The sequence below is a fragment of the Oncorhynchus gorbuscha genome, linkage group LG06, assembly GCF_021184085.1.
Source record: "Oncorhynchus gorbuscha isolate QuinsamMale2020 ecotype Even-year linkage group LG06, OgorEven_v1.0, whole genome shotgun sequence".
Classification (NCBI taxonomy): Eukaryota; Metazoa; Chordata; class Actinopteri; order Salmoniformes; family Salmonidae; genus Oncorhynchus; species Oncorhynchus gorbuscha.
This window is the reverse complement of record NC_060178.1, coordinates 31,925,317-32,069,495: the sequence shown is the minus strand read 5'-3', so window position 1 is coordinate 32,069,495 and position 144,179 is coordinate 31,925,317. Positions and strand designations below refer to the sequence as shown.

The window sequence follows — 144,179 nt, the reverse complement described above, 5'->3', positions numbered from 1 at the left end:
TCCGGGGCATTTCCTGTATGAAACTTCATCTTGGTTTCGCCTGTTGCATTAGTCCTGGGGCACGCACAGATAATATCTTTGCAGTTTTGGAGACGTCAGAGTTGTGTCTTTCCAAGGCTGTCAATTCCATGCATAGTCGAGCATCTTTTCGTGACAAAATATTGCGCTTAAAATGGGCACGTCTTTTTATCCAATAATGACACAGCGCCCCCATAGGTTGAAGAGGTTAAAGACTGCCAGAACCCACTGGATTCTCCAATTACCTTGAATGAGCTACAGGACAAAATAAAAACCCTCCAACCCAAAAAGGCCTGCGGTGTTGATGGTATCCTCAGTGAAATGATCAAATATATAGACAACAAATTCCAATTGGCTATACTAAAACTCTTTATGAGCATTCTTAGCTCTGGCATCTTCCCCAATATTTGGAACCAAGGACTGATCACCCCAATCTTCAAAAGTGGAGACGAATTTGACCCCAATAACTACCATGGTATATGCATCAACAGAAACCTTGGGAAAGTCCTCTGCATTATCATTAACAGCAGACTCGTACATTTCCTCAGTGAAAACAATGTACTGAGCAAATTGGCTTTTTACCAAATTATCGTACGACAGACCACGTCTTCACACTGCACCCCCTAATTGACAATCAAACAAACCAAAACAAAGGCAAAGTCTTCGCATGCTTTGTTGATTTCAAAAAAGCCTTTGACTCAATTAGGCATGAGGGCCTAATTGGATGGAAAGTGGTGTTGGGGGGGAAAACATACAACATTATAAAATCTGTGTACACAAACAACAAGTGTGCAGTTAAAATAGGCAAAAAAACACACATTTCTTCCTACAGGGCATTGGGGTGAGACAGGGAGGCAGCTTAAGTCCCACCCTCTTCAACATATATATCAACCAATTGGCGAGGGCACTAGAAAAGTCTGCAGCTCCTGGCCTCACCCTACTAGAATCTGAAGTCAAATGTCTACTGTTTGCTGATGATCTGGGGCTTCTGTCATCAACCAAGGAGGGCCTACAGCAACACCTATATCTTATGCACAGATTCTGCCACACCTGGGCCCTGACAGTAAATCTCAGTAAGACCAAAATAATGGTGTTCCAAAAAAGGTCCAGTCGCCAGGACCACAAATACAAATTCCATCTAGACACCATTGCCCTCGAGCACACAAAAAACTATACATACCTTGGCCTAAACATCAGCGCCACAGGTAACTTCCACAAAGCTGTGAACGATCTGAGAGACAAGACAGGAAGGGCAGTCTATGCCATCAAAAACATAAAATTTGAAATACCAATTAGGATCTGGCTAAAAATACTTGAATCAGTTATAGAACCCATTGCCCTTTATGGTTGTGAGGTCTGGGTTCCACACATCAACCAAGAATTCGCAAAATGGAACAAACACAAAATTGAGACTCTGCATGCAGAATTCTGCAAAGTTATCATCTGTGTACAGTGTAGAACACCAAATAATGCATGCAGAGCAGAATTAGGCCGATACCCACTAATGATCAAAATCCAGAAAAGAGCCGTTCAATTCTACAACCACCTAAAAGGAAGCGATTCCCAAACCTTCCATATCAAAGCTATCACCTACAGAGAGATGAACCTGGAGAAGAGTCCCCTAAGCAAGCTGGTCCTGGGGCTCTGTTCACAAACACACCCCACAAAGCTCCAAGACAGCAACACAATTAGACCCAACCAAATCATGAGAAAACAAAAAGATAATTACCTGACTCATTGAAAATAATTAACAAAAAAACTGAGCATACTTTAATGATATTTGGCCCTAAACAGAGAGTATACAGTGGCAGAATACCTGACCACTGTGACTGACCCAAACTTAAGGAAAGCTTTGACTATGTACAGACTCAGTAAGCATAGCCTTGCTATTGAGAAAGGCTGCCGTAGGCAGACCTGGCTCTCAAGAGAAGACAGGCTATGTGCACACTGCCCTCAAAATGAGGTTGAAACTGAGCTGCACTTCCTCACCTCCTGTCCAATGTATGACCATGTTAGATTTTGTGACCTGATTTTGATAAACTCCAATATCTACTGGGTGAAATACCACAGTGTGCCATCACAGCAGCAAGATTTGTGACCTGTTGCCACAAGAAAAGGTCAACCAGTGTAGAACAAACACCATTGTAAATATAACCCTTATTTATGCTTATTTATTTCCCCTTTTGTACTTTAACCATTGGTACATTGTTACAACACTGTATATAGTCATAATATGACATTTGAAATGTCTTTATTCTTTTGGAACTTTTGTGAGTGTAATGGTTACTGTTCATTTTTATTGTTTATTTCACTTTTGTATATTATTTACTTCACTTCCTTTGGCAATGTTAACATATGTTTCCCATGCTAATAAAGCCAAAAGGGAGAGAGAGAGAGTCGGTTTTTGGTCTCAAGGGCTTGCGGCGGTGTACAAGGGTATGTATTAATCTGTAAATGTTGGGTATGTAGCTATGCCATGAGGCAGGTCATAAATCACTTAGCTGGGAGCTATGATATCAGTTTGAGGTACCTGGGCTGCAATTTTGAAGAGAGTCTGTATGCTCAGTCCTGGTTTAGGGTTCAGACTCACCAGGGGTCTAAAGGGACACGTGACCACATATAAAGACACACACTGGACTGATCTGGAAGTTGTCAATCTGCTCTGTGTGTGTGTGTGTGTGTGTGTGTGTGTGTGTATGTGTGTGTGTGTGTGTGTGTGTGTGTGTGTGTGTGTGTGTGTGTGTGTGTGTGTGTGTGTGTGTGTGTGTGTGTGTGTGTGTGTGTGTGTGTGTGTGTGTGTGTGTGTGTGTGTGTGTGTGTGTGTGTGTGTGTGTGTGTGTGTGTGTGTGTGTCGCATGTGTCGCATGTGTACTGTCCATGGTGACGGATGGAGAGTGAGTGGTATTGGTGTCTAGTATCAACGTTCTAGTATTAATACATGCTACGGCGTGACATTTCACATGAACTGTTTGCATCTGCTGTGGATTATGCCATATCCTTGCTAGCAAGAGCTAATAACACTGTGTGGGAGAGGCATTCAGATAGTCAGTTAGTGGAGCTGTTCTCTCAGATTTTCCCTTAACTCCCTTTGCTGCCGATTACTGTCAACATGGACTATTTTCACGTGCCAACAAAGTCCACAAAAGGTAATGACACCGTATGTGTTTGTACAGAAACACCAAGGACATTCTTTTCAAGCGGCCGCCTCTGAAGGGGAAGTCCAAACCCATGTCGGGTGAGGTTTTGGAGGAGAGGATCATAGCGAAGAGTCCAGTGAAGGAGGCAGGGAGGTGGGACTGCGGTACTGACTGTGATCACGGTCGCACAACATTAGATTACGTGTTGGGATATAATCTGTGGGTGGGCGTCGTCAAACACACAAGCAGCAATTATCCTGCGAAACATTTGATATCTTAATCACTGTTTCATAAGACAGGGAATCAAAAAGTGACAGTTGAAATAGTTATCTTGCACGTATCCATTTTGGAAACGACCTTCTTTTCATCTACCGCTGAGCCCTCGCTGGCAAACCCTCTGTGAGAATCTCCACCTGGCTCCATCTTCTTGATTGCTCCAGATGATGTGAGGATTACAGATCGTGAAGAGCAGAGGAGTCAAGCACAGATCAGCAGTTTACACAACCTCAACTTTGCCTTGTCATGACCCGCTCACAATCTAAACTTAAAAACATTACATAACAAAACCATTAACCTTCACAACGCAGTCCTTGATTGGGGACTACTTGAAATGTGGTTGAGTTCTGGTCCAAGTTGAGTTCCTTCTGGTGAGTCTAAAAACAGGCTGTTGATCATGAGATCATGATGTGGCAAAGTGGGTCTGTCGTCACAGTGACGAGGAAGTGATGCTGTGGTGCCTCTCAGAACCCCCGCAGGGTTAGGGTGAGAGGGTCATCGTGTTCAGACAGCTGTGTTAATCCTCACTGTTCCAGACTGATCTGTCACAGCCTCCACCCTGAGAGACCTACCACAAGCACACTGAGTCACAATGAGAGAGAGGGAGAGAGAGAGAGAGAGAGAGAGAGAGAGAGAGAGAGAGAGAGAGAGAGAGAGAGAGAGAGAGAGAGAGAGAGAGAGAGAGAGAGAGAGAGAGAGAGAGAGAGAGAGAGAGAGAGAGAGAGAGAGAGAGAGAGAGAGAGAGGGAGAGAGAGAGAGAGAGAGAGAGAGAGAGAGAGAGGAGAGAGAGAGAGAGAGAGAGAGGGAGAGAGAGGGAGAGAGAGAGAGAGAGAGAGGGAGAGGGAGAGGGAGAGAGAGAGAGAGTATTTGGTTTTGTAAACAGCTGAAATCACAGAACAATACAAAGTCATGTTCTGTCATTTTGTGTCCAGGGAGCAGGAAGTGAAAGGTGTCGGCTCTGCTGGAGCCATATGGCAGACAGGGTACAACAATTATCTTTTAGGGGTCAGAGGTCAAAGGTGACTATTATGTTTTAAAATGCTGCTAGTAAATGGCTGCGTATGGGGTCACAACCTCACCATGTGGTAACCCTCCCCCTCATGGCTTCAGGGAACTCTATTCCTGACTAAAATGTGTGTCACGCACACACACTGGGCTAACAATCCCAAACATGCAGGAGCTTAGAACAACAGCCTGCTTGGTTGTAGGTGACACCATGTGTGTATGTGTGTTAAGCCTGCAGAGTGGTAGAGATGAGGAAGCTACTAATCCCCTTTCATTTGCTATATATTGCTTATGGATTGACCCAGTGCCATTCAAACCCATGCCAGCTGCATAATTGTCATACCACAGAGATGAAATGATTGTGTCATCATCGTCAGGGTAACAGTGGGTAACTGGAACAAACTGAAGGCCACACTCCACCCGTTTGGTTACAAACCGTTCTTCCCCGGCGCTATTTCTCACTCACGCACATACACAAATACACACATACACAAATACACACATACACAAATACACATCAACTGTTTACAGAGGTGCCTGGATACTGTTTGTTTTTTTGTACTCAAGAGTTAATCTAAGATTGGATTTTGATGCTTTGGAATGTTGATTACTTCTCCAACTGTGCTTATACAGTAGACTTAAACAACGTGTTTAATATACGTATGTGGTATTGTTGAAGCTATGGTTCGTGCCTGTCAAATTCAGAGCTTTGTGTTGATCTTGCGACCTCTTGCGTTCGGGGTCGTGTCTGTGTGCCGTATTGCTCTTTGTCTTGCGTCTTTGGTTGTGTTACATTCAGGGTCGTGTTTGTGGGACCGTACTGCTCTATGGTTGTGGTTGTGTTGGGTTCAGGGTCGTGTTTGTGGGACCGTACTGCTCTATGGTTGTGGTTGTGTTGCGTTCAGGGTCGTGTTTGTGGGACCGTACTGCTCTATGGTTGTGGTTGTGTTACATTCAGGGTCGTGTTTGTGGGACCGTACTGCTCTATGGTTGTGGTTGTGTTACATTCAGGGTCGTGTTTGTGGGACCGTACTGCTCTATGGTTGTGGTTGTGTTACATTCAGGGTCGTGTTTGTGGGACCGTACTGCTCTATGGTTGTGGTTGTGTTGCGTTCAGGGTCGTGTTTGTGGGACCGTACTGCTCTATGGTTGTGGTTGTGTTACATTCAGGGTGTGTTTGTGGGACCGTACTGCTCTATGGTTGTGGTTGTGTTACATTCAGGGTCGTGTTTGTGGGACCGTACTGCTCTATGGTTGTGGTTGTGTTACATTCAGGGTCGTGTTTGTGGGACCGTACTGCTCTATGGTTGTGGTTGTGTTACATTCAGGGTCGTGTTTGTGGGACCGTACTGCTCTATGGTTGTGGTTGTGTTGCGTTCAGGGTCGTGTTTGTGGGACCGTACTGCTCTATGGTTGTGGTTGTGTTACATTCAGGGTCGTGTTTGTGGGACCGTACTGCTCTATGGTTGTGGTTGTGTTACATTCAGGGTCGTGTTTGTGGGACCGTACTGCTCTATGGTTGTGGTTGTGTTACATTCAGGGTCGTGTTTGTGGGACCGTACTGCTCTATGGTTGTGGTTGTGTTGCGTTCAGAGCCTTGTTGCGCTGGCTGCCAGGCTTTGTCACATATCTGTGCTGTGACTCAGAGCTGTACTCACAACAGAGGCCTTGTGTTTATGAGGTGTAACTCATTAACTCTCTAATGGTGTATTAGCAATCACTTTCTTGTAGAGGCTTTGTGTGTGGTTTTCTGGAAAGCTGGGAAACATGTATGTTAAAGAGGCACATATGGAACTGAGTTTATACACAGAACACTCTGTTTCTACCTGGCAAAGCTCAGGACAGTCCTGACGTTCATTTGCAACTTGAGGTATTTCATTAATGTCATGCCAATGTTGTTAAAAAACCCAAAGTGAGAATGTTGTTGTTTATCAGCTCTCTGAGTGGCTACATTTGTTGCTCTAAATGTGAAACTGGAGTGTGAATGGGTGTCTACAAAAATAACTACCAGAGAAAGAGAGAGGGAGTTTTCTTGAAAGATAAAGAATGAGTCAAATTAGAGGATACTAAGTATAGAAAGCAGGGAGGCAAATCGTTCCTCAACAACCCCCAGACTTCCCCTGAGGTGGGCAGTCCTTAAAAGGACATGGCGAGCAGAAGGATTGGCTGAAAGAGCTGTGGCTTGACACTGGATTGGCCAGTTGGGTTAGAGTGACCTGCAAGGAATGGAGCAGGTTTCCAAATAAGGAAGATAGTTGTTAGATAGTTGATATGAAAAGCTAACTGACATTTACTCCCGTTGCACCCTTATTATTAGTTTACCCCGCTGGTCATCTATGAACGTTTGAACATCTTGGCCATGTACTGTTATAATCTCCACCCGGCACAGACAGAAGAGGACTGGCCACCCCTCAGAGCCTTGTTCCTCTCTATGTTTCTTCCTAGGTTCCTGCCTTTCTAGGGCGTTTTTCCTAGCTACTGTGCTGCTACATCTGCATTGTTTACTGTTTGGGATTTTAGGCTGGGTTTCTGTACAGCACTTTGTGACATCTGCTGATGTAAAAAGTGCTTTATAAATACATTTGATTGATTGATTGATTGGTTAGAGCTGGCCTTTACAACACAGCAGGGGCATGGAAGAAAGGGATACGGGTGAGCAGAGAGAGAGAGTGGTGAAAGAGAGTGGTGAGATAGAGAGTGGTGAAACAAACAACAGAAACCTGAAAACACCATCCAACCTGGAACTGAGTGAGTAATGTTTAGTCTGAAGCTACTTTTAACGCCAAGAAGAAAAATACATTACAATGATATATTTACTTTATAAGGACTTAATGCTAAGTTAAGGCTACCAAACTTGCTAGGACAAAACAGACCTGACTGCAACTTCAATTAGCACTGAGGTGTGAAGTGAGAGGTGTCAAAGTCATGGAGTGCAACAATGGCAGGGGAGTTTCACAGCCTACCCCACCCAAATGCAGAGGCCTTTGAAGCCCCCTCCCTCTGTTCAGAGGTCACCACAATACAGTTTCCTCTGGATGTAAAAAACTGAGAAGGCACCAAAAGAGTACAAAAATAAGCTCCTTATGGAAAATCAAGAGACACTTTTTGCTGACTATTAGAAAAATGGGAACATAAGCAACTTAATATTCCACACAGACCATCCCCTGGCATGGTGAAGTGCTATATAAACACACTACCCCTCTGTTAAGGGGGGGGGGGTAAGCGATGGGTGGAAACTCCAGGATACTAGAGAATGAGGACTCAATGTCAACCTGTACAAGTCTGGAACAGTAATTGTACAGGGCAACCCCAAACTGTTTCAGCTGGACGTTCACATCATCAAAGAGAAAGCTCAGCAGGATAAGCTCTCACTTGAGAAAGGTACCCCCACCCCGAGCGTGTCAGACCCGACCTCTTCATTATACAACCCCACAGACGAGCAACCCCAAGCGGAAGGTCAACCTCCCACTACTACTCCCTCGTTGAAATGAAGGATAAGGCAGGTGGAGTTGGAACTGTAGGTGAACACACTCCAGTCAGCACACAACATAGTCCAGCTCAACAATACCTCCCTCAACCAGAGCTGAGGGTGGAGAGAGACATATCTACACTCTGGACTGTGGTGAGACAACATCAACAGGAGAGGATCAGAGTGCTGGAGTAGAAGGTGAGAACAATGAAGTGTGACAGAGAACAACCCGTTAGATATCCAGCCACCCCCGCAGAGAAGCCAGCAGGACAGCCCACCTCACACTGACCAAAGTCTCGACACCACAACAGAACAGTCTACCCCAGACCCTGACCATAGCCTCGACATCACAGCAGGACAGAAAAATGAAGACCCCCAAGCCCAGGGGATCCCACCCCCTCTGAACACCCCCCCCCCATCAGCTACCCTGATAGCACTCCTGACGACCACCACACACCCACTGAGGACATACACAAGCCACAGATTGTACTTCTTATGGACTCAAACAGGAAATATATACAAGAAAATTAACTTTTTCCCAAACACAGTGTCTAAACTCTGGTGTCCAAACACCCAGCGCGTCCTAAACCTTCTGTCTGAGGACCAACTAAGGTCACCCAGCCACATAACAATACACACAGGCACAAATGAGCTGAGAACACAGCAGGAAAGGGTGGCCACGGCACTCAAGGGAGTGATTGAAAAAGCTTCCTCTACTTTCCCCAACACACAAGTGGTTATCTCCACTCTGCTACCACAAAAATACTGCCACCATGCTACCATACACAAGGTAAACGCAAGTATTTCCCGTGACTGTGCCTCAAAACCAAAAGTCTACCTGGTCCACCACTCCACCCTGGACTTGAACAGCCTTTTACGACCAGGTCCACCTGTACAAGGCAGCAGTGCCCACCTTCGTCCGGACCCTAAAGGACATCGCCTTCAACTGCAGCTCCAACACCTCACACAGGAGCAACAGATCAACAGACACCCCGCCCAGTCCAGAGAGACACTCGCCCACCTCGTCCCCCCCCGGACCTACACAGAGAGGACCTACATCCACACCACTAGCCACATCCTCATCCACACCCCCACCCCAACCAATCAAAACCTTCACTATCTCATCCTGGAATATCCAAGGCCTGAGGTCACCTGCCTTTGGCCCAAAGAGCAGGCACCTGGACTTCACCAAAGAAATCAGAAATACAGACGTTGTAATCATACAAGAAACCTGGTACAGAGGAGATGGACCCACTGGTTGCCCTCTAGGTTACAGAGAGCTGGTAGTCCCATCCACCAAACTACCAGGTGTGAAACAGGGAGACTTAGGGGGTATGCTAATTTAGAGCAGACCTAACTCACTCTATTACTCTATTAAATTAATCAAAACAGGAACATTTTACATTCCAAAGGAAATGATCTTAACAGAGAAAAATGTCCTGTGTGCTACCTATATCCTATATCCCTCCACTAGAATCCCCATACTTTAACTTCTTGCGTAGAGCCATCCCGGATCCGGGATCGTGACTACAGCCTCAAGTCCATTACCATAACTCAACGTTAACTATTCATGAAAATCGCAAATTAAATTAAATCAATATGCTAGCTCTCAAGCTTAGCCTTTTGTTAACAACACTGTCATCTCAGATTTTCAAAATATGCTTCTCAACCATAGCAAAACAAGCATTTGTGTAACAGTATTAATAGCTAGCATAGCATTTAGCGTAGCATTTAGCGTTAGCATTCAGCAGGCAACATTTTCACAAAAACCAGAAAAGCATTCAAATAAAATAATTTACCTTTGAAGAACTTCGGATGTTTTCAATGAGGAGACTCTCAGTTAGATAGCAAATGTTCAGTTTTTCCTGAAAGATTATTTGTTTAGGACAAATCGCTCCGTTTTCTTCATCACGTTTGGGTAAGAAAAAAAAGAAAATTAAGTCATTAAAACGCAAACTTTTTTCCAAATTAACTCCATAATATCGACAGAAACATGGTGTTTTTCACATATCTATCGATGATAAATCGTTCGTGGCAGTTGACTTTCTCTTCTGAAGAAATGGAACGCGCATGGACCTAGAGATTACGCAATATTTTTGACACAGGACACCGGGCGGACACCTGGTAAATGTAGTCTCTTATGGTCAATCTTCCAATGATATGCCTACAAATACGTCACAATGCTGCAGACACCTTGGAGAAACGACAGAAAGGGCAGGCTCATTCCTGGCGCATTCACAGCAATATAAGGAGACATTGGAACACAGCACCTTTAGAATCTGGGGCATTTCCTGTATGAAACTTCATCTTGGTTTCGCCTGTAGCATTAGTTCTGGGGCACTCACAGATAATATCTTTGCAGTTTTGGAAACGTCAGAGTTTTTTCTTTCCAAAGCTGTCAATTACATGCATAGTCGAGCATCTTGTCGTGACAAAATATCTTGTTTAAAACGGATAAAGGATTAACAAAAAATAGAGAGAACTAGAATTCTATTTGGCCCTAAACAGAGAGCACACAGTGGCAGAATACCTGACCACTGTGACTGACCCAAACTTAAGGGAAGCTTTGACTATGTACAGATTCAGTGAGCATATTCTTGCTATTGAGAGAGGCCACCGTAGGCAGACCTGGCTCTCAAGAGAAGACAGGCTATGTGCATACTGCCCACAAAATGAGGTGGAAATTGAGCTGCACTTCCTAACCTCCTGCCAAATGTATGACCATATTAGAGACACATATTTCCCTCAGATTACACAGACCCACAAAGAATTTGATAAACTCCCATATCTATTGGGTGAAATACCACAGTGTGCCATCACAGCAGCAAGATTGTTAATTCATTTTCCTTAACATTTGAAATGTCTTTATTCTATTGGAACTTTTGTGAGTGTAATGTTTACTGTTAATTTGTATTGATTATTTCACTTTTGTTTATTATTTACTTCACTTGCTTTGGAAATGTTAACATATGCTTCCCATGCCAATAAAGCCCTTAAATTGAATTTTAATTTAATTGAAAATTGAATAGAGAGAGAGAGAGAGAGAGAGAGAGAGAGAGAGAGAGAGAGAGAGAGAGAGAGAGAGAGAGAGAGAGAGAGAGAGAGAATGCTTATTAGTTGACAGCATGGAAACAGAGGTCTTAGTGATGGCCTGTTGAGAGCAGGGGCTGTTTCCCAGAGGGAATGGCATTCTAAACACAGAGAAGCTCTAGCAGCTATATACTCTTTTGAGAATCACATTGTTTCCGCATGAAGTCAATCAGCCTTTGATTATAGCTGCTGTCCAGATCACTGCCCTTGTTTGCGTGCGGGGGGGGGGGTTCTGGTACCCAGATGCGCTCAGATGCACATCCTGACACCCAGGAAACGTAGACATAACTTCCTCTTTACAGCGAGCAGAGTGGCATTAATTACAGGGTGTCTGTGATATACTGTAACATCAGCAAAATGATTGCATTACATCCATCGCCGTTACAACACTATACTACTCACACAGTGGTTGAACCTGTCTTCCATAAGCAGGAGAGTGAGATACATAGAAGCTGACTCGGCCGCGAGTGGTGTGACTCGACACTGGGGAGATGACTGAGCCCTCATGAGAGAGGAGCTGAACATTCCCTCGCCCCCATGTTCCCCACCCCCTAACCCTGACCCCTACCCCACCCCCTCGCCCCCGTATCTCTCCCCTGGGACTCATCTCCGGCCACTGAGAGACAACAGCAGAGCAGATGAGATGGAGAACACAGGCCGACCTACAAATAGACATTTTACACAACAAAACAGAACTGATAAATGCACCACAAATGTATGTCTGCCTCCCAAAATTGAAGGCCAAACTCTCTAGGGGGAAAAAACTGTTGACATGCTCCAGATCTGTGGGGGTGGTGGTGGGGGAAGACTGTTAGTCTGTGATGGATTGTGTGGCCTTTTAAGTGTGATCCACCGTTCTAACTAATCTTAGCTCCTAGATAGACTGCTGTGGCTACGTACCATGGTTGTCAGTTGTAGAAAGCGCGGACTACTTGGTTGTTATGTGGCATGTAGATAATGCAAACTCTGCTCTGGAAACATATGAGAAGCACAGCAGAGGCTGTTTCTGTGTGTCACCCATGACAACTATAGTACACAGAACATAATATGGAATACTATTTCCTGCCAGCGTAAAGTCACAATGGAGACTTTACAACGGAGATTCCCTTCCTATTGTATCTTCTCTGAGGAAGAGAGAAGAACACGTTTGATGAATTTCTTCTCCGATTCAGGAACTTCATTTCCCATGAATCAGTGGGAACATTATACATCAGATCTTTAGTCCGAAATAAGAATACGATATACATACGTCAGGTACTCGAATGTAATACGATCTGGGAGTCTACCTTGAGCTGTCGCATTCTTTCGCAATCTCTCTCTTTCTCTCTCACTTTTCAGTCTCTTGTCTCGGACTCAAACATAGTTGTTGTTATTCTTGGAGTCCGGTTCTGAAAGGGAAGTTCTCGATCAGTGGCCCATGTTGCCAAGCTTTTATTGTGAAAGAGGTGGTTCTCAGACAGGCTCTGGCTGACTCACGCAGTTAGAGAGAGAGAGAGAGAGAGAGAGAGAGAGAGAGGGAGGGAGGCTGAGTCTGTCACTGTCTGGCTGCTGGCTGCTCTATATATGCTGCTCTGCTACCTGGCAGACCGGCACAGAAACAACCACACACACACACACACCTCCTGGGGACTACCTGAGGCGCAGACAGACACACTCACCTGGACCACATCACTGAAGGTACTAACAACCTTTTAAAACAATTTTTTTTTTTTTTTAACTCACTTTGGTGGAAGTAATTGTTTATGGAGAGAGAGAGAGAGAGAGAGAGAAGGAAGAGGGGAAGCCAGGAGAGGGTGAGCAGCAACGAGCAAGATGCTTTTCATTAACTCTCGGTCATGTTCAGATCATTAGAGAGAGAACAATGAGCACACACCACATTAGCACAGCCACTGTTGCTTCGTGCTTTTACCTCACTGCTTTAATTGAAATACAGTGTTGCCATTGTAGTAAAACTTCACGAGCTAAAACAGATGGGATTAAAATCCCAAAGATCTTCTGGAGAAACCATTCAAACTGAAGGGTTGAATTGAGAGAGGGAATGAGGGAGTGCAGAATGAGGAGAGACACAAATGATAGAGAAGCAGAGCCAGGAATGCTTTTCCTTTATTTCTGTCTGCTTTTGCCAGCCGCTCACCCAGTTAATGTTAAAAGCATGTGTTGGAGTATGGATGTGTGGTTTATAGGACACAGAGAGGCAGAGATAGAAGCCCATTCATTCACCGAAGGCTCTGGGAAGTGCTTTGTCTGAAGAGGAAGGCTGCAGGCAAACGAGTGCTTTACTAAGGGTGGTAGGGTCTGTGAGTTTGCAAGGAGATGTAGTGTGAGTTGATGTAGGGATGACAGTAGTCCAGTGCCCATTGCTTTATTGTGGGTTGTGTCCGTGGTGTGTTCGTGGTGAAAGACTAGGTACGCTTATATAGGCCAGTTGTGTGGTGCCACTTTTGGGGTCTGCTGGATTCGTTAGCGCAATAGTGTCCGTCAGGAAGGAACAGTAGTACCAGGTCCTTCACTGGGTTCTCTGGTTTCTACCCCCTCCCTTCCTCTCTCTTTCTCTGGCTCTCCTCCTCTTTCTCCTTCTTCCTCTCCACTCCTGCTGCTAATCCCGCTTGATGGCGATGTCTTTCCCATTCCAATCCCAGGAAGAATGTGATAAAGATAAACACTCCGTCTCACCGGACAGAAAGAGGGAGACAGGGGAGGGAGAGAGAGAGAGGGAGACAGGGGAGAGAGAGAGAGAGAGAGAGGGAGACAGGGGAGAGAGAGAGAGAGAGGGAGACAGGGGAGGGAGAGAGAGAGAGAGAGGGAGACAGGGGAGGGAGAGAGAGAGGGAAACAGGGGAGGGAGAGAGATAGAGAGAGACAAGGGAGAGAGATAGAGAGAGAGAGATAGAGAGAGACAAGGGAGAGAGATAGAGAGAGAGAGAGAGAGAGAGAGAGAGAGAGAGAGAGAGACAGGGGAGGGAAAGAGATAGAGAGAGACAGGGGAGGGGGAGGGAGGGAGGGAGATAGAGAGAGACAGGGGAGGGAGAGAGATAGAGAGCTCACTGTTCATTCTCTGTACTCCTCACCTGTTATTCTATTATATATGTGAAATGTCTCCACAGATGATAGAGAAAGAGAGAGATGGTCGGAGAGAGAGAGGTAGAGACATAAAGAAGGGGGTGATTGGAGCTGGAGCAGCCCTGAACTGTTAGTCTAGTTGGAATGAGCCACACGCTCTGTGTAGCGTTTAAAGGGGGGGGGGAGAAAATATTCTGGTTGTGTTTTATATGGAGTGTGTGCAATTAGAACCATAAAGAGGGGGAGGTGGTAGGGTACAGATGGAGGGAGGTGAAAGAGAGGAAGATGGAGAGGTTGAAAATACGTTTGGAAGTCTAGGAGAACAAAGACAGAGAGAGAGAAATTGAGAGAAATTGAAGTGAGACAAGGAAAGAGACAAGGAATGGAAGTTGATAAAAAAAGGGCTTTTCTGTTTTCCTTTGTTGTCTATATGAAAAATGTCAGGGACTACTTCTGCCAATAAAGCACCTCAAAAGATCTGAGCTAGGAGCTGAATCAAGGAGGTTATGAAATGTCCATGGAAAGTTGGGCAGCTCTCTACTGAGGAGGAGCACTCAGCCAAACCAGGGGGGGAGGGATTAGGGAGAGTTGTATGAGTCTTGTGTGTGTTGAGGAGTTAGGGTGTATATGAGTTTTGTGTGTGTTGAGAGGTTAGGTTGTATATGAGTTTTGTGTGTGTTGAGAAGTGAGGTTGTATATGAGTTTTGTGTGTGTTGAGAGGTTAGGTTGTATATGAGTTTTGTGTGTGTTGAGAAGTGAGGTTGTATATGAGTTTTGTGTGTGTTGAGAGGTTAGGTTGTATATGAGTTTTGTGTGTGTTGAGAGGTTAGGTTGTATATGAGTTGTGTGTGTGTTGAGAGGTTAGGTTGTATATGAGTTGTGTGTGTGTTGAGAGGTTAGGTTGTATATGAGTTGTGTGTGTGTTGAGAGGTTAGGTTGTATATGAGTTTTGTGTGTGTTGAGAAGTGAGGTTGTATATGAGTTTTGTGTGTGTTGAGAGGTTAGGTTGTATATGAGTTTTGTGTGTGTTGAGAGGTTAGGTTGTATATGAGTGTTGTGTGTGTTGAGAGGTTAGGGTGTGTGTGGGGTGAATGAGGTTCTCAGAGTGGGACTGCATGGTGTTGAGTCAGCCTGTGATGTGGACCAGGTAAATGGGTTAACTCTGGTTCTAAACCTGACTGGAGGTTTGACCTACATGCTCCTTCGTGTGGAAACGGATCTGATTAAGGGCTCTATTTTCGGCAAGCGTTAAAGCGGCTCTCGTGTCAAAAGCACGTGAGTTTGCAATTTCGTCATGTAAAAACTGCCGCACGGGCATTTTCCAGCCCTGACACCAGGTTTGGCAATTTACCTGTCTTATATCAGCTCGCTTGCCTTCAGATGGACGGGGCGGAGATGTTTGAGGTGTTTCCTTAAAAACGTGATCCAAAGTGCTCATTTCAGGTAGAGCTTGTGCGCATGTGTAGGCCTACATGTGTGTACTGTCTCTGCGTGTGTTTAGTTTGGTGTGGTTTGTGTGCACACACCTGAGGGGTATACTACAAAGCAAGTTCAATGAGTAACAAAACGAAAAAAAGAAAAACAAACTCCGATATGTGTTGTTGAGTTAAAGAGACCATGCTCATTATCTTTCTAAAAATAAAAGAATACAAAGTTATTTCAGAACATTTAGACAAGTTAGCTGGCTAACTCAGTGAACCTGCCTTTTCACTATAACCCTCAGTTTGAGGGCTTCACATGAATTTGTTGATGGAAGTTTATCACGCTGACTGGTTTATCTCATCCGGCGATCGGATGTGATGACGTCAAACATAAACATGCGGCTATCTTGCTGGGGTTGTTTGTATACTGGAATCATGTAAGCTGTTAATGCAGCCCCTTACCGTAAACTTACCATAGAACTTCAAATGGATGTCAACTTGCCTAAAAAAAAGAGCTCATTGCTGTTATTTGAGATCCTCGGTGAACAAAGTCGATGTGTAACTGTGTGTATGATGACCTGTTACTTTGCTAGGGTACATACAGATACCACAGGGTCGACATTATTCTGCAGCGATAGAGATCATCATTAACAACTGGATCATGGGGATTTTGGCCCATATCTACACTTCCTGTCACTTGTAAAAAGCCTTGGGTATTGTACCTGTTTGTGCATGTGTTTAATGCCTCCCCTCCACTCCTCCTCTTGCAGTCTGATCTCACACAAACACGACATTATTCTGATCTACACTCAGCCTGATAGGTGTGTGTCTCTGAGCGACACGTCAAATGAATTCACAATTTCCTTACAGTCAGTCAATCATGTCGTCGCCTGTCAGTCAGATGCAAAGTCAATTAGTCACAGTCTGACGTTCGTTGTATCTGTCGGCATGTCAGACAGAGTGACAGACCAGACACTCTGTCATTGGTCAAGTTGCAGGTTGACGCACTGTAACAGTGATGTAATGGGGGCACGGTAATATTGTATAACACAGGTGAGGGAAGTGTGAAACAGGTGCTGTCAGGCACAGAGAGACAACATGCACCACTGATCATACTGTACTGTCTAGTCATGCTTGGGGGAGGTGACAGGGAGAGGTGTATTTGTCTATGTGATTGCAGTGGGAGTCTGGTATTTTCCCATACTCCCATTGATTTCATCATGCGTCCCTGGATCTGTTCTGATAAACTCTTGGCATGGTTTGGGGCCAGCATGTTGTTGTGTTACGACCTTGAGGTGTATTTCCACAGTAGGACACACACATAGGGGCTGTGTTTGTTTTGGAGGTGTGATGCTGGAGCTCCGCGAGCTTGTTTGGGTATAAATAATTCCTGTTTGACAAGGACATGCTTTTTAGAAGCTGGCACAGTGACGTGTGGTTAAACAATGTGACACGGACAGATACTGTACTCAAGTGGTGGTCAGTGACGTTTATGATGAGGGAGGACCATTTATTTTTTTCATGAGCATGGCCTTATTTCTATTACAGCATGTTGGATGACTGTCATTCATATTCCATTCACCCAGGTAATGTATCATCGATAGGTTTAGGCTACCACATCATACTGACATTTTCCCTGTACTCATCACGAGGTTGCTACAACCTAGCCTATGAATGAAAGTTTACAATGTAGGTGCACACAGGTCGAGAGAAACATTTGAGATGACAGACAGTGACACGTGGACAGACAGTGACACATCCAATACGGCCTCACACACTCTTGCCTGCATCTAGCTTATCTAGGGTGTGATTATTAGTCCAACAGTTGCAAACGAGAGTTTCTATTGGACAAATTCAGGAACACTTAACCATGTTTTGTTTGCTTCTGTTTAAGAAATGTTTTCAATCAGAATCGGCGGAATGAATAAACCCCTAATCACATATAAACACAGTTCACTTTCATAGCAGCCATGTTGTCTTCATTGTAGCCTCTATGCAGTCTTCGTTTGTGGACTTCAATGAACAACACATCAGCTGTATGTGACCAGGCAAAAAAATATTTCCAAGCTAAACCATAACCGCTACACACAGCCTACATCGTTGTCCCATATTAGCTAAAGTAACATCCTAGTCAACATAGGTAATATAACTAATGTGTTAGTAAACCCAGTTAAGCAGTTACACCGGTGGGGCCTCAGTGGAAATAAATTAATAAAACCAAAAGATTACCTTGAATTTGACGAGTTCCAGTGTTGTGTTGGATAGTCATAGCCAGCTAGCTAACATAGCATCCTTCTGTTTGAGCCGGGTGTTTGAGTAACTAAAAAGAAAAAGACAAAATCTCTCTCTATATATATATCTCTCTTGCTTCTTCATTTTTAAAGAAATTAATTTGTTGAAAACTGTTCAACTATTGTCTTTCTCTTTAAGTCAACTACTCACCACATTTTAGGCACTGCAGTGCTAGCTAGCTGTAGCTCATGCTTTCATTACTAGAGTTATTCTCTGATCCTTTGATTGGGTGGGCAACATGTCAGTTCATGCTGCAAGAGCTCTGATAGATTGGACGTTGTCATAGTTACTGTGTAAGTCTATGGAACCAAGAGGTTATGTATTGAAGTTGTTGTGACTTTACTTTCATTAATCGGATGACTGTTATTTATCTAATCAACTAACTATGTTTAATTGTTACCCGATTAAATTAAATGAATCATGTAACAATTCATTAGGATTTGGGGCACCACAAGAGTGGTTCTTTAAAGTTCTTTATCATCTCTCAAATTAAACTCTAAAGGTCTTTACACATTACATCCATAACATTCAACTTATTAATCATATCATTCTGAACAGTCGTAACCTCTTTGCATCTGCAAAAACGCTAGCCTTGCTTATGGTTCAGTACTACACAAATTGGTTTAGCTAGCTAAATGTGGGTACCTAGTCAGTTGTACAACTGAATGCATCTTCTGCATTTAACCCAAACCCTCTGAATCAGAAAGGTGTGGAGGGCTGCCATAATCGACATCCATGTCTTCGGCACCCAGGGAACAGTGCCTTGCTCAAGGGAAGAAGGACAGATTTGAACCTTGTCAGTTTGGGGATTTGATCCAGCAACCTTTCGGTTAATGGTCCAATGCTCTATCCACTAGGCTACCTGCCACCCTTTGATAACACAGAATAAACATACACACTTAATACATTAGAAACAGGTCCCTAGCGGACTGACAACGATATGGCTGCTTGTTACAAAAGACATGGAGAGGGCGAGAAAGAGAGAGAGGGACAGAAACACTTAATGGTGCTACATTTAGAAACTACTCTCACTTATACTTTGTGCACAAACCGCCGCCCGCTTGGAGTGCGAATCATGAAGCTATTTACGTGGAAATGCCTTGGTTTGCCATGTATCTCTCCTAACTGGGCCTTCTTGGAAAGGGGGTTGTTTGGGCCTTTTCACGACACACTTGTAAGGCTCTGAAAAGAGGTCCCCACCCGTCTTTTACTGTTGTTCTTCTCTGCAGTCGGTCGGTATCCGGCAGGCGTCCGGCATCCGGTGATTTATTGTGTAGTCCTGAACAGAACTACAGATTTTATTCTAATTCCATTTGCTCTCTTCTTTAAAGATTGTCCAGCCAGCTGTGTCGATGGTTCCCAGTGGGGTGATGAGAGTAGCATAATATGATGATTTGAACAGAGTAATGGAATGGTCCCACTTAAATACATTTTTCTAGATACTTTACTTAGGACAGCTAATCTGCCGTACCAGTGATTGTCCGGGAGTTGACTTTATCGTCTCTACCTCGTGTTGAGATTCAAAGTTTAATCCACTTTAAAAGTGAGCTGCGGGCTTCCCAGTGACCTAAGGCACTGCATCGCGGTGCCACTAGAGATTCTGGGTTAGAGTCCAGGCTCTGTTGCAGCCAGCTGTGACCGGGAGACCCATGGGGCAGCGCACAATTGGCCCAGCGTCGTCCGGGTTAGGTAAGGGTTTGGCCGGCAGGGATGTCCTTGTCCCATCGTGCACTAGCGACTCCTGTGGCGGGCAGGGCGAAGTGCACGCTGACACAGTCGCCAGGTGTATGGTGTTTCCCCCGACACATTGGTGCGGCTGGCTTCCGGGTTAAGTGGGCATTGTGTCATGAAGCAGTGCGGCTTGGTTGGGTTGTGTTTCGGGAGGACGCACGACTCTCAACCTTTGCCTCTCCTGAGTCCGTACGGGAGTTGCAGCGATAAGACAAGACTGTAACTACCAATTGGATACCACGAAATTGGGGAGAAAAAATAAAAAGTGAGCTGTGGGTGAGAGAGGGTCGGATTGAAGTTATTTATTGCAATGTTGATCTGACCTATTTGGATCCCCACAGGACAGTCATGACATAGCTTACATCCTCCTCTTGGTACATTGACTAACTGTCCTCCGGCTACCACATGATGCTACCCTGTTGAGGCTACTCTAGACTGTCATTGCAAAACAGTGTGTTTTAATCAATTATTTGGTGATGTGAATATATTTAGTGTAGTTCTATCTAAAAAGGATAACTTTTTCAATGTTTTACCATTTTTATTTTTATGAGATTCACTGAGGATGATGGTTCTCCTCTTCCTCCTCTGAGGAGCCTTCACTGCTGTACTCACAGACAAACACTAATATAAGTCAAACTTTCTTTACTTCCATTGTGGGAAAATGTAAACCTGTTGTTCAGACATTTGAGTGGATCAACATCAACACTTACACATGGCTGGCTTGTATGTACACATCATGCAGAAGGAAGCTTAGCCTCTTGTTGTTGTTTATAGAAGGAACCCCCTCCTTCTTGGCTGTTTACACTCAACTACTTCCTGTCCTCCCCATGGTCACTTCCTGTGGTTAGTGAGTGCTGCTGGCGGAATCCCATAAACCCTCTCCCTTCTCTCCTTTCCTTCTCCTAGTCAACAAACCAGTGGCCAATCAAAGACAAGCTCCCCTTCCTCGCACCCGAACAAGTTAGGTCGTAAAACCCAGCGATGGCTCACAGCTTGCTTGTGGTAATGTTAGTCAGTCTAATTGTAGAACCGCCTGTCTGTATGGACCCGAGGCCATCATTGTCCAGGAAGCACAAACAAGCGACTGTGTGTAAAGATGACCATTATAGACATGTTGATTAGAGAGAGCATTGATTAAAGACAGTATGATTGGAGTCTACGGAGGAGAGGCAGCCGGTGGCGATCACAGATTGGAAACCCTCTGTAGCTGACTGTTGGCATGGGTTGTTTCTGTTTCAGCTGACTCTTTCTGACTGCTACAACATGGACTGTTTCAGCTTGTTCTTTCTGACTGCTACAACATGGTCTGTTTCAGCTTGTTCTTTCTGACTGCTACAACATGGTCTGTTTCAGCTTGTTCTTTCTGACTGCTACAACATGGTCTGTTTCAGCTTGTTCTTTCTGACTGCTACAACATGGTCTGTTTCAGCTTGTTCTTTCTGACTGCTACAACATGGTCTGTTTCAGCTTGTTCTTTCTGACTGCTACAACATGGTCTGTTTCAGCTTGTTCTTTCTGACTGCTACAACATGGTCTGTTTCAGCTTGTTCTTTCTGACTGCTACAACATGGTCTGTTTCAGCTTGTTCTTTCTGACTGCTACAACATGGTCTGTTTCAGCTTGTTCTTTCTGACTGCTACAACATGGTCTGTTTCAGCTTGTTCTTTCTGACTGCCACAACATGGTCTGTTTCAGCTTGCTACACGTTGTTCTAAAAGACCGATTCAATTAACTTTCCCTCAGACAAGCTGTGCCTGACCCCGTTAAGCTCAGCGATGCTGCTAATGTTCCCATGTAGAAACTGGAAAGTTAAAGCACCACCAGAATCCTTTATAATTGACATTTTACTATGAGGGTAATGTGAAGAATGGTTTGTCAATCAAACGTTTCTTCTAAAGTTCTCTTTCATTGTGTTCCATGTTAAATCATTTACACCAGGAATCAGGCCAACTCAAAGTATTTTTCAAGACGAGAGAGAGAGAACATTTAACAGCCTGGCCTATTTGGACCTCTAAATGGAGGGAAAGGGAGAGGAGAAAGGAAGAGAGAGATTTAACGGTAATGTACTGTTACAGTCTGAAATGACAGGGCAGAGTTCTGCAGTTTTTTCACACTGGAACTGAGAGTTGTGTGGGCCAGTTGGCTCAACTCGGTAAAGCACAACACTGGGCCGTTGGCATGGAGATGGAGAGCAGGACGGCTCCCTCTCTCCCTTCCCTCCCTGCAAGGCCCCACTGCACCGCAAGACAGATAGGAACAGACTCTCAGAGGAATGGAAGAAAAAAGGAATTAACTCCAGCCTTTTCAGCAGTTTCTGTCATTTCTTTAGCTGCTCACATGAGAGATAAAACATTTTTATTTTGTTTTACCAAGCACCAACTCTGTTCACAAACCTTTTAGAAGTTCTAAATAATGTATGTTTTGTTTCTTGTCCCCAAGAGAGTCAGACTGGCATCTATAGAACAGGCTGTTCTGAACAGCTATAAGAAAATGCCCTTTTTCAGACTAAACAATGGGAGGATTTATGTGGAGATGTGAAAGTACTGTAAATGAAAAGGCTGTATGGCTATAAGTGAATGCTATATGCTAGAATGAACCTCAACCTCTATTAAATCTCTTTTTAAGAGTGGTTGATTGGGCGGAAGGCTCCTCTCTTTGTTCCCAGAGTTGGTGACTAAATCAAGTCAAGAGATACTTTATTATCCCAATGATTTGTCTGTTGGCTCATTCAAGCCTAATAGACAATCCCTGTTCTGAATCAGTAGAGAAAAAGCATGATTGAGAGAGATTAAATAGTTTTCGGAAGTCATTTCGTAAGTGGATGTTGGCTGGGTAGAGCTGGCTGGAGGCTGGTCTGGTCAGGGCCATGGTGTCAGACAAGGTGGCCCACTCCTTTTGTCAGACAGACGAGGCACAATAAAACCACTGATGCAGCTACAATATTACACAGTCTGACCCTCTCACTGACAACCATAAAAAGATCTGAAGTTTATGGGCTGTTTTAGAGTTTCAGAATATTTAAGATGATACTATCTGACAAAATGGTCATTCAATTGAGTGGAAAACTTGAAATGAAATTGACATGTCAGATTTCATAACGTAGAATACAATCATAAAGTTAGTCATTATGCGGAAAGAAGGACAAATGAATCTTAATCATGTGAGTGCCCTTTTGTAAAATAAGCAAGGGGAATTAGACTGTACTAAATGTGGAATTGATTGACCATGCTGGGAGAGCGAGAGGGAGAGGGAGAGAGGGGTGCACATCAGTTGTTTTGGGGAATAATGAGCTGCGATGTTTGTTTGGAAGTAGCTGTTCTATATAAAGAAGGAACACCTTTTAAGGCAAGAAGATGATGTCAGTCGGTCACAGCTGGCCAACATCCACTCTGCCTCCCAAACATACTCAGAAAAATTCCAGAGACAGGAGTAAAAACACCAGGACGACTTTTCAGATATATTTAGTATACTCAAACTGGGCTCCTAACAGTCTCTAAAATGTACCAGGCAGGCTAGAAACCATCAGGTGGGTTATTACAAAATTGCAGGCACGCGGGCAAACGGTTTGTCATCGAAATCATTTCATGCGCAACTCACACACGAAGGCTGGCATTGAAGGAGAGAGAAAGACAAGGCGCTGAGGAAATAAAGCGCATTTCCACTCTGCTTGAGCGAGCTGGCGGGGCGGGCGGGCGAGGTGATGAGCTTCTGCCTTGCGCTGAGAGAACGCAGCCAAAAAAGGACCGAAAGCGCCACGGAGGAGTGGAGGCCAGGGCTGCCGCTCTCAGGAGCTGCCAAACGATTCCTGTGAAAGCGCTCTTTTGGTGGAGGCTTGGATGTCCGACATCGCTGGGATATTAAGAGAAACACATAGGGAAAGTAGACACTGTGTTATTTCACGTGCTATTTGTTCATGTACAATAGTCTACACCATCACACAGGTTATGACAGGTTGGAGTGATTCGAATAATGAGTGTTTATTTGGGCCTGGAGTACTACTGTTGCTATGCTACTAATGAGGGGAGCATGTGACTGATCTCAAATCATGTGGGATATCTGTCTCATGGTATCTTCACCGTCAGTTCTGTCATTTTACTGTAAAATGTTCATTACCTTTGTTGTGCTCTTCATATTTTTTGAGAGAGAACGGAGGCTGGAGAATGGGGGCCTTATCCCCTGGAACCTCAGACAGAAATGAAAAATGTCCTGGTTATTCAACATCTGAAACAGATTCTGAGAATTTTGTCCTAGTGAAGTCAAGGCATGTAGCTGACAAGGCATGTAGCTGTATCTTGACTCTTCTATCCAGGTTTTCTGATGGACCCACTACCAGTCACAGACTGGGCCATTAACATTAAGGTTTCTAACATTGGGGTTTTATAGATTTCCCCAAGACCCCTTCTGCTACCCTGAGAAGATAACTCAACCCCGTCATATGTGTCCTGAAGTTCCCACTGTACCTTCCTGTTACAAGCCCCCAGACCCAAATCAAACATTTCCCCATTATAAATTAACACATTCAAAGAAAGCAGTCTAGTTTACTAGCCCCTCTTTCTTTATTCCAGTCCAGTCATGTCATCCACCCCCTCTAGGATCAGGAACCTCCTTGAGAGCCTTCGTTTCCCCGGCCAACTGATCCCGACCAGGCCAGTCGTGATTTGATAGTGTAGGAGGGCTCTGTGTGTGAAATCCTCAGCTGGCCATACCTCTATGACAGAATACAATGCTGCATAATTAGGATTCACCCCTGAAAACAAGACACGACAGAGATGTGTGTTTGTGTTTATTTTGTTTCATCGCACTGCAGTTTAACCCTTTAACTGTCACACCAAGAAATAGATATCAGAAAAAAACATTTTACAGTCTTGTAATTTTCAATTGTGTAGGCTCATTCCTTGCGCATTCACAGCCATATAAGGAGACATTGGAACACAGCGCCTCCAAAATCTGACTCACTTCCTGTATGAAATTTCATCTTGGTTTCGCCTGTAGCATTAGTTCTGTGGCACTCACAGACAATATCTTTGCAGTTTTGGAAACGTCAGAGTGTTTTCTTTCCAAAGCTGTCAATTATATGCATAGTCGAGCATCTTTTTGTGACAAAATATCTTGTTTAAAACGGGAACGTTTTTCATCCAAAAATGAAATACTGCCCCCAGAGGTTCAAGAGGATAAAATTGTACTTTTTGACGTGGCTGTCGACAGGCTGGCCTTTTAAGTCTTTATGTAATGATTGGTAGACTCACTATGCAGAGGTTTCCTCCCCAGAACATCACTAATCAGCAATTACACACACACACACACACACACACACACACACACACACACACACACACACACACACACACACACACACACACACACACACACACACACACACACACACACACACACACACACACACACACACACACACACACACCGTGGCAAGGTTGGCTAGCTGAATTAACCACACCTCATGGTACACTGAACCCTCTCAACTCAGGCCTGACAGGCTATCAATTCCAGGCTGGTGTAAAAAGCTCCAGTGTAATTCCTGAGTGAGGCCCTTGGATGGCCCAGTGCTGAAGTCATCCCGATAGCTCTGTTGTGTGGTTTTCAACCACTGACAGTAACATCCTCACAACGCATCCGTAACATTAGAGCAATGTCTCGGCACGACTGGGAGGCTCATTCTCTGTGATTGCTGTTTTTACAATCACAACCTCTTTAATTTGTCAACCGTGGTTGTGTAACTAGAGAGTGAGAGATGGGTAATAGGGTATTGTGTCAGTCAAGGTCAAAATGGATTACAGCCGCATGCTTTTCTAACATTTTTACAACGTGCCTGTAACCTTAGCAGTGTTATCTCATCCCCTCCAGAGTTCTAGTGGTGTTGAGAGGATGTTGAGTGTTACAGGGGTATGTGTGCTATGTTCTGATTGGTGACCTGGGGAAGGAAAAACACTGACACAAAATACGTGGACACAGTATGGAGTCTAGGCCTTTACTGTAGGGATTCCATTGGTCCGGGGGAAAAAAAGAAGGCCTGTACGGAATGCTTCTGATCTACTGGTGTGTGTTCCTGCTTTCATTTAGCTCACAAACTTTAAAAAACTTTGTCTAGTTTTGTGCTGCAATAGTGTTAAAAAATGTTTTTTTTAATTACTGTTTGGCATGATCATTCAAAGTGACCCCACTGTCCAGCAGTCATGTTACTGATGATGCCTATGTATCGACTTTCCTTTTAGGAACATAGAACAGTTGAAGCAGCTGCACGATCAGATTCTATTGGAACAGCAAGAAGCAGCCAATTGGATCCAGCAGCAGGAGCAAGAGCAGGAAGTCCCACTTCTGCTGCAGCAGCCCCAGGAAGTGTCCTCTCCGCCCTCTTCTCCTCTTCCCCCTCCTCCCTCCTTCCAGGAGCTGGAGAGCAGCGCCATGCAGACTAGCACATTCAACTACGCCCGGCCCAAGCAGTTCATTGCTGCCCAGAGCCCTGGGGGGACAGTCCCTGTGGGGGGCTACGTCACCCAGTCGTCTGGCTCCTCTGGATCCAGCCTGCCCTCACCCCTCTCCCCACCCACCTCACACAAACCCTTCACCAGGGTCACCCTGCCTCCCTTCACTAAGGGCAGCAGCATCGGGTCTCAGTCCCCGTCCTCTCCCTCCTTCCCTCCTCCACCCCCTCCCTTCCTCAGCAGCAACATGTCTTCTCCATCAGGCCCCAGCCAAGACTTTCCCCCACCCCCTCCTCCACCCATCTCCTCGACTCCCCCCTTCTCCCCCGGCCACTCCAGCAGCTCTTCCCCCTTCACTTCCATGCCCCAATCACCTGCTGGCTTCCTGGCCTCCGTCCTGCCAGCCACGCCCACGAGCCCGTCCGTCAACGCCCTGGGCCTGCCTAGAGGGAATGGGACTATGTGAGTATCCTCAATGTTACTCAGCTACACTGGCTCTAGACACAGCTACACTGGCTATAGACTCAGCTACACTGGCTCTAGACACAGCTACACTGGCTCTAGACACAGCTACACTGGCTCTAGACACAGCTACACTGGCTCTAGACACAGCTACACTGGCTCTAGACACAGCTACACTGGCTCACCATGGGGCAGTACCCTATACTTTCAGGCCAGTTCATTCCCCCAGTCAAATGGTTGTATAGCATATCAGTCAGTGAGTGACAGCCTGCGGCAGGTCTGTCTCTGTGGAGCCAGGCTGGCTCTCCCTCTCACCCCATTCTCATCAGGACAGCCTGCCACCTGGCAGCAGCTGGAGGCTGGAGTTCTGCTGCTAGATGGAAGATGGCCTGTTTAAATTCTTATTCAGCATATTTACAACCCAGAGACAAGCCAGGGGCTCGTACAGACACTCAGCTCAGAGAGCACCGTGTCTCTCAGTGTCCTGGGCTGTGTAAATGTGTGTGTGTGTGTGTGAGTTAAGAATATTTGCCCTGTCATCTGAAAAATATACACAATGACTTTAGAATAAAGGGTGTGTCAAAGTCAAATGAACATCTATTTGAAGGGTTTATGCAAAGCTGAGATTTCAACACACACTACTGGGCATTTTCCAAAACACAATAGTGTTTCTCAAGTCAAGGAACCCTACCTTCTCAGGCCAGGCCTGACTATGAGTCGGCTGCACCCAGAGTGAGCTCGGTCATGTTTATGTGTATTTAATCGATAGAGATCTGGTGTTGTGTAGATAATCCTGGCTCTGGCTCTGCTTGATGATGCCTGTCCTTCTGGAGAAAACATCCACTGTCAAACACGCTCTCCCCCTTCCCCTTTAAGGCAATTCCACATCTCCTTCCTTCCCTCGCCCTCTTTTTCATCAAGCCCTCTCCTCTGTCTGTTTCCCCCCTCACCGGGGCATTCCTGCAGCAGGGGAGAGAGATAAGAGGACTCTGTCTGGAAGGCTGCAGTTCGACATGTTCAGATAAGGGAATGAGAAACAGAAAGAAGTGGCTTATTCTGTCTCAATCAAGGGTTCAAATAACTCCCAGTCATTCTGACACACACACACACACACACACACACACACACACACACACACACACACACACACACACACACACACACACACACACACACACACACACACACACACACACACACACACACACACACACACACACACACACACACACAGCATATTGCATATCATGGCTATGTGATCTACTGTAGAAAGAAACAGGAGCCACTGTTGACTAACGGTCTGAGGTCCCATGTTCTAAACCCTACGTCTGTTGTTGTGTTCTGTCAGCAGTGCTTTCCCCCGGAAGCAGTCCAGAGGAACCCCACGCCTGGCCTCTGACTCTGACATCCAGGGAACCAAGGATGCTGTCATTCAGGACCTGGAGAGGAAGCTACGATTTAAGGAGGAGCGCATGAGCAATGGACAACAGGTGTGTGTTACAGAGTGCCTTCACAACACCGTAGATGACCGTGTGTTTGTAGGTAACTCGGGAATTAAGGTATTGCTGTAACATTATTTAATACATATTATTAACAAGCGGTCCATCATGTCAAATATCAATCAAGTTTCATTCCCAACCATTAATACATAATACATAACTATGTCACAGATATGTTCACAGACCAGCGTTTCTGCTGATGTTAGAACAGACCCGGTACTATAGTGAGTCCAAAAGAGCCTTTTGACTTGGAGAGGACAAAACACCCCCCCCATGTCATCCATTTCACAAGTGTATCTCAGGAAGACTGTATCTTATTAATATCTGTGAGGAGTGTGTGTTGCTGTCGCGACTGACACACTAACCCCGGCTGACCCATTAATCGGTGCTTCCAGAGGTTAACCTACGAGGAGAAGATGGCTCGCAGGCTGCTGGGGGCAGACAACGCAGCCACAGTACTAAACACACAGCAGCAGGACCAGGAGCCAGTCACACAGGTACGCTGCTGCTGCAACTATACCAGGAACACACACACACACACACACACACCTGGACAGGTATACACACACACACCTGGACAGGTACACACACACACACCTGGACAGGTATACACACACACACCTGGACAGGTATACACACACACACACACACCTGGACAGGTATACACACACACACTTGGACAGGTATACACACACACACCTGGACAGGTATACACACACACACTTGGACAGGTATACACACACACACCTGGACAGGTATACACACACACACTTGGACAGGTATACACACACACACCTGGACAGGTATACACACACACACCTGGACAGGTATACACACACACACCTGGACAGGTATACACACACACACCTGGACAGGTATACACACACACACCTGGACAGGTATACACACACACACCTGGACAGGTATACACACACACACCTGGACAGGTACACACACACACCTGGACAGGTATACACACACACACCTGGACAGGTATACACACACACACCTGGACAGGTATACACACACACACCTGGACAGGTACACACACACACACCTGGACAGGTATACACACACACACCTGGACAGGTATACACACACACCTGGACAGGTATACACACACACACCTGGACAGGTATACACACACACACCTGGACAGGTATACACACACACAACTGGACAGGTATACACACACACACCTGGACAGGTATACACACACACAACTGGACAGGTATACACACACACACCTGGACAGGTACACACACACACCTGGACAGGTATACACACACACACCTGGACAGGTATACACACACACACCTGGACAGGTATACACACACACACCTGGACAGGTATACATACACACACCTGGACAGGTACACACACACACACCTGGACAGGTATACACACACACACACCTGGACAGGTATACACACACACCTGGACAGGTATACACACACACACCTGGACAGGTATACACACACACACCTGGACAGGTACACACACACACAACTGGACAGGTATACACACACACACCTGGACAGGTATACACACACACACCTGGACAGATACACACACACACCTGGACAGGTATACACACACACACCTGGACAGGTATACACACACACACCTGGACAGGTATACACACACACACCTGGACAGGTATACACACACACATCTGGACAGGTATACACACACACACCTGGACAGGTATACACACACACACCTGGACAGGTATACACACACACACCTGGACAGGTATACACACACACATCCGGACAGGTATACACACACACACCTGGACAGGTATACACACACACCTGGACAGGTATACACACACACACCTGGACAGGTATACACACACACACCTGGACAGGTATACACACACACTCACTTGGGCTGGACTGGACAGGTGCAGACTCACACACTACTCACAGAGTCACAAAATACTTGTCTAGGATCACCGCCTCTGTGCTCCACTGTAGTATTGCGTGTGTGTGTGGCATACACACCTACATTAGTCATATTTGTCAGTCACTCCGCTTCACTCAGAGTTGTGTCGGTGTGCAGGGTTACTGCATTTCGGAGTCTATTTTTCCATCTGAATGCTGGCCTATGATGTTTATTATTGAAAAAGGCTATATTATATTTTGGCTACACTGGAAACACCTTCATTTAAAGCAGGCAATGAAGCTTTGATATGAACAGAGTACTGTCCTACAGAACCCTCTTTAAAAACACTCTGTTATTAAAACTGGCAGACTCCACAGTGTTGATACGGACTCAGTTGGAAATGAGTTGAATGTAGCCATTTGTTCCCCTCAGAAACATTAAAAAGCTGTATAGAACTGTGATAGTGTCAAATATAGACCACAGCTACACGGATTAATACAACACGTAGTCTTAAAGTTGTCCAAAACACAAAATCTCATTGCAGAACACACGCCTAGTTGTTGCATTGACTAAAGTCAAGCCTCAGTGCCAAGTAAACAGAGTTTGTCCTCACACAGCTGCAGACAGTGGCAGCGGTGTTTTGTGGAGGTCAGGGCTGGTCTGTGCTGCTGTGCTGTGATGACGTTGGGCTCTGGCTGCCTGGAGGCCCACGGGACTGAGCCTGGTTCCCTGTCTGATAGAGATCGGCTCTGCATGGCTCTGGGCATTACTCTGCCTGAGGCTGTGAGTTTGCCTGTTCCAAATCAGAGGATATGTGATGAAAATATGTGTGTTTTGTGTGAAATGTGAAATGGTATAAGACTTGACAATGTTACACACTCTTTCATGAATTGTGGTAAGTGCATGCATGCCCACGCCCTCCTGGTGTGTGGTTGGACCTCAGGTCGTGACGTCATACAGTAACACAGAGGCAACACCTCATTATTATTTTATGTCTTCGCAGGACTCCAGTTCATCTGATATACAATCGGTCCCTCAAAAGGTTATTCAAGCCTCTTTCTCTCTCTCTCTCTCTCTCTCTCTCTCTCTCTCTCTCTCTCTCTCTCTCTCTCTCTCTCTCTCTCTCTCCTCTCTCCTCTCTCCTCTCTCTCTCTCTCTCTCTCTCTCTCTCTCTCTCTCTCTCTCTCTCTCTCTCTCTCTCTCTCTCTCTCTCTCTCTCTCTCTCTCTCTCTCTCTCTCTCTCTCTCTCTCTCTCTCTCTCTCTCCTCTTCTCTCTCTCCTCTCTCCTCTTCTCTCTCTCTTCTCTCTCTCTCCTCTCTCCTCTTCTCTCTCTCTCTCTCTCTCTCTCTCTCTCTCTCTCTCTCTCTCTCTCTCTCTCTCTCTCTCTCTCTCTCTCTCTCTCTCTCTCTCTCTCTCTCTCTCTCTCTCTCTCTCTCCTCTCTCTCTCTCTCTCTCTCTCTCTCTCTCTCTCTCTCTCTCTCTCTCTCTCTCTCTCTCTCTCTCTCTCTCTCTCTCTCTCTCTCTCTCTCTCTCTCTCTCTCTCTCTCTCTCTCTCTCTCTCTCTCTCTCTCTCTTCTCTCTCTCCTCTCTCCTCTTCTCTCTCTCTTCTCTCTCTCTCCTCTCTCCTCTTCTCTCTCTCTCTCTCTCTCTCTCTCTCTCTCTCTCTCTCTCTCTCTCTCTCTCTCTCTCTCTCTCTCTCTCTCTCTCTCTCTCTCTCTCTCTCTCTCTCTCCTCTCTCCTCTTCTCTCTCTCTCCTCTTCTCTCTCTCTCCTCTCTCCTCTCTCCCCTCTCTCTCTCTCTCTCTCTCTCTCTCTCTCTCCCTTTCTCACTCACTGTGTGTGGTCACTGCCCGTGCTTATGCCATTCAACAAAGCCACACTGATAATAATTATATCACACACACTATGACCGTAACAGGATCAGGGCTGGGAACCTGCAAATGAACTGATAAGGATAAAGACAAAACATGCATTTGACAAAAAAGCAGATGGGAAAAAGTGAATTCATGGTTCTGTTAAGGTCATTGTGGTGGTTCCATATCTTTTGACCGCCTGTGTGTCTTCAGTCAGAGCTGACCCAATTACTGACCAATACTGTTTATGAGAAACCCAGTAAGTATGGCCAAGGCTTTGTCCCTGTGCATGGCTGTTACTTTCCATGTATATGTTGATTCATTGACTCTCGGTGTGTTGATTGGTCACTTTTGATGTGGATAATCAGATATTGGCGCCTGCATGAGCTTGTTTCCAACACGAGGCAAGAGATGCTAAAATGAACATGGTCCACTGTCATCACCCATAGCTGTGCGTGTGTGTGTTACGTGTCACATGACCTATATACTTGTCTCTTGTTTGTGTACGTGCGTGAGCGAGTGAATGAGAAACGGAGAGAACAAGAATTCAAGGGAGGGGGGGAGGAGGAAGAGAGAGGGAAACATTTGCGAGAAGGAGGGGAGGCAGGGATTGAGGGAGAGAAATAGATTTACACTTTGGTGAGTGTTGGCAACATACTCCAGTCCTCCCATTACCAAAGCTTTGCCTCCCCTTGAGATGTCATAACCCTTCAGCTGTGTCTTAGGCCTGTAATTATCAGTCAGTCAGTCAGGACACTCTACTCTCCAGATGTTGCCTCTGCCGCAACAGACTGAGAGATTGAGATTGAAAGAGAGAGGAGGAGGAATAGAGAGAGAGAAGGGGAATAGACAGAAAAGGAGGGAGGAATAGAGAGAGAGAAGGGGAATAGACAGAAAAGGAGGGAGGAATAGAGAGAGAGAAGGGGAATAGACAGAAAAGGAGGGAGGAATAGAGAGAGAGAAGGGGAATAGACAGAAAAGGAGGGAGGAATAGAGAGAGAGAAGGGGAATAGACAGAAAAGGAGGGAGGAATAGAGAGAGAGAAGGGGAATAGACAGAAAAGGAGGGAGGAATTGAGAGAGAGAAGGGGAATAGACAGAAAAGGAGGGAGGAATTGAGAGAGAGAAGGGGAATAGACAGAAAAGGAGGGAGGAATAGAGAGAGAGAAGGGGAATAGACAGAAAAGGAGGGAGGAATAGAGAGAGAGAAGGGGAATAGACAGAAAAGGAGGGAGGAATAGAGAGAGAGAAGGGGAATAGACAGAAAAGGAGGGAGGAATAGAGAGAGAGAAGGGGAATAGACAGAAAAGGAGGGAGGAATAGAGAGAGAGAAGGGGAATAGACAGAAAAGGAGGGAGGAATAGAGAGAGAGAAGGGGAATAGACAGAAAAGGAGGGAGGAATAGAGAGAGAGAAGGGGAATAGACAGAAAAGGAGGGAGGAATAGAGAGAGAGAAGGGGAATAGACAGAAAAGGAGGGAGGAATAGAGAGAGAGAAGGGGAATAGACAGAAAAGGAGGGAGGAATTGAGAGAGAGAAGGGGAATAGACAGAAAAGGAGGGAGGAATTGAGAGAGAGAAGGGGAATAGACAGAAAAGGAGGGAGGAATAGAGAGAGAGAAGGGGAATAGACAGAAAAGGAGGGAGGAATTGAGAGAGAGAAGGGGAATAGACAGAAAAGGAGGGAGGAATAGAGAGAGAGAAGGGGAATAGACAGAAAAGGAGGGAGGAATAGAGAGAGAGAAGGGGAATAGACAGAAAAGGAGGGAGGAATAGAGAGAGAGAAGGGGAATAGACAGAAAAGGAGGGAGGAATAGAGAGTTGACAGGAATGGCTGACGGGAAAAGGAGAATCTTGGTTTTCCGTAACTCACTGTTCTTGAATGAATGAAAGGATAAATCAAAGCATGCATGCGTGACAGACTGTTCTTGGTGGAGTGTGCTTCTTGTTCATCGGATTTTTCTGTGACCCCGTTCCTCTGTGATTTCAGGCTCTTCCTGTAATAGTGATGCTCCTTGAACTCCGTCTCCCGGGGTTAACCCTGCTCCCTCTCTGTGTGCCCTGCAGGAGTACAAGGTGTCCAGCTTCGAGCAGCGCCTGATCAGTGAGATCGAGTTCCGTCTGGAGCGCTCTCCAGCGGAGGAGTCCGACGACGATGTGCAGCATGACGAAGACTCTACAGGCCAGGGGGTGGTGCCATTCTTCGACAGCAAGCTCAAACACTACAAGGTGTTCGAGGGCATGCCCGTCACCTTCTCCTGCAAGGTCGTCGGAGACCCCAAGCCAAAGGTCAGAGGTCACACAGATCACAGAGTGATGATGTGGAAATATAGTGGACGGATTCATCGTTGGTCTCGTATACCAGGACGCCGTATTCTAGTATTTTTTGATTGTATTTAATGTCAATATTATCAGTGCTACACTATTTAGTTGTAGTGTATTGTTGTATGCTGAACCTATTTAATGTACTGCCACATTGTTCTGATAATGGGGAGTTGATGATGTGTGGTGTTGTTAGTAGGAGGTACATGTATAGTTATAGGGGCGTGGCCTGCCGTACTAACATCTCTGAGTCCTCCACTGCGGGCAGCATCAGAGGGCCTCTGTAATGACTGGGTGATGACAGGCATCAGATGAATGGAAGAGATAGAAAAAGAGAGGATAGATAGAGGATGGAGGGAGATGATGTAATATAATAATATACCCCCCGTCCCTCCCTACTCCTATCCACTTCTATAGGTCATTATGTCCCCTAAAGATCTACTGGTTTAAGGATGGGAAGCGGGTCATTGTGTAACTCTGTGTTGTGTCTATCCTGTCCCCTATAGATCTACTGGTTTAAGGATGGGAAGCGGGTCATTGTGTAACTCTGTGTTGTGTCTATCCTGTCCCCTATAGATCTACTGGTTTAAGGATGGAAAGCGGGTCATTGTGTAACTCTGTGTTGTGTCTATCCTGTCCCCTATAGATCTGGTTTAAGGTTGGGAAGCAGGTCATTGTGTAACTCTGTGTTGTGTCTATCCTGTCCCCTATACATCTGGTTTAAGGATGAGAAGCAGGTCATTGTGTAACTCTGTGTTGTGTCTATCCTGTCCCCTATAGATCTGGTTTAAGGATGGGAAGCAGGTCATTGTGTAACTCTGTGTTGTGTCTATCCTGTCCCCTATAGATCTACTGGTTTAAGGATGGGAAGCAGATATCTAAGAGGAGTGAACACTACAGGATCAGCCGCGACGCTGACGGAACCTGCAACCTCCACACCGCCGCCGCCTCATTGGACGATGACGGCAACTACACCATCATGGCTGGTAACCCCGAGGTGAGAACACCTGACACACACACACACACACACACACACACACACACACACACACACACACACACACACACACACACACACACACACACACACACACACACACACACACACACACACACACACACACACACACACACACACACACACACACACAGGACCTGACTGATTCACACCCCATGTAGAAAACTCTGCACAGATTTTCACACCAAGTTGTTTCACACTAATCTACTGTACACAAGGGACATACACACACTGTATCTATGGACACGCACATTATCAGGACCAAACCGTTTGGCAGCCAGTGGTGCCGTTTGGCAGCCAGTGGTGCTGATGCTGTTAGCAGTCATTAGTTCTGGAGAATAATAGCCATGGAGAAGATAAGGGTCTCCAGCCAGCAAGGGGAAGCAGGCGTTGAGTGAGACAGGAAATCACTAAAGCCTTCATGAGGGTCGAGAGTTCATGTACTGTTGGCTGTCTGAGAGCCTGGCCAACTTCAACACATTGTACTTCCTCCCTGAAGTGTTGGGTTTTAGTTGAGTTTGAGTATGAACAGTCATAAATGTCGAACAAACGTCTCTCTCTCCCTCTCTATCTCAGGGGAGGGTGAGCTGTACTGGCAGGATGATGGTCCAGGCAGTGAACCAGAGAGGGAGGAGCCAGCGCTCTGCACCTGGACTTGTTCGCAGGTACAGGAAGACTACAATACCTGACACAGAAGGAGACTACAATACCTGACACAGAAGGAGACTATAATACCTGACACAGAAGGAGACTACAATACCTGACACAGAAGGAGACTACAATACCTGACACAGAAGGAGACTCAATACCTGACACAGAAGGAGACTATAATACCTGACACAGAAGGAGACTACAATACCTGACACAGAAGGAGACTACAATACCTGACACAGAAGGAGACTACAATACCTGACACAGAAGGAGACTCCAATACCTGACACAGAAGGAGACTATAATACCTGACACAGAAGGAGACTATAATACCTGACACAGAAGGAGACTACAATACCTGACACAGAAGGAGACTACAATACCTGACACAGAAGGAGACTACAATACCTGACACAGAAGGAGACTACAATACCTGACACAGAAGGAGACTACAATACCTGACACAGAAGGAGACTACAATACCTGACACAGAAGGAGACTACAATACCTGACACAGAAGGAGACTATAATACCTGACACAGAAGGAGACTATAATACCTGACACAGAAGGAGACTACAATACCTGACACAGAAGGAGACTACAATACCTGACACAGAAGGAGACTACAATACCTGACACAGAAGGAGACTACAATACCTGACACAGAAGGAGACTACAATACCTGACACAGAAGGAGACTACAATACCTGACACAGAAGGAGACTACAATACCTGACACAGAAGGAGACTACAATACCTGACACAGAAGGAGACTACAATACCTGACACAGAAGGAGACTACAATACCTGACACAGAAGGAGACTACAATACCTGACACAGAAGGAGACTATAATACCTGACACAGAAGGAGACTACAATACCTGCATCGCAGGAAATGCAGATGAGCTTTATGATTGACATAAATTCACTGATAACCTACACTGACACACGGTTATATGACCAGTATTGAACTTTTCATGGAGCCTACTTTTGGCCAGCCTAACCACCGGTCAAGCTATTGCCTAAATGTTCATATTCACAATGATACCAGGTGTATGAACATCAATTCCAAACTACCATTACTATGACATTTTAAAAGAGTTATGTACAGTATTGTTGATACTAGTGTGTGTTAAATCATTGTGCTGACATTTTAATGTGAGGTGAATAGTGTAGCGTGAGAGGGCGGAAACACCTGTTGGTTCTGCTCTGTTAGATTGATAGGTGTAATATTTGTTCTGCATAATACCTGTCCCACGTATAATAACACGCCCACACACACACACACACACACACACACACACACACACACACACACACACACACACACACACACACACACACACACACACACACACACACACACACACACACACACACACACACACACACACACACACACACACACACACACACACGCATTACGGAAAGCTGATCTGTACACAGACACTCCCAGATAAGTCTTTCATTTGTCTGAGGGAAGCTTTTAAAGATATCCATCAGTACCTCCCTCTCCCTTTATCTCTCTCCTTCTTACCCTCTCTCTTCCCCTCGCTCTGCACAGCTCGGGTGTATTTACACTGTGTGGAGGGATGGTGATGTCATTGTTGTGATAGTGCAGGAGGACAGGGAACGCCTGGGGTCATGACCCACCATAGAGTTCCAAAACGGAGGGACAGGGTGCTGGTAGTGGGAGGACTGGGTTCTGTTAGGTGTAAAAGTGTTGCTTTGCCTCCCTCTCTTAGACCTAGATCTCGGTCCAGAGACAGTGGTGATGAGAACGAGAATATCCAGGAGCGTCACTTCCGCCCCCACTTCCTGCAGGCGCCCGGTGACCTCATCGTCCAGGAGAGCAGGCTCTGCCGGATGGACTGCAAGGTGAGACCACGCCCCCCTTAACACTGAACCCACCTCTCCTTGACCTCTTCAACTACAGCCACACCTTTAGGATTCTACCATTATAGGCCTGGTGCAGGTTCTAAGAATTCCTAAAAGGAACATTCCAACTCTCCAAAATGAACCCTGGTGTTCAACAAATAGTAAATCATAGAAAATGGAGGAAAGCAGTGCAGATCCACCCTAATTGTATGTATGTGTCAGTGATGAGGAGTGTCTGGGGGCCTGAGGAAGGTGTCCTCCCCATTAATTCCATATAATGGGGAAGAAAAAACTGCGGGCTATATATTTAATTTCTTCTTTCATGATGAATGGCTCAGACAGAGCGCAAGAGGAGGGGGAATCCTGGGGTCATTTTGCTAGGATTACGGGGATCCCTCTCTCACTCTTTCTGCAATTCTGTCTCTCTCCACACTCTCCTTCCCTTTGTTTTCTCTCTCTCTGTCCGTCCCCTTTTCTCTCTTTCTCCCTTGGTCACTAATCCTCCCTGTGCAGTCAGACCGAAAGAAAACTATGTTACAAAACTGTAATACAACCAAACAGCACCATACACGGATTTCACACGCTATAAAAAGACTCTTTTTATACTCGTCCAAAAAATAAACACAGTGAGTCTCCAATGTCTTGGGGTTCTGAATGTCAATTATATTTATAGACTATATTTATTTCCAAATCGTTTGTGGGTTTCCAAACTTTCCATGCCAATAGTGTCTCAACTACAGGAATTGTTCAGCAGTCAGGCTGAACCATGTTGTTCAACCAAAAATGTATAAATTCTTCTTCCAGCACTCAATACAGTCAAGGCCGGACACACGGACACACGGACACAGGGACACACGCAGACAGACACACGCAGACAGACAGACAGACAGACAGACAGACAGACAGACAGACAGACAGACAGACAGACAGACAGACAGACAGACAGACAGACAGACAGACAGACAGACAGACAGACAGACAGACAGACAGACAGACAGACAGACAGACAGACAGACAGACAGACAGACAGACAGACAGACACGGGCTCTACTGGTCAGACCTGAGGGAGGGGAAGGTGTGGGGTATGCAGCGGGTGCTGAAAAGAGAGACGGGTCCTTTTAAAGGCCAGGCAGTTCTCATGAGAAAACATGCAGGCGACCGGGAGACTCCAGACAAGCAAAAATAAAACACTGCTGCTCTCACTGCAGACAGAGACACACCATATTACTGTACTCACAATGCAAATATATACCAGCACATATACACTGCAGACAGAGTCATGCTCCATCTAGATTCAAATCATCACATCACTGTATAAATAACACAGTGTGATGAATGAGTCGTTGAGTATGTGTTGTGTTCCCCCCTCTAGGTGAGTGGCTTGCCTACACCAGATCTGATCTGGCAGTTGAATGGTCAGGCCATCCGTCCTGACTCCGCCCACAAGATGCTAGTGAGGGAGAATGGCGTACACTCATTGGTCATCGAGCCCGTGTCCAGCCGCGACGCAGGCATCTACACCTGCATCGCTAGCAACCGCGCGGGACAGAACTCCTTCAACCTGGAACTCATTGTCGCAGGTAGACACCCATACAGTACATAGATGTATAAGTATAGACAGATGAACAACATTTAAAACATTGTCATAGGAAAGGACCCATAATCTGTGCTTGACCTGGACTGAAATAGGTTCCTGTACTTATTTTGGATACCGGTACTGTTTATATTTAGGTGCAGGAGCTCCACAATACATTTGAGCTACTATTCTATAAGAGGAACAGGAGCTCTACAATACATTTGAGCTACTATTATATAAGAGGAACAGGATCTCTACAATACATTTGAGCTACTATTATATAAGAGGAACAGGAGCTCTACAATACATTTGAGCTACTATTATATAAGAGGAACAGGAGCTCAAGCAGTAGAACATTTGAGGTTTTGGTACTCAGCTCCGGTGAGCTCCTTCTGCCCAAGTCAAGCACGGGCCATAATATTTTTGATGTCTTTTCAGATATAAGGGCACTTTGTCTCTTTTTATTTGTTGATGCAAATACCGTAGTACTTAAAAGAGTTGTATCATTGTATCATTGTATCACAATACGTCATAGTTTGATATACTATTGACTGACCGTGGTCTCTCTCTCGTCTCCAGCCAAAGAGATTCACAAGGCTCCTTCGTTCATCGAGAAGCTGCAGAACACTGCTGTTGCCGAGGGTAACCCTGTACGTCTGGAGTGCCGTGTGTCGGCTGTCCCCAACCCAAAGATCTTCTGGAAGAAAGAGAACGAGTCTTTCACTCACAATACAGACAGGATCAGGTAAGTCAGCTCTACCATTCGCCGTCTATGGCTTGTATTATATAAGTCCAATAACAGTCAAAGGAAGAAGTGTAGCAATATTATTGGTAAGCAGCCTCTTAAACTGGACCTGCAAATTATAAAGATATTGATGATATGACAACAGTTGGTGAAACTCGGTCCTGAGGGAGTAGTGTTGAACTCTGTTTCCCAGCATGCACCAGGACAACTGTGGCTACCTGTGTATGATCATCCAGCCAGCCATGAAGGAGGATGCTGGTTGGTACACCGTGTCAGCCAAAAATGACGCTGGCATCGTGTCCAGCACCGCACGACTCGACGTCCACAGTAAGTCCCCCAGACACCAATGTCTTTCTCTGTGTCCACACAAACCAACCGAATATTATATACCCTCCAAACACACAGGACCAAATGTAAAAGGCTAAATCACTGTTACTGTCTCTGTTCTCATCTCTTCCACCTATGTTCCGTCCTCAGCTCAGTGGCAGCAGCCCAACACTCCCAAGCCTAAGAAGGTGCGTCCGTCTACGAGTCGCTACGCAGCGCTGACAGAGAGAGGACTGGACGTGAAGGCAGCATTCTTCCCTGACTCCAGCCCCCTGCAGCCTGGAGGCCTGGTGGAGAGTGATGACCTGTAGAGACCAGCGGGGTTCACACACCCCACTCAACCCCCTAATGCCTTAAAACTGACCCCCAGTGCTACAAGCACCAACCCCCGTTCTCCCCAGACATATAGGGGTAAATGTAACACCCTCCATCTGAGGCGTATTACGACAATCCCACAGATACTATTTTGGAAGATGGATGACGGGCAATGTGACACCCCATAATATCTCAGTGTCAATGAAACATGGATCCCAACTTAGGATCAGATGGGGTGGCAGGTAGCCTAGTGGTTAGAGCGTTGGGCTAGTAACCCAACTAGTAATGTTGCTAGATCCAATCCCGAGCTGACAAGGTAAAAATCTGTCGTTCTACCCCTGAACAAGGCAGTTAACCCAAGAATTTGTTCTTAACTGACTTGCCTAGTCAAATAAAGATTTCATAAAAATATGGTTCCATTTGATCAACCATAGGAATAGGAACTACCATAGGAGTCAGAGGAATCTACCCTTGGTGGCCATTGAAGTTTGTTTGCAATTCTGTGGTCCATTAAAACAATATATTTGGTGGAATGGGTGGTGGAAGTGGGGAAGACTTGAATGTTGGTAAATTAGTTCTCAAAGTAACACTACCATAACCACACAAGGGGGTCACCTCTTAAGTGCCTAAGATAATTCTCACATGAACTCTGTAAAAAAAAAAATATATATATATTTTAAAGTCTAAAGTAGTGTTATTATGCATGTGACAATGGTGCCATTTGTAATGCTCTATCTAAATTGATGCCTTACTTATGAAATACTCCCCCAACAAAGGCACCAAATTATAGGGGTAGAGATATATAGAAGCAGGACAGACTTTGGACTCAATGTAAAGGTATGGAAAGTCCAAAGCATGGGAGCCACACGTCATGTTTCCCTGGACTGTTGAGAGATGAAAGAGACCGCAAAACACAAGTTGTTCTTTCATATGGTTATCACAGCATAGTCATGGTAATATAGCACAACATGGATATAAATAGTGTCTGGTTTTAGTTATTAATAGCACAATACCATAGATATCAGCATTGTCAGGTTCAACATTTAGCACAAATACCATCGATAATTGCACAAGGACTTACATACTTTGTTTTTTTGTCAGGTCAAATGACCTTGAAAGTTCAAACTATTTAGTGATGAGATGAGTTGTGAAAGAGAATGTTGGCTGAATGACTCGGACACCGTTGAGAGCTCTCGCCGTTACCATGGTAACTTCAGTGATTGATTGATGGATAGAGAGGGAATGACTGGCTAGGAGGTGTGTGATGGTTGACTGTAACAGGGACAGGAAGTGGGGTTATCCTGGGCCAGGATGCCCAGGTGATCAGTCTCAGCCCAGTGACAACAGTCACTTCAACGCTTGTGAACTGTGTGATCCGTGAGTGGAAGTCAAGGACAGAGGAAAGCAAGTTTTTTGGAATAGAATTCACTGTAGATGACAAAGATGATAAAGAAGAAATTGACTATGTTGATGATGAAATGATGGTTATGACTGATTTTGGATATCAGTTATTTTCTTTGGTTTATTTTTTACGTTTAAAATCTTCACAGACGTGAGACAGTCCTAATAATGGCTTCAGTTGATTGATCACACACCACAGATTGTCTGCTTTATTTTTGTATGAGAAATCTTTCCCAAGAAACTTGACATAAATTATATTAGTGATTGTTTTTCTCTCTCAAATGTTCAATCACAAAACATAATCCTGTCTGTATTAAAATATCACACTTTTTGAAACAATACATATTGCCTTAAAAGATCACTTGGGCCTATTTTAGTCACAATGTCTGTCCATGTTTTTATGAGGCACTTATAACAAATGACTATTATTATTAATTCTAGCAAAGCTGTCAAGGGAAAAGATATACACAGAATTGTATTGAAATAAGTAATGATATATTTCTCACTACTGCATTATTAAATAGGCTTCTTTTGCTGTATCTGTTCACAGCATGTTTCATCCTGCCATTACGGTGATCAGTCACAAACATGACACCTTTTTGATTTCTATGCCTGTATATGGAATGTTCTCATGATATTACATTAGTTTATGAAAGATAATAAAAACAACCTAAGTGTCTAGAGGTACTGTGTTTATGTTGAGTGAGGAGACAGTAGGAGACTGCTCAAATCAATTCCATACAAAAACTTACCCAGCAGCCATATCATTCATCACAGGGGAAATGCCTTTCTTTATTGAGAATTATCAGATTTGACCCTGATCCCTAGTTTACATTGTCTCCACCTTGATCTTAGGTCACATGATAGACAGCAGATGAGTGCAGATGCCCCAAATCCATGAAAGCTTCTAATGACGTGTAAATATATGTGACTGTTGAGCACCCTGGAGCTGTGTGTGTGAGGGGACTGGGCAGCACACTCCAGTGAGGTGAAATGTCTCTCCACTGGAGGAAATAATAGATGAGATCACAGCATTTCAAATCTCCACAATGAGCATGACAGTCACCTCTGACCCCATCCATTTGCACCACCGATCCTGAGCTGTAACTGGACCCTCAAAACATTCCATGGGCTAAAAATCCCCTCCAGCTGTAGGCACTAGGCAGGCAGTCAGACCCCATCCATACCCCCTCTCTGGGCCCCTCCAGGACTGGACTCAAGGGGGGGCGGCGGTTGGGGCCTGCGCTGTGTCCCGTTGCCCCAGGGGAGTGGGAGAGTGAAACATGAGAGCTTTGGTCAGCACTAGGTGCCTATAAGTCATGGAAAGAGTAATAGCATTAAATCTGCTGATCAAAGTTAAGGCCTCAGGAGCGTGGAGGGCCAGACAGTCAGACACAGTGGAGTCAGCAGTGTTAGTCATGAAAAACTGTCACTCACACCCCCTCTGAGCTATGTGGAGCAGTACCCTGTGACTCAGCACTGTGTACAGATAGGGGCAACAGTATTACATGAACCATACACAGGTATAAATATCTCTGGCCCTGACAATTACAAGGTCAAGTCCACACAACATGAGAGAAATACACTTTTTGTGCAAATTGAACATTTCAGGGATATCAGTTCGTGAAATATGGAACCAACACTTTACATGTTGTGTGTATATTTTTGTTCAGTATAGATAAAAAGCAGATATTTATCCCTTTCCTATGCATGAACCCAGCCCATCCTAAGCTGAAAAAATTCATATTCTGAAAAACACAGAACTCTCCATTGTAATTCTCATCCAAGAGGCAGGCTGAGAGTCTCTAAACCACCCAGCTGACAGTGTTAGCAGGTATAGTGGGCACTAGGTGTATATAGAGGGGTCAAGGGCCTCCCTACATGGCCAGCTGCAGCCCTCCGTCCACCACCAGCACCTGCCCTGTGATGTAGGGAGACTCCAGGAGGAAAAGAACAGCCTTGGCCACCTCCTCAGGCTCCCCAAACCTCCCCAGGGGGATGGTCCGCACCACCTCCCATTCCCTCAGCCCCACTGTCATGTCTGTTCGAATGAAACCTAGGAGAAAGGAGAAAAGATATGGGAGGGTCAGCATCAGGAGAAAACTGAATTCGAGCTGAGAGGACATTGGAAACCAATATCCTAGGTGCAGTACAAGTCTGTTTCTATTTTAGCATGACAATGATGAAGGAGATGGCTGAAGCATACACAGAAGTACAAAGGCTAGGACAAGACAGGAGAGAAGTTGAGAATAAGCAGACAATAGATGAAAGAGAGAGAAGAGCAGTAAAGAAAAGAGGAAGAGACAGCTCCATACCGGGAGCTAGCAGGTTAACTCTGACATTGCGCGAGGCCACCTCCTTGGCCAGGGAGCGAGTGAAGCCCTCCAGACCTGCTTTACTGGCGCTGTACACACACTGACCTGCGTTCCCCTTCAACCCCACCACAGAGCCTACAGTACACACAAATCACAACCATGAGCACAGTGATTTGGCTAACTCAACGTAAAGTGAAGTGAGAGATTGTTTATTCCCTGGACCACAGCCACCACCTTGTGGCCAAATGGCAACATAGAATGCATCTGGTATCTCAGCACCCTGAGCGGAGTTGTCAATAACAGGATGTATCTGGTTTTCAGGGATACAGCAAATTCAACCTAGCTTCCTTTTGGCTGGAAACCGGATGTGGAAACTCTGCTCGGGCGCTTTCCTCTACGTCTGCTACGTTAGGTTAGTAACTCTATAGTGTGAAGGGGATGGACATACGGTGCATTCAGAACGTATTCAGACCCCTGGACTTTTTCCACATTTTGTTAAGTTACAGCCTTATTCTAAAATATATGAAATCATTTTTTCCTTCATCAATCTACACACAATACACCATAATGACAAAGCAAAAACAGGTTTTTAGAAATGTTGGCAAATGTATATATATAAAAAATTAAAAAACGGAAATATCACATTTGCATAAGTATTCAGACCCTTTACTCAGTACTTTGTTGAAGCACCTTTGGCAGTTCTTCTTGGGTATGACGCTACAATCTTGGCAGACCTGTATTTGGGGAGTTTCTCCCATTCTTCTCTGCAGATCCTCTCAAGCTCTGTCAGGTTGGATGGGAGGCATTGCTGCGCAGCTATTTTCAGGTCTCTCCAGAAATGTTCAATCAGGTCCAAGTCCAAGGACATTCAGAGACTTGTCCCGAAGCCACTCCTGCGTGGACTTGGCTTGCGTGCTTAGGGTCCTTGTCCTGTTGAAAGGTGAACCTTCGCCCCAGTCTGAGGTCCTCAGCTCTCTGGAGCAAGTTTTCATCAAGGATCTCTGTACTTTGCAGCGTTCATATTTGCTTCGATCCTGACTAGTTTCCCCAGTCCCTTCCACTGAAAAACATCTCCACAGCATGATGCTGACACCACCATGCTTCACTGTAGGGATGGTGCCAGGTTCTTCCAGACGCTTGGCATTCAGTCTTTAGATGCCTTTTGGCAAACTCCAAGTGGGCTGTCATGTGTCTTTTACTGATGGTAGAGTGGCCACTCTACCATAAAGGCCTGATTGGTGGAGTGCTGCAGAGATGGTTGTCCTTTCGAAGGTTCTCCCATCTCCAAAGAGGAACTCTAGAGCTCTGTCAGAGTGACCATCGGGTTCTTGGTCAGCTCCCTTGCTCAGTTCGGTCGGGCAGCCAGTCTTGGTGGTTCCAAACTTCTTCCATTTAAGAATGATGGAGGCCACTGTGGTCTTGGGGACCTTCAAAGCTGTAGAAATAATTGGGTAACCTTCCCCAGATCTGTGCCTCGACACAATCATATGTGGAACTCTTCGAACAATTCCTTCCACCTCATAGCTTGGTTTTTGCTATGACATGCACTGTCAACTGTGTGCCTTTCCAAATCATGTCCAATTATTTGAATTTACCACAAGTGGACTCCAATCAATTTGTAGAAGCATCTCAAGGATGATCACTGGAAACAGGATGCACCTGAGTCTCATAGTAAAGGGTCTGAATACATACGTAAATATGGTATTTCTAAAACCCTATTTTTACTTTGTCATTATGGAGTATTGTGTGTAGAATGCTGAGGATTTTTTATTTATTTAATCAATTTTAGAATAAGGCTGTAACGTAACAAAAATTCAAGGGGTCTGAATACTTTCCGAAGGCACTGTACAGTAACAGTACCTATGTTGACAATGGCCCCTCCCTGGGTATGGAGCATGCTCCGTAGCGCTGCCTTGCATGTCAACATGCTCCCCAGTAGGTTGGTATGAAGCAGAGCCACCATGTCCTCGGGCCTGGTCCTCAGCAACAGACCATCCCTGAACACAGACACAAAGACAGGAAGGTGCACACACACACACACACACACACATACACAGGAGATGGATGACTACATTTTTTATACACATGCAAGCTCACCTGCTTAGGACTATCATGGGAGGTCTGAAGGTATGAAACTAACCTGTACACCTGTACGAGGACTGATTCATGCAAGTATTTCGCACGCACCTGTTGATACCAGCTGCATTGACCAGGTATGAGACGTTTCCACAGGTCTTCTGGATCGTCTCAAATATATTCTGAACTTCCTCTCCTTTGGAGACGTCACAACTAAAGGCCATATGGTCAGCTAGAAAACGAGAGGTTAAACATAAGGTAAACTGAAAACTACAACCGTGTTTAGGCCTAATAAACAGCATAAGTGAATGTGGCACAAGCCTAATCATCTGGTTAGAATAGGGGTTCCCAAATCTTTTTGGTCCATGACCCCATTTTGATATTTAAAAAAATGTGCGACCCCATCCCACCATGTAATCAACGGTCAATGTTAACCGTTATAAATTGGGCTATGACAGTTTATTACAAATCATTCTGACAGTATTTTTCACAGTATTTAAATATGAAGGAAGTATGGTTTGAAGTGACAGAATTGACAGAGGTTCAGTAGATCATCAGTCAATCATTTTGTATGATGTTCTGTGTTGACAAACTAGCCTGTACCTTATTTTTCTCCCAGTCGTATTTAGTGCCAGGCCCTGTCCACTCTGTGTTCCTGAGAGTCTTATCTTTCATTGATGGGCTCATTATATTTTGCAGCTTAAATGGTTCAAAAAATAGTAAAGACATTTGTTGGAAGAAAACAGAAAACGTGCCGTTTATGACAACCGCATCTAGCGGCTACCGGAGGTTACCGACGTAACCCCGGTTCTATGAAACAAGCGCAATTCTCTTGCTACACATTTTTTAATAAGGCAACCCCACATGCGGTCGTGACCCCGAACTTGGGAAACGCTGGGTTAGACAGCAGAGCCCAACTAAGAGGTGCATGACACCCCTGCAGGTATAATACTGTACCTCCAGCGAGGGACACCACAGTGGCCTGAGCAGCATCCTGGTTCCTGGACACCACAGCAACCCTGCAGCCTCTCTCTGCCAGCAGCTTTGATACAGCCCTGCCAATGCCCCTGGAGCCCCCACACACCACACACAGCCTGGACATGCCCCTGCCCTGCAGAAGAGACCACATCACAGAGCAAAGTCAACAATGAGATGTCAAAGTCAACAATGAGATGTCTACTGAAGCCCTTCCTTAAAGCTAGAATCCATCATTTCCATTTTTGGACATATAAATTCATGATATACAGTTCATTGGGAAGGTATTCAGACCACTTCCCCTTTTCACATTTTGTTATGTTACAGCCTTACTCTGGAAAATAAAAGAGAGCCGCACACTCTTGGAGCTCAGATGCAAAAATGTAATACCAACGTTTCGACAGCCAAGCGTTGACAGCCTTACTCTAAAAATTGATTACATTTTAAAAAGTCCTCAATCTACACACAGTACACCATATTGACAAAGCAAAAACATGTTTTTAGATTTGTTTCCAAAAAACCCTGAAATATCTTATTTACATAAGTATTCACAACCTTTTCTATGAGACTCAAAATTGTGTTCAGGTGCATCCTGTTTCCATTGATCATCCTTCAGATGTTTCTACAATTTGATTGGAGTCCATCTGTGGTAAATTCAATTGATTGGACATGATTTGGAAAGGCATACACCTGTCTATATAAGGTTCCACAGTTGACAGTGCATGTCAGAGCAAAAACTAAGTCATGAGGTCGAAGGAAGTGTCAGTAGAGCTCCATGACAGGATTGTGTTGAGGTACAGATCTGGGGAAGTGTACCAAAACATTTCTGCAGCATTGAAGTTCCCCAAGAACACAGTGGTCTCCATCATTCTTAAATGGACGAAGTTTGGAACCACCTCATACTATTGCTGGCAGCCCAAAACTGAGCAATCGTGGGATAAGGGCCTTGGTCAGGGAGGTGACCAAGAACCCGATGGTCACTCTGACAGAGCTCCAGAGTTCCTCTGTGGAGATGGGAGAACCTTCCAGAAGGACAACCTCTCTGCAGCACCACCAATCAGGCCTTTATGGTAGAGTGGCCAGACAGAAGACACTCCTCAGTAAAGGAAGCTCAGACCATGAGAAACAAGTTTATCTGGTTCAATGAAACCAAGATTGAACTCTTTGGCCTGAATGCCATGCGCAACATCTGGGGGAAACCTGGCACCATCCCTACAGTGAAGCATTGTGGTGACAGCATCTGACTGTGGGGATGTTTTTCAGCGGCAGGGACTGGGAGACTAGTCAGGCTTGAGGGATAGATGAACAGAGCAAAGTGCAGAGATCCTTGATGAAAACCTGCTCCAGAGCACTCAGAACCTAAGACTGGGGCAAAGGTTCAAGTTCCAATTGGACAACCACCCTAAGTACATAGCCAAGACAATGCAGGAGTGGCTTTGGGACAAGTCTCTGAATGTCCTTGATTGGCCCAGCCAGAGACCTTGAACGTGATTGAAAATCTCTGGAGTGACCTGAAAATAGCTGTGCAGCGACGCACCCCATCCAACGTGACAGAGATTGAGAGGGTCTGCAGAGAAGAATGGGAAACTCCCCAAATACAGGTGTGCCAAGCTTGTATTGTCATACCCAAGAAGACTCGAGGCTGTAATCGCTGCCAAAGGTGCTTCAACAAAGTCCTGAGTAAAGGGTCTGAATACTTACAGTACCAGTCAAAAGTTTGGACACACCTACTCATTCAAGAGTTCTCTTTATTTTTACAATTTTTTACATTGTAGAATAATAGTGAAGGCAACAAAACTGTGAAATAACACATATGGAATCATGTAGAAAGCAAAAAACAAATCAAAATATATTTTATATTCTTCAAAGTAGCCACCGTTTGTTTGCCTTGACAGCTTTACACACTTTTGGCGTTCTCTCAACCAGTTTCACCTGGAATGCTTTTCCAACAGTCTTGAAGGAGTTTCCACATATTCTGAGCACTTGTTGGCTGCTTTTCCTTCACTCTGTGGTCCAACTCATCCCAAGCCATCTCAATTGGGTTGAGGCCGGGTGATTGTGGAGGCCAGGTCATCTGATGCAGCACTCCATCACTCTCCTTCTTGAAAATACAGCCCTTACACAGCCTGGAGGTGTGTTGGGTCATTGTCCTGTTGAAAACAAAAATTATAGTGGGACTAAGCGCAAACCAGATGGGATGGCGTATCGCTGCAAATTGCTGTGGTAGCCATGCTGGTTAAGTGTTCCTTGAATTGTAAATAAACCACAGACAGTGTCACCAGCAAAGTACCCCCATACCATCACACCTCCTCTTCCATGCTTCATGGTGAGAACCACACATATGGAGATCATCTGTTCACCTACTATGCTTCTCACAAAGACACAGTGGTTGGAACAAAAAATCTCACATTTGGACTCAACTGACCAAAGGACAGATTTCCACCGGTCTAATGTCCATTGCTAATTTTTTTTTGTTGGCTTCTTATTATTTGTGTCCTTTAGTAGTGATTTCATTGCAGCAATTCGACCATGAAGGCCTGATTGACGCAGTCTCCTATGAACAGTTGATGTTGAGATGTGTCTGTTACTTGAACTCTGAGAATCATTTATTTGGGCTGCAATTTGAGGTGCAGTTAACTCAAATGTAATTATCCGAGTAGCAGCAGTGTAAAAACAAAGGGGGGGTCAATGTAGATAGTCCGGTTGGCCATTTGATTAGTTGTTCAGCAGTCTAATTGTGGCTTGGGGGGTAGAAGCTGTTGAGGAGCCTTTTGGTCCTAGACTTGGCGCCCCGGTATCGCTTGCCGTGCTGTAGCAGAGAGAACAGTCTATAACTTGGGTGACTGGATTCTTTGACAATGTTTTTGGCCTTCCTCTGACACCGCCTAGTTTATAGGTCCTGGATGTAAGGAAGCTTGGCCCTACTGATGTACTGGGCTGCACGCACTACCCTCTGTAGTGCCTTGCAGTCAGATGCCGAGAAGTTGCCATACCAGGCGGTGATGCAACTGGTCAGGATGAGCTTGATAGTGCAGCTGTAGAACTTTTTGAGGATTTGGGGAGGGGGAAAAGGTGTTGTCTTGCGCTCTTCACAACTGTCTTGGTGTGTTTGGACCATGATAGTTTGTTGGTGATGTGGACACCAAGGAACTTGAAACTCTCAACCCGCTCCACTTCAGTCCCGTCAATGTTTATGTATTATTTATTCTTATTTTACCTTTATTTATACAGGTTTTTCTCACTGAGATAACATCTCTTTTCCAAGAAAGACCTGTTCCAATAGCAACAGGGGCAACAACGTTTCAGTCAAAACAACTTACATACACTGACACAACAACGTTAAACAAAACTATAAACGCACATACAGTACAACAAAAACATTTTACCTAAAAAGAGAATTACACTCTTCTATGATATATACATCGATCAAGTGTTTAAACTCCACCAAGCAAACAAGATCATCACATTTTTAAATGTTCAGGAGAGAATTCCAGGACCATGAGCTAAGGACCAGGAGCTAAGTAACTAAAACTATTTCTACCATGACCTGTTCTAATTGTTGGTACTGTTAGAAGCAAATGAGAAAGGGATGTTAAATTAATATTTATTTACCAACCTGACTAAAATAGTCACACCCTGACTAAAATAGTCACACCCACACCCATAGTCACACCCATATTTCGATGACGTTTAAAATCCATCCAATCATCTGCCAAACCAGTCCCTCTTGCTTTAGCCCACATAGCATTTCATTCCCTTATGATTTATGTAAGTTCATTAGTAAACCAAGGGTTCCCTCTGCCCTTAATCCTGATTTTAAAAAAAGGGGCATGCCTATTGCATACATCCTGGAATGCATTGTGGAAGTAAGAAAAGGCTAGTTCAACATCAGGGATTAATTCAATTCAATGCTAGATACATCATGTAAAAATCCTTGAATTTTAAACCGCTTCCAGTTTCTTTTTTTATAATGACACGTGGAGATTTCTTAGGAATTTTACCATCTCTCACAAAGGCAATAGGACAGTGATCACTTAATGGGGGCCTGTTCGGCCCTCCTTTTCCAAGAGTTCACTATCAGCTCCTTTGTCTTGCTCACATTGAGAGAGGTTGTTGTCCTGGCACCACAATGCCAGGTCTCTGACCTCCTCCCTATAGGCTACCTCATTGTTGTCGGTGATCAAGCCTACCACTGTTAGGTTGTCAGCAAACTCAATGATGGTGTTGAAGTCGTGCTTGGCCACGAAGTCGTGGGTGAACAGGGAGTACAGGAGCGGAATAACAACGCACCCCTGGGTGGCCCCAGCGTTGTGGATCAGCATGGCAGATGTGTTGTTGCCTACCCTTACCACCTGGGGGCGGCCCGTCAGCAAGTCCAGGATCCAGTTGCAGAGGGAGATGTTGAGTCTCACGGTCCTTAGCTTAATGATGAGCTTTGTGGGCACTACGCTGAGCTGTAGTCAATGAACAGCATTCTCACATAGGTGTTCCTTTTGTCCAGGTGGGAAAGGGCAGTGTAGAGTGTGATTGAGATTGCATCATCTTTGGATCTGTTGTGGCGGTATGCGAATTGGAGTGGGTCTAGGGTTTCTGGCATGATGGTGTTGATGTGAGCCATGACCAGCCTTTTAAAGCACTTCATGGCTACCGACGTGAGTGCTACAGGGCGGTAATCATTTAGGCAGGTTACCTTCGCTTTCTTGGGCACAGGGACTATGATGGTCTGTTTGAAACATGTAGGTATTACAGACTCGGGCAGGAATAGGTTGAAAATGTCAGTGAAGACACTTGCCAGTTGGTCTGCGCATGCTTTGAGTACACGTCTTGGTAATCTGTCTGGCCCTGCAGTTTTGTGAATATTGACCTGTTTAAAGGTCTTGCTCACATCGGCTACGGAGAGCGTTATCACACAGTCATCCGGATTAGCTGGTGTTAGCTGATTATGCATGCCTCAGTGTTGCTTGCCTCGAAACGAGCATAAAAGGCATTTAGCCTGTCTGGTAGGCTCGCGTCACTGGGCAGCTGTAGTTCGTAATAGTTTTCAAGCCCTGACACATCCGACGAGCGTCAGAGCCGGTGAAGTAGGATTCAATCTTAGTCCTGTATTGACACTTGCCTGTTTGATGGTTTGTCTGAGGGCATAGCAGGATTTCTTATAAGCGTCCGGATTAGGTCCCGTTCCATGAAAGTGGCAGCTCTAGACTTTAGCTTGGTGCGGATGTTGCTTGTAATCCATGGCTTCTGGTTGGGAATTGTACGTACGGTCATTGTGGGGAATGACGTCGTCGCTGCACTTATTGATGAAGCCGGTGACTGAGGTGGTATACTCCTCAATTCCATTGGATGAATCCCGGAACATATTCCAGTCTGTGCTAGCAAAACAGTCCTGTAGCGTAGCATCTGCATCAGCTGACCACTTCCGTAATAAGCGAGTCACTGGTACTTCCTGCTTTAGTTTTTGTTTGTAAGCAGGAATCAGGAGAATTATGGTCAGATTTGCAAAATGGAGGACAAGGGAGAGCTTTGTATGCATCTCGGTGTGTGGAGTAAAGGTGGTCTAGAGGTTTTTTGTTCTCTGGTTGCACATGTGACATGCAAGTAGAAATGAGTTAAAACAGATTTAAAGTTCTGCATTAAAGTCTCCGGCCACTAGGAGTACCGCTTCTGGATGAGCATTTGCTTGTTTGCTTATGGCATTATACAGCTCGTTGAGTGCGGTCTTAGTGCCGAGATAAGTTTGTGGTGGTAAATAGACGGCTACGAATAATATTAATGAGAACACACTTGGTAGATAGTGTGGTCAATAGCTTATCATGAGGTATTCTACCTAAGGTGAGCAATACCTTAAGACTTCTTATTAATATTAGACATCGCGCACCAGCAGTTATTAGCAAATAGACACACCCCTGTCCCTTGTCTTGCCAGACGTAGCTGCTCTGTCCTGCCGAAACACGGAGAAGCTAGCCAGCTCTATATTATCCATGTCGTTGTTCAGTCAAATCTCTGTGAAACATAAGATATTACAGTATTTTCAGGTCTCTCCAGAGATGTTCGATTGGATTCAAGTCCGGGCTCAGGCTAGGCCACTCAAGGACATTCAGAGACTTGTCCAGAAGCCACGCCCGCGTTGTCGTGGCTGTGTGCTTAAGGACATTGTTCTGTTGGAAGGTGAACTTTCGCCACAGTCCTAGGTCCTGAGCAGGTTTTCATCAAGGATCTCTCTGTACTTTGCTTCATTCATCTTTGCCTCCATCCTGAGTAATCTCCCAGTCCCTGCCGCTGAGAAACATTCCCACAGCATGATGCTGCCACCACCATGCTAGGATGGAGCCAAGTTCTCTGACATGACCCTTGGCATTCAGGCCAAAGAGTTTAATCTTGGTTTATCATGGTCTGAGAGTCTTTAGGTGCCTTTTGGCAAACTCCAAGCAGGCTGTTATGTGCCTTTTACTGAGGAGTGGCTTCCGTCTGGCCACTCTACACTAAAGCCCTGACTGCTGGAGTGCTGCAGAGATGGCTATCTTTCTGGAAGGTTCTCCCATCTCCCCAGAGGAACTTTAGAGCTCTGTCAGTGTGACCATCGGGTTCTTGGTCAACCATCGGGTTCAAGGCGCTTCTCCTCCGATACCTCAGTTTGGCTGGGTGGCCAGCTCTAAGAAGAGTCTTGGTGATTCCAAACTTCTTCCATTTAAGAATGATGGAGGCCACTCTGTTCTTGGGGACCTTCAATCCTGTCTCGGAGCTCTACGGACACATCATTTTGGCTTGATTTTTGCTCTGACATGCACTGTCAACTGTGGGACCTTATATAAACAAGTGTGTGCATTTTAAAATCATGTCAGATCAATTGAATTTACCACAGGTGGACTCCAATCTAGTTGTAGAAACATCTCAAGGGTAAGTCGCTCTGGATCAATGGAAACAGGATGCACCTGTTTATTTACAATAAAGGTGACTCCAAAATGACACAATACCCTCACATTAAAGCTGACAAGTCTACACTTCAATCTCATAGTCACTGTATTATTTTCAATTTAAAATGTTGGAGTACAGAGACAAAACAACAAAACATGTGTAACAACTTCGTTTAAGAACAGAATGGAACTAAACGAGTTCTGTTGCAAAACGTTTTGCAATAGAACTGGCCTAATGAATACACCCATGGCCTTGTCAAAACAACAACATGGCTGGGCAATAGACCCACCGATAAAACAATGGTTTAGTAATACAAATATTTGATAGACCGGCTAACTAGCTAGCTAGTAACATTATTCTAGACAGAGCATGCAACTGTCTGTGTGGCTGTTAGTTGATTTCAAAGCTAAGTTAGCTAGCTATGCTAGCAAGATAATTTGAAGGTATTTTGGTGCAAAACTCACGTTTTCACGCAACTCTGTTGTCGTTTAAGATGGATACCAAGTTGGCATTTCGCCCCATATAATTCTTATCGTTTGACTATCCGGGTCCTTTGACAATAACATGTGCAAACGTTTGTTGATCATTGACACCGTACACACACGGAGGTCGCCATTTTTTCCTGTAGTGCGTTTATTATTTCGACCACATGGGGGAGCAAGAGATTACGCACCTAAATCTCACAGCTCGTGCCAGTGTCCCTGGACCACTGAGGTAGGCTGTGTCCCTCAAAGGTAGCTGGACCCACAGACATACCACACCGCAGTCTGTCCACAGTTTAGACGTGATGATCAAACCTAGTCTAGGTTAAGGGTTAGAGTTACAGTTAGGTTTGAACCGGGAAAAATAAGATAATTAGGTGGGTGCTTACATTTGTCATATTTCACACATGTACATGTGTATGTATGTATGTTTTTTGCAAATCTCACTCCCCCTGAGACAACCCCGGAGACCCCGGAGAGTGGGGTCAGAGCCAGGGATCAGCCATTATTGATAGCGACCCTGGAGCAATGGTTGTAGTTGAGGTTAGGGTTAGGGTTGTGGTTGAGGTTAGGGTTGTGGTTGAGGTTAGGGTTGGAACTGGGATATGGACGTTCAGATTCAGAAAACTTTAATGTCTTCAGAGAGGCAAATCGTTTTGCAGCAGCCATAAAACATATCACATAAAAAATTAGCAAAGGATATTTACGAGCAAATAGGCTGGGTAATTGCAGTTTCATAGTGCAAGTGCTAAGTGCAATTAGTCCAGCGTTAGGTGCAAAAACTCGACGTACCAGTTGCGGCCCGCTTTTTGGAAGCGAACCACGCTATTTCGTCCCTACGTCATATCGGCATCGAACGCGTCACCCTCCCTAGGAGAGGGGGTGACCTCGACAATTTATTGTTAAAATGAGAGGCTGCCTGGATCTTTCATTTAAAGACCCGTGCTCCCTTTGATCTCGACGTAGACTTTGACCTATCGCCATTCTTGTGATTATTGTTCTTTTGCTATTTGTTGTATATGTTTGTAGGCCTAGGTAGCCAAATTGAATCGATGATCGTATGCTATCCATTCATGTTTTTATACAGTACCAGTCTAAAGTTATTGCAGCACATCTACTCATTGAAGGGTTTTCATTATTTGTACTATTTTCTACATTATAGAATAATAGTGAAGACGTCAAAGCTATGAAATAACACACATGGAATCATGAAGTAAATGAAAGACACCTTAATGCATATTTTTATTAAAAACGAAATCTTTAAAGTATAATTTTTAGGAAGTTGTAATGTTATTGTTCACACTACAACAGCAAAAATACTTAAATTACATGTCATTTTGTCCTTGAAACCTTTCATTCAAGTACTGTAGAATTCCATTCATTCCTACGGAGGACTGCTTCTTCTGGGAAGTGCCAATATGGCCGACAGGTGTCTTCAAAGCCTCTCTCAAAGCCTGGCCAAAACATAGCATCTATAATCCAGGGTTTACATACTTTATTGAACCCAATCCCCAACTTCAACCCTAACTTTGGTTTATCATACATTTATCATACTTTTCGTTTTGGACCCGTAAGATACTGGATGTTGGCTCCGCCTGCCTCTCCCTTTGACCCAAGGTCCAGGAGCCCAGCTCAATGTAACTACTGGTCACCAGTGGAAAAACAATGGTCAAACACAGCTGGAGGGTTTTAATCATTTGGAAGTTCCGCAGGATTGATTTGCTGTCCTCAGTGACCTGGTTCCAGGAGAGGAGTGGGTAAATCACAAGCTGACATTTGACCCCTGTCTTATGAGTTATGCCCTCAGATGGAAAAACACAGAAGATGTTGTAAGAAAATACAAAGCACATCTCCCCACTCACAAGATAAACTGTTGAGCAGCATTTGGTGTCGACTGAAATGTATTATGATTTATATGGAAGGAGACAGTTTTTGTGTGTGTGTGTGTGCGTGTGTGTGTGTGTCACAGGGCTTAATTTGTATTCAGATCATCATCCTGAACATCAGGACCTCATTTTCCTCCTTCACACTCCTGTGGTCTAATGACGCCTGCCAACATAGACACACGTTCTGCTCTCTTCCTCACAACACACACACACACACACACACACACTTTCTATTCAACCAACTCAAATAAATGTACTCTATTTCTTGCTTGCATACACTCCCATGAATATTGTTCACCTAATACCTATTTTTTACTTAAAAATGTCACTGTTGGTATTTGGCGCACGTGACAGATCTCAGACTCTGGATTATGCTCCAGAGTCTGAGACCAATCCATAAACACTTTATCAATCTTGGTCACATCTTACACATATTTACACTTCCTCCCTCACACGTGAATATATAGTGTATCTGACACACAGACGCGCCCTCCACCTCCTCATCAACATGGACACAAACACAAAATTCACACTATTTGTAGTAGGGATAATGATTTCCTCCCTCCTTCTCCAGTAGGAAGGCCCTGCCATGCCAGAGCAAGGCTTATTGATTAAGCAGACACCTCTTTAATCTGTTACAGTACCCGATACCATTAGGGACAGTTCACAATGTAATGGGGGAGGGCTGGTCCAACATCAAGGTATCCTAAAAAAAATGCACCCCCCCCCAATTCTGTAACGTTGGTTTCGCCTGCAAACTATTATGACCCCTCTATGGAAAACGGAGACACTCACAAACACTGTGGTGTCTCCGTTTTGCTCTCGACCCCCACAAGCATCTTGGGATTTGACTGAAGTCTCTCACGAACACGTACATGTCAGTTGTTTTGTTATAGGATTCACACAGGCCTCACAAGACTCAGTTGTACCAGTTGAAAACATAATTGGAAGTACACAGTGGGGAGAACAAGTATTTGATACACTGCCGATTTTGCAGGTCTTCCTATTTACAATGCACGTAGAGGTCTGTAATTTGTATCATAGGTACACTTCAACTGTGAGAGACGGAATCTAAAACAAAAATCCAGAAAATCACATTGTATGATTTTTAAGTAATTCATTTGCATTTTATTGCATGACATAAGTATTTGATCACCTACCAACCAGTAAGAATTCCGGCTCTCACAGACTTGTTAGTTTTTCTTTAAGAAGCCCTCCTGTTCTCCACTCATTACCTGTATTAACTGCACCTGTTTGAACTCGTTACCTGTATAAAAGACACCTGTCCACACACTCAAACAGACTCCAACCTCTCCACAATGGCCAAGACCAGAGAGCTATGTAAGGACATCAGGGATAAAATTGTAGACCTGCACAAGGCTGGGATGGGCTACATGACAATAGGCGAGCAGCTTGGTGAGAAGGCAACAACTGTTGGCGCAATTATTCGAAAATGGAAGAAGTTCAAGATGACGGTCAATCACCCTCGGTCTGGGGCTCCATGCAAGATCTCACCTCATGGGGCATCAATGATCATGAGGAAGGTGAGGGATCAACTCAGAACTACACAGCAGGACGTGGTCAATGACCTGAAGGGTGCTGGGACCACAGTCTCAAGGAAAACCATTAGTAACACACTACGCCGTCATGGATTAAAATCCTGCAGCGCACACAAGGTCCCCCTGCTCAAGCCAGCACATGTCCAGGCCCGTCTAAGGTTTGACAATGACCAGAAGGTCATGAGAAGGTCATGTGGTCTGATGAGACAAAAATAGAGCTTTTTGGTCTAAACTCCACTCACCGTGTTTGGAGGAAGAAGAAGGATGAGTACAACCCCAAGAACACCATCCCAACCGTGAAGCATGGAGGTGGAAACATCATTATTTGGGGATGCTTTTCTGCAAAGAGGACAGGACAACTGCACCGTATTGAGGGGAGGATGGATGGGGCCATGTATCGCGAGATCTTGGCCAACAACCTCCTTCCCTCAGTAAGAGCATTGAAGATGGGTCATGGCTGGGTCTTCCAGCATGACAACAACCCGAAACACACAGCCAGGGCAACTAAGGAGTGGCTCCGTAAGAAGCATCTCAAGGTCCTGGAGTGGCCTAGCCAGTCTCCAGACCTGAACCCAATAGAAAATCTTTGGAGGGAGCTGAAAGTCTGTACTGCCCAGCGACAGCCCCAAAACCTGAAGGATCTGGAGAAGGTCTTTATGGAGGAGTGGGCCAAAATCCCTGCTGCAGTGTGTGCAAACCTGGTCAAGAACTACAGGAAACGTATGATCTCTGTAATTGCAAACAAAGGTTTCTGTACCAAATATTAAGTTCTGCTTTTCTGATGTATCAAATACTTATGTCATGCAATAAAATGCAAATGAATTACTTAAAAATCATACAATGTGATTTTCTGGATTTTGTTTTAGATTCCATCTCTCACAGTTGAAGTGTACCTATGACAAGAAATTACAGACCTCTACATGCTTTATAAGTAGGAAAACCTGCTAAATTGGCAGTGTATCAAATACTTGTTCTCCCCACTGTATATGGAGACTGTTTAGTGACAAAAATAAGGGGTGAGTGTCTCATACATGTAAAAAATAAAGTTTCCTGATATTTTTTACATATTTTTCATACCTAAAGGGATCTTAAAATTCAAAATCAAATAGCAAAATGATCCTTGGTATGGCTTTCTTAAAATGATTCCATATAGCTCTATTTCCATTTATTAAATGGTTGTGGCACAGTTTGAATTGATTGATTAATTTAATTTGTCAATACATTTTTTAAATATATATACACAGTACAAACATTCTTTTAAATGACCGGGATTGCACAAAGTCGGACTTATTTACATTTTTTACATTAATACATAGATACAGACAAAAAAAGTTCTACTGTTCATACATTAGCTAGCTTTTGACATGTTTTAACTTAATCAGTCCCATCATCATGCTGGTGTGATTTAGGACTTCTAACCCTTTTTTAAATAACGTGTGTTTGAGCTACAGACTTCATCTATTTTTTCTGCATCTAATGGTATTAACTAGTAGCGGAGTTGTGGACTCGAGTCACGACTTGGACTCGAGGTTGACTCAAATCACAAATTTGATGACTTGAGACTGGACTTGGAGCCTCAAGACTCAGGACTCAACTTTATCTTGAGACTGATGACTTGAAATTATCTGGCCAGGTTTTGTCATGTTTTGTCACTCATTTTGTGTCACAGAGTCTACGTGGATTACTCTACATGCAGCCAGAGACAGTAGCCACAGCATCGCCCTTGCAAAAAAAACCTGCAACAGATTGGCTAGTGAAACACACACACTGATTGGACGAGCACACTGTCAATCAACACAGGTCAGGTGAGCTAGTGGACAGATTGCTGATTTGCTGTACAGCTATAAGATCGGGTGCCTTTGCTATATATAGGATCAGGTGTATGGTTTCCTTTGTTCATATTTCCCGGTTTATGTTGGAGTTCCGTGTGTCTGTGTCCTATGTCTCTGAAATGCTTGTTGTGCATAATAGGAGCGTGCGCGCCTCAGTGATGTTTGGGGCTGCTGGTGGACCATGATGTGCAGGCATAATCAAAGTGATACTGGACTAGCGCAGTTGCCAGAGTCTTTAAGGTGTCTATAGCTAGGTTTCCTTCCAATTGGCCACAGATTTATGTGAATATTCAAAAATCAGCATAAAAACAATATGCAAATGTTCCCATCAGAGTTGTTTTTCCATCAAATTGATTTGTTGTGGATTAAAGTCTGTGCATAAATACCTAGTGCACATAAAAATGACTTTTGCTGTTAAATCCCCATGTACTGAATAAAAAATACAAGTTCAATGGGTTTCCATTGCATTTTCAACTCTAGATCTACTCATTGTTTTGTCACAAAAAAGAAAATGGTGTTGCTGTAGCATGTACCCTCTCTGGCAGTGTGGGTATGACCTCTAAAATGGTGTTGCTGTAGCGTGTACCCTCTCTGGCAGTGTGGGTATGACCTCTAAAATGGTGTTGCTGTAGCGTGTACCCTCTCTGGCAGTGTGGGTATGACCTCTAAAATGGTGTTGCTGTAGCGTGTACCCTTCTCTGGCAGTGTGGGTATGACCTCTAAAATGGTGTTGCTGTAGCGTGTACCCTCTCTGGTAGTGTGGGTATGACCTCTAAAATGCAGATACTGAAATCTGCCTTTGTTTGACCATCAACAGCTTTAAGTTGACTTGGGGGTCAAATCAGAGGTCATGCTTGATATGCATAAGAAATTACATCATAATGAGACAATATATCAGTGCATTATAACTGATCTACCTTCAACATATTTGGCTGAACAGCAAATCAACTTTAAAGCCTTTTTTCTCAGTTTTACTGTTTGCAAAGTTACTGCTCTTTGCCTCTGTATGGCAGAGCAGGTAACTGCAGTCAAAACACAGTGGAACAAAGCCAACGTGCAGTAACTTCAGTTCTTATTTTCAATGACAGCCTAGGAACACTGGGTTAACTGCCTTGCTCAGGGGCGGGACAACAGATTTTTACCTTGTCAGCTCAGGGATTCGATCTTACAACCACTACAGTTACTAGTGCAACGCTATAACCACTAGGCTACCTGCCTTTGCCTTTGTTACAGCAGTATATTTACCTGTGTTATAGTAACAGTCTAGCATGCAAAAACCGTAGTACATAAGGGAGGTACCAAAACACCTTGATATAGGAGAGGCAGGAGAGAGGGAGGGAAAAGAGCAGCCAATTGAGCCAAGTCAGATTAAAAGCAAGCAATGGAAAAACACACGTTTTCTTTATCTCAATATCCAACTGTTTGTCTTTGTACCCCCCATCGAGCCACCTATCCATCTCTTTCCACCAGAGTCATGCGCACAAATTGGAATAACCCATCTCCATGGCAACCTATCATCTCGAGGAAGCGTCAGTGCACCAGTGACCTCACAGAGCCCCTTTCAGCTCTTTTCAACATTTTCCAGCTCAGCATCCTCACACACAAAAATACTGGAGCGGAGGCTACTGCATGCCTCACCTACCTCACAGAGCAGCACTGTGGAGTTGATTTCCCTCTGGGAACAGCCCAACCACGGCAAGGAGCTTTAAGTCATGCATTGTTATATATACTCTATATGCAGTGTTTGGCTGTTGGGGCTTTGTGTTTGACCCCAGTTAAAGTGAACACCTGGCTTTGTATTGTGACTAAGATTTCGTTTCCCAGATCCTTCGTAGCGTTAAGATCATCGTTAGTAGCCAAAAGCTGTTCCAGAGCTTTCGTTAGTAACGTGGATCTTTAAAAAAAAGATCTCAGCTAAACATAGAATCAAGAGGTTTATGCTGTCTGAATGTGACTGCGAATAACTTCAGAACGAAGTTGACTAGAAATACAAAGCTGCCAAAGTATTTGCAATCGTTACAAACAAGTGATGGATGAAACGAGGCTTCAAATGAACACAGACGACTGCATTAAAATATACATAGGCATACATGGGCCTAGCTATATAGGCTATTTCAAACATATTGAAAACAATTTCATGTTCAATAAATTGCGTTCTATTTTGTGACTAGACTACTATCTGTAATTTTTTGACTCAACGCGTTTCATTATGTGTGACATGTTCGCAATGATGTGCCCCAATCTTTGATTTAGTGCATTCCTTTTTGGTAAGAATGGGCCAATAATCCGCCTCAATAGCGTACTTGCAGCCATAGGTGGTACTTCCTCGAGGAGCTGATCCGTCAAACATTGTGGAATAATTCTAATGTTAAGGTAAGATTTGAATGGAGAAAGCTGATCCGAGAGCTGCGCTGCTTTTCTTTTAATCCTATCAGAAAGTCTGAGTCCATATTCAAGTAATAAGAAATACCCCTCGACCACATCCACAAATGTCCTTTCCCATTGGGTGGACAGTTACAGCTAGCTAGTCAGCGTCACTGCTGCAGAAGAACGGGGCTGTTTGCAAGTTCAGCTGAAGGCAACATTGACGTTTTCAGAATCACAGTACACATCCAGTGCTTGAGGAGAAAGGATCATCCCAGGGGGAAATTGCATCCCTTGAGAGGGCAAGAATAAGATATCAGGAAAAGTTCAGTATTATCATAAGAAGAAGTATACTTGGAATACGGAGGAGGAATGGAGGGAAAAAGAGAGGTAGAGGAGGTCGAAGAGAGAGGGGAAGAGGGTGAGCTTGAATCGGGTAAAATGGTGGAAAAAAGGGAGATGGTTCGTTAAAGAATTGTAGAAAGTTTAAGCAGAGGGAGCATTACACCGTATTGAAGACAGGAGGAGAAATGGAAGTGAGCGAGGGCAAAGTATCAGACGTAAGTGTGGTGAAGTTCTCAGAGCCCAAGGCTCGCACTGAGTGTCAGGATAAAGATGAGTCTGACGGTAGGAGTGACATTTTGGGAAAAAAGTGGACCTTTGCCTTTCGGCTGATCCATTTGTGGTTTTAGGGTGGGTGAAAACAGAGTAGGGTGCTGCGGAATCGGTGAAGGTAACCAGAAGTGGTCTTGTGATAATTGTTTGTATTTCTGCTGGTCAGAGGGAGCAGCCGCTCCAAGTTAAACAAATGGGGACAAGAGATATTTTGCTCTCAAGAAAAGGGCTCCATTGAAGGGAGTGATTACTGAGGTAGCAGGAAATATGAAAGTTGACCAACCGAAGGGGAAGACAAGGTGGCGTGAGTAGTGAAACAGTAGTGAAACAGAATAGTCATTTTCTATTATTTTGAGTTTAATGTTGAGTCTTTGCCTGACAAAGTGATGTTAGGGTATATAGTACAATTGGAAAGTATTCAGACCCCTAGACTTTTCCCACATTTTGTTACAGCCTTAGTCTAAAATCGATTCAATTAATTTTTCCCCTCATCTACACACAACACCCCATGACAAAGCGAAAACAGCTTTTTAGAATTTTTTAAACAAATATACAAGAACATTGAAACGATCTCCATGTTATGTACACAGTTAATATAGGGCTATACAGACACAGACCAATTGGCATTTTGCAAACTGCCAATTGGTCCCTCTGTGTATAGCCCTATAATAACTGTGTAGCCTGGGTTGCTGGCGTGAAAGGCAGAAGTGGGACCCTACCCATCGCTCCAATAGGGTTAACCCACTTGGTGGAAATTGAAATATGGCTCATATAGCGAGGACCACTACACTGCCCCCTCTGAACAGGAAGGCACATCCCTATGCTGACTAATCTCAACCCCCCTCACAAGTCCCGGCCTGTGCATTCCAATGGCCCCACGGTCACCATCCCACTTCTGACACCAATGTAGTGAATGGAAGGAGCGGGAAGCGAACCCTTGTGTAAAAGGGAAACACCCTACGCATCGCACCAATAAGGTAAACCCACTTGGTGGGGATTGTAACATGGCTCATACATGGAGAGGATTGCTTCAATGCATACGCACAATCTTAAGCAGATCTTGCAGAGGGATGAGAATAGAGACGAGAGATGACTTTGCTGTCGTGTCTTCAGTCCCTCATGTCTGTGGTAATGCTTTCAGACACCTCTACACTGGCAGGAAGAGACCAGCTAAACGCAATGAGACACACACAAATTAAGAGGACTGACAAGAACATGGAAACCATTAGCTTTTATTGTTCTAGTTATTTTTTTACAAAATGTGCTATTCCCTCATACTTAATGTTTTGTTTTGAATGGATGCCAATTTCACCATGATCAGACTAACTATATAAAACTAATTATAACAACCCCGCCAAAAAAAATAAAAAAAAATCAAGCAAGTCACCTTGGCATGAGGAGAATCTGTTTAGTTTAATAAAGCAGACTTTAGTGCTACCTTGTGTTCCAACAAGGCATGAGATTACAGTGAAAACATGTTCACAGAACACCGAACTGCTTCGGTTGTTCTCAAGTCAGAGAATGTCATCATTTGATCATTAAACTATGTGAAAATCAATGACTAAACTGACTATGGTACATATGGAAGACCTTAATTTGATCACTTTGTTGCAGGAGAACTTTGCTGCAATGCAGGAAATGTAAAACTTGCAGGGTATTTCAGGTTTGAAATGTCCAATTACGAAAAATGTATCAGCCCCTACAAAAAATATCCACTAATTGTAATCCACATAATTCCTGTTGCTGCAGGACCATCCTCATGCTGTAGCAAACCGGCTCAAATTACAATCCTACATCTGTATATACTGATGGTACAGTAGTTAAATGTATGCGTGTAATGTATGAAAAAAAATATTTAAAAAAAGGCTCATCAGTAACAGAAAGCACTCCAAATGCAAAACCCAGTTCAGCATTAGAGGTGAGGTGGAGATGGTGAATGCCAAGACAGCAGTGGAACATTAGGTTCATTCTACATAGGCAAATTGAGAAGCAAACAGATCTGAACAGTGTTTCGTACCACTTTATAGAGCCTTTACTCCCAACTCAAACGTTATTTCAAAACAACTTAAAACAAATTCAGCAGTCACACATAGTGGTCCCAGCTACTGTATGACAAACACCCACTTAAACATACTTTGGAAAATATTCCCCTCAGGTTAGACATGAAATATCCAAAATGCCTTCCAACCTCCTTATGCCTGTTGATACCCAGTTGCTAGGAAGCAAACTAAGAGCAAATCTCTTGTTGCGGTAGATTAGTGCCTACAGGTCCAACCTGTCATTTAGACACAGTGGCCTCAGCTGTTGATATTGCACCATAGCATCTGATAGAAGAGGCAGCAGCAGGAAAACCAAGGACACTGTCCTCTTGGTGTGCTATAGTGAAGGGAGCCCACTAACAATAGAACAGCCACTTACTGTCTATCATTGACTAATATAATCCAATTTAGACTTTTCTACACTGCCAAAAAAAATAGGAGATTTGGATCAAACCAATGGCTCATCGTGTGGTGCCTGGTGTTTCTTACTAGCAGTGCTGTCAATCTCATTACAATGACTGAAGGCCTATGGAGGAGGATGAGGTGGAGAGTGTGTGGAGTGGGACTGGATTATTTTGAAATCAAAAGTTGCTGAGAATAAGTAGGACCCAGGGTTCTGGGGTTTCACACCCTCCACACCCAATCAAGTCGCACCTCGCTCTCTTTTTTTGTGCTTTGAAACAAACAGAAAACTAAAAAAACGGCTACCAAAACTCAAACCAGCCACACAAATCATATTCAAGTCAATAGAACACCTATCACACACATTGTATAGACGCACTGTACAGCTAAGAATCAACGTTGTCCAAGTCATTGATCATATTTATAAAAAAGTAAAATTGAAAAAAACTACTCGCAACTTCAAGGAGAAACACACTAGATTGTATTGGGGGAGTGATATCAGTGATATGGTTACTTTAGGAAAACAATCTGCTTTATAAGTTAAGAAGTGTTTTGTCTTGTATTGACGACACGTTAGGAATGAATTCATCTTTGAAATGAGGGTTGAGAGCCCGTGAAGGTCATTACATAGAGCAGGCCTGTCAGACGTCTTGCTGCATCTCCATGCTGTAGGAGGCGCTGTCCAGAGCATCTGGCGTCGTATAGATCCAAGTGGATAGAGATCTCCATGTGTTGTTAAGACGGAACTATCAGAGTCACATGATATGGTTCCTGTGTTGATCGCGATTGTGTCCGTCGTTCACTTGAGATCTTGAGCTGCAGTATGTCCGATGAGGTTGGTCTACTATTAGAGGAGTGGGGGGGGGGGGGGGGAACAGCTACAATGTTCATTAAGTACACACAGAACCATATACAGTAAGTAACACTTGATTGCAACATCTATGGAGTGTGTCTAGTTAACATGTCAAAAAAAGGCCAGACCAAATCAAAATCCATAATAATACATTTCAATCAACAGCAGACGCTGGCTTTCCTAACGTTATGGAAATGTTTGGAAAACCTCACCAGGCATCAGATCATCAACGGTATAATAATTCCACCAAGATGACTCTCCCGCTCTCCAATAAGGGGTCCTGGAGCCCAAGGGGAAGCCATTTGGAACACCAAAAGGTCCAAGGGATACAGGAGGAGGTTGTGCAAATTCCATTTTTGGAGAGAGGTTCTGGGCCAAATTGGATGTCAACTGAATAGATGGGTGTTTGCAATATGTCAGAAACTCCCAACTACCCAACCAGAGGGTATGGAGCTAATGACATCCAGCTGATACCTTCCAGTCAATATAAGAATATGTTCAAGGGATCAGATTAGTATTGGGCCCACCTCTACACCTCTTCTTGCTTCACTGCATGTGCTGATGATGACATCACTGATTCTCCTCCCATCTGCTGTATTCTTTACGTTTGTGCTCAAACAGCCAATCAGTGGAGACACCATGCAATATTAACATGCAGCACGGCAGCCAATGAGAGACAAGCACAAAGTGATGTAGGAAACATGTCATAAGACAGGCGCTGACTACAACCCCTAAACCACTACAACCCCCCCCCCCCACCCCGCAAAAAAAAACACATTTCAACTTGTCATATTTCCATCTATTAACAGTTCATATGATTAGTTCTGACTCTCTGGTCTTTGTTTCTTTATATACACTAAAGTGGGGAACAGTACAAGGCACACATTTAACGTTTTGAATTGTTACAGATATAAATAACTGACAAAAAGGAAATGAACAGGAGTAGTGTGCTCTCCTCCAGCTCGGTTCACCGTGCTTTCAACTGACAGCTAGCTCCTCTTCCTCTGCAGCTCAGTTTAAATTATTTCATCATTCTTCTCCTCTGTACTTTGAGGACCACTTTAAATGTTGTGTATGTATCCATCTCATCCTGTCCCTAGCAACTTCAGCTAGTTGGCTCGCAGCTTGACCCCAAAACAAGGCAACAAAGTCAGACGTGGTTCCATTGATGGTAGTCCATGGTATGGTCAGGTCACGGTCGGTCTACTGTGGTCAAGTGTGAGTCAGATGCCGTCTACGAAGCTGCCAGGGAACAGTCCGGTCCTGCCGTTCCTCTGGAGTGTTCCTTTGAACCAGCCGTCCTCCCTCTTCCTGTGGACAAACACTATGTCTCCCTCTTTGAGCTCCAGCTCTGCATCACTCTGAGGGGGGTAGGACACCACCACTCTGTACCTGAGAAAGGGGGGGGGGGGATCAGGGGGGATACTGTACTGACACATTGCAGAAGCACAGGAGATCAGAGACGCCACACACACACACACACACACACACACACACAATTCCAGCAGAATCACAACATCAGACAGACCTTTAACAATATGTCACTGTTCTACAATATAAGAAATGCTGTACCTCTCGCATAGGATTGGCCGAGCGTCGTGCTGCTGGGAGGTGAGGGAGGAACATGCCTGGCGAGGTGGCGGGGCGATGGGGGCACATCCGTCCAGGGGGCTACTCTTACGGTGCGTTAACTCGGGGGCTGAGGAACAGGAGGATGAAGAGGCGGCAGTAAACTCAGGCTCCACAGGGCAGGGGACAGCACGGCCATGGTTACCCACGACAACGCCAGCAGAGGAGGGAGAAGGAGTAATGTCGGGGCCCATGGCCCCCTGGAAGACGTCCCCCGTAGCAGCCTGCTCTGCCTCCAGGGTGGGGGATGAGGGGGGAGAGGGGCGAGACTTCTTCTTGTTAGACGACAACAGCTTCAGAATACCTTTCTTTTCCCTCTGCAGAACAAAAGAACGAAACAGAGAGAAATTTCAATTCACGGTGCTACTACCATGCACTTGTCTGATAATGGTGTAAGCTGCATATAGACTGTCTTACAGGAACTCACTGTGTGGACAGTCAAAACTGCATAAACATAATCCATTGTCATGGTCATTAGGGCCAGATGAGAATTTGCTCCAGACTAAATCACTGTTGTGTAATGATGTCTTCAGGGCTACAGCCAGCAGAGTTTCTCTCACTCTCTAACTCAATTCCCAGGGCCCACCCGTGAAACAGACAGAGCTCTGTGTGAGAATTTGTTTCTAAAGATAAACTGGAAGGACTCCTGTGTTCAACAAAAAATACTGAGCGCCTGGTATTCAAAACAAGGGCACCAGAAACTCCGGGCAAATGTGAACTATTTCACCAATCCACTGTAGCCAAATATGCTAGGCATGATAGAAGTAGCTACAGTGGCAAGAAAAACTATATGAACCCGTTGGAAATACATAGATTTCTGCATAAATTGGTCATAAAATTTGATCTTCATCTAGGTCACAACAATAGACAAACAATCTGCTTAAACTAATAACACAAACATCTATATGTTTTCATGTCTTTATTGAACACATCGTATAAAACATTCAGAGCAGGGTGGAAAAGTATGAACACTTGGATTTAATAACTGGTTGACCCTCTTTTGGCAGCAATAACCTCAACCAAACGTTTTCTGTAGTTGCGAATCAGACCTGCACAACAGTCAGGAGGAATTTTGGACCATTCCTCTTTACAAAATGGTTTCAGTTCAGCAATTTTCTTGGGGTGTCTGGTGTGAACTGCTCCCGAGGTCATGCCACGGCATCTCAAATCGGGTTGAGGTCAGGACTCTAAAATGGGCCACTCCAGAAGGAGTATTGTCTTCTGTTGAAGTCATTCTGTTGTTGATTTACTTTGGGGTTTTGGGTTGTTGTCCTGTTGCATCACCCAACTTCTGTTGAGCTTCAAATGGCGGACAGACAGACTAAACTTCTCCTGAAAAATGTCTTGATAAACTTGGGAATTCATTTTCCCGTCGATGATAGCAAGCTATCCAGGCTCCAACGCAGCCCCAAACCATGATGCTCCCTTCACCATACTTTACAGTTTGGATGAGGTTTTGATGTTGGTGTGCTGTGCCTTTTTTCTCTCCACACATTGTGTTGTGTTCCTTGAAAAACAACTCAACTGTAGTTTCATCTGTCCACAGAATATTTTGCCAGTAGCACTGTGGAACATCCAGATGCACTTTTGCAAACTTCAGACGTGCAGCAATGTTTTTTTTGGACAGCAGTGGCTTCCTTCCGTGGTGTCCTCCCATGAACACCAATCTCAACCACACTGCACACTGCCCTAACCCACCTGGACAAGAGGAATACCTATGTGAGAATGCTGTTCATCGACTACAGCTCGGCATTCAACACCATAGTACCCTCCAAGCTCGTCATCAAGCTCGAGACCCTGGGTCTCGACCCCGCCCTGTGCAACTGGGTACTGGACTTCCTGACGGGCCGCCCCCAGGTGGTGAGGGTAGGCAACAACATCTCCTCCCCGCTGATCCTCAACACGGGGGCCCCACAAGGGTGCGTTCTGAGCCCTCTCCTGTACTCCGTTCACCCACGACTGCGTGGCCACGCACGCCTCCAACTCAATCATCAAGTTTGCGGACGACACAACAGTGGTAGGCTTGATTACCAACAACGACGAGACTGCCTACAGGGAGGAGGTGAGGGCCCTCGGAGTGTGGTGTCAGGAAAATAACCTCACACTCAACGTCAACAAAACTAAGGAGATGATTGTGGACTTCAGGAAACAGCAGAGGGAACACCCCCCTATCCACATCAATGGAACAGTAGTGGAGAGGGTAGCTAGTTTTAAGTTCCTCGGCATACACATCACAGACAAACTGAATTGGTCCACTCACACTGACAGCGTCGTGAAGAAGGCGCAGCAGCGCCTATTCAACCTCAGGAGGCTGAAGAAATTCGGCTTGTCACCAAAAGCACTCACAAACTTCTACAGATGCACAATCGAGAGCATCCTGGCGGGCTGTATCACCGCCTGGTACGGCAACTGCTCCGCCCTCAACCGTAAGGCTCTCCAGAGGGTAGTGAGGACTGCACAACGCATCACCGGGGGCAAACTACCTGCCCTCCAGGACACCTACACCACCCGTTGTTACAGGAAGGCCATAAAGATCATCAAGGACATCAACCACCCGAACCACTGCCTGTTCACCCCGCTATCATCCAGAAGGCGAGGTCAGTACAGGTGCATCAAAGCTGGGACCGAGAGACTGAAAAACAGCTTCTATCTCAAGGCCATCAGACTGTTAAACAGCCACCACTAACACTGAGTGGCTGCTGCCAACACACTGTCATTGACACTGACCCAACTCCAGCCATTTTAATAATGGGAATTGATGGGAAATGATATAAATATATCACTAGCCACTTTAAACAATGCTACCTTATATAATGTTACTTACCCTACATTATTAATCTCATATGCATATGTATATACTGTACTCTACATCATCGACTGCATCCTTATGTAACACATGTATCACTAGCCACTTTAACTATGCCACTTTGTTTACTTTGTCTACACACTCATCTCATATGTATATACTGTACTCGATACCATCTACTGTATGCTGCTCTGTACCATCACTCATTCATATATCCTTATGTACATGTTCCTTATCCCCTTACACTGTGTATAAGACAGTAGTTTTGGAATTGTTAGTTAGATTACTTGTTGGTTATCACTGCATTGTCGGAACTAGAAGCACAAGCATTTCGCTACACTCGCATTAACATCTGCTAACCATGTGTATGTGACAAATAAAATTTGATTTGATTTGATTCTTGTTTAGTGTTTTACATATCGTAGACTTGTTAACAGAGATGTTAGCATGTTCCAGAGATTTCTGTAAGTCTTTAGCTGATACTCTAGGATTCTTCTTAACCTCATTTGAGAATTCTGCCCTTGCAGTCATCTTTGCAGGACGGCCACTTCTAGGGAGAGTAGCAACAGTGCTGAACTTTCTCCATTTATAGACAAGTTGTCCTACCGTGGACTGATGAACATCAAGGCTGTCAGATACTTTTGTAACCCTTTCCAGCTTTATGCAAGTCAACTCTTAATTTAGGGTTTTCTGAGATCTCTTTTGTTCGAGGCATGTTTCACATCAGGCAACGCTTATGGTGAGTGTTTTTTATAGGGTAAGGCAGCTCTAACCAACATCTCCAGTCTCGTCTCAATGATTGGGCTCCAGGTTAGCTGACTCCAATTAGCTTTTGGAGAAGTCATTAGCCATACTTTTTCCAACCTACACTGTGAATGGAATGTTTAAATGATGTATTCAATATAGACAAGAAAAATTAACTAATAACACACAAATTATTGTAAGAACACTATGTTTGTCTGTTCTTGTGACTTAGATGACCAATTTATGCAGAAATCCAGGTAAATCCAAAGGGTTCACATACTTTTTCTTGACACTTTATATACAAACGTGAGAGATATGCTACCATTGCAGATAGCAACACTGATGGCGAAGTTGTGGGGATGTAACGATTCACTGATGTGCATCGGTCCCCAGTTCAAATGTTTAAGATATGGAGTGCATTGGTCCGCGGGAGCCGAAACCGTGCGCAGCTTCGCGTGCTAACCAATAGGTAGGCCTATTCCTGATCTGGCACATCTGCACGTCACCTTCAGCATTCAAATGTTTGTAAAATGGCTGGCGCAATATTATCGATCAAACAAGTCGACTAAATGGGGACAGCTGTAGTCGAAAGTGTTCTACAGGGATGCTGGCCATGTTGACTCCAATGGTTCCCACAGTTGTGTTAAGTTGGTTGATTTAAGTGGATTCAACAAGTGACATCAATAAGAGATCACAGCTTTCACCTGGTCAGTCTCATGGAAAGAGCAGGTGTTCTTAATGTTTATTATGAGATAGGGGTGAAATCTAAAGTTGTGCTATATATGAGCTCCATCAGCAGATTTTAATTTAGAATGGAAAATAAATGTGTTCATTCATCAAATGTTAGTGCATCAAATCGTATCACATCAAACCAAATCGCATCGTTTCAAACTAAAACATATCGTTCCTGTATGGTATCGGACCCCAAGTATCTAGATACGTATAGAATCGTCTGGAAAGGGATCGTTGCACATCCCAACTAGGGTGCTATCACGAATGCCTACCTTGCCATCCTTGTCCAGCCGACAGGCGAGGGAGGAGTTAGCTGACATGGAGTTGCCGTTGCCAGGGGCGACAGGCATGGTGAGGACTGCCACTTGCCGCAGGGCATCGCCATCCAGGGACGCGGCGCTGACGTTTGGCGGGGTGAGGGAAGCAGCAGCACATCCCAGTGCCACCCCAGCACGGACACAGCCCTGGGCAGGGTTGGAGGAGGAGCAGGAGGTCTGGGATTGGCACACTGCCAGGTAAGCTACAGATGTCTGTGACTGGATGGGCGTCACAGCAGCCGTGGGCCGGTCCTGACTGTGGCATGCAGCTGGGGGCAGAGGAGAGGCACGTGGTTAGACCATACACACAGAACCATATGCCCCTGTATGTATGCTTGCACCCTTCCTCTTCCCCCAGGGGACCCTACCTGTCCTGACAGCATTGCGTGCCTGGTTAACAGTCATCTGGGACGTCATGTGCATGAGCACCTTGGCCTGTCCCGTTGTCACGTGAGCAGCAGTCACCATGCCCGCGGGTAAAGGGCTGGAGAGGGCGGGGCCCGGGCAGATGGGGAGGGCCTTGTTGAAGTCAAGCCCTGGAACAATGGCCCCCAGAGGAGTGGAGGAGGGGCTGACGATGGTGACCCCTCGCCCAGCCTGGGTGCACAGAGCAAGGGGCGCTTTGGGTTGGGTGCTGCCGGACACCGTCCTAATAGGACAAACAGAGGACAGGGAGGAAGGGTTAGGGCAGGGGAGCCTTAGGAACGCTGCATATACAGAGATAATCAGTGTGTACATGTGTGTGTGTGTGTGTGCGCCTATAGTATAATGCGTGTAATGTCTGCGTCAGACCTGCTGACGGGGCTCATGTAATTGCCAGGAAACACTCCTATCTTGCCAGTGTGCATGGAGGTGCCTTTGAACCATCCATCTTGACAGCGCTCCAGCACCAGGAACATCTCTCCCTTCCTCAGCTCCAACTCATCCTCCTTACGGGGCGTGTAGGGAAACAGGGCCACGTAGCTGGAGAAGGAGGCGAGAGAGACGGGGGAACGTCAAACACATGTATGGACACACACACGGGGGACTGTCCAATTACCCTCAGGAGGAAATGAGTCAATCGAAGACGTGTTGTGTGTTTCAAACATTTAGTCTGTCACATGAGCTAAATTTATACCCCCAACCACAGTCTAAAGAATGTTCGTCAACATCTCCTCTCTCTCGCTCTGAAACCCTTACTGGAAGACAGAGGCGGACAGTCCCTTCTGGACTGGTCTTCCTACAGTACATGAAGAGACAGCTGCACTATACTACTGTAGAGGAATGCTATGGTTACGTTCTGAATGACACAGCTATGTGGGTCAGGGCACCACGGAGGTCACGGAGGTGCTGTAAAGGGAGTGGGAAAGGCATGTCTCCAGGAACCTCAGAGGCTTTAAAGAACCACTGCTAAAATACAGCATAGACACTTTCACTGGTGTCAGGGGAGGGGAAATGAAGAAAAATGTAGACACACACACACGGACAGATACACGCTTTGGGGAGGTGGGCCGTATTTAATTCCAATCAGGTGTCTGGAGTCTCAGAGGAGTAATGATGTGAGGGGCCAGGGGTCAAAGGTGACAGACAGGGTCTCTGATAGGACCCAGGAGACTGTCCCCCACAGGTGTTGCCTTTTCATCCGTCAACGGAGCTCTGGGTCAACCTCTGGTGCTCCACACTGACAGCTTAGGGGTCATTCAGAGGCTTGGAGAACTCCCAGAACCCACCCAGAAGGACCCATGCCCTAGCCATGTGTGGAACCTGCTGTTTCACTGCATGTTCTCTCGGGATTAGCGTGCTTGTACTTTATACGTGGAAGAGTGTTACATGCATCTGTGTGCTGTGTCCTCACACTGTGGGTCTTTGCCGCCCACTCTGTTCGCTAGTGCTGGGGGAGGGTCTCTGACTGGCAGCCAACGAGGAGGCTGCTCCCACCGCTGAGGATTGTGGTGGAGGCGGCGGGGGAGGAGGGCGAGCATCCTGTCAATGAAAAACAAACATCAACAACGACAGTCTGAAAGAGATTAGACAGCATATTAGAACAGTTTATAGTGAGCTTGAATCAAATCTCACATAAAAAAACATCTTTGTTTGGAGCCGAAAGAAAGACCGGAACCACAAATAAACAATTCACTGCCTTTAGCGCAACATGACAGTGTTACATTACTGTTATAGCTCTTGGGGGGGGGGTCTTGAGTCCTCTGAAACATGACCCGCCAAACTGCGCTTCTTAACACCCCCCCCCGCCCCGCTTATGCCGCACCAATGTGTCAGAGGAAACACCGTTCAACTGACAACAGAGGTCAGCCTGCAGGCGCCTGGCCCGCCACAAAGAGTCGCTAGAGCGCGATGAGCCAAGTAAAGCACCCCCGGCCAAACCCTCCGCTAACCCGGATGACGCTGGGACAATTGTGCGCTGCCCTATGGGTCTCCCGATCCCAGCCGGTTGTGACACAGCCTGGGATCGTACCCGGGTCTGTAGTGACACCTCTAGAACTGCGATGCAGTGCCTTAGATCACTGCGCCACTCAGGAGGCCCACCCCTGGCCTTTTAACCAATGACTGACTAGGTGTTACATAATGAGAGAAACTGGTCAGTGAAAGAGGGATATCATTTACTCTGTTCAATGAGGGAGAGTATCGCTTGACACAGGGGTTTGGTCTTGTCCCCAACTTCCCCTGAGATCTGGGAAGGAATCTCCAGCATGCTTGTTTGCTTGTTTGTTGCTATAGAAATGACACTGGGGCCTGGTGAATCCATTGCTGTGTTTAATGAGGACCATATGAAAGTAAAAACATTTCTTGAAACATTATATAGTTCAGCCCACAGGCCCGCAGTGAGCGGATTCCACTGGGCTCTACTCCTTGTTCTGCCTCTAACGGGACAGAAACCAGACCTAAACAACTATTACACAATCATACACAGACACATTGGTGTACTGAGAAAGAGATGGGTTTCTTCTAAACATGTGTAACTATCCATGTACAGTGGCTTCAGAAAGTAGTTATACCCATTTTCTTGTTACAGCCTGAATTCCAAATGGATTTTCTCACCCATCTACACACAATATCCCATAATGACAAAACTGAAAACACATTTAGACATTTTAGCTAATTTATTTGAAATGAAACACAGAACCATCCAATTTACATAATTATTCAGACCCCTTTGCTATGGCACTCCAAATTGAGCTCAGGTGCATCCAATTTCCTTTGATCACCCTTGAGATGTCGTTACAATTTGATTGGATTCCACCTGTGGCCAATTCAGTTTGGACATGATTTAGAAAGAAACACACCGGTCTACAAGGTCCCACAGTTGACAGTGCATGTCAGAGCAGACACTACACCATGAAGTCTGTAGATCTCTGAGATAGAATTGTGATGAGGCTTACATCTGGGGAAGGGTTTAACAATTTCTAGAGTGTTGAAAGTTTCCAAGCACACCGTGGTTTCCATCACTGGGAAATGATAAAAATATGTAACTACCCAGACGTCAAAACCAAACTGAGCAACCGGGCAAGAAGGACCTTGTTCAGGGAGGTGACCAAGAACCCAATGGCCACTGATGGAACTACAGAGTTCCTTGGCTGAGATGGGAGAACCTGCCAGAAGGACAACAGTCTCTACAGCACTACACCAATCTGGGCTTTATGGGAGTGGCCAGACCGAAGCCACTCCCGAGAAAAAGGCACATTACAGCACGCCTGGAGTTTGCAAAAAAGGTATGTGAAAGATTCTGTCTTCCGATGATAATTTTAAAAAGATATTTGGCCTGAATGCAAAGCGCTATGTCTGGAGAAAGCCTGGCACAGCTCATCACCCGTCTAACACCACCACTACCGTGAAGCATGGTGGTGGCAGCATCATGCCATGGGGATTCTTTTCGGCAACTGGGACTGGGAGACTGGTAAGGATAGAGGGAACAATGAATGGAGCTTATATACAGGGAAATTCTTGATGAGAACCTGCTTCACAGTGCAAACAGACTGGGGGTGAAGATTTACGTTCCGACAGGACAATGACCCTAAGCATACAGCCAAAGCAACACTGGAATGGCTTCAGAACAAGAATGTGAAAGTCCTTGAGTTTCAAAGCCAAAGCCCAGACTTGAATCGCATTGAAAATCTGTGGAAAGACTTGAAGATTGCGGTTCACAGCCACTTCCCATCTAACTTAACAAAGCTTGAGAAAATCTGCAAGGAAGAAAATCCCCAAATCCAGATGTGCAAAGCTGAAACAGACATACCCAAGATGACTCAAAGCTGCAATCGCCACCAAAGGCATGACATTTTCAAACATTTCACTGTCATTATGGGGTATTGCGTGTAGATAGGTGAAACAGAAACAAAAATGGATTTCAGGCTGAACAAAATGTGGAATAAGTCAAGGGGGATGAATACTTTGACGGCACTGTATCTGCAGAGAAATAAACAAGGAACAAGATAAATGTGTCTCAACTTGACATTAACAGGCCTGAGGAGCAGACAGACATAACTACATAACTACTATGGAGCAATGGGGGAGGGGGGAGGGAGTGGCACAGCACGCAGAAGGGCCTACATGCTTGTGTGTGTGTGTGTGCGCGCTGCCGACGCTAGAGCGGAGATAATTAGATTGCCTGCAGGCCAGAGAAATCATCTGTACAGAAACATCATGTAGAGTTCTCCATTGAAGCGGAGAGCTGAACCTTTATGTATACATTCTCAGCAGTACCACATAGCAACACAGCCACACACCCTTCCCCACACTCCGCTGAACACGGCACAGCCATGGCAGCAGACGGCCATACGCTACTGTATGCAGGTTCCGTTTTAAGAGGAACCTGATGTAAGTGAAGTGCCATGGGCCAATTAAAAATATTTTAAAGCCAGTATTAGAGGCCCCGTAAGTGTAGTTTCAGTTGAAGAGAGAACTCCACCTACCATAGGGATGGATGTGTAGCTCGTCTCAGGGGGAAACGTGAAGACAGTTGCCGTAGTAACAGGACTGCTGGGGGGAGGAGTCACTATGAGTCCAGCTGTGCAGATGTGTACCTGTTGAGGATGGACAAAGTCAGACAACTTCCTCAATACCACCACTCCTCCTACAATATAATAGCATTACACACAGAGCACAGGACTGTGTGCTAGAACAACTATGGTATTTCAACGATCGTTGCAACCCTCCATTTGTGCTAGTCTGTCTCCTCGCATCCAGTCTCACATGGGCAGAAGACTTATGTTTGATCTGACAGACTAGTTATTTAATCTCTAAACAGGGTTGGGGAGTAACTGATTACATGCAATCGGATTACAAAAAACACAGTACCCAGTTACATTACCAGCACAAATACTGTAATCAGATTAGAGATACTTTTGAAAAACTAGATGATTCCTTATTGGATTACTTTTCAATTCAGAAAGGATGTTCGAAATAATATATTGACACATTTCTGTTCTCTCAATGACGTTCAAGTCAGCATTGAAAAAAGGCGCAGGTTCAAGTTTTTTCCCCAACTGAGCTAGTCTAACCACAAGTCAGAGACCACTATGATGACACAACAAATGCATTTGATGGATCCCTTTTGTCTTCTTCTAATACCTCTTATAGGGAAAGTCATCCATTTACATGACTGAGTTTGGGTAATCCAAAAGTTACATTACTGATAACAATTTGACAGGTAACTCGTAACTAACAGATTCCATTTAGAAAGTCACCTACCCAACCCAGTCTCTAAAACATGTCACACATGGCCTTAAAATGTCACATTGAAATGAAAATGTCGCCTTCACAGCAGCGGTGGAGCCAATTGGCTAAGTCAAGCTGTGCTGGTGTCCCGATGACACGCTTGGCTGGGTGAGGTCATATGACTGTCAAGAACAAGTTTCCATTGGCCGGGTGAAGACGGATAACTGCTGAGGCCCCTTGCTGAGAGAGAGTGAACCACAGTGATTCACGCATTGCGCGACATTGACTCACACGTTGCGTGACACTGACTCACAGGGCAATACTGTTGGACACACAATGTCTCCTTGTACCCTTGCATGACTGCCCCAGACAGAGCAGAGCAGCCGAAAGGTAAATCATTACCGAGGACCCACGTCAAAGTCAAATCAACTGTGGAGCAGGGGACGGTGCAATGAGGCAAGACGGCCACAGAAAACGTCTCGTCGTGAGGGGCTGCAGTACCCACACTTGCAGTACTGTACTAGGCTATATCTGTGTTGAGCATTTAGCTATATGTGTATGAGCCACACATATGTGAGTGTATGTGTACAGCACATCAGTTACAACATAAGTGTTTCCAATTTACAACACATTTAAAAGAGTAGCAGTTCTGTTCTCATACACTACGGGCTCCTTTAGTCAACAGTCTCTTCAAGTCCATTCCCTCTGAAATGAAAGCAGTGGACGTGTTCATTCCCATTCACTCCCTCCCTCCCTCTGGCCCCCCGGGCAACAACTGCTTCCCGTGGTTGTTTTTCAGTCTGCTTTGAAGGAGCGAGAGAAGAGAGGCGAGAGGTCGAGTCACAGATTCCACCTGGGGTCTCTCTCCATCTTTATGCGTTTTTATTACGCCCATTAATCTAGAAATCAAACCATCGTGGGTCGTACGGCGCCTGTTTCAAAGAGCAGGCTCACCTCCCAGGTGGGAACGGAGGTTTTATAATAGAGAGAGTGTCTCGTTCATAATGAGGGCAGATAAAGTCGGAAGAGTTTAAAATACATCATTCTCCCCTCCTTGTGTGGCCAAGGTTTTAATGAGAGCTGGATTGTCCCAAAATGAAAAGGTATATGGATGCACAAAAATACTCAAGACAGTTTCTAGAGAAACGGTCAGCACACACACACACTGAGGAATGCCAGCAGTTGGAGAAAGGATTTGTGAGAATGCTGTTTCCCAGGAGAAGCTGTGGGTAAAGCATGTTAGTGTGTCTGAAATGTGTTGCAGCCCAATGCCCAAGGGGGTGAGACAGTGAGAAGACACTCAAATAGTACATTCTATTCTCCTACTCAAAATATAGCCAAGGAGAGGATCACACCCTCCAAAATCAATGCTCAATTTCTGACTGCTGCAACAGTCAGAAAAAGCCGGGGACTACGAGGGAGACCACTGAATGCTGTCAAACGACAGACTATAAAGCCATGTTGGTTTAATAGGTAACAGACTATAAAGCCATGTTGGTTTAATAGGTAAAGAAAAGTCACATTTTTTAAGATACACTACATGACCAAAAGTATGTGGACACTTGTTCATCGAACATCTCGTAAAAAAAGAATGGAGTTGGTCCCTCCTTTGCTGCCATAACAGCCTCCACTCTACTGGGAAGGCTTTCAAGAAGCCACGAGCATTAGTGTGGTTGGGCATTGATGTTGGGCGATTAGGCCAGGCGCGCAGTCGGCATTCCAATTCTTCCCAAAGATGTTCAATGGGGTTGAGGTCAGGTCTCTGTAGGCCAGTCAAGTTCTTCCACACCAATCTCAACCAACTATTTCTGTATGGACCTCGCTTTGTGCACGGGGCTGTTGCCACAAAGTTGGAGCACAGAATCATCTAGAATGTCATTGTATGCTGTAGCGTTAAGATTTCCCTCCACTGGAACTACGAGGCCTAGCCCGGACCATGAAAAACAGCCCCAGATCATTATTCCTTCACCAAAACTTTAGTTGGCACTATACATTGGGGCAATTAGCATTTTCCTGGCATCCCGACAAACCCAGATTTGTCAGTCAGACTGCAAGATGGTGAAGCGTGATTCATAACTCCAGAAAACGTATTTCATCACTCCAGAAAACATACTTCTCCAGTCCAAGCTTTACACCACTCCAGCCGACACTTGGCATTGCGCATGGTGATCTTAGGCTTGTGTGCGGCTGCTCGGCCATGTAAACCCATTTCATGACGCTCCCGACGAACAGTTATTGCGCTGACGTTGCTTCCAGAGACAGTTTGGAACTTGGTAGTTAGTATTGCAACCGAGGACAGCCGCTTCAGCACTTGCCGTTCCAGTTCTGTGAGTTTGTGTGCCTTATCACTTCACGGCTGAGCCGTTGTTGACTCTAGATGTTTCCACTTCCCAATAACACTTACAGTTGACCAGGGCAGATATAGCAGGGCAGACATTTGACGAACTGATTTGTTGGAAAGGCGGCATCCTTGTGCTACGTTGTCACAGCTCTTCAGTAAGGCCATTCTACTGCCAATGTGCGTCTATGGAGATTGCATGGCTGTGTGCTCAGATATATACACCTGACAGCAACAGGTGCGGCTGTCGAATAGCCAAATTCACTCTTTGGAGGGATGTCCACAAACTTTTGTATATATAGTGTCATTCAAACCAAAATAATACTCATGAAATGAAGTCAACATTTAACCGTCATGTGAAGAGAGTGTATGCTCATTGGCAATGTCAGTATAGAAGTCCCTACTCTGTATACCAAGCAGGCTGGTGTGAGGCAGCTGTCGTCTCAATGCCCCTCTACGCTGTTCTCCACTGGAGAGAAAATGGAAGAAAAAAAACTAAGCAACCTACTGAAGGTTCTCACAGCCCCCCGTCAGTCACAAAACGCTTCAGCCTGCCTGACACGCTAACTAATCATCTGTCTGTCAATCTTAGTCTGCGTGCCTGTCTGCCTGCTAAACTGTCTGCCTGCCTGCCTGTGTCTGTCAAGCCCCCAGCCACCCCACCCTCTCTCTCTCGCTACAGAGCCTGACAACCACGGAGCAGCTGTGAGTGGTTGCCATTCCGAGGTTGCTGTGGAAACCTCGGGGGCTAAGCTGGAGTCTTTTTTTGCGGGCGAGTGGAGTCACGCAGCCTTAATTTCAAACGCTTGGACGAAGCCCTGGCCTGTTCTGCATGACGTGGGGAGAGAGGGAGGGTAGTGTGGGTAATTGCTGACATAAGGAGAGTGGGAATCTTTATCGGGGAACAAAAATATCTGATGAAAACAAGAGTGTGGAATCTGCTTCTTGTTTGTTGCGCGAGCGTCTTTAGTGCACATAGTTTCCCTCGGTTCCTCACTCATTACGCCTGATTAACAAGCCCAGATGGACAGTGTGGAGCCGACATGGACAGGAAGCAGGACACACAGAGGGTTATGACAGATCTGGTGACAGAGTGACAAATCCATCATCATCTATCCCACGAAATCAATGGCAGTGATTATACACTAGTCCATAGTACAGACACCCACCCATAGACCAATTAGCTGTTTTGCTGGCCAACATGACGGTTTTTACAATTCTGTTTTTTAAGGGGGTTGTTCAGAACAAAATTCTACAGTAAATTGTGGAGGAATTCATTACTAGGTACAATAGACTTTAGGTTCTGGGTAAATTAATTCCATTCATCATATACAAGAGTGCTTCAGACATAAGGTTCTCTCGATTTAGTGGCTTCCTCGTTGAATACAAGTCCCCTAACCAAACAGTACAAAGACACTAGACAAGAGGGAACGCAGTAGCTCCCTCTCCCTCCTATCTCACCTGTGAGGGTGCGCTGCAGGACAGTCCTCCGCTGAGCTCGCTGATGCGTGCGGCTGCCGTGGGGTTGGAGGAGCTGATGAGGACCGGCCCACTGATCTCCATGGAGTGTCTCTGGGGGGGCGGGGCCAGACAGGGCTTGTGGGACATGGTGAGGGAGGTGAACGAGTGGCGCTTCTTACTGTTCTTCTTCTCCCCGGCCCGGTGGGGGCCCCCGTTACTCTGGGGGCCCGACGAGGTCCCCTCGCCAGAGTCCCCACTGGAGTCCCCAGGCTTGTCTAACTCAATCAGCTGGCGGGCCGCAGAGTTAAACTACAGAAAGAGAGAGGGAACAGGATGATATAGGGAAGGGAAGGTGGGAAAGGGTGAAGGGAGAACATGGAGAGCAGGATGTGGAGGGGTAGATAGGAGAGAAAGGGAGTTGTTAATACGATAATGAAAGCTGTCACTCCTCATAATGAAACTAGCCGTAGTGAAAACCAGCCTTTATCTGATGGGAGAAAGCAGTGTGCTGAGAATGCAGCCAGTGCCAGGGGGTTGAGAGAGGACCTTGGGCTCAGGGGGAGTGGAGGGTTTTCAGGCAGCCAGCGAGCGGAGGAGACTGCAGGCCTTCACGGCCTCTTTCGTGTGAGGCAGGAATCAAAGGAGGAACACTAAAAAGGGTTTAGCTAATCACAGGGAGGACGAGGGAGCACTCCACGACACCGATAGCCCCAAGCTGCTCTTCCTCTACTTAGAACATCAAAGCGGAGAATTTTCACACCAATCCTGAGGAGAGGCAGTGCTAAGCTGGGTTCACCAAGTGGTCCCGTGTACACACGTAGCACGAGATCAGATGTACAGCCAAGTATATACAGCCAAATTTAGAACGGGTATCAGTATAGAATCACTGCACAGACAGAACTCCCCATCCATAATCAAGTGTGGTTATGCAAGACCTAGATTTGAGTTTGTCCTCTATGACAGTGCCAGAATTGTTCATATTTTCTTTTTAAAGATATTTAGTGTGTGACATATGCTGAATGTACAGTGCTTATCATTTGGATATTTGTGTAACCTGTGCGAGACACGAGTGAAAAATGTCTTCCTTGGAGGAACTCATAGTATGTCTCTTGCTGTGAAAACACAGCCAATTGTATATGCACGAATGGTTTCGCATCCATTCCCTTCAAAGACGCCCCCGTCGGGATATTAGACAAACCTAAAAATCTGTCACATAAATAGGGCCCTTTTCTCTTCCTCTGCTTCTAAGAATGTCAATTTCGACGTCAGAGTCAAAGATTACCTTCACAAAAGCATTCACACGGAAAAAGGTCTTGCCTTCCTCAAATTGTGCTTCCTTTTATGACGTGTCTCCGCCCACTCCTGTGTTTCTCTCTACCATGCTCCTCCATTAAGAGAGAAATTATGTTCTAAAAGGTTCTCATAGTGCCACTAGTTACTTCTGCATGTTACTTCTACATTCTCCAGTTATGTTTCAGGTCTATTACACAGGTAAGGTTCATCATCCCAGCAGACAGTTGTCTACTAAAACAGCAGTGATCAGTGCCCAATCAACAGTAAATCTACTGGCATGTTTAGTACTTTGGTGAAATATATTTTGACCGTTTTCAGGGGCGAAGCAACAGGGGAGAGCAGAGAGAGCACTAAAATGTGCACATTTTGCAAGATGTCTAATAAAGCAAAAATGATAGCACTAACACACAGCATTTTCCAACCTCTTTCTGAGGTAAAATTGTCCCCTGGACATATCAGGGACGCTCCGGTTAACACCTGGAGGAACATTTCGCTTACCTCGACATATGATATGGGGAAGATTCCTATTTTATCCCCCAGCATTCCCTCTGCCCAGTTTTCATCCACTCGGCGAATCACAGTCAGAATATCATCCTAGAAGAGAAAATATACAGAGTTTGTTACCGGGCAGACTGTCATTAAAGATGCTGCTAACCAGCAGAGTCCTTTATGAAGAGAGAGAGAGAGAGAGACCATGTTTTATTAAAAACTAAAAGGAAGTGCCCACATTAAGGCTAGACTGCATTATAAGAGCAATAAACTGGATCCTGTTTAGAAAGGAACAAGCCAAGCACTTTCCTTTGTTACAGATTTTGCTCATAAGACATAAAAAACAGACGACAGCGTATAAAAGTCAAAGATAGAAAGTAATGACCCATTGGCTATATTAGAATAGATCCAGGAATGAAGTAATTTAGCAACAGGGGTTGAAACCGGTTCAGGGATATGTTAAAATAACAATTATTTTACATTTATACTGTTCTGAAACAGAACCATTATTTTAAACATATGGGAACCGGTTAATGCCGTTCTTTTACGTTCTGGCCATTTTTTTCCCAGTCCCACAAAAATCACATCAAGGCTCTATTCATGTGACAGTTTGTAGCATCTATGCAAAGCCCTCACTCTGTCACTCAGAAACATGTTCCAGTGTCTGCCTGTCAGTGCATAGGTTACTGTAGAATGCTGACGATGTTACAACTGTGATTCAGAAATTAGGGAGAGACATTTTTAATTAAAGAATTTCATTGTTTCAATGCTAGTTAAGGATACTATAATGTAATCTAATTCAGATAACATGTGTCATAAGATGCCCAGCGCTTCAGGTCAAGCCTCCTGCTCCACCCTCTCCCCACCTGAAAAATGTCAGTTGTATCTCACGCCCCATGTATTTGAGGTTTAAAAAGGAACAATATAAACCGGTACTTTTTGGGGGTTTTGAACCTGTTCGGAACTTTATTTTTCTGGTTTGAACAGTGGAATGAAGAAAAAAGATGGTTCTGTTCAGAACAAAAATAATATGTTCCAACCCGCTTAGCAATGGTAGCGCAGGTGCAGTGTGAGCGTGGATAACTGGTCCTCTACACTAGGAGGGGAAATGTATTGCATAAGCTCAGCAGGACACGTCCACAAAGACCGCCACGAACGCACTCAGAGTGTGGTCAGGGTTAAGCCACAGAGCTTTTACAATCAACAGTTGCTGAGCTGTTAGATGCTCCAAAAACAGGAAAATGACAGCTTAGAAAATAAACAGTATAGGTTGTAATTAAAACTCTTGCTACTATGTCCCATGTGGTACGTCTGTAAAGTCTAGTGTCGTCACGATACCCACATTTTACAAACGATACCAGGCCAAGTATCACGATAACAAGTAGTATGGGGGGGGGGTTATGCTTGCTCATGTGCTACACAACCAATCTGACTGATGTTCACACTTTTACCCAATACAACACATACTGAATTTAACATCACACTGTTCAATGTATAACATAGAATGGGTAATTTCTCATATGCAAAGGCCTACCTGTGAGTCGCTGGAGGAATTGGAGGAAGGAATATACATGCATAACCTTCTGCATGTCATTGTGTCAGTAAGGAGAAAACACAGCATGAAACCTACTCTTCAGTTCACACACACACACCACTCATAAGCACACACAACTCCCAACTTTAAAAAATGTTAGGCACCAAACAGAATGTAAGGTGCACCAGAAAAAGACAGATTTTCAATATAGTTAGGCCTATATGAATCCTACCTTTGAATAAACATCTTGTGAGTAGCAGACCCTTTTCCTTTCTTCCTTTGTCAATCAAATTAGCCTACATCTACTGTGAGGTTACCAGGTTGTTCGCTAGCTAGGTAACATGACTGAAAATTGTGTGTTATCAAACCAATAATTAGCTGTCCGGGATTGGTTTAAAAACATCTCGTGACATGGTTTGTGAAATTATATCAAAATCGCGCAGGAAGAAAAAAACCTTTAGCTCCGGTTATACGAGTCTACATTTCTTTCATACCATTTGAAATTTTCTATGTCGTTAACCATGCTGTTGCAGAGTCGGTTTCCTCTGGCACTGCTGCATGGCAGCGAACTTGCAAAGCCTATACTCAGACTGGCCTGTGCTCTTGTTATATCAGGGATGAAATGATATACAATGTATCAACTTTGCTCGCTCTGTGCTCTGCTCCAATGTATCAAATGTAACAGAAGACTGATCAGGGTCTCCATCAAGGCTATATTATATTTACAAAACTGATGGAGGAATAGATGTGCAGGGAGGGCAGACGGAGAGAAGCAGGTGGATGAGGGCTGGTAGGGGATGCTGAGAGAAGCAGGTGGATGAGGGCTGGTAGGGGATGCTGAGAGAAGCAGGTGGGTGAGGGCTGGTAGGGGATGCTGAGAGAAGCAGGTGGGTGAGGGCTGGTAGGGGATGCTGAGAGAAGCAGGTGGGTGAGGGCTGGTAGAGGATGCTGAGAGAAGCAGGTGGATGAGGGCTGGTAGGGGATGTGGCTGGCTGATCACATCTGCCACATGTGATATGCGCATGAAAGTGAACTGGACATTGGACCGGTGCATACAAGAGACTAGTTACTCAACTTAAACTGACTTTAGAAACATTTTACAACAGACGCCAGTGGGTTTCTTTAGATTGGTAGGGCCGAAAAAGTTAATAGTATTATATGAAAACGGTACAACAGTATTCTAAAATGTTGGTATCATAAGTATTATTACGCTTTAGTACTGTGATGCAGGTATACCGTGCAACACTAGTACAGTTGTCTATAACTCACCTTAGTAAAGGGCAGGCAATCCTTGTCTGCCTCCTTGTCTTTGAGCTCAAAGTCATAGAGGGCCTTGCACTGTGGCGGGGGCTGCGGCAGTGGCTTGATGATCTGGACAAAGTTGGTGGGGAAAAAACCGTGGACTCCGCCAATCTCCCCGTGGTACCAATTCTCATCCACCTGACGTCGCAGGATGATGACGTCACCCTTACTGAACTTGAGGTCCCCAGGTTCCTTGCCATCGTAGTTGTACAGGGCCTTGGCACAGGGCAGCTGGGGTACACCCTGTAAAGGGTGAGAGAGAAAGAGTTCAGGCTAGACCCAAAATATCAGGACTGATGGAGCACCACTCAGAAGCACATACATTTTTCAAAACCCAGAGAGGTGTAACTGAAGACCAGAGCCACTTGGGACAAGAACACACACACACACACACACACACACACACACACACACACACACACACACACAGGAATCAGGAATAAACCACCCTGACTTGAGGAGAGGAACACTTTCAGATAGGCTAGTGGTGAGTGAGGGTGTTGCGGTCTATCATCCCTCCCTCAGGTGAATCATTGGCTTCCTCCAAGCCAGGGAAGGCCTCAGTCACTCTCACCGGCATTCACCTCTCTGTTTCTCTCTAACCGAAAGAGAGACTCAAAACGATGTACCTAAAAGAAGCTCGGCCCAAAACAGACACCAGTTACTATGGAAACCAAAGGAAGGCCTACTTGCTATGGGAGCAGAAAGAAAGAAGCAATAAAAGAGACAAGAAAACTGCATTCCAAAACCAGGAGTAAACAAAACCTGCATCTGTCGGAGTGTGTGTGTGTGCGAGAGACACTGAATGAGTCTTGTTAGGGCCCCTTTAAGTGAGAAAGTCGGTTGTAGTGCAGGATCAGAGTGAGACTGTGATGAGCTTGGGTGTCTGTGGCTGGCGGGGGGGGGGTGATGCAGCAGTCTAAACGCCCTGGGCCTGGCCCAGTTCTCTTACACAGGAAGGCTTGGTGGTCTCGACCTGCTAGTCCGGAGCCCTGAAAGGACCATTCAGGGGTGAGAACACAGAGGGGGTACCAGGGGGATCAATGAGCCCCATTCAGGATGGCTGTCCAAGAGGAGGGCACCCATCCAAAAATCCTCTACCCCCTTCCCATCCCTCCCTGTACTCTGTTAGAGGCCTTTAGAAGTGCTCAGAATCACAATCACTACCAACAGTGCCTGGATCCAAACACTGACAGGAAAGAAACTAGGCATTAAAGAGAAAACGGGAGAAAGATACAGTCAAAGGTAAAGAGAAATAGGGAAAGAGAAAATGGGTGATAGAAAGGGGGTCTGGGGGAGAGAGAGGGAGTGTCTGAGAGAGAGAGAGAGAGAGAGAGAGAGAGAGAGAGAGAGTGCGAGAGAGGTGAAAGTAGAGTTTGGCGCAGGCAGGCGCTGTGGTCTCGTTACAGGCTAATGAAGTGTTTCGCGGCTGAGACGAGAACGAGAGTACAGAACACAGAGCTGTGATGCTGAGCCAGGGAGACATTAACCCACCCGCGCACAATCACACAGCCCTGCTTAGACCTGGGCTCCGTCTTGCCAGGACCTCACAGCCAATCACACGCTGCACAGGGTGGTCAGGGCTAAGGGGGGTGGGAGGGTCTGGGGGAGAGAGAAGAAGGGGCCAGGCAGCCCCCCAGATGTAAATGCACATTAACGTTAAAAGCACTGCTACTTGTTTAAAAATAACATGGCATGTTATGCAGAAGAGGGAGAGGAGAAAGGGACCAAAAAAAGGACAAACTGATATAAAAGTGTGTACATTCAGGTCGCCTCATTTTCATGACACGGCTGTTCGTTAACCACCCGTAAGATCGCTACACACCGTACGCAAACGCAGTGACTGAGCGGCGCTTTCTGCGTACCTTTGTGTGGCTAAAATGTTGGAACGGACCGTATGCGACGCTCTGTTTGCATAGGGTGTGTAGGGCCCTTTAGACTCAACAATGGTCAGTACACAACAACTACAGTCAGTGTGTGGAGTATTGACTTTACTCTCCACACAAACCCAGTGCTCAGCAGTCCAGTAGTGCTTTCCACACACACGCAGTCACAGACTCTCTCCCTCAACTCGATGCCCCATCTACTTGCCTCACACAAGGGGAGCCGTAAGCAGATGTACATTTCCCTGTTCCATCCCAGTTGGAGAGATAGAGTAGGGGTCGTGGGGTTGAAGAGAGGGGGGCTTCTGAATGGAAGAGTTGGTCTGCATGAATGAGATGGAAAAAGGATGGTGGGGGGGGGTCGTTTCCGTTTTGCAACCATGGAAACTATGCGACTGTGTCTGAACTGGACCAACATGAAGGAGTGTAATCCAGGCTTCAGTCCAGTCCAAACAACTGGCCGCCAGCCCTCCCGCCATGAGTGTGTTAGTCACTGTACGACTGGGTTTCACAATGTACCAGTTGATGCCGATGCCCTCTTGTTTATAAGAGGGAGAGCATCCCCCACACCCACACAAATGGTACAATCTCGATTGGCTTTTCACCCCCATCCGGAGAGGCAGGCAGAACAGACTGCGTCAGGGAACATCTTCCCTGCTCCTCAGTCTCTCCGCTTCCACAGATAAAGCCTTGATACCGGTGTGTTGATGTGGCAGGGGCTCCCTTTCCAGGGAGAGCAATGAGATGGAGATCAATAGATACTAAGGCTTTAAATACAGCCAAGGGAAGAGGGTAAACTTTTGCTCTAGTCCCCTTCCTCCCTCCCTCCACCTCTCCCCCCTCTCTTGCTCCAGCCCACATTAACAGCTGCTCCGAATGAAATGTTTAATGGAAGTCATCATTCATCAACATAACTCTGTATCAGACAGAGCAGAGCCGAGCAGGGAGCTTTATCTCACCATTGCACCTCTAATGAGAATCTGACTACAGGCCACAACTAGTCATTTCTGCCCTGGTTATAGATTTAAGCACATGATATGACAGTACACCATCACAGGCCTACCGAGTGTGATGTGGTGTGAGGACTGCGGTTGAACAACAAGTACACATACTTCCACATCATGCGTGACAGAGGCTGACTACACAAACACTATTTCCATCCACAACTATGCACTCTCTAATTTGCAGAAAATGTGTTTGTGTGCGTGCATGTGCAAGAACAGCAGTATCAGGCTGCGTGTGAGTGCAGGGATCATCAATAGATTCAGCCGCAGGAAGATTTTTTCTTGAGCAGATGGTCAGGGGGACCGAAACATAATTACAAATAACTGCAAATTGACCACAAGAAGTCCAAACAGATATCATATTTGACTAAAACAATCATTTCAAACCTTGCTTACATTTGTATACGATCACATATAAAAACACACATATACACACACACAAGCATGTGGACACCTGTTCAAATTAGTGGGTTTCAGCCACACCCGTTGCTGACAGGTATATAAATTCGAGCACACCGCCATGCAATCACCATAGACAAACATTAACAGTAGAGTAACTTTTTTTTTGCTCAAAACTTGGGGGGGGGGGGGGGGGGTAGAAGTCACCAGCGAGCCGCCAGTTGGGGAACCCTGGTTTAAGGCAATATTGTCTGGCATCAGATGGTGTGTGTGTAATCCTACCTTCATCAAAGATAATGCAATTAGACCTGAGTGGAGTGCTACGTGGATTTGGCTGTAATAGTATTCACTTCCACGGCATCGAATCATTACAACACTGTTCTGCTCCAAAGCACAGCCAGATGTCAACCACCAGCGAGCAAACAGACAACTACACAAAACACTACATGCATACAGACACACACAGAAAGACAGACAGGGGTAAGCTTAGGTCATTGCCTATGGACGAGACTAACCCTAGCCACCAATGACGACAGCAGCACTTGAAAAACAATCTGCCATTTTAACTGAGCAATCAGAGGCTGTATACCTGCCATGATTTAGATTTACTGTAGTAGATTATGAAGAGAATGTCTGCTGCTCATCACACAGCTACTCTACCAAGTAACAGTAAGAATACTGTTTGGAACTGCCATAGATGGCCATCGGACACACAGTCCTTTGACTACAGGTGCCTTTAGGGAAGTGAGGTCTACACTGATCATAGACAAAAAAAACCTTGGCCAAAGAAAACTCCAGTCCCCAGTTTGGGAGGATTGAGGACTGTAGAGCGGTTCTTCTTCCAGCCAAGCCTCCTGTCTTTCGCCCCTGGGCTCAGTCTTTGTCAGCCCCTCCCCCCCAAGCCAGAAAGATCCCAGACAAAACAGTATCTTTCTCCAACCAGCACATGGAATTCGGTCTTCATTTAACATGTCATTGTTTACTGATGAGTCTCCCCTAGAGTTGAGAAAGCACACAGGAAGGGAGTGACACAATGTGGAAGTGTGGAATTCTACGGGCAGTAGCCATCTTGTTTTCATTAAAGTGCCATTACTTTAAATTGCTTCCTAATGGTCTCGTTTATGACCACTGGGAGAGCGCAGCCTTCCCTGTTCCCTGCCTTCTCTCTCTGTACATACAATCCAATCCTGGGGTGGGTGGGGGGGCTTCTGATTGTGGATCATGAGCAGGGAAAGGACTAAGGTCAAGGAAATAATTAACAACAGAGCAAAAACATAAACGCAACATGTAAAGTGTTGTTCCCATGTCTCATGAGCTAAAAGATCTCAGGAATTTTTCATATGCACAAAATGCTTCTCTAAAATGTTTGTTCATATCCCTGTTAGTGAGCATCTCTCCTTTGCCAAGATAATCCACCTGACAGGTGTGGCATATGAAAAAGCTGATTAAACAGAATGATCATTACACAGGTGCACCTTGTGCTGGTGGACAATAAAAGATCACACTAAAATGTGCCATTCACACAACGCCACTTCTCAAGATGAGGGAGCGTGCAATTGGCATGCTGACTGCAGCAATGTCTACCAAAGCGGTTTCCAGATCATTTAATGTTAATTTCTCTACCATAAGCCACCTCCTACGTAGTTTTAAAGACTTTGGCAGTACATCCAACACAACTGCAGACCATGTGTAACCACACCAGCCCAGGACCTCCACATCCGGCTTCTACACCTGCGGGATTGTCTGAGACCAGCCACCAGGACAGCTGATGAAACTGAGTTTGCACAACCAAATCATTTCTGCACAGACGGTCAGAAACCATCTCAGGGAAGCTCATCTGCGTGCTCATCATCTTCACCAAAGGTCTTGGCCTGACTGCAGTTCGGCGTTGTAACTGACTTTAGTGGACAAATGCTCGCCTTCGACGGCTAGTGGCACGATGGAGAATTGTCCTCTTCACAGATGAATACCGGTTCAATTGTACAGATTAGATGGCAGACATGGCTTGGTGTGGGTGAGCAGTTTGTTGATGTGAACGTTGTGAACAGAGTGCCCCATGCTGGTGGTGGGGTTGTAGTATGGGCAGATGGCAGACATGGCTTGGTGTGGATGAGCGGTTTGCTGATGTCAACGTTGTGGTCAGAGTGCCCCATGGTGGTGGTGAGGTTGTAGTATGGGGAGGCATAATCTATGGACAACGAACACAATTGTATTTTATCAATGGCAATTTAAATGCACAGAGATACCGTGACGAGATCCTAAAGCTCATTGTTGTACCATTCATCCTCCTCCATCACCTCATGTTTCAAATTGATAATGCACAGCCCTATGTCGCAACGATCTATACACAATTCCTGTAAGCTCAAAATGTCCCAGTTCTTCCATAGCCTGCATGCTCAGACATTTCACCCATTCCAGTTTGTGCCAATATCTAGCAACTTCGCACAGCCATTGAAGAGCGGGACAACATTCCACAGGCCACAATCAACTCCATGCGAAGGAGATGTGTCGCGCGAGGAAAATTGTGGTTACAATAGATACAGACTGGTTTTCTAATCCACACTCCTACATTAAAAACAAATAATATTAAGTATGTGTGACCAACAGATGCATACAGTGCATTTGTGAAAGTAGTCAGACCCCTTGACTTCAAAACTTTGTTACGTTACAGCCTTATTCTAAAATGGATTAAATAAACACTTCTAAATCAATCTAAACACATTACCCCATAACGACAAAGCAAAAACAGGTTTGAATTTTTGCAAATTTATACAAAATATATATACACACACACCTTTACTTAAGTATTCAGACCCTTTGCAATGCGACTTGAGCTCAGGAGCATCCTGTTTCCATTAATCATCCTTGAGAGTCCACCTGTGGTTCAATTGATTGGACATTATTTGGAAAGGCACACACACCTGTCTATATAAGGTCCCACAGTTGACAGGGTCCATGCATGGAGCAAAAACCAAGCCATGGGGTTGAAGGAATTGTCCGTAGAGCTCTAAGACAGGATTGTGTCGACAGATCTGGGGAAGGGTACCAAAAAAATGTCTGCAGCACTGAAGGTCCCCAAGAACACAGTGGCTGCCCGTAACAAACTGTACAAAAGGGGTCTGAAAACTTTCATAATGCACTGTATCTGTATTCACAGTCAAGTGAAATTCATAGTTTAGGACCTAATGAATATTTCAATTGGGGGTTAATTTGAGATGGTCAGAGTAGGCAGGGCAAACCAGTTGTTATGTCTGCTATTTCAATAAATGAATCACACCATGACAAAAAACACTAACCTGCAAATATAGTACACATATAGTGCCAAAAATGGATTTTGTTATGGTAAAATAATATTTGAGACAGTGCCTTCAGAAAGTATTCATACCTCTTCACTTGTTCCACATTTTGTTGTGTTACAGCCTGAATTCAATTTGTCTCACCTGTCACACACACACACACACACACACACACACACACACACACACACACACACACACACACACACACACACACACACACACACACACACACACACACACACACACACACACACACACACACACACACACACACACACACACACACACACACACACACACAGAAATAGTGAACACTTTGTTTTAGACATTTTTGCACATTTATTGAAAAGGAAATACAGATCTCATTTACCTAAGTATTCACACTCCACAATCAATACTTTGTAGAAGCACCTCTTAGCAACGATTACAGTGGTCTTTCTGTGTAAGTCTAACACCTGGACTGTATAGTATTTGCACATTATTCTTTAAAAAATTATAATCTTCAAGCTCATTGTGGCTCATTGCTAGACAGCCATTTTCAAATCTTGCCATAGATTTTCAAGCATATTTAAGTCAATATAGATTTTGCCTTTGTGTTAAGTTATTGTCCTGCTGAAAAGTGAATGTCTCCCAGTGTCAGAAAGCAGACTGAAAGCAGGTTTTCCTCTAGGACTTTGCCTGTGCTTAGCTCTATTCCGTTTCTTTTTATCCTAAAAAAACTCCCTTGTCCTTTGAAATTCACTGCTCAACTGAGGGACATTAAAGATAATTGTATGTGTGGGGTACATAGATAGTAGTCATTAAAAACATTGTTAAACACTATTATTGCAGACTGGGTCCATGCAACTTGTGACTTAAGAAATGTTTTACTCCTGAACATATTTAGGCTTGCCATAACAAAGGGGTTGAATACTTATTGACTCAAGACATCCGATTTTAATTTTGAATTCTTTTTTTATAAAAAATGTCTAAAAACAACGAATTCCACTTTGACATTATGGGTTATTGTGTATAGGCCAGTGTCACCGCATCTAAATGTAATCCATTTTGAATTCAGGCTGTAAGAGCAAAACGTGGAAAAAGTCCAGGGGTGTGAATACTTTCTGAAAACACTGTAAAAATCGCTAAAATATCTAGGGGGGGGGGGGGGGTCCTCCGCGTCACTGGTTAGAAGACAACCTGCAGAACACAGTCAGCAACATTTTGGAATATTGCATTTTGAAACGTGGGTCACCAAAACAGAAAGAGAAATGCAACACGTGTCAATCACTCCTATCGATTATCACATTGAAATCCAACTGCGCGAGAGGGTGACATGGGGGTTGCACGTCCTGTTAATACTAGCACAGCTCAAAAATCACACGGAATCTGGAAATAATGTGTGCATCACTGGATAGTGGACAATTTGTAGAAGACAGCCATCTGCATTTAGAAGTGTTTAATTTATATTACTTTGTCAAGTAGTGTAGGCCATAGCCAATGAACATACACAGAGTATACCAAACATTAGGAACACCTTCCTAACATTGAGTTGCGTGCGCAAGCCCTGATCAGCATGTAGCCAGATGAGAGTTGAAAGATGAAAGTAGCTTAGGCTACTTTTAAACCAGTAAAACATAATTTTCAACAGCGCATTTGAAGAAGAAATGATGACCTAGCAAATTACATTGGTTATCACTCAACTAATAAAGACTAATATTGCGCAGGACACTTCAAAACATTCGAATGCTGAAGGTGACAACCAGATGTGCCCGATCAGGAATAGGCCTTCCTCTCGTTGGTCAGTGCGTGAGGCGGCACACAACTCGCAGTTTGACCATGTTATTAATACTGGGGTTGTTCGGCATGCAAAATGACTTGTAGACCAATGACATGCTCAGTTCCACACTGAAGGAGAAGACACAGTTGTCTCAAAATTTGATATTTTCAGAAAGTAGAAAGAAAGTAATGAGTAAGACATTTGTGAACTGGCGATTTGGGACTTTTGAATAGATTTTCTGACAGATGCATGCTACATTTGGAGTGGTTTGGGCTCCTGCGGACAGATCCCTAGTGACAACGGTTGGTTGTCACTGTTATTTAAGTGGTAGTTTGACTGTCAAGTCAGCGTATCGGTGTGGCCAGCAACTTTTAGAGAGATCCCTCCCCCCTAATTATCGGTACCATTTGAGAAAGAAAATGACAGTTGCATTCTAAGTCCTGCGACCTCCAGCGTGTATGACAAAATCAACAGTACCAAAATAAAGACATTGCTCTGTTTAAGCAAATGATCGTGTCATCTTGTTGACTAAACTTTCATACTAACATCACCCAATCGGAGGTAAAAACTATGTTTAATTCCCCCCAATTCAATGTGGTCAAAACACCAGCTTGGTGTAATGTAGTAGCACATACTGTACACATCATGGAAAGCAGAGTAATATACATTAATTAGATATGGCAAAACAATTAAATACCTTAATTTAGGATAGGAAATAATGCAAAGATTTTTTCAATAATCAGATCTCACTAGTTTAACCATTTAGACTTTTTTTTTTAAATTGCTCCCAACAATCTAACCAGGCACTCTAGACTGGATGCTCCATAGGGTATGTGCAGCAGGTTGAATGTTTGATGTCCCTAGCCGGAGGTAAGAATGAGCAGATCAGTCCGGACACATGGAGACAGCACCGATCAGGAGAAAAGATGAGTGGGTTGACTCTGATAGAGGGATAGTAAATCTATTTAGACATAATTTAGCCATAAATAGACTTACTAGCCCTGTCTGAGTCCTCTAAAAGGTTATCAGAGTCCTGTAAAGGTTACCTCAGGAAGCCAGACAGATCAGAGTCTACCTCCAGCGCTCTCAGATGACCTCAAACAGGTCTGTTCATTGAGCCAAAGAGCAGCTAGCTAGCGTTACTGCTCCTACTGCCCCTGCACGCACTCCTGCATGGAACCAAGACAAAGACTAACTTCCAACCACTGGTTTCTATGGCAACTCGTCTCAGCAAGTCTTTTTGAGGGCTATTTATGGGCCTCTTTACAATGTAGTGAATCTTATGAAAGAGAGTCATTCAAAGTCAGAGGGGTATGCAGTTCCTGGGGGGGCTGGTGGGGCCAGGGGAGGGGCGTAGGGCAGTGCTGAAGTTAATGGACTATCACTTTCTCTATACGGGTAAAAGCTACAGTAACACACCATAGAGGAGTGAACAGATGGGAGGTCTGGCTCACACATGAACATCTCACTAGTCCTCAACTCTGCTACTGGCTCGGTGTACTACTGGCTCGGTGTACTACTGGCTCGGTGTACTACTGGCTCGGTGTACTACTGGCTCGGTGTACTACTGGCTCGGTGTACTACTGGCTCGGTGTACTACTGGCTCGGTGTACTACTGGCTCGGTGTACTACTGGCACTAACGATCTTCCGGTTCCTCCTGCTATCCCTAATAGTTTTTTTTTTTAAATTGGAATATTTGTAGTACTTTTTAAGTTAATATATGCAGTCAACTTGTGCAATGTTAAGATATGAAGCAGATTGCGTTCTTCACATTATGAAGCTTACCGTAGTTCCCCAGAACAGTGAAGCCAGTGTTTGTAAATAGCACAACAGGAGAAAGCAGGAGCTGGTGAGTCCACGAGTCTCTGTTGTGCATATGAGGTGATGAAGTCATACTTCTATGCCATCTACTATTAAATGTTAGCCAACAGATATCTTATACCGGCTTTCTGCCGTGTTTGAGAAGCCAAAGAGCTCTGGATTAGTTATTTTTTTCCCTGTGCTTCCCACTAGCGCCCCCCCCCCCCCCCTCTTCCTCCTCCTCTCCCCTCAGTGTACACATGCTGCTCCTCCGTCAGAAAAGCATGAATCACAACTTTGTGCAACTGAACAATCTCACACTTCCGCTTGTAAAATGTCCACACTCACTGAAAAATGACAGTCTGTAGCTACTTGCTATGCCTGTATAACTCTATTAGCTGTAGTTGTTGATCTTTGCAATTAGTATATGTTCATTTTTGTTAAGTTAGCATTCAGCTAACAGCATCTATGCGAGTTCACTATTATTTGCATAATTTGGGGGGTATTCTGGTAAGAGGCCCAATGGGCTTTCCTTGCGTTTTTCCAACACCCTTGTGTGCTACACCAGTAATACCATAAAACCCTGGAGACCGCCCAAGCCTCATTCTTAGGTCAGGTCACTAAAGGTCTTTCTCATCCAGACTAATGCACATACAAAGAGCCATTGCATCCCTTCCCGAGTGTCAGTTATAACACACACCTCAGAAGTAGCCACTCGTTGACCCAAACCAATTTTCCCTTTACGGCCTAGTCACTGGGCTGCAGTGTGGGGGCTCCTGGGAATTGCAGTCCTTGGCTTTGATCAAAACAGCCTCTCCTGGAGTCTGGACAAAGCGAGGGCCCATGAGGCAGCCATGTGTAGGTCTAAACCAGGGACTAGTCTACATTCAGAATTCACTTTAAGAGAGGGGGATTAAAAAAATCTATTAAAAACATTCAACACAAGTACAACTAAGACGTTGCTGAGGCAGGAGCATTTAGTAGTAAGCTACAGATTAGTCATCAAAAAGAAACCCGTTTGCCAGGAAGGGGGTCTGGGTTTATGGGAGACCATACGGTTTTGATAAAGCTGTGAGCGGCTGTGTGTGTGTGTGTGTGTGTGTGTTGGTTGGTTCGATGCGTTGTAGTGAGGTTGCCATCTTACATGAGCACGCGTGTGCATGGACCGTGTGAGTGCATGTGCGTGTCTAGCCTTTACCTGGCTGGTTGGCCCCATTCCAGCAGTGGAGACTGGTTCTGGGTGGCTGGGGGAAATCACATGGTCTGTCTGGCTAAAGCAGGAGACCTGAGAACAGAACCCTCTATCTCCGTGCCAGTTCATACACTGAGTGGGCTTAAAGACTCTCTCATAGGAAAGAGCCCACTCATATTACACTGAGGAGAAAGAGGGGGAGGGAGGAAGTATGATCAAAAGACAGAAGAGCAGGAGTAGAGGAAGATTTGGGGGGGGGGGGGGCGAGAAGAGACACTGAGATCGGAGTGTCAGTGTGATGGTGATGCTTCTGACAGAACCTCCACTCCAACAGGAGCCAGGAACACACAGCGACACGTTGAGACGGGGCCCCAGCAGGCTTGTTGGCCAGGACTAATATAATGTAGCAGAAACAGCTGGGGGAGCCAGAAGGACAAGCAAACAGCAATCTGTTCACTTTATATCCCCGCCTGCAGTGATGCGAGAAAGAGCAGTACACTTACAAGTTCTTCCAGTAATTCACCAGGGATCTTCCACTGGGCCAGTTTGGCCACACAAAGACCATGAAGTCACTAAGAGCAATGAATCAAAAAAACTATTTTCCTCTCCTCTTCTCCCAGTCCATCTTGCTCTGGCTGAGGCATGTTAAACGGGCTGAGTCGTGCAGCTCTAGGCTGAAGGAGAGGAGGCTGGGATTTTATGTTTGGTGAGTAGAGGAGCAGGCTTTAAGAGTGGCCCCGAGAGGCTCAACATCCGCACATTAACTCCTCTCTCAAGTTCACATCTCCCCTCTCTGAAGGGCTTGTTTTCTGCTCAGCCTCCCTCTCTTTCACCATTTCTCCCACAGATGTCAGCCTTTGGGCCACTCTGGAACCACAGAGTTCAGAGGGAAGTCAGCGTTGAAATCTCATGTTTCTATCCATGACTTTTCTGCCTATTCAGGGGAAAATGCAAGAGAGAACATAGGAATCTTCAATCTCCTAATCGAGAAGGAGCTCTGACAGAGGCTTTAGAATAAATAAAGTGGGATTGGGACTAAATTCAAAGAGATTACTTTACGAAAATGTCATAGTTATCGGTGTATCTAGTGCCGCACGGTGTGAGCTGAATTACTAAGAGCCTCTTCAGAACTCTCCACTACCACTCAGCTCCTAGAAGGAAGCGGGTGCAGCATGGTTGTCAGTAGGCTTTTGTTCCAGTCAAGTCAATCAGTTAGACTGAGGCAGAGCCAGCTGTTCCTGTCCTGCTGAGTCAGTCTGGACTGATTTGGCCTTGGCAGAGGTAGTGGCACTGGGAGGGTTAATTGTTTCAAAAAAGAGGACTGGATCATCTGCTAAGCAGACAGCAGCACCGCAGGACCTCAATTAGCAGCGTTTAGACAAGAGGAACACACGAACAGAGTTGAAAGTACACAGTCTATTTACTGATTACATGGGCTGTGATTGGGCCCTGATGGGCCTTGACCAATGGCCAGTGTTAAGACTTTAGGTTGTGGGTTGGTCCTGCCAGTTTCAGACCACTGGCCTTTAGGCCCGAGCTTGGCCTTTCGGGCCTCAGACCTGTGTTCATCAGCCTTTGGGGACAGAAAGGAAACAGCGGACAGCTAAACGGTTGTTTGCATTGGCTGGTATTTGGACACCTCTTCAGTGGAGAAACAAAGCAGTTGTGGCAAAGGACCAGTATACACATGCTGCATCAGTTCCCCCTTTCAAAGACCATCACAACTATGTCCATCATTTACCATTCTGTTAGAAAGCGCACATTTGTGTGTGTAATCCAGTATGGGAGTGTGTTGTGTTGCAGTGTTCTCCCAAAACACCCAGAGCTTAGATCGAACGGCTAGCATTTCTTCTCCTCTGATGAATGCTGGCGGAGCTCTCGAGCCACGAAGCTAGAGAGCCAGGGACAACAGACTGGCTGCTCTACGCTCGTTTTCCCCCAAAATTGGCAGACCTGAGCGAGATCATTAGAGTCAGACCGCTGTGAACTCCACCAGCTTATGCAACCCCCTTACTAGACCTGACCCCTGTCCTGTCTACCAAGACCTTGACTGGGTCTCTGCACCTGAAGCAACACATCCAATCACAGCAACGGAAGCAAAACAAAATGGTTTTGTTTGTTCTCAGAGCCCATACAAACAGAACTCAGAGGCCAGAGCGTCTGCATAGCGGCTGGACTTCATCAGCTTATCAGACTGAGGGTGTCAGGGCAGGCTAATAACAGGCAGGCAGGGGCTTATGTTCTGGTCTGCCCTGGTGGTGAGAAGGGAAGGGACTGGGAGAGAGGAAAGAGCTTATGGGAAGGAGGCGCTGTGTGTTTCTGGCTCCAGAGGACAGGCTGTGAGACACAGTAGGAGCTAACGAGGGATGCACACTGCTATTCTCAGCAGCTCAGAGCCCAGCTCACACAATATCAATACACCTGGAATGTGACATCAGACTTCAACACGGTTCGCCACTGTGCACTGACCGCATCGGCATGGTTACAGAGCAGAGAGACGTGTGCGATTTTATATCAGCCATGAGCGCACCACAATGACGACATTCAAATCCACTGGATCAGTGTGGGAGTCGCCCAAATAAACAAACAGCACTAAAAACAAAATGGACATCCTCGTCTCCGGGGCTCCCAAAGTAGGTCGGTCAGCCCGCCACGGAGGAAGATGTGTGACATTACTTAGGTGAGCACGGGTAGATTGTTTCTAGTCCGGGTAGCGGGAGAGAGCAAGAGAGCATGTGTGTGTGAAACAGAATAACCAACAAGTAGAGCTTTCCCTCGGTCCTCAACAGCACTCCTGTTTTCTATTCAAACCAACTTCAATAATTAAAAATCACACACTGTCAGCAGGAGAGGCCCCACACATGAGTGAGAACACTTGATATCTCCTTCACTGTCTCCCTCATACAGGATGTCCACACACACACACACGCACGTTTCATCTCCGTGGCTCTGTGGGAAACAGATTCAGTATCGAAGAATCATACGACTGTAGTGGTATGCGCTGAGAGAACTGGTGGGAGGTGATCAAATGATGCAACAATTGGTTGATGAAGAGCAGCTGAGATCCACTAGTTTCCATTCACAGCGGTATCTAACGGTATCCCCTCTCTCCATACTCAGAGCACTGGATGTGAATAAATACAATCTATTCTAGGAGACACAAGGCATCAGTAACAAGTATCAGAAAGGCCAAGGGTCAGTTCTCCAGTGGGACCAGCAGAGGAACGGTCTGGTAAAGTTAAAACATACTGCAGTGTGTGTGACAAGGCGCCGAAAGGAGACAGGTCAGAGGTTAAGAGAGTAGCCTTCTAAATTACACATTCCCCTTCGCCAACATCAACCTGAAACCCAGAGCTCCCACCAGCAGCAGCTTCATAGGGCCCTCTCTATCACTCAATCACCGCTTCAGTAACAGACAATATACACTGACCATTATACCCACTTCTAACAATCTCCCATACCCACACAGTTCCCCAGGCTCTTAAGCTCTGTGCTTCTCACCAAGGGCTTTGATTCCTGACCCTCAGAAAAGAAGTGTTTCTATGGCCACCCACCCACTGACAGACAGAGAGAGAGAGAGAGAAAGGGGAGAGAGGTGGCTGTACTGTAATCCCATTCCTATAGTCCTTGTTATAGCCCATGTACATAATCATCCATAAGCACATCAAGCTCTACCACATCCCCTGGTCTCAGTGCCTGGCTGGCTCCCCCGTGCCCCTCTGATGGGGAGAGGGATGTCACTCAGGAGACAAATGCAGATTAACTGCGCCCCTGGGCCCCATAGCACAAACTGGAAACTATCGGCACACTGCAGATAAACAAACACAGGGCTCTGATTTCCCTTGCAAGGAAAGGGATCTGAAAGAAGAGTCAAGAGAAAAGTGAGTTGAGGGGGGGTAGAGGAAGCCTGCATGTGTGGCTGTCTTCCTTCTAGGGCTGAGCGATATAATCCAATTCATTTGAATGCATGTTTTTGCTCGATATTCCAAATGCCTGTATCGCAAGAATCCCGTTTTTTTTTTTTTTTTTTTTACACGAGCGGGTGTCTTTTTGGTCTCGTCTCTTTCACTCTTCTGTGCAGTGCGCACCTTCCCATCTACACCAGAGATGTATAATGACAAGATGCACATCTCCACCCTAACAATGAGAGTCGTTGTCCCAAAGGCGGTATGACAAGTTTAGGTCCAAAATAAGCCCATAGAAACACATCAGGGTTGTTTTGGACTGTTTTTAGCGCAATTGAAACCTCTCGCGTCGCCTCTTCCTCTATGGTTTACACACACAGCAAGTCCTTCCTCTATGGTTTACACACACAGCAAGTCCTTCCTCTATGGTTTACACACACAGCAAGTCCTTCCTCTATGGTTTACACACACAGCAAGTCCTTCCTCTATGGTTTACACACACAGCAAGTCCTTCCTCTATGGTTTACACACACAGCAAGTCCTTCCTCTATGGTTTACACACACAAGTCCTTCCTCTAAGTCCTTCCTCTATGGTTTACACACACAGCAAGTCCTTCCTCTATGGTTTACACACACAGCAAGTCCTTCCTCTATGGTTTACACACACAGCAAGTCCTTCCTCTATGGTTTACACACACAGCAAGTCCTTCCTCTATGGTTTACACACACAGCAAGTCCTTCCTCTATGGTTTACACACACAGCAAGTCCTTCCTCTATGGTTTACACACACAGCAAGTCCTTCCTCTATGGTTTACACACACAGCAAGTCCCTCCCTCCTGGTTTACCACACAGCAAGTCCTTCCTCTACACACAGCAAGTCCCTCCCTCTGCCACTCACGGCAACAAAGGTGAGAGATCACATATGAATCTGACAAGCGGTTTCAACACGCTACTTGCATTTGAGGTTTGGTCCAACAGAATGGGACACATGGAGACATTATTTTACGGTAATAGAGGACAACATAACCTTTCTAACGACGCCCTTTTCATGTCTCAACTATTCAAAATTGCGAGCAGAGCGGACACTACTAAAACGTGTGTATCAATTAACATAGATTCTGGGAAATGAATGATCAGTTCGACATTGCGAGTAGCATTTTAGACTGTTATACTAGCTGTCTAGTCTGTTTTATAAAATGTGCAAGTAAGCATAAAACAATTACATAAGGAATAGAAAACTCGTTCCCATTCTGAGAAATAAGGTAGGCCACTTGATTTCATCATCTGAACAAAGTGGACAGGCCAACATGCTGTTCAGACAGTTGGAGACGGACAGAAGGGTGTGGTCATGACAATTCAACTGTTCTACCTTGTTAGCTAGCAAGTAGATCCAAGTTGGCTAAACTTGAAAAATAAAGATTACCTGCCTACTTCCTCACTAGCTCGTGGGCTTGTGCTTAAGAGATTATTAATGAGACCGGTGTTACGTTTCTACAATACTTGCTACAAGAAGTGTGTCATTATTAGTGAATGTGCATTATGCATGGTTCTGGTAAAAAAAATGGAAGGCTTCTATTTAGCCTAGGTATGTCTTCACAAGCCTTGAATTAATCCGACTACTGGTCTAGATATCGTGACTCGCCCATAGGTTTGAAAGAAAATGAGTTATGATTTGTAGGCCATATCACCCAGCTCTACCTCCTTCCTATCTCTCTTTTCAGAAGATGGACCACACATCTGTATGCAAAACCTCAGAGGTGAGGCACACACACCATCCAGAGTGGGAGTAATGGGTCAGAGGTCAATCAAATGAAAAATAAACTCCCACCAAATCATGACTCAGCCCTGGGGATGGGAACTGGACACTTAACATGACAGCCAGCCAATGGTCAACCAATCACAGACCAATAACACCACAAGGTCAGAGGTCAAGCTGCTCTGCTAAAGCTGTGGAGTTACAGGGCCAGAGGGACTAGAGGAATTGAGATGGAGCACCACTATGTGATTGATTTCAAACATCTGACACAGTCAAACAACCAAAGTTCAGGGTGAATATGGGGTTATGATCCACTAGGGTTGCAAAATCCCAGGAACTTCCAATAACGTCCATGGTTTTCCCAAATCCTGGTTTAAGATTTCACAGTAGGCTTGGACGATTTATACCATATACCATTTATAACGTATACTCGGAGAGGGGGTGTGTTGGGGGCAGCTATGCCACTGCTTTTAACTATAAGAAATCTAAGATGTGCAAATAAATTATATCCAGCTCAGGACTCCAGCTTTGCATTTGGTTTGCTAACTTGCTAATTAAGTGGCTAGATGTCAATATCAAGCTTCTTGATTACAGCAGAGACATTCTAGTTGGAGTACAAGTCCCATTCGCTAACAGTCCACTCACTGTATCCTGACCGGATGCATCACTGCCTGGTACGGCAATTGCTCGGCCTCCGACTGCAAGGCACTTCAGAGGGTAGTGCATACGGCCCAGTACAACACTGAGGCAAAGCTGCCTGCCATCCAGGACCTCTACACCAGGCGGTGTTAGAGGAAGGCACTAAAAATTGTCAAAGACCCCAGCCATAGACTGTTCTCTCTACTACTACATGGCAAGCGGTACCGGAGTGCCAAGTCTAGGACATAACGGCTTCTGAACAGTTTTACCCCCAAGACATAAGACTCCTGAACAGGTAACCAAATGGTTACCCGGACTATTTGCATTCTGTGCCCCCCCCCGCAACCTCTCTTTTATACTGCTGCTACTCTCTGTGAATCTTATATGCGTAGTCACTTTCACTATACATTTATGTACATACTAGAGGTCGAACGATTATGATTTTTCAACGCCAGTACCGATACCAATTATTGGAGGGCCAAAAAAGACAAGAGATTTTTTTTAAATTAATAAATATATTTTTTTTTTTTTTTTTTAAATCGGACGATTTTTATTTAAATGTAATAATGACAATTACAACAATACTGAATTAACACTTAACTATAATACATAAATAAAATCAATTTAGCCTCAAGTAAATAATGAAACATGTTCAATTTGGTTTATATAATGCAAAAACAAAGTGTTGGAGAAGAAAGTAAAAGTGCAGTATGTGTCTTGTAAGAAAGCTAATGTTTAAGTTCCATGCTCAGAACATTACATTTACATTTAAGTCATTTAGCAGACGCTCTTATCCAGAGCGACTTACAAATTGGTGCATTCACCTTATGACATCAGTGGAACAGCCACGTATTTCATTAACCTTTGACTATTGGATGTTCTTATAGGCACTATAGTATTGCCAGTGTAACAGTATAGCTTCCGTCCCTCTCCTCGCTCCTCCCTGGGCTCGAACCAGCAACACAACGACAACAGCCACCATCGAAGCAGTGTTACTAATGTAGAGCAAGGGGAACAACTACCAGAAGGCTCAGAGCGAGTGACATTTGAAACACTATTAGCGCGTGCTAACTAGCCAGCCATTTCACTTCGGTTACACCAGCCTCATTTCGGGAGTTGATAGGCTTGAAGTCATAAACAGCGCAATGCTTGACGCACAACAGAGCTGCTGGAAAAACTCACAAAAGTTTACGTGCCTGCTTCTGCCTACCACAGCTCAGTCAGGTACTTGTATGCTCAGTCAGATTATATGCAACGCAGGACACGCTAGATAATATCTAGTAATATCATCAACCATGTGTAGTTAACTAGAGATTATGATTGATTGTTTTTTACAAGATAAGTTTAATGCTAGCTAGCAACTTAACTTGGCTTACTGCATTCGCATAACAGGCAGTCTCCTTGTGGAGTGCAACGGAGAGAGAGGCAGGTCGTTATTGCGTTGGACTAGTTAACTGTAAGGATCCCCCGAGCTGACACGGTGAAAATCTGTCGTTCTGCCCCTGAACGAGGCAGTTAGCCTAGGAACAGTGGGTTGTCATTGAAATTAAAAATGTGTTCTTAAATGACTTGCCTAGTTAAATAAATAAATAAATATAAAAATAAATTACATTTTTTTTTTAAATTGGCAAATCAGCACCCAAAAATACAGATTTCCAATTGTTATGAAAACGGTCCTAAAGAGTCGGCCGATCCGCGTAAGCAGTCGACCTCTAGTACATACTACCTAAATTGGCCCGACCAACAAGTGCTCCCGCACATTGGCTTACCGGGCTGTCTGCACTGTGTCCCTCCACCCCCTCTTTTTACACTTCTGCTACTCTCTGTTCATCATATATGCAGTCACTTTAACTATACCTACATGTACATACTACCGCAATAAGCCTGACTAACAGATATAGCCTTGCTACTGTTATTTTCAAATGTCTTTTTACTGTCGTTTTATTTCTTTACTTACCTACACACACTTTTTTCCCCCCGCACCATTGGTTAGAGCCTGTAAGTAAGCATTTCACTGTAAGTATTTGGCGCACGTGACAAACTTTGATTTGATATTGCCAAAGACAGGCCTTTCTGCCATCTTCAAAAATGTATTATATCATTAATGAGAGGAGAACCGAGGAGTTGATCCTGATTCGATTTAACCCTCACAGCCATCCTCCAATCACAGCAGAACACGTTGGTATCCCATTGCTCAGCAACCGTTTGTTTGTCCAGACGAAACCAGTCTGCCCAAAGCTGCTAGCTCACATGCTGCAAATCCCGATCACAAAACCTCTGCTTTGATTTTAAGCCTCACAATAGAGCAACGTGCCTAGTTAGCTGCACGTTGAGACTGCCGAAAGGCCAGACTCTTTGGCAATGAGATTGGGTGGCAAGGAGCGGAATGTTAGCTAAGACTGGTACCCAGACGAGAGAGAGATATATATAGCGCCCCTCGTGGGCACTTCCGGTAATACCGTATACCCTGGTATGGTACAGAAATGGTATGAAAATCTGGATACCGCCCAATTCCAATTCCCAGAATCAAGAGGGAATAAACCAGGAAGACGGGAATCCTCAAACCAGGATTTCTGGACAACCAGGGAATTTCTTGAAAGTTCCCGGAACTTTGCAACCCTATGATCAACCAAAGGCTGCATAGCCAGGTGCCTGCTGTTGTGTGTTTGAGACACTTGTGCCATGAGTTTGTTAGTATATAAAAATCAGGAAGTCTCTGTGGCTGGACCACACACAGTCACTCTGGAGACCCAGTAGATGGACAAGAGAGGTTGGTTGGTCACAGGTGTGTGTCAGCACTGCATTAAAATAGAGGTCAGACAAACCCCCCCCCAACCTCATGCTGACAGAGCTGTTGGGGGTATGGGGCGCATGTGGAGGGGGGCGCATGTGGATGGGGGCATGTGGGGGAGGGCCTGGGGTTGGCGAATGCTGAGTTTTAGGCCACCCAGAGTCTAGTGCTTACACAGAGACCAACAATCCTACCACACCTTCACAGACAACAGAACAAACACATACACACTGAATTGGAACTGATTAGTCTAAAATTACACAGTTGTTTTAGTAACGCCAATGATTAGAAGAAAACTGTCCCTTTAAGCCTTACATTACATTGGAATACGTGATTAAAGTAAAGATGGCCGACTCATCCCCCCCCCATAAACATGAGTGTCAGTCTGTCAGGACAGGAGGCAGATGCTGCAGGTGACTCTGCCCTGGGGGCCTCCATCTGCCCGTCTGCCTCCCCGCCCCCATTCTGCCCGTCCCTCCCCCCCCATTCTGCCCGTCTGCCTCCCCGCCCCTCCCGCCTCCCATTCTGCGCGTCTGCCTCCCCGCCCCCTCCTGCCTGCCTGCCTCCCTTCCCCCTCCCCGCCCGCCTGCCTGATTCTCAACACACACTGCTAAAGCCTAATTAATGAACAGCCACCGTATATCATATCAGAGCATAACCTAAAGATCAAACAGCTACCAAACTTCACTAGACAGACACAGAAAACCACACACACGAACAACAAGAAGCTGTCTGTGTGAGCTTGCTGTTTGGACGAGACCAGACAGGCCCAGTGTTTAAGAAAACAGAGATGTTGACCGCCTGTGGCATTCCATACACACACACTAAGCTCTGTCTGAACACACACACGCAGCTTCTCAGGTCTGTCTGGGGAGGCAGATAAACAGATCAGACATACATTAACACAGACACACCGTTCTGTCTGGGGAGACAGACCTACATACACCTTACATTTCTGAGCTGAAAACATTCTTTGAATGATGCAAACCCCTGAGGGACAGTCATTCCCATAGCATAGCCAGCATGGGCAACATGTACACCCAGACAGAATGCCCTGATTCCAAGCATACATATACAGTGAAGTGTTTGCTAGTTCCAGAATGTGAGCAGTGCTGTCTCACTGGCCAATCAATCCCAGACTAATCCCATGAACCCTTTAACATGGAGAGAGACAGGCTACAGCCACGAGGAGAGGGAGAAGGGGGGGGGGCAGAAGACGCCACTTAGCAGAAAGGATGGGCACCCCAGAGACGTGAAAGAAGAGGTGATGGTTTCACAAAAGGACATTAGGTGGATAATCAAAACCTCGGACAATAATACTACCTGCTCCCTCTGGACTGCCATGGGAAATACAGGAGGAGAAGAGAGATAGGCAATGTGAGAGAAGTGAGAGGAAGGAGAGAGAGAGAGAGAGAGAGAGGGAAAAGTATAAGGCATGTTCATCTGTTCCCAGAGGATGTGTAAGTATGTGTTTGCCAGTGTGTGGGCAGCGTGAGGGTGTAATGAGGTGGTTCCATCACAACAGGCCGAAGTGAGCCAGACAGCCCGCAGAGAACACCGCCAACAACAATATGATGTCATCAAAGAGGGCCAACAGCAGCGGGACTCAGACGCAAGGAGGAGAACTGGAATTGAACGAGACACTTAATACCAGGACAAAGCGGTAAACATTATTCCTCACGAATAAAAATGAATTAAAAAAAACGGTACAAACAAAAAGAATAAAAGCACTTATTTCCCCGACTGATCAAAACTCGTTCCTCATGGCTCCCTCGTCTCTCTGCAGCAGACATATGGCGAGCAATATGTTTGGAACATCAAATCGCAATAGAGAATGGCAATACAGTAGAATTGTGAGAATCGTAATACATATCGTATCGGCACCTAACTATCGGGATAATAGGTCCCCGGCAATTAACAGCCCCGGAAAGAGAGGGAAGCAGCCACGAGTTCTACGGACGCATCATTACGACAGAGGAAACGCTGGCCTAATTCTAGCCCCGAGCTTCAGCTAGACAGGATACTGCTGCATCTCTCCCCTCAACGCACACACGCTAGCGTTCCCACACGACAGGAGGTCGTCCTCCGGCGTCGTTAAATCAACATTTGCCGTCGAGCAGGATGTCAGATAACATTTGAGAGGTTTCACACAACACTAACGTCCCATCAAAAGTGGCAATGTGATAATGACACCAGCTGTGGAACAATTTCAGATCCAGGTACACCGATTCATTCTACTAAATCAGTTCAGTTTGAAGACACTTGGCCAATCGTCCACACATCTATAGCAATCCATTGCTGACTAAATATTCTGTTTTAAAACAAGCCTGAGCTTTCAGTAGATTAACAATTTCTCTAAGACTAAAATGCAAATGAAAGACATCCAGGGGGAGGGACCTCTCCCCGTGTTAATGAGCAGGTTATTGTCAGCCGTCTCTGCTGGCTCCGACCCCACACAGCCATGACCCCTGAGCCTGACCCGACTTCCACTTACGACGGCTTTTACCCACATCACATGATAATGATCATCTCATCCAAACCTGTGGGAGGATGGAAAACTACTGTGTTGTTCTAGTATGACTCAACAACAAAGCAAGGAGGACAAAACATCCCAGTAATCGGAGAGCCATAGAGCTAACCTGACTCATCAGTGACGAGGCCCCTCCACAGTCACACAGCCTTTCCCTGAGGCTGCCTGCTCCGCTCCTTTATTCCCCATTATTCAGAGACATGCCAGGGCAACGGTGTCACACCACTGGTGACTTCTGTTACATTGTGACAGGCCAGGGTCAAGGAAGGGGAGGGACCATTGACCCTTTTACAATTAACACCTTTCCCATAGCATTCCTTCCTTACACTTTGTCTGCCACTGGCACCCCCCCCCCCCTCAAAAAAAAAAAACACAGCCCCCTCTCCCCAACTCCCTCCCGACACCCATGTCAGTCAGTCAGATCAGAGGAGAGCAGAAACAAATCCCTGTTATGCATCTGTCGGTCCGGCTCCCACTCTCCCCTCAGGTGCATTCTCTGGGCCAGATAAGAATTAGAGGGGCAGGCAGGGCTGTACAGGAGCGCCAAGCTGAAGGGGCCAGTTCAAAGAATGAGAGACTCACAACAACAACTGAAGGAGAGACCGAGTCCAATGGGAGAGAGGGAGTCAGTGTGGTGTAGGACCGAGTCCAATGGGAGAGAGGGAGTCAGTGTGGTGTAGGACCGAGTCCAATGGGAGAGAGGGAGTCAGTGTGGTGTAGGACCGAGTCCAATGGGAGAGAGGGAGTCAGTGTAGTGTGGTGTAGGACCGAGTCCAATGGGAGAGAGGGAGTCAGTGTAGTGTGGTGTAGGACCGAGTCCAATGGGAGAGAGGGAGTCAGTGTAGTGTGGTGTAGGACCGAGTCCAATGGGAGAGAGGGAGTCAGTGTGGTGTGGTGTAGGACCGAGTCCAATGGGAGAGAGGGAGTCAGTGTGGTGTGGTGTAGGACCGAGTCCAATGGGAGAGAGGGAGTCAGTGTGGTGTGGTGTAGGACCGAGTCCAATGGGAGAGGGAGTCAGTGTGGTGTGGTGTAGGACCGAGTCCAATGGGAGAGAGGGAGTCAGTGTGGTGTGGTGTAGGACCGAGTCCAATGGGAGAGAGGGAGTCAGTGTGGTGTGGTGTAGGACCGAGTCCAATGGGAGAGAGGGAGTCAGTGTGGTGTGGTGTAGGACCGAGTCCAATGGGAGAGAGGGAGTCAGTGTGGTGTGGTGGAGGACCGAGTCCAATGGGAGAGAGGGAGTCAGTGTGGTGTGGTGGAGGACCGAGTCCAATGGGAGAGAGGGAGTCAGTGTGGTGTGGTGTAGGACCGAGTCCAATAGGAGAGAGGGAGTCAGTGTGGTGTGGTGGAGGACAGAGTCAATAAGAGAGAGGAGTCAGTGTGGGAGAGAAGGAGTCAGTGTGGTGTGGTGTAGGACCGAGTCCAATAGGAGAGAGGGAGTCAGTGTGGTGTGGTGGAGGACAGAGTCCAATAAGAGAGAGGGAGTCAGTGTGGTGTGGTGGAGGACAGAGTCCAATAGGAGAGAGGGAGCCCGTGTGGTGTGGTGGAGGACAGAGTTCAATATGAGGAGAACCAAGTGGGGGCAGCGAGGCGAAGGGTCCCTGAGGAGTCGACCAGCACTCCTTGACTCACTGGGCAGGGAGGGAGGGATAAAACCGTTCTAGCACCCAGCCAGGCTTTGATCTCTGCCTTTCATGTTTTGACATATTCCACCTGCATTACCCTCCCCTCTCCCATTCAGCTCTCTCTCTCTCTCTACAGTAAGATGCCTTGGGAGGGAGCAGAACAGACTTCACAAAGACAACATGCTACAGCAGAGAAATGCAGGGAAATTATGCTTGAAAGTGCTTTGAAGACACTTGGTAATGCGCACATTGCCTTCGGGAAAGTATTCAGACCTAGACTTTTCACACTTTTTTTCATTACAGCCTTATTCTAAAATTTATTAAATAAAAAATCCTCAGCAATCTACACACAATACCCCATAATGACAAATCAAAACAGAAATACCTTATTTACATAAATATTCAGACAATTTGCTATTAGACTTGAAATTGAGCTCAGGCGCATCCTGTTTCCATTGATCATCCTTGAGATGTTTCTACAACTTCATACAAATTCAACTGATGGGACATGATTTGGAAAGGCACACACCTGTCAATATAAAGGTCCCACAGTTGACAGTGCATTTCAGAGCAGAAACCAAGCCATGAGGTCAAAGGAATTGTCCGTAGAGCTCCGAGACAGGAATGTGTCGAGGCACAGATCTGGGGAAGGGTACAAACAAATGTCGGCAGCATTGAAGGTCCAAGAACACAGTGTCCTCCATCATTCTTAAAATGTAGGAAGATTGGAACCACCAAGACTCTTCATAGAGCTGGCCACCCAGCCAAAGAAAGCAGTAGGGGGAGAAGGGCCTCGGTCAGGGAGGTGACCAAGAACCCGATGGTCACGTTGACAGAGCTCCAGAGTTCCTCTGTGGAGATGGGAGAACCTTCCAGAAGGACAACCATCTCTACAGCACTCCACCAATCAGGCCTTTATGGTAGAGGGGCCAGACGGAAGCCACTCAGAAAAAGGTACATGACAGCCCGCAAAAGGCACAAAGACTCTCAGACCATAAGAAGCAAGATTATCTGGTCTGATGAAACCAAGATTGAAATCTTTGGCCTGAATGCCAAGGGTCATGTCTGGAGGAAGCCCGCACCATCCCTATTGTGAAGCATGGTGGTGGCAGAATTATGCTGTGGGGATGTCTTGCAGCAGTAGGGACTGGGAGACTAGTCAGGATTGAGGCAAAGATGAACAGAGAAAAGTACAGAGAGATCCTTGATGAGAACCTGCTCCAGAGCTCTCAGGACCTCAGACTGGGGCGAACATTCACCTTCCAACAGGACAACAAACCTAAGCACACAGCCAAGACAATGCAGGTGTGGCTTCAGGACAAGTCTCAATGTCCTTAAGTGGTCCAACCAAAGCCCCAACTCAAACAGCCCTGGAGAGACCTGAAAATAGCTGTGCAGCAACACCCCCCATCCAACCTGACAGAGTTTGAGAGGATCTGCAGAGAAGAATGGGAGAAACTCCACAAATACAGGTTTGTCAAGCTTGTAAGCGTCATACCCAAGAAGACTTGAGGCTGTAATCGCTTCAACAAAATACTGAGTAAAGGGTCTGAATACTTACGTAATAAATTATTAGCAAACATTTGAAAGAACATGTTTTTACTTTGCTATTACAAATTGAAATCCATTCTAGAATAAGGCTATAACCTTACAAAATGTGGAAAAGGCGAAGGAGTCTGGATAATTTCCCAGTATTGTGTAATGTGTGGGTGTGCGTGCGTGCGTGCGTTCATGTGTTACGCGGTTGTTTAGGCTAAACATGATAGCTCGGGGCATTGAGTCTTCCATCCCCTTACTGAGGGGATCGTATAAACCTCAAAAGGACCATATAATGGAGCAGTCACAAGTATGACTAGCTCTTATCTCCAATAAACAGGCTTTTCAGAACAGAGGGAAGTTCCAACAGGCCCAGCATGAAATGCGCCGACTTTTGAAGTGATACTACAGTAAATGAGGCAGCTCAACCAGCATTAGGTAGTTTCACCCAGGGGAGAATGGATCTCTATACCTGAACGGTTAAAACTGACACAGTAACACATTCCACTGACCACATACAACCTGTCCATTGACCCAGCTTCTTCCTGGAGTATTATTGAATGAGGTACAATACACCAAACACAACTTGTCAATACCTAAATACTGAGTGAAGCCAGCTCATACAATACCTAGGCTAAACATTACAGAGTGTCTGTTACAGTACATGCAGTAATCTTTTGTTGCATCACTGGTAGGCCATTTCATATGACATGCATGAGTGACAGAATGCCGTGCCAGTAACATGGTCCTTAACATTTTACCAGATTATTCTATTTAAAAAGAATCCTAGTTTTTGGTTGGTGGGGGAGAAAGAGCAGATGACATGCCATGACAACTACAGTGCCTTCAGAAAGTATTCATACCCCTTGACTTATTCCACATTTTGTTATGTTACAGCCTGAATTCAAAATTAAAATAGATTTCTTTCTCACCCATCTACACACAACACCCCATAATGACAAAGTGAAAACTTTTGCAAATGTATCTCATTTATATTTGTATTCACACCCGAGTCAATACTTTGTAGAAGCACCTTCGGCGGCGATTACAGCTGTAGAGTTTCTGGGTCCCTAAGAGCTTTCCACACCTGTGTCATGATGCTGGCCTCTTTGGGTATTGCAAACCATCCCCCTCTCCTCAAACTAGGTTGCTGTGGTCAGAGAGACGTCGTAAATTCCTGAGAATCTCCTCATAGACACATAGAGAGAGAGTAAACTTTCATAGAGGACAAAGGAAATCCTTTCACCTCACAGAACTTGAGGTACGAACAAATTTCATTTTCCGGAGAAAGTATAAAAGATCGGTGAAGAATCCAGCTACGAACTGGTCCGTTTGTCACAAGTTGGGGAAGCTCATGGGAGACGGTGTGGCCACATTACCATAACACTGTTTATATAATAGCCTCAGGTATGAGGTTTTACATCTAATTGTTGTATAAGATGAATGATTGAGTATGATACTGTTTGTATAATGGTGTAATGATTGTGGACTGTTTAATGAAGAAAAATACAATTCCCTTTTGATTTGAACTAAATGAGAGGACCGCCCCTGAGCCCAGTTAGGGTCAGACATCCTGGGACAGCCCTCTTCGGCCCTTCCAAATAAAACCCCACTCAGGTTTTCGATCAGCAGACCGAGCTTACCTCAATTACGAGATGGCTAAAGGTTACAGATCATGTTTTTCTCCATTAGGAGGGGAACAAAGGTTGTAGACCATTGCTGAATCTTTTAACCATACCACGTGATTTAACTGTTAGACTATCGATACTGACAGAATAAGAACAAGTCTTTGATATTGATTACTAGTCTGCAGCTAGGAATTCGGCATCATTGAACGCAAAGAACAACAACCACCGAAAAATCCATTCTATAACGAATGTCACTCTGAACAATCCCCTCCAACCACAACCGAGAGAGAGGGAGAGAGACGGACAATTCTACAAAATAAAATGAACTTTTCACCAGCGATCAAGACGACACACTGAGCGTAAATATATATATTGATTGCAATTGTTCTCGACTGAGTGAGCGTTCATGTGCAAAGGATTAGCCTTTCAATTGTTATAGTTATCACAGTGACTTCTTAAAAATCGACCCCCACTTCCCCTTTTTGTCGAAGAAGCCGCCATGCCGGTTTAGCCCACTAGGGCGCATTTTCCTATCATTACATTTACCTTGTTTGTTTGTTTATGCATTTCTGTGAATTACTTAGTTATAAATGAATGATTGAAGACAATTGATGTATGGATGACTCTTAGTGAAGACAGGGTTTGTGCAGATAAGCAACAATTTACGACATTTGGAATGAGACTAACGTGAGGTAAAGTAAATAATTCATTAATTCGAAGACTAATTGATCAGATAAAATATCTGAAAAGTTATTTTAGGAAATTATAAACTTTGTAATCTGGTGCCCCAACTTCCTAGTTAATTAGTTACATGATTAATCAGTTGATCGTGTAGTAACTAATTACAGAGAATCTTTGATAAAAACTATCAGTCTTCAGTTAATGATAGTAAAGACATGACACCTGGATTGTGCAAATTAGCCCATTACAAAAAAGATACTCACAAAAAAGTTTCTCAAATTTGTTTACATCCCTGTGATGAGCATTTCTCCTTTGCCAAGGTAATCCATCCACCTGACAGGTGTGGCATATCAAGAAGTGGATTAAATGATCATTATACAGGTGCATCTTGTGCTGGGGACAATAAAATGATACTAAAATGTGCAGTTGTGTCATACAACAATGCCACAGATGTCTCAAGTTGAGAGTGCAATTGGCATGCTGACTGCAGAAATGACCACTAGAGCAGTTGCCAAAGAATGTAATGTTAATTTATCTACCATAAGCCGCCTACAACATTGTTTTAGAGAATTTGGCAGTACGTCCAACTGGCCTCACAATCGCAGACCACGTGTGTATAGCGTTGTGTGTGGCCGGGCGGATTGCTGATGTCAACGGTGTGAACAGAGTGCCCCATGGTGCAGTGGAGTTATGGTATGGGCAGGCATAAGCTAAGGACAACAAACACAATTGCTTTTCATCAGTGGCTATTTGAATGCACAGTGATACTGTGAAGAGATCCTGAGGCCCACTGTCATGCCATTCATCCACCACCATCACCTCATGTTTCAGCATGATAATGCACAGCCCCATGTCACAAGGATCTGTACACAATTCCTGGAAGATGAAAATGTCCCAATTATTCCATGGCCTGCATGATCGCCAGACTTGTCATCCGTTGAGCATGTTTGGGATGCTCTTCGATCGACAAGTACAACAGCATGTTCCAGTTCCCGCCAATATCCAGCAACTTTGTATAGCCATTAAAGAATGGGACAACATTCCACAATCAACAGCCAACTACGCGAAGGAGACGTGTCACGCTGCATGAGGCAAATGGTGGTCACACCAGAGACTGACTGGTTCTGACCCATGCCCCTACTTCATATTTTATTTTTAAAAGGTATCTGTGACAAATAATCTATAGATTAGGGCCTAATTAAATGCATTTCAATTGACCAATTTCCTTATATGAACTGTAACTAAGTAAAAATCTTTGAAATTGTTGCATGTTGCATTTATATTTTGGGTCAGTATAGATTTAAGTCAAAACAATAACTCGGCCAGTCATGAACATTCACTGTCTTCTTGGTAAGCAACTCCAGTGTAGATTTGGCCTTGTTTTTTTTAGGTTATTTTTATGCTGAAATGTGAATTCTTCTCCCAGTGTCTGGGGGAATGCAGACTGAACCAGGTTTTCCTCTAGGATTTTGCTTGCGCTTAGCTCCATTATGGTTATTTTGTATCCTGAAAATACATTCCCCCAGTCCTTAATGATTAAAAGCATACCCATAACATGATGCAGCCACCACTATGCTTGAAAATATGAGGAGTGGTACTCAGTAATGTAGTGTGTTGGAATTACCCCAAACATAACATTGTAATCAGAACAAAAAGTAACTGTAGAAGCTTCTTATTCCTTTGTCAATTAGGTCAGTATTCTAGAGTAACTAGAATGGTGTTGACCCATCCTCAGTTCTCCTATCACAGCCATTAAACTATGTGACTTTTAAAAAGACACCATTGGCCTCGAGGTGAAATCCCTGGGCAGTTTCCTTCCTCTCTGGCATCTGAGGTAGGAAGGATGCCTGCATCTTTGTAGTGACTGGGTTTGACACACCATCCAAAGTGTAATTAAAGGTATATTCTTAAAGGGATATTCAATGTTTGCCTTTTTCTTTACTCATCTACCAATAGGTGACGTTCTATGCAAGACATTGGAAAACCTACCTGGTCTATGTGGTTGAATCGGTGTTTGAAATGCACTGCTCGACTGAAGGACCTTACAGAGAAATGTATGTGTGGGGTACAGAGATGAGGTAGTCATAAAATATATAAAACATTCACACAGAGTCCATGCAACTTATGTGACTTGTTAAGCAAATGTTAATTCCTGAACTTATTTATGCTTGTCATAACAAAAGGGGTTGAATACTTGACTCAAGACATCTCAGCTTTTCATTTGTAAAAATTGTTTAAAAAAAACACAATTCCACTTTGACATTATGGGGTAGTGTGTAGGCAAGTGACAATCTAAATGTATCTATTTCAAATTCAGGCTGTAACACAACAAAACGTGGAAAAGGTCAAGGGGTGTGAATACCTTCTGAAAAGAACATCATGGACTGGTTTCATGTTACATATGATCCCAAATATCCACCTAACACAACCAAACACATCAACCAGTCTTCTCCCTGTGGCCCCTAAGGAGAAGAGGGAAGAACATAATTCTGCTTACTCTCGAGTCAGTGGAGACGGTTTCTCTCAGCTGCATAACTTGGCCTTCAGAGCACCAAGCTGGTTGTCGGAGACCTAATAGGATTCTACCACTTACCTCTGGCTCTGCATCATCCTTGATGACTATCTCTCTGTGCTGCACAGTAACTGTCAGTCCTAACAAACACCTGCATCCTGCCTCACCTTCATTCCAAAACCCTCACTACAACATGGACCTGACACACACATGTTCCAATCAAACGAATGGTTCAACAACAGTTCAATATGAACCTCATGACACCATTGTACTTAGCAGCCAGGAGAACGGAAACATTTGTTGGCTCAACTGTCATCTGCTCAGTAGTCCCTGTTGTATTCATCACTGGGCTGTTAGTCAGCTGGCCAGCTGTAGGATCACTATGATAACTGTTCATCTGGGCCAAAGATTAGAGCCAACATGCTGCTATTTAATCCCTGCAGATTTGCTCTGATTTGTTTCAGCCCTGGCTCAAACTATGAGAAACCCCATACATGCTCACTCATCCATATTTAACAGCCCCCTGGAAGTGGACTACTTACCCTCACTGGGGTGCTCTTTGCCTGGCCTCTCTGGGGCTGTGCTCCCGGAGTGCCTGAGTCTCTGGGCCCGTTGCCCTGCATCCTGACTCCAGCTGTGCCGTTGGTGCAGACTCCAGCTACAGGGCACGCCCTGCGGGGTCTCTGTTTGATGCCGTCCAACAGCCGAACCAGGAGGATATTGCTGGGCAGCTCGTCCACAGCACACTCCACCAGCGTACGGCACTCTGGGCATCGCAGCTCTGCCCGGGAGCTCAGGATGCCCTGAAGGCAGCGCCTGCAGAAGGTGTGCTGGCAAGGGAGGACCTTGGCTGTGGCATCCAGCCGCTCCAAACACACTGGGCATTCCAGCAAGTCCAACAGCACTGATTCATCCATGCTTTCTGCCTCCACCTCTGAGCTTTGTTTCTACTTCAGTGGGACAAGCATGATGGTAGTGTTGGTTGGGGGTTGTGTTTAGGAAGCCATTTCCATCCTGAATGTCACGTCACTCCCATGCCGCAGCTATGGCCATAGCGCCTGCAGCAGCTGTAGTATGGGGGTAAATCCTTTGTTATTCCACATATAAAAAGATTACATGGCAACAGTCTGATTCCTGCATATAACGGGATGCTATTATGCTAGGTATTGCTACTATAATGTACGGAATGTAGCAAAGGTCAAGACTGTTATATTCCGTAGTTCTCTGTCATCATGCCAGTCACATCCAATGGTAAAAGGAACAGAGAACGCCTTCACCTCGTCTTCTAAAGTGGCACAGATACGTTCGATCGCATTGTCCCCATTTATACCAGTCAAGCCTACCTGATAAAATATTTTTCCGAACAGAACATTTACCGTTTGTTGACTGGAGAATGCAACAAAATATTAAACTTGGGATTATGTCATTTAATTCACAGACGTGCATTATTAGATTAAAGACCATTTGAAACCCTGGTGAGGGATGTTGACACCTTCTAGCGGTGCGATTACATACAATACAACCGCGCAAAACTCAAAACTTGTGTGCATTTCTGTGTCCAGAATTAACCGGGAGGAAAGCGTATCTGTGCCAATGAATGTTATAAGAAAGTGCTAGATGACCATAATCCCTGACTGTAACAAACTACATAGGTACATTTGTTAGAAATATAACGACCTTGTGCGACACAATACGACCACTTCGTAGAACGCAAGATTTGGGAGCAGAATGGTTACGTTATGAAAAGAACGTCCACAACAAATTACTTTTAGAAAATCATCAATGTATTGCGTAACTTTGCTACAATGTCACACAGTACGAAACAAAGAGAGACAAATTAGTTAAAGGCACGAATAGCTAAGTGTCGGTCATAAGGAAAAAGTTATGTGCGTCCCGTAGGATTATGTATGATATCCGAGGTTAGCTTGTTGGCTACTTGTCTGGCTAACTAGGTTAGTTTGTTGAGAAACAACAGTGTCAAAACGAGGGAGGGATTTAAAAGTTAGCTGTAGCTGTGTGATTACTAGTTATTAGTGTGTAAACCAATACAAATTATTAAATAATGCCATTGAATCACCTACCATTTTGTGTATTATATGTTTGAAGTTAGAAAAACAATCGCCCTTGAAAACATAAATCTTACCTCAAAGTCGGGCCTCTTCCACCTCTCCTCTCCAAACAATATCTCTCTCCGACTTGGATAGCGAATGAGCGATTTGGGAAATATCCTATTTGGCGGGTAATATAGTTTTCACCCTCTATTCTGCTCCACGGAGAGAAAACCTTTACACGACATTTTATTCTGCACTGTCCTAGTCCAAGAGAGCATGTATCTAAACCGGGAAATTCACGGTTTGGGAAAGACCGACGGGAGTAACAAACTCCAGCTGCCGTATCCGATTCCGAACCCCATGATGAATTAGATTGATTCTATGGAAGACGCCGAAGCTACTTCGCCGAGGCGGGAGGGCGTGATGGGATGTCAGTCAATATGTAACAGATAGTCTATTTCACACATACTCTAAATATGTTTACCAATACTGCCTGTGATATTATTTATTCAATTCATGAAACAATTTACATTTAGTCGATAATTCATCCTGATTTGGCTACTGTATTTGAAACCCCTAGCGGACAACCCTTCTTTGTAATACTGTTAGATTGTTATGGACGCCCGCAACAATAATCATCCCTATGGTAGACGGAGGTAGTGATACCTTCCCATGGAAGAGAATCATGTATTTGAGGAGATCAAAAAATAAAAAAAAAAAACTGTTTTTTTTTGGTTGCTTCCCTCTCAGAACAACCAATATAACATCTGTATTATCCACATGACTGCTCAAAGGTTAGATTTGTGTCAGCTTGCAGAAAGTAAGTGGAAGTATGGTGAAAAAAAATATATCATGGCATTGTGGTTCTTTATCTCAGTACCATTACTCACCCCCTTATCTTCCTCCATTCCGACACCACGGCACTGCCCTGCATTCCAAGTTCAGCCCTAAACTTCCCTACAATATTGATTAAAGTAGCCTATTTCATGTCATAAAGCACATATGTCAGAGTCAAGGCCCGCGGGCCACATCCGGCCCGCGAGAAGGTTTTTTACGGCCCCTGGGATGATCTTGATTTATTATTAGAACCGGCCCGCAGACCGCAGCAAGCCGGCAGCCCGCAGATCTTTTACACGCACCAATACTACATTTCCCACAATGCAACGGTGACGCACCGAGCAGTAGGCTGCTTCATTTCAATATTTATTGGCACAGCAGTTGTCAGCATCACAGTAAAATTAACTTTCAGATACCCATCAAAAATGGCAAAACGGAAGGTGGACACTGAGAACCGGGGGTTTCAAACAAGGTGGGAGTCGGAGGTAGCTGGAAAACCTGTGTGTCTTCTGTGTGGAGAAAGTGTGGCGGTACTGAAAGAGTATAATCTGAGACGACATTATGAAACGAAACACGCGGACAAAAACAAGAATATGGACATGGAACAAAGGCTACAAAAGGCAGAGGAATTAAAACGAGGCCTCAAATCTCGACAGGCTCTGTTCAAAAAGCCAAATCACAAGGCCAGGCTGCTGTCAAGGCCAGTTTTATTTTGGCAGAAGAGATCGCTAAATCAGCCCGGCCATTTACGGAGGGGGATTTCATCAAAAACTGCATGATTAAAGTTTGTGACGAAGTTTGCCCAGAAAAAAGGCAACTCTTTTTAAATGTGAGTCTGAGCAGAAACACCATTGCCGAGAGAGTAGACCAGTTGTCCATCAATCTAAAAGAGCAGCTTGTGAAAAAGGAAAAGATTTCATTGCATATTCCTTGGCTGTGGATGAGAGCACCGACATTTCTGACATTGCCCAGTTGTCAATTTTCATCCGCGGAGTGGACTCCAGCCTAAGCGTGACAGAGGAGTTTTTGGCTTTACGTCCTATGCATGGCACAACTACGGGGCATGATTTGTATGAAGAGGTGTCAAGATGTGTAAATGAGATGGAGCTGCCTTGGGAAAAACTTGTGGGTTTGACAACCGACGGAGCACCTGCGATGTGTGGACACAGGAGCGGACTGGTGGCAAAGATACGGGAAAAGATGCAAGAGGAAAACGCGACAGGTGAGCTGACAGCTTATCATTGTATCATACACCAGGAAGCGTTGTGCGGTAAAGCCTTGAAAATGGAGCATGTAATGAGCATCATCACGCGCACAGTTAACTTTATCAGAGCCAAAGGTTTGAATCACCGCCAGTTCAAGGCATTTCTGACGGAGTTAGAAACGGAGCATGGTGATTTGCCTTATCACACAGAGGTGCGATGGCTAAGCCAGGGAAAGGTGCTTCAAAGATGTTTCGAGCTTCGTGAGGAGATTTGTCTGTTCTTGGACAGCAAAGGGAAAGACACAACACAACTCCGAGACGAAATGTTTCTGTGTGAAATGGCTTTTCTGTGTGACATTACGAGTCATCTGAATGCAATGAACTTGCAGCTGCAGGGTCGGGATCGTGTCATCTCTGATATGTACAGTACAGTGAAGGCATTTAAAACCAAACTGACTCTGTGGGAGACGCAGATGCGGAAAGAAAATTTGAGCCACTTTCCCAGCTGCCAGACCATGAAAGAGAAGCTCTCTACCAGTGCGTTCCCGAGCGCACAGTTGGCTGATAAAATAGGTATGCTTGCCGCTGACTTTCGACGCCGATTTGCTGACTTTGAAGCACAAAAAAGCAGGTTGGAACTGCTCGGTAACCCATTTGCTGTTGACGTGGAAAGCTCACCACCAAACCTCCAAATGGAGTTGATTGACCTCCAATGCAATGATGCACTGAGGGCAAAATATGCGGCAGTGGGTGCTGCGGAGTTCGCCCGTTTCCTCCCCGACACAATGCCCCAGCTGCGCATCCAGGCTGCTCAAACGTTGTCTATGTTTGGCAGCACATACCTGTGTGAACAACTGTTTTCTTTGATGAACTTGAACAAAACATCACACAGAAGTCGACTTACTGCTGAACACCTCCACTCAATTCTGAGGATTTCCTCAGCTCAGAGCCTTACCCCGAACATTGATGAACTTGTGGAAAAGATGGGACACCACCAAGTATCACCCTCAACCTCAAACAAGTGAACATTACTGTGCAATCACATATTTAGAGTTTTTACTCAGTTCAAGTTTAAAAGTTAAAGTTTAATATTTGTTTTCACTGCATGTTACTTCTCCTTAAACAAAGTGTTGTTTTTGATTAATAGATTTTTGCACTTTATTTTATTGTATTTCAATCCAATTATATTTTAAAAATATTTCAGTTGAGTGGATGATAGAAAATTGCTATTATTGTTTTTTTCTTTGAAGTAAATTTAGCCCACTTTTGCTAAAATAGAAAATATAGGCTACTGATGGTGCCTTGAATACCGGTTTCTTTCATTTAATGTTCATGTTATGGGGATTTTTATATAAAGGAAATTTGTCTTTTGTGTCTGTTGAAAATTAAAGATTACTGACAGAGCCATAAGAAAATATTGCTTTATTTATCTGATCATATTGGAATATATTTGTTAGGTTTTCAGTAGGTTCAATTAGGTTCACTAGACTATATGCGTCATTTAAAAATTTTTCAATGAACATTCGAACAGTCCGGCCCTCGGCTTGTAGCTAAATTTTTTATTTGGCCCTCCGTCCATTTGACTTTGACACCCCTGTCATAAAGGGATCAATGATTGGTGTATGCCATTCTTCACTGGAATGTTAATATACATGTATCATATGTGAATATTGTTAAGATGTGTAACAGGCTGATATAGAGAGGATATGCCAGACACTGAGATAGACCTCTTTCCCATCCCTGACTCCATTCCTCTTCCACTGAGAATCAGAGCAACCCTTCATTTGCACCTCCATTTGTCTGCAGTAGACAACATCTTTCCATGTGTGTTTGTCTCTAGTAAACAGTGTGTTTATGTGTGAGAGAGAAAGAGAGTGAGATGAAACCCTTTCAGAGAGTGCTGGACTTGTTAATAGAATCGATCGGGGACTGCCATTTCCCCGACAAGTCCCATAACCTGAGGGTCTTATGGGTCTTCCTATAAATTAAGGGGCCAATGTCTGACATCAGGGTCAACATTTAAAAATGGTTTGAGATACATTTAAATATTATTTTCTTCCAACTTCACATGCGTAGTTACAGGAATAAAAGTATAGGTAACTCAACCTAGCAACAACAAAACATTTACATGTCATTCAAAAGGTCATAAGAAACATGAAAACTGCATGTTTCTTTGTCATGCCTAGTTGCCAGGTCTTTTTGTGTTTTAGTCAACTTCTCTATCATTTATAGCCATGCTAAACATTCCTGAAGAATAAAAAAGACAAACAGCATTTATATATGTTTTAGTAGTTTATAATAAGAATATAATATAATACAATGGGTTAAGTCAACAAAATCATAGACAATAATAATAATAATAATAATAATAACGGAAAGTTTTAAATTCCTCGGTGTTCATATCACCGACAAACTGAAATGGTCCACGCACACAGACCGTATGGTGAAGAAGGCGCAACAGCGCCTCTTCAACCTCAGGAAGCTGAACATATGTGGCATGTCACCAAAAACCCTCACTAACTTTTACAGGTGCACAATTGAGAGAATCCCGTCGGCTGTATCACCGCCTGATACGGTAACTGCACCGCCCACAACCGCAGGGCTCTCCAGATGGTGATTCGGTCTGCACAACGCATCACAGGGGGGCAAACTACCTGCCCCCCAGGACATCTACAACACCCAATGTCACAGGAAGGAAAAAGAGATAATCAAGGACAATAACCACCTGAGCCAATGCCTGTTCACCCAGCTTCCACCCAGAAGGCGAGGTCAGTACAGGTGCACCAAAGCTGGGACAGGGAGACTGAAAAACAGCTTCTATCTCAAGGCCATCAGATTGTTTAACAGCCACCACTAGCACAGAGAGGTGTCTGCCTACCTACAGACTTGATATCATTGGCCACTTTAACAAATGGAACACTAGTCACTTTAATAATGCCACTTTAAGAATATTTACATATCTCCCATTACTCATCATGAAATGTATATACTGTATCCTTCACTATCTATTATTTACTTTCTATTGCATCTTAGCAGCTCTGTCACTGCTCATCCATATATTTTATTCTTATATATTCTCATCCCATTCCTTTACTAGATTGGGTGTATGAGGTTAAGTTGTGGAATTGTTAGATATGACCTGTTAGATACTGTTCCACTGTCGGATCTAGAAGCAGAAGCAATTCGCTACACTCACAATAACATCTGCTAACCATGTATATGTGACCAATACAATTATATTTCATTTGATCTGATTAATAACCAATAATGAAATCATTAAAATCAGTAAAATCTTCAAGCATTGTGTGTGTGAGTGTATCTGAAAACTAGACGTAAAATTATTGCTTCCTCTGTCCTTGTTTCCTCCACTTCTTGCCTCTAATTGAAAGGGCATTGTTGCTTGAGGGGAGGAACCTTCACTCCTTTCTCCCAGTGTGCTTTGAGAGGGAGGGGAGGAATGGGGGGAAACAAGGGGAGACTCTCAATTGCATTTCATTGATTCCTCACGTCCTCTCCTCGTTTCCTTCTCATAACCTATTGGATAAGAAGTTGAGAAGGGAAGAATCTCTGACCTTCTCATTCAATGGGTTTTGAGAAGGAGACGAAGAGAGAGTGTCACGACTCCTACCGAAGGTGGCTCCCCTTCGCGTTCGGGTGGCGCTCGGCGGTCGTCGTCGTCACCGGCCTACTAGCTGCCACTGATTTTTTTCCTCCCCCTCCTTGTCTGTTTATTGGTTACGCCTGTAGTTAATTTGGTTATTAGTTGGGCTTTATTAGCCAGCCAGCCCGCCTGCTCTTTGTGCGGGATTGTTCTATGTGTACTTGTCGTGCACGCATGTCTGGCACGCTGTGTCGTGCACGGGAGCTGTTTTTCGGATACAGTTTAGTTCCCCTGTGGTTTGGGGTATTTGTGTTGAGTGGCGTCAGCTTTTTCACCTGGTCGGTGTTTTAAAGACGTGCCTACTCTGAACTCTCTGTCTCCTGCGTCTGACTCCTTCCTCCACGACACCCCGGACATTACAGAGAGGATTGAGATTCTCCCAAGTACAGAGGAAGCAAGTATTTGACAGCTATTAAAGCCCCCATGCAGTCTATGTAACTGCAAATAAAAAGACAAACTAAGAGTTCATCATTACTTGAAGACATGAAGGTCAGTCAATGCGAAAAATTTCAAGAACTTTGAAAAAGTTTCTTCAAGTGCAGTTGCAAAAACCAAGTGCTATGATGAAACTGGCTCTAATGAGGACCGCCACAGGAAAGGAAGACCCAGAGTTACCTCTGCTGCAGAGGATAAATTCATTACAGTTACCAGCCTCAGAAATTGTAGCCGAAAGAAACGCTTCACAGTGTTCAAGTAACACACACACATCTCAACATCAACTGTTCAACGGAGACTGCGTGAATCAGGCATTCATTGTCGAATTGCTGCACTGAATCCACTACTAAAGGACACCAATAAGAAGAAGAAACGTGTTTGGGCCAAGAAACACGAGCAATGGACATTAGACTGGTGGAAATTTGTCCTTTGGTCTGATGAGTCCAAATGTGAGATTTTTGGTTCCAACCACCGTGTCTTTGTGAGACGCAGAGTAGGTGAACAGATGATCTCTGCATGTGTGGTTCCTCCCGTGAAGCATGGAGGAGGAGGTGTGATGGTGTGGAGGTGCTCTGCTGGTGACACTGTCTGTTATTTATTTAGAATTCAATGCACACTTAACCAGCATGGCTACCACAGCATTCTGCAGCGATATGCCATCCCATCTGGTTTGCCCTTAGTGGGACTATCATTTGTTTTTCAACAGGACAATGACCCAACACACCTCCAGGTTGTGTAAGGGCTATTTGACCAAGAAGGAGTGTGATGGAGTGCTGCCTCAGATGACCTGTCCTCCACAATCACCTGACCTAAACCCAATTGAGATGGTTTGGGATGATTTAGACCGCAGAGTGAAGAACAAGCAGCCAACAAGTGCTCAGCATATGTGGGAACTCCTTCAAGACTGTTGGAAAAGCTTTCCAGGTGAAGCTGGTTGAGAGAATGCCAAAAGTGTGCAAAAGCTGTCATCAAGGCAAAAGGTGGCTACTTTTGAAGAATCAAAATATAATAAGTATTTAACACTTTTTTAGTTACTACATGATTCCATATGTGTTATTTCATAGTTTTGATGTCTTCACTATTATTCTACAATGTAAAAATGAAGAGAAACCCTTGAATGAGTAGGCATGTCCAAACGTTTGACAGGTACTCTATTTACATACACATCCCTGATTGGCTGATAGTATGGTTTAGAGCCAACCCCCTAACCCAGATGAACAGTCATTGGTCTATTATAAATCAGATCACATTGTGATGTCATGATGTGGACCAAAAGTTCCATCACCACCTGACCAGGTTGAAATTCAATACTTTTTTCCAAATAACTTTTACACAAAAACTGCATTATCATCATTATCACAATTTCAGAGTTTTATTTCAACCTCATAGTAGGGACGAGACAATACCAGTATCGCGATACTCGTTAGTATCGTGGCAATCAAACACTAATGTTGGAAACAAACATCATATGTTGTCATCCAGAGTCACATTTATTAATTTTCCAACCTGTAGCACACAGTATTTTTCATACAGCAGGTTATTAAAGGACTAAAGAGTTTGATCTGCTTCTTGTTTTCATGTTTGCCATGGAAAAAAATATTGTGATACTGACGTCGTCCCAGCTCTACCTCATAGTGTGTGTGTGGAAATACACTATATATATAAAAGTATGTGGACACCCCTTCAAATTAGTGCATTCGGCTATTTCAGCCACACCCTTTGTTGACAGGTGTATAAAATCGAGCACACCGCCATGCAATCTCCATAGACCAACATTGGTAGTAGAATGGCCTTACTGAAGAGCTCAGTGACTTGACACTTCAACGTGGCACTGTCATAGGATGCAAGTCAGTTCGTCAAATTTCTGCCCTGGTCAACTGTAAGTGCTGTTATTGTGAAGTGGAAATGTCTAGGAGCAACAATGACTCACCAGCAAAGTGGTAGGCCACACAAGCTCACAGAATGGGACCGCTGAGTTCTGAGGTGCGTAGTGAGTAAAAATCATTGTGCAACCCTCACTACCAAGTTCCAAACTGCCTCTGAAACAACGTCAGCACAATAACTGTTCGTCGGGAGCTTCATGAAATGGGTTTCCATGGCCGAGCAGCCGCACACAAGCCTAAGATCACAATGTGCAATGCCAACCATCGGCTGGAGTGACGTTAAGCTGGATTCTGAAGCAGTGGAAACGTGTTCCGTGGAGTGATGAATCACCCTTCACCATCTGGCAGTCCAACGGATGAATCTGGGTTTGGCATATGCCAGGAGAACGCTACCATAGTGCCAACTGTAATGTTTAATGGTTCGGGCTAGGCCCCTTAGTTCCAGTGAAGGGAAATCTTAACACTACAACATTCAATGACATTCTAGATGACTCTGTGCTTCCAACTTTGTGGCAACATTTTGGGAAAGGCCATTTCTTGTTTCAGCATGACAATCCCCCTTGCACAAAGCAAGGTCCATACAGAAATGGTTTGTTGAGATCGGTGTGGAGGAACTTGACTGGCCTGCACAGAGCCCTGAACTCAACCCAATCGAACACCTTTGGGATGAATTGCAATGCTGAACCAGGCCTAATCTCCCAACATCAGTGCCTGACCTCACAAATGCTATTGTGGCTGAATGGAAGCAAGTTCCCACAGCAATGTTCCAACATCTAGTAGAAAGCCTTCCCAGAATAGTGGAGGCTGTTATAGCACCAAAGAGTGTAACAAATCCATATTAAGGCCGATGATTTTGGAATGAGATGTTCGACGAACAGCTGTCCACATACTTTTGGTAATGTAGTGTTTTCTTTAAAAAACGGAAAAATCACGTTTTTAACTGCACTGCCCCTTTAACATTTTTAGACAGTGCCAGACTGACTGACTGCACTTCCATAATACCCATGGCCTGTCCAGAAACAACTCCTAGCCCCTACTGACCAGAGTATAGAAACTTGTGGCGATCTGAGAGTGATTGATGTGGGGTGACATGGTGAGAGCTACACCTTACCCTCTGAAAGGCTTAGTGGAATTTGTGGTATTCCTCTCAGATCTCCAGAAGTTTCTAGGGGTAGGGGCTGCTTCTGGAAAGGACTCAACATCCCTGCGGGTATGTGGTGGTCCTACAGCATGACTCGAGGTATTGGTTGGATGTTCCATTCATTCCAGCTAGTTAGATGTGTCACCACTGACTATCTATATCTAGGGGCATGTGTCTAGTCTAGCAATAGATACTGTTGTTTTATCAATGGTTAGTTAGGTAACTAGGATATATCAGTCAACTAACCATTTTAAAGTAACAGCAGTTCATTAACAAGTCAATACACACTAAATCTGTTATGCAGGTGAATGAGGACCCAAAAGCGACTTAGCGAAAACAGAGTCTTTATTCCAGTATATGGCAAAAGTAATAATCCAGGAAAAATCAAGAAGAAAACAAAACAGGAAAAAACTTAAATCCACTTGTAGTAACGAGGACAGACTGGAGACTCGACCATTGACTGCAGGTTGCTTCGGGAAGGCACCGACCGTAGCAGACTAAGACACCTGCTCACACGCAGCATCTGAAGGAGACAAGACACGACAGAGCGAGACAAGGACACAGCACAGCGAACATCATACAAGGATCCGACAAGGACAGAAGTGGAAAACAAGGGGAGAAATAGGGACTCTAATCAGAGGGCAAAATAGGGGACAGGTGTGAAAAGACTAAATGAGTTCTGGACTAAATGGAGGCTTGCTTTTGGTGGTATTCTGAGTTAGGAGAATGAGGAACAGCTGGGAGCAGGAACGGAACGACTATAGAGAGAAGAGAGAGAGATACAGGAGGGAGAGAGAGAGGGATAGAAAAAGGGAACGAACCTAATAAGACCAGCAGGGGGAAACGAACAGAAGGGAAAGCACAAGGACAAGACAATATATGACAAAACATGACAAAATCTTATGCAATTGAGAAATCTTACTTTATCGTGGCACTGTATGGGCAGCTATTAATCGATTAATAATTATTTAATATATAATAGATTAAAAGGGTGAACTCCTACTTTGAAAGCACAGAAAGTATTGGCTATGCACTTAACCAATGGCAGGCATTCCACATTTAAACCCACCCACACGTGAAAATCCACATTTCACATTTTGTTTTGTTTGTTTGGTTTTATATGAAAAAATGAAATACAAGGCATTTAATCGAAGCCACTTTCACGTTCCCGATTGCTCCCTTTTAACTCGGAAAAACAAACGATCAAAACATATATGGACAGTAATCTTACCCCAGGAATTTTGACTTAATGTTGTCCATGACGTAAGCTAATTATCCTGAAAGCAGTAACAACATAGACACCAAAATGGCTGTCAATTCCCTTAATTTTGGCTGTTGTTCAATCGCAGTATCCAGAACTGTATCACTGTCACCATTCCTGAATCACCTGACATTGCACGATAATCTCCCCACAAAACTAAACAGCTAGACATCAAATACACCTCAAACAACTATTATGCATCATTATTGAAGAGCCCCGTTAATGACCGTATTGATTTTAGTTTGATCTTGTTAGAATTACTCTAATAGAAAGAGTAACTTTATCTCGCAATCCATACAATATGGAGATGTGCCCATGATAACTGTTTTCACAACATAACGTACGGAGTTACGAAATGTTACGAGGTTACAGTGGACTTCCGAGATCTCCATACAAAAAACGAGTTCAACAGCAATGTCCAGGAATTTCACAGGATCAAGTTCATTGTGTTATTCAATTGTTAAATGCTTAGTTTATGATATAATGACAAACAGAAGTCTCATGTAAGGAAAGAAAGGTAGTGTTTTATGTCACACGATTTTTGCCAAATCTGTGAAGACTCCAAGCATGAGAAATTGTTTAAACAGGTTTTGAAGGTATCCGTCTTCCCCCTTATATCTTAATGTATTTGTGTAAAAAAAAAACAAGGAAAATGATTCAGCTAGCTCCAAACAGTTGTCCATTACAAGAAATGGTACCCTAGTTTATAGAAAGACCCACATGCACAGCAACACAGCTGCCCTAGGGGCAGAGAGAGGAGTGCAGCAGCAGGGAGAGGGAGAAAGGCACATGAAAACAAGAAAAAGTGTGATTTATAATGATCTCACTTTGTTTGAGGACACTGCATACTGAATGAGGGACAGAGAGGGGGAATAAGACAGGGAGAAGGAGAAAAAGAGCAATAAAAGCTAGATTTATATGGAGTTGGCCCTCTTCTGTCACCAGTGATCCCATAGGAGCTGGCAGACTCTCAGGTCTGGTTTCATCGTCATGGAGACGGAGACAGTGCTCCACTCTCCCTGGATGGGTGTAGGGCTAGGACTATAACCCCTGCACTCCTTTCCTGCACGAACCCAATCATATTTTACCCTCTCTCCCTGTGTGACGTCTGGCTGAGCCTCAGGTATGGATTATTTGTAGCAGTAGAAAGCAGAATGAGTGATTCACAGACCTTGAGAGGTAATGACCACTCAGAAAGACCCAATCTGAAGAACAGAAAGGAACGAGTCCACAACCATGTTATTGGTAATAAACAAGACACACGCACACACACACACACACACACACACACACACAGATGATGATGGAGGTGACATGTGCTATTGCCTAGATGCAGGGGAGAGGAGGGATGAAAGAGACAAGACAAGAAATATGCTCAATTTTCCCCTGGAGGGAGAACATTTGACAGCCATAATAATGCATCCAACAATCAGACTCATGTACAATAAACAGTAATATATACAGTACCAGTCAAAAGTTTGGACACACCTACTCATTCCAGGGTTTTTATTTATTGTGCTATTTTCTACATTGTAGAATAATAGTGAAGACATCAACTATGAAATAACACATTGAATCATGTAGTAACCAAAAAAGTGTTAAACAAATCAAAATATATTTTATATTTGAGATTCTTCAAAGTAGCCACCCTTTGCCTTGATGACAAATTTTCACACTCTTGGCATTCTTTCAAACAGCTTCTTGAGGTAATCACCTGGAATGCATTCCAATTAACAGGTGTGCCTTGTTAAAAGATAATTTGTGGAATTTATTTCCTTCTTCATGCGTTTGTGCCAATCAGTTGTGTTGTGACAAGGTAGGGGTGGTATACAGAAGATAGCCCTATTTGGTAAAGGACCAAGTCCATATTATGGCTACATCGGTTAAATTAGCAAAGAGAAACAACAGCCCATCAAATCAAATCAAATTGTATTTGTTGCATGCGCCGAATTACTTACAAGCCCTTTTAACTAAACTAACAACACAGTTTTAAGAAAAAATAAGTGTAAAGTAAAAAAAATAGATGAGTAAAAAATAAGAAATAACAGTAACAAATAATTAAAGAGCAGCAGTAAAATAACAATAGCGAGGCTATATATATATATACAGGGGTACTGGTGCAGAGTCAATGTGTGGGGGCACCGGTTGTAGGTAAAATTAAAGTGACTATGCATAGATAACAAACAGAGTAGCAGCAGCGTAAAAGAGGGGGGGGGCAATGATAATATTCTGGGTAGCCATTTGATTAGCTGTTCAGGAGTCTTATGGCTTGGGGGTAGAAGCTGATAAGAAGTATTTTGGACGTAGACTTGGCGCTCCGGTACTGCTTGCCATGCGGTAGCAGAGAGAACAGTCTATGATTAGGGTGGCTGGAGTCTTTGACCATTTTTAGGGCATTCCTCTGACACCGCCTGGTATAGAGGTCCTGGATAGCAGGATGCTTGGCCCCAGTGATGTCCTGGGCCATACGCACTACACTCTGTAGTGCCTTGCGGTCGGAGGCTGAGCAGTTGCCATACCGGGCAGGGATGCAACCAGTCAGAATGCTCTCGATGGTGCAGCTGTAGAACCTTTTGAGGATCTGAGGACCTATGCCAAATCTTTTCAGTCTCCTGAGGGGATGACAGTTTGTTGGTGATGTGAACACCAAGGAACTCAAAGCTCTCAACAGCTCTGTCGATGAGAATGGGGGCGTGCTCGGTCCTCCTTTCCTGTAGTCCACAATCATCTCCGTTGTCTTGATCACGTTGAGGGAGAGGTTGTTGTCCTGGCACCACAGGTCTCTGATCTCCTCCCTATAGGCTGTCTCATCGTTGTCGGTGATCAGGCCTACCACTGTTGTCTCATCGGCAAACTTAATGATGGTGTTGGAGTCGTGCCTGGCCATGCAGTCATGAGTGAACATGGAGTACAGGAGGGGACTGAGCACGCACCCCTGAGGGGCCCTCATGTTGAGGATCAGCATGGGGGATGTGTTGTTACCTACCCTTACCACCTGGGGGCGGCCCATCAGGAAGTCTAGAATCCAGTTGCAGAGGGAGGTGTTTAGTTCCAGGGTCCTTAGCTTAGTAATGAGCTTTGAGGGCACCATTGTGTTGAACGCTGAGCTGCAGTCAATGAATAGCATTCTTACATAGGTGTTCCTTTTGTCCAGGTAGGAAAGGGCTGTGTGGAGTTCAATAGAGATTGCATCATCTGTGGATCTGTTGGGGTGGTATGCAAATTGGAGTGGGTCTAGGGTTTCCGGGATAATGGTGTTGATGTGAGCCATGCCCCTGAACAGGCAGTTAACCCGCTGTTCCTAGGCCGTCATTGAAAATAAGAATTTGTTCTTAACTGACTTGCCTAGTTAAATAAAAGGTAAAATAAAAAAATAAAAATGACCAGCCTTTAAAAGCACTTCATGGCTACAGACATGAGTGCTACAGTTCGGTAGTCATTTAGGCAGGTTACCTTAGTCTACTTGGGCACAGGGACTGTGGTGGTCTGCCTGAAACATAATAATATTCCAGACTCAGTCAGGGACAGGTTGAAAATGTCAGTGAAGACACTTGCCAGTTGATCATCGCAAACTCCAAGTACACGTCCTGATAATCCATCTGGCCATGTGGCCTTGTGAATGTTGACCTGTTTAAAGGTCTTACTCACATTAGCTACATAGAGAATGATCACACAGTTGTCCGGAACAGCTGGTGCTTTCATGCCTGTTTCAGTGTTACTTGCCTCGACGCGAGCATAGAAGTAATTTAGCTCATCTAGTAGGCTCGTGTCACTGGGAAGTTCGTGGCTGTGCCTCCATTTCCCATTACTTGAAGACATGAAGCTCAGTCAATACGGATCATTTCAAGAACTTTGAACGTTTCTTCAAGCGCAGTCGCAAAAACTATGAAGCGCAATGATGAAACTGGCTCTCATGTGGACCGCCACAGGAAAGGAAGACCCAGAGTTACCTCTGCTGCAGAGGATAGGTTCATTAGAGTTACCAGCCTTAGAAATTGTAGCCCAAATAAATGCATCACAGATTCAAGTAACAGACACATCTCAACATCAACTGTTTAGAGGAGACTGTGTGAATCAGGCCTTCATGGTCGAATAGCTGCAAAGAAATCACTACTAAAGGACACCAATAAGAAAAAGAGACTTGCTGGGCCAAGAAACACGAGCAATGGACATTAGACCATATCTCAGACTGGCAAATAAAAATAAAAGATTAAGATGGGCAAAATAACACAGACACTGGACAGAATAACTCTGTCTAGAAGGCCAGCATCCTTGAGTCGCCTCTTCACTGTTGACGTTGAGACTGGTGCTCTGCGGGTGCTATTTATTGAAGATGCCAGTTGAGGTCTTGTGAGGCGTCTGTTTCCCAAACTAGACACATTAATGTACTTGTCCTCTTGCTCAGTTCTGCACCTGGGCCTCCCACTCCTCTTTCTGTTCTGGTTAGAGCCAGTTTGCCCTGTTCTGTGAAGGGAGTAGTACACAGCATTGTACGAGATACTCAGTTTCTTGACAATTCCTCACAGGGAATAGCCTTAATTTCTCAGAACAAGAATAGACTGACAAATTTCAGAAGAAAGATCTTTGTTTCTGGCCATTTTGAGCCTGTTATCGAACCCACAAACACTGATGTTCCAGATACTCAACTAGTCTAAAGAAGGCCAGTTTTATTGCTTCTTTAATCATGACAACAGTTTTCAGCTGTGGAGAATATTTACAAAAGGGTTTTCTAATGATCAATTAGTCTTGTAAAGTTATAAACTTGGATTAACTAACACAATGTGCCATTGGAACACAGACAACGGGCCTCTGTAAAAAAAAAAAAATCTATCGTTTCCAGTAGTGTCACGCCTTGGTCATTGTATCTTGTGTTTTTGTTATATGTTTGGGTAGGCCAGGGTGTGACATGGGTTTATATGTTGTATTTCGTATTGGGGTTTGTATTAATTAGGAGTGTGTATTAGTAGGGGTGTGTCTAGGCAGGCTTGGCTGCCTGAGGCGATTCCTAATTGGAGTCAGCTGATTCTCGTTGTCTCGGATTGGGAACCGTATTTAGGCAGCCTGAGTGCGCATTGTATTTCGTGGGCGATTGTACCTGTCTTAGTGTTAGTCACCAGATAGGCTGTATTAGTTTCATTCGTTTGTTGTTTTCTTCTTCCGTTATTTCATGTACCGCTTTAGCTTCATTAAAAGTCATGAGTAACCTACACTCTGCATTTCGGTCTGACTTTCTTCTAACAGCAGAAGAATATCATTACAGAATCACCCACCACGATTCACAGACCGAGCAGCGTGTGAACTGGCAGGATCTGAAGGAGGACGATATGGATTATACTACGTGGGAAGAAATCGACAGGTGGGCGGCCGACCCAGTGCGAGTTCAGGAGCCCGCCTGGGATTCCCTACAGCAATGCGAAGAGGGCTATACACGGATGGAATCGAAAAGGAGAGCACGGCTATACAGAGCGAAAACGGTAGGTAACGGGGAAAGCGCAGAGAGAGAGAGTGGCAGAGTCAGGAGTCAGACCTGAGCCTACTCTCCCTGTTAATTGTGAGGAGCAGCAATATGAGGACTTCTGGTCTTGGGAGATGATATTAGACGGAAAAGGACCCTGGGCGCAGCCGGGAGAATATCGCCGTCCCAAGGAGGAAATAGAAGTAGCTAAAGCGGAGAGGCGTGAGTATGAGGAGGCAGCACTGCGACGCGGTTGGAAACCGGAAAGTCACCCCAAAAAATTTATTGGGGGGGGCTAAAAGGGAGAATAGTTATGCCAGGTAGGAAACCTGTGCATACTCCCTGTGCTCACCGTTGGGCTAGAGAGACCGGGCAGGCACCGTGTTATGCTATGGAGCGCACAGTGTTTCCAGTGCGGGTGCAGAGCCAGCTGCGACTTATACCAGCCCTTCCTATTGGCCGGGCTAGAGTGGGCATCGAGCCAGGTAAGCTTGGGCAGGCTCGGTGCTCTAGAGCTCCAGTGCGCCTGCACGGTCCGGTCTATCCAGAGCCACCTCTACACACCAGTCCTCCGGTAGCAGCTCCCCGCACCAGGCTTCCTGTGCATGTCCTCGCGCCAGTACCTCCAGTTCCAGCACCACGCACCAGGCCTCCAGTGCGCCTCGCCTGTTCAGCGCAGCCAGTGCTTTTCTCCCCTCCTGCGCTATCGGAGTCTCCCGCCTGTTTAGCGCAGCCAGAGCCTTTCTCCTCTCCTGCACTGCCGGAGTCTCCTGTCTGCCCAGCGCCGCCAGTGCTCCCAGTCGGCCCAGCGCGTCCAGTGCGCCTCGCCTGTTCAGCGCAGCCAGAGCTTTTCTCCTCTCCTGCACTGTTGGAGTCTCCCGCCTGTTCAGCTCAGCCAGAGCCTTTCTCCTCTCCTGCGCTGCCGGAGTCTCCTGTCTGTTCAGCGCCACCAGTGCTCCCTGTCTGCCCAGCGCCGCCAGTCGGCCCAGCGTCACCAGTCTGCCAGGATCCACCAGAAGTGCCAGTCTGCCAGGATCCGCCAGAAGTGCCAGTCTACCAAGATCTTCTAGATCGGCCAGACAACCTTAATCATCCAGGTCTACCAGCCAGCCAGGATTTACCGGAGCCTACTACCTGCCTGAGCTTCCTCTCAGTACTGAGCTTCCTCTCAGTACCGAGCTTCCTCTCAGTACCGGGCTCCCTCTCTGTACCGGGCTTCCCCTCGGTCCCGGGCTGCCCCTCGGTCCCGGGCTGCCCCTCGGTCCCGGGCTGCCCCTCGGTCCCGGGCTGCCCCTCGGTCCCGAGCTGCCCCTCTGTCCCGAGCTGCCCCTCTGTCCCGAGCTGCCCCTCTGTCCCGAGCTGCCCCTCTGTCCCGAGCTGCCCCTCTGTCCCGAGCTGCCCCTCAGTTATGTGGGGATCAGGGTGAGGACTATTAGGCCATGGTCGGTGGAGAAGGTGGATTATCCTAGGACGCGAAGGGGAGGAACTAGGACATTTATGGAGTGGGGTCCACGTCCCCAGCCAGAACCGCCACCATGGACAGACGCCCACCCGGACCCTCCCTATGCTCTTGAGGTGCGTCCCGGAGTCCGCACCTTAGGGGGGGGGTTCTGTCACGCCTTGGTCATTGTATCTTGTGTTTTTGTTATATGTTTGGGTAGGCCAGGGTGTGACATGGGTTTATATGTTGTATTTCGTATTGGGGTTTGTATTAATTAGGAGTGTGTATTAGTAGGGGTGTGTCTAGTTAGGCTTGGCTGCCTGAGGCGATTCCTAATTGGAGTCAGCTGATTCTCGTTGTCTCGGATTGGGAACCGTATTTAGGCAGCCTGAGTGCGCATTGTATTTCGTGGGCGATTGTACCTGTCTTAGTGTTAGTCACCAGATAGGCTGTATTAGTTTCATTCGTTTGTTGTTTTCTTCTTCCGTTATTTCATGTACCTCTTTAGCTTCATTAAAAGTCATGAGTAACCTACACGCTGCATTTCGGTCTGACTTTCTTCTAACAGCAGACGAATATCATTACAAGTAGAGGTCGACCGGCATGGCCAATTAATTAAGACAGATTTCAAGTTTTCATAACAATGTGTAATTAGCATTTTTGGATGCCAATTACAATGCACTCCACGAGGAGACTGCGTGGCAGGCTGCCCAACTGTTACGCAATTGCAGCAAGGAACCAAGGTAAGTTGCTAGCTAGCATTAAACGTATCTTATAAAAAACAATCAATCTTAACATAATCACGAGTAAGCTACACATGGTTGATGATATTACTAGTTTATCTAGCTTGTCCTGCGTTGTATACAGGGTATAATCATTGTGGTGCCTGTTAATTTATCATCGAATCACAGCCTACTTCGCCAAACGGGTGGTGATTTAACAAGCACATTTGTGAAAAAAGCACTGTCGTTGCACCAATGTGTACCTAAACATAAATGCCTTTCTTAAAGTCAACACACAAGTATATATTTTTAAACCTGCATATTTAGTTCATATTGCCTGCTAACATTAATTTCTTTTAACGAGGGAAATTGTGTCACTTCTCTTGCGTTCTGTGCTAGCAGAGTCAGGGTATATGCAGTAGTTATTATATTATATATTATTATTATATATAGTTTGGGCCGCCTGACTCGTTGCAAACTGTGTGAAGACCATTTCTTCCTAACAAAGACCGTAATTAATTTGTCAGAATTTTACGTAATTATGACATAACATTGAAGGTTGTGCAATGTAACAGCAATATTTAGACCTGGGGATGCCACCTGTTAGATAAAATACCGAACGGTTCTGTATTTCACTGAAAGAATAAACGTTTTGTTTTCGAAATGATAGTTTCCAGATTTGACCATATTAATGACCTGAGGCTCGTATTTCTGTGTGTTTATTATATTATAATTAAGTCCATGATTAGTTATTTGACAGAGCAGTCTGACTGAGCGGTGGTAGGCAGCAGCAGGCTCATAAGCATTCATTCAAACAGCACTTTCGTGCGTTTGCCAGCAGCTCTTCTTTGTGCTTCAAGCATTGAGCTGTTCATGACTTCAAGCCTATCAACTACCAAGATTAGGCTGGCAATACTATAATGCCTATAAGAACATGCAAAAGTCAAAGGTATATGAAATACAAATGGTATAGAGAGAAATAGTTATAATATTCCTATAATAACTTCAACCTAAAACTTCTTACCTGGGAATATTGAAGACTCATGTTAAAAGGAACCACCAGCTTTCATATGTTCTCATGTCCCGATCAAGGAACTGAAATGTTAGCTTTCTTACATGGAACATATTCCACTTTTACTTTCTTCTCCAACACTGTGTTTTTGCAATATTTAAACCAAATTGAACATGTTCCGTTATTTATTTGAGAATAAATGTATTTTATTTATGTATTATACTAAGTAAAAATTAAAGTGTTCATTCAGTATTGTTGCAATTGTCATTATTCCAAATATATATATCAAAATCGGCTGATTAATCGGTATCGGCTTTTTTTGGTCCTCCAATAATCAGTAGCGGCGTTGAAAAATCATAATCATTCGACCTCTAGTTTCCAGCTACAATAGTCATTTACAACATTAACAATGTCGACACTGTATTTCTGATCAATTTTATGTTATTTGAATGGACAAAAAAATTGTTTTTCTTTCAAAAACAAGGACATTTCTAAGTGACCCCAAACCATTCAGCCATTCAGTTTGGGCACTTATGTTGGGCCATTTGGCCTGGCTAGCAGTCTGCGTTCCAGTGCCTTCAGAAACTATTCACACCCCTGGACTGTTTCCACATTATGTTGTGTTACACACTGAATTTGAAATGGATTAAATAGAGATTTTTATTTCATAATGTCAAAGTGGAATTATTTTAGAAATGCATAGAGATGAATTCAAATGAAATGTCTTGAGTCAATAAGTATTCAGTCCCTTTGTTATTGCAAGCCTAAATACTGTAAGTTCAGGAGTAAACATTTTCTTGAGTCACATATTAGGTTGCATAGGCTCACTCTTTGTGCAATTATAGTGTTTAATGGGATTTTTGAATGACTACCTCATCTCCGTACCCCACACATGCAATTATCTGTAAGATCCCCCAGAGCATTGATTTTCAAACACACATTAATCCGCAAAGACCATGGAGTTTTTCTAATACATTGTAATGAAGGGCACCTATTGGTAGATTGGTTAAAAAAACAGACTTTGATTATCCCTTTGAGCATGGTTAAGTTATTAATGACATTTTGGATGGTGTATCAATACACCCAGTTACTACAAAGTTACAGGCATCCTTTCTAACTCAAATGCCTGAGAGGAAGGAAACAACTCAGGGATTTCACCATGAGGTCAATGATGACTTTCAAACAGTTACAGAGTTTAATGGCTGTGATAGGAGAAACCTGAGAATGGATCAACAACTTTGTAGGTACTATACTCCAAAATACTAACCTAATTGACAGAGGGCAAAGAAGGAAGCCTGTACAGAATACACGTATTCAAAAACATGCATCCTGTTTGCAACAAAACACTAAAGTAATACTGCAAAAAATTGTGGCAAAGCTTTTTGTCTAGAATACAAAGTTTTATGTTTGGGGAAAATCAAACAACACTTTACTGAATACCACTCTCTATATTTTCAGGAAGAGTGGTGGCTGCATCATGTTATGGGTATGCTTGTAATCAATATGGACTGGGGAGTTTTTTGGGGATAAAAAATAACCGGAATGAAGCTCAGCACAGGCAAAATCCTAGAGGACAACTTGATTCATTCTGCTTTCCACCAGACACTGGGAAATGAATTAATCTTTCAACAGGACAATAACCTAAAACACAAGGCCAAATCTACACTGGAGTTGCTTACAGTACCAAGAAGACAGTGGATGTTACTGAGTGGCCGAGTTACAGATTTGACTTAAATCTCCTTGGAAATCTATGGCAAGACCTAAAAATGGTTGTCTAGAAATGATCAACAACCAATTTGACAGAGCTTGAATAATTTTGAAAGGAATAATGGGAAAATCTTAGAGACTTACCTAGAAAGACTCCCAGCTGTAATCGCTGCCGAAGGTCCTTCTACAAAGCATTGACTCAGGGATGTGAATAAGGATATAGATAGGTGCAGTGAAATGTGTTGTTTTACAGGGTCACCCATATGGCAGCCCGGGAGCAAATTCGGGTTAAGTGCCTTATTCAAGGGCACAGCATGATTTTTCACCTTATCGACTGGAGTATTCAAACCAGCGACCTTTCGGTTACTGGCCCAACGCTCTAAACGCTAGGCTACCTGCCGCTGCCTAGTTCTCATGACAAATATAAACATGTGAAAAGCAATATCACAACATTTCACATAACTTAAGTAAGGAATATATTATTCATCATTAGTGATGGAAAATGGAATAATTTCAAGAACTGGTGGTGGAGTAGCAAACACGTTTTTGCTCTGCACTGTCAAAATGTATTGACTTTTCTAAGAGAACTACATTCAAGAATACTTTAAATTAATGAATAGCTGATTCATTCATTTGGGGACATTATCTCTGAATTTTTAAAAGAACATTTATCAAATAATATCCTTAATTCAATAGTGAACTTATTTATTCATAAAAAACAGAGGTAATTTCCAAAGGAAATTAGTAGTACAGATTTGATGCAAAGGTCTGTGTAGATTAATTTAAACTAGAACAGAGGTCAATTGAAATGTAGTACTAAACATCTGTTGGGTTTAACCCCAAAATATCCAACATGAATATATTTGCAAAAAGATCACTTTTAAGAGATCATTTGTATTAACTTGATAGAACGTTCTAACTCAACACCACATCCTGGGGCAAAAGCTTTCAAATTAGATTTGGGATCAGAGCTGAATGTCAATGAATGCTGGATGTGTGTGTGAACATGTGTGTGAGTGTATTAGCTTCTCCTCTGAGAGCCGAGATTCAGCTGATCAATGGCCTTGTGGGAAATCCAACCAAGAAATCAATTAACTTTACTCCAGTAATACTGTCAATTATGGGGTAGGTGAATATGGGACAGCAACCTAGTAACAATAACTCCTTTTATCTGTCTTTTTGATCTCCTCATAAATCAACCCTAATCTTAACAATTTGGGCTGTGGTAGTACTATTAGAATTCCCTCTAGAATGGAGATAGAGTTTGCCCTAATAGTATACATTGCAGGATAGAGTACGATCTATAGCTCTCACCAGGGGCCCCCCTTTCAAGTTTCTGACTTGAAAGAGTTTCATGGTTTTATTGCCATAAGGGGTAAAATGACAGCTGGTGTTGGCTGGACTTCAAGTAATAAAAAGCCTGCATTTGAAGGCTATATATGATAGACATACACAGAATAAATATGAATTCAATCATAGACATAAAACGACTAAGTAACCACCTGCAGTTCTATAGCAAAGAGTATAAACAAGAATCCTAGACATATTCAAAACAGTTTGTAATCTGAACATTCATTTCATTTGTTGAGATAATAAGGAGATATCTAGGTGGGTGTGAATGTGGATGGAATTATTTTCAGAAAATCAAGACACACACATTTCTCAAATAGACAATGCAGAATGATGGAAGGTGACATTCTCATCATGTATGCTCCTCAATAAATCCTTAAATGGGCAATTCCACCACTTTTCAACCTCATTTTTATTATGTCCAGCCCAATACCAACGTCTACATATGTGAAATGGTGCATGTCTTTGTTTTGTAGAAGAACATTTAAAAAAAAAAAAGTTTATACCTGATGACATCATCAAAAGTTCAAACATTAAAAAAAGGGAATTTCAAACACTTGAGCTTTGCAGTGATGAGGAGAGCAATAAAATAACCCTCCCGCTAGCTAGTAACTTGTTACAGGTTTTGAACATCATAGAAAAACTCACTTTTAATTCTACCTCTGTGATGTCACAGGGAAGCATTTTTTTTTGGAGGGGGGGGGATCTTCTTAATATATGCCATTTAGCAGACGCTTTTATCCAAAGCGACTTACAGTCATGTGTGCATACATTCTACGTATGGGTGGTCCCGGGGATCGAACCCACTACCCTGGCGCTACAAGCGCCATGCTCTACCAACTGAGCTACTCAACGTTCACAGATCATAGAAATGTACCGTTTCACATACACTACATGACCAAAGAAATCTGGACACTGGGTCGTTGAACATCTAATTCCAAAATCATGGGCATTAATATGGAATTGGTCCCCCTTTGCTGCTATAACAGCCTTCACTCTTCTGGGAGGAAGGCTTTCCACTAGATGTTGGAACATTGATGCAGGGACTTGTTTCCATTCATCCACAAGCTCATCAGTGAGGTCGGGCACTAATGTTGAGCGATTAGCACTGGCTCGCAGTCTGTGTTCCAATTCATCCCAAAGGTGTTTGATGGGGTTGAGGTCAGGGCTCTGTGCGGGCCACTCAAGTTCTTCCACACCAATCTCGACAAACAATTTCCGTATGGACCTCGCTTTGTGCACGGAGGCAATGTCATGCTGAAACAGGATTGGTCCTTCCCCAAACTGTTGCCACGAAGTTGGAAGCACAGAATAATCTAGAATGTCTTTGTATACTGTAGCGTTAATATTTCCCTTCACTGGAACTAAGGGGCCTAAACCGAACCATAAAAAAATAGCCCCAGACCATTAATCCTCCTCCACCAAACTTTACAGTTGGCACTATGTATTGGGGCAGGTAGAGTTCTCCTGGCATCCGCCAAACCCAGCTTTGTCCGTTGGACCAGCAGATAGTGAAGTGTGATTCATCACTCCAGAGAACGCGTTTCCACTGCTCCAGAGTCCAATGGTGGCTAGCTCTCCGACACTTTGCATTGCGCATGGTGATCTTAGGCCATGGAAACTCATTTCAATAAGCTCCCGACAAACAGTTATTGTGCTGATGTTGCTTCCAGAGGTAGTTTGGAACTCGGTAGTGAGTGTTGCAACCGAGGACAGATGATTTTTACGCACTACGCGCTTCAACACTCGGAGGTTCCATTCTGTGAGCTTGTGTGCTCTACCACTTCACGGCTGAGCCGTTGTTGCTCGTAGACGTTTCCACTACAGAATAACAGCACTTACAGTTGACCGGGGCAGCTCTAGTAGGGCAGAAATTTGATAAACTGACTTGTTGGAAAGGTGGCATTTTATGACAGTGCTATGTTGAAAGTCACTGAGCTTTTCAGTAAGGCCATTCCACTGCCAATGTTTACCTATGGAGATTGCATGGCTGTGTGCTCTATTTTATACACCTGTCTGCAATGAGTGTGGCTGAAATAACCAAATCCATTCATTTGAAGGGGTGTCCACATACTTTTGTATATATAGTGGATATAGACACTGGTATGGTGCTGGAGATAATGAATAAGAGGTTGAAAAGTGTTGGAATTGCCCTTCAAATTATCTCCTTCAGCAATCCACCCTTCCACAATAAATTATCCAATAGTTTGCTGTTACATTTGGCAAATGAACAGGTACAGATGTAGGATCTTAATTTGATCACTCTTTTGGTACTGAGATTTTTTTCTGCCCCGCAGGAAATGCAGATGAGCTTCGTGATTTACATAAATTCCCTGAAAATCCAAACCAACACACAGTTATATTAACAGTATTGCATTTTTCATGTAGCCTACTTTTGGCTAGCTAATAAAACGTTCAAATCCTGTTGCTACAGGATTATTTAGCTCTGACCATATATGGACAATTAAGATCCAACATCTGTACCTCCATTTATTCTAATAATAATTTATTCATTTCTATAGCGCTTTTTCATAGAATCTCAAAGAACTTCAAGAGCAAAAAAACAAACAAGCAATATATCGTGACAGGTCAACCAA

At 44.7% G+C, this 144,179-nt stretch overlaps 3 protein-coding genes across 13 annotated transcripts in view; 1 reads left to right on the top strand and 2 right to left on the bottom strand.

Annotated features, from left to right (window-relative positions):
* Window positions 1-42,552, top strand: part of LOC124037838 (palladin-like) — a 164,615-nt gene extending 122,063 nt beyond the window's left edge. For 5 of the 10 annotated variants that reach the window (XM_046352957.1, XM_046352955.1, XM_046352958.1 and 2 more), the window contains 12 exons: window positions 25,729-26,400; window positions 27,749-27,890; window positions 28,295-28,396; window positions 30,793-30,831; window positions 33,706-33,927; window positions 34,808-34,957; window positions 35,555-35,643; window positions 37,377-37,509; window positions 38,882-39,089; window positions 39,665-39,830; window positions 40,024-40,157; window positions 40,308-42,552. In XM_046352957.1, coding sequence (XP_046208913.1) covers window positions 25,729-26,400; window positions 27,749-27,890; window positions 28,295-28,396; window positions 30,793-30,831; window positions 33,706-33,927; window positions 34,808-34,957; window positions 35,555-35,643; window positions 37,377-37,509; window positions 38,882-39,089; window positions 39,665-39,830; window positions 40,024-40,157; window positions 40,308-40,468 — 2,218 coding nt within the window. In that variant the 3' untranslated portion in view covers window positions 40,469-42,552. Of the gene's footprint in view, window positions 1-12,514; window positions 12,673-24,902; window positions 25,553-25,728; window positions 26,401-27,748; window positions 27,891-28,294; window positions 28,397-30,792; window positions 30,832-33,705; window positions 33,928-34,807; window positions 34,958-35,554; window positions 35,644-37,376; window positions 37,510-38,881; window positions 39,090-39,664; window positions 39,831-40,023; window positions 40,158-40,307 lie in introns of those variants that run through there. The other 5 variants (XM_046352964.1, XM_046352963.1, XM_046352956.1 and 2 more) reach the window with 5 other exon arrangements.
* Window positions 42,553-42,640: 88 nt separating this feature from the next.
* On the bottom strand, window positions 42,641-54,796 carry LOC124037841 (carbonyl reductase family member 4-like). 2 transcript variants are annotated; one of them, XM_046352967.1, is made up of 6 exons: window positions 54,619-54,796; window positions 47,222-47,375; window positions 46,376-46,496; window positions 46,049-46,185; window positions 44,189-44,323; window positions 42,641-43,929 (listed from the first exon to the last, which is right to left on the bottom strand). In XM_046352967.1, exons 2-6 carry the CDS (start codon window positions 47,364-47,366, stop codon window positions 43,751-43,753), a joined length of 717 nt encoding a protein of 238 aa, XP_046208923.1. In that variant the 5' UTR covers window positions 47,367-47,375; window positions 54,619-54,796; the 3' UTR covers window positions 42,641-43,750. The 2 variants fall into 2 exon arrangements, with proteins under 2 accessions (XP_046208923.1, XP_046208924.1); XM_046352968.1 differs by lacking the exon at window positions 44,189-44,323.
* Window positions 54,797-64,108: 9,312 nt separating this feature from the next.
* On the bottom strand, window positions 64,109-119,881 carry LOC124037837 (E3 ubiquitin-protein ligase SH3RF1-like). The gene is made up of 12 exons (XM_046352954.1): window positions 119,566-119,881; window positions 117,965-118,489; window positions 86,451-86,726; window positions 83,657-83,752; window positions 81,866-82,174; window positions 77,322-77,432; window positions 74,249-74,376; window positions 73,207-73,377; window positions 72,783-73,063; window positions 72,370-72,683; window positions 67,759-68,132; window positions 64,109-67,578 (listed from the first exon to the last, which is right to left on the bottom strand). The coding sequence occupies exons 2-12, from the start codon at window positions 118,337-118,339 to the stop codon at window positions 67,410-67,412; spliced, it is 2,604 nt and encodes an 867-aa protein (XP_046208910.1). The 5' UTR covers window positions 118,340-118,489; window positions 119,566-119,881; the 3' UTR covers window positions 64,109-67,409.
* Between the last annotated feature and the right edge of the window lie 24,298 nt (window positions 119,882-144,179).

Coding starts and splice junctions, on each gene's coding strand:
- LOC124037841 (XM_046352967.1), bottom strand. CDS start 47,366: ATGTCCAGGCTGTGTGTGGTGTGTGGGGGCTCCAGGGGCATTGGCAGG. Junction 44,324..46,048: donor AGGGGCCATTGTCAACATAG/GTACTGTTACTG, acceptor TGTGTACTGTAG/GCTCTGTGGTGGGGTTGAAG. Junction 43,930..44,188: donor AGTTAACCTGCTAGCTCCCG/GTATGGAGCTGT, acceptor CCTTTCTCCTAG/GTTTCATTCGAACAGACATG.
- LOC124037837 (XM_046352954.1), bottom strand. CDS start 118,339: ATGGATGAATCAGTGCTGTTGGACTTGCTGGAATGCCCAGTGTGTTTG. Junction 83,753..86,450: donor ATTGCCTGCCCTTTACTAAG/GTGAGTTATAGA, acceptor TTTCTCTTCTAG/GATGATATTCTGACTGTGAT. Junction 82,175..83,656: donor TCCCCATATCATATGTCGAG/GTAAGCGAAATG, acceptor CTCTTTCTGTAG/TTTAACTCTGCGGCCCGCCA.